General features: G+C 30.4%; 4 protein-coding genes across 6 annotated transcripts; 1 reads left to right on the top strand and 3 right to left on the bottom strand.

The window, feature by feature from the left end:
- Positions 1-2,267: 2,267 nt before the first annotated feature.
- On the bottom strand, positions 2,268-28,955 carry LOC112692185. The gene is made up of 3 exons (XM_025566759.1): positions 28,772-28,955; positions 28,556-28,677; positions 2,268-15,619 (listed from the first exon to the last, which is right to left on the bottom strand). Exon 3 carries the CDS (start codon positions 15,562-15,564, stop codon positions 2,605-2,607), a length of 12,960 nt encoding a protein of 4,319 aa, XP_025422544.1. The 5' UTR covers positions 15,565-15,619; positions 28,556-28,677; positions 28,772-28,955; the 3' UTR covers positions 2,268-2,604.
- A 16,104-nt stretch (positions 28,956-45,059) lies between these two features.
- Positions 45,060-62,396, bottom strand: LOC112692226 (sorting nexin lst-4). Its single transcript, XM_025566836.1, has 12 exons — positions 61,892-62,396; positions 61,021-61,191; positions 60,438-60,599; positions 60,214-60,363; positions 51,088-51,229; positions 50,418-50,710; positions 49,888-50,005; positions 49,517-49,793; positions 49,273-49,439; positions 47,070-47,296; positions 46,574-46,885; positions 45,060-45,409 (listed from the first exon to the last, which is right to left on the bottom strand). Exons 2-12 carry the CDS (start codon positions 61,024-61,026, stop codon positions 45,272-45,274), a joined length of 1,992 nt encoding a protein of 663 aa, XP_025422621.1. The 5' UTR covers positions 61,027-61,191; positions 61,892-62,396; the 3' UTR covers positions 45,060-45,271.
- Positions 62,397-65,097: 2,701 nt separating this feature from the next.
- LOC112692262 lies at positions 65,098-84,442 on the top strand. 3 transcript variants are annotated; one of them, XM_025566869.1, is made up of 19 exons: positions 65,098-65,429; positions 68,513-68,782; positions 68,860-70,097; positions 70,177-70,344; positions 73,001-73,515; positions 73,636-74,089; positions 74,172-74,546; positions 74,691-74,912; positions 74,990-75,673; positions 75,773-76,345; positions 76,435-76,629; positions 76,692-76,895; positions 76,960-77,314; positions 77,797-78,510; positions 78,593-80,054; positions 80,348-80,606; positions 82,176-82,653; positions 82,789-83,131; positions 83,840-84,442. In XM_025566869.1, exons 3-19 carry the CDS (start codon positions 68,955-68,957, stop codon positions 84,105-84,107), a joined length of 8,412 nt encoding a protein of 2,803 aa, XP_025422654.1. In that variant the 5' UTR covers positions 65,098-65,429; positions 68,513-68,782; positions 68,860-68,954; the 3' UTR covers positions 84,108-84,442. The 3 variants fall into 3 exon arrangements, with proteins under 3 accessions (XP_025422654.1, XP_025422655.1, XP_025422656.1); XM_025566870.1 differs by having other exon boundaries at positions 68,513-68,750; XM_025566871.1 differs by having other exon boundaries at positions 78,596-80,054; positions 83,840-84,441.
- Positions 84,443-84,598: 156 nt separating this feature from the next.
- LOC112692263 lies at positions 84,599-101,369 on the bottom strand. The gene is made up of 12 exons (XM_025566872.1): positions 101,068-101,369; positions 98,769-98,884; positions 98,075-98,432; positions 94,669-94,827; positions 94,085-94,314; positions 92,843-93,197; positions 90,202-90,450; positions 89,441-89,843; positions 88,349-88,825; positions 87,152-87,594; positions 86,699-86,953; positions 84,599-84,959 (listed from the first exon to the last, which is right to left on the bottom strand). The coding sequence occupies exons 1-12, from the start codon at positions 101,113-101,115 to the stop codon at positions 84,735-84,737; spliced, it is 3,318 nt and encodes a 1,105-aa protein (XP_025422657.1). The 5' UTR covers positions 101,116-101,369; the 3' UTR covers positions 84,599-84,734.
- Positions 101,370-112,275: the final 10,906 nt, after the last annotated feature.

The raw sequence follows: 112,275 nt of genomic DNA on the forward strand, positions 1-112,275 counted from the left end.
AAAAATACTTATTTACTTAAAAAATATTTATTGAGATTTCAGCATTGTTTTATGCTGTAATAAAATAAAGTATAAGTATTAAATAGAAAATATTTTGTTTGATTAAAAATAATGTAATAAAATACGGTAATAAAGTAACGAATTACATACATAGTAACATTTTCAATAAGAATCCATCCAAAGTTGATTAGATTTAACTAACCTAACCTTCCTCGGTCAACTTCATAATCACTTATATGCATTTATAGCATGATTCCTTGTACGTATTGGACGTATGTACAATATTATATTTATTTATCTAATTTAAAATGACCCATTAACCGGTGTGTGAGTCTAATAAGCGAATGAGTCAATTAACCGTGAGTCCAATAAGTGGCGATCACCGTACAAAAATAAAATATAATTGCATGCCCGGTTTAAACTGAACAATGGTTTTTTTGAATTTCCCATCGAAAATTGACATATTAATTTTTGTATGATTAAAAAGCTATCAACAAATATCTATGATAACTTTAGTTTGCATAAATGTTAAACTACAATTGCTATGACTTCCAACTATTAAAACGAGGAATTATGAATTTTATATCTATTTCATTTTGTGTGTTACAGAGTATTATTACGTTGAAATGGATCAGCGCATGGGCGTAGCTAAGATTTGAATCAGGGGAGGGCAAAAACATAAAGTGATTAGTGTTAAACTCGTAATTCAAATAATCTACAGATAGAAAATTGGATAACACATAAAACGTCAAAGTGATTACACGTGTAGATAACACTCGGTCCCACTAAACTATTTTTAGACTTGTCTTATTTAATTTTTGATTTTAATGTAAAACTTACACGTTTGGTATAAACAAATATAATTCAGTTTGAGGCGCAAGGGTGGGCAAGTGCCCCCCTCTGCCCCACCCTCGCTACATCCCATGGATCAGCGTATATAGCAGTAAATATAATATACAAATGAATGAGATTCAAACCCTACGAAACATCTTGAAGATTTCTATTACAATTAATAAAAAAAATATTTTTAGTTATACTAGTAAGAAATATCAATAAAGATGTTACATTTTTAAAACAAACATTACAGTGTATTGTAGAAATATTATTTCAAACAAAACTATAATCGCCATATTATGTACCAATTTTTTAAAGTATGACAAATAATATTTACTAATTCTCGGTTAAACAAATTATAACTTTTTAGTAATATAAATTAAAATTGCAGCTTTGGCATTTAATAAACAATAATAAAATAAAATCAATTTTCTTAAATCTATCTAAATAAATACATGTATACATGTTATCTAAATAAAGGTCTTACCTTTACATGTATGCTTGAGCATAATGGTAACTAAAAAGGGAAATTTGAATTACAATTAAGTCAGTCACATGAAGTCATATAAAAAATAAATGTCGTTGAAAATTAAAAAAAAAAAATTGAATATGGCTTAAATAAAATTGAATTTATCAGTACTCTGTGGTTATTGATTAAAAAAAAAAGAAAAAAGATCATATAATTTATAATAAAAAAAATTGTATTTTTTATTTAGTTAAAATACCCACAGTTAATTTGGGGTTACAAATATCATCAGTACAAAATTATAATAATAGTCATACAATAAACAATATAGTAACACAGGGAACTGCGTGTTATAGTAATATTCGTACAAAAAACTGTTTATCAATAGCATTTAATTTATAAACTAATTACATAGGTTTAAAACACAAATGACAGTGATAAATTGTGATATTAGAACATGGTTTTATTAATTTTTAACAATAGAATAATTGTATATATACATTTTTTTGGCTTTACACATTTATAATTGCTAGAAAATTATATAAGTCACTGAAAACATACATTATGATAAAAAAAAATAATAATTATTATTAATATGATAACATTAACAACATAATAATTGAGCAGATATTATCATATAATAAATAAAAATCATGACATTTTCAATTTTTGTAAAAATATTTATAAGTTATACAATCTCATAAATGAATCATATACAATAAGTAAAGTATTTAAAAATGTTATTTTAAATTAAAAAAATCAATATGAATCAATACACATAATTTATAAAATTAATTTATTACACATACATAATACTAATATATTAAAACAGATATGTATACATTTTTTTTATATAATTTTGATTTTTTAGTAAAAAATGATATAATGATACAATATCTATAAAATATACAAAGCATATTAATTAATAGAAATATAAACGGACATTGAAGATAAATTTACACAAATTATACATCATAATAAATATTCAGCAACCTACAATAATTACAATCAAGTCGTATTTTGTAATAACATACTCTGTTTATTCATACATATAATAATGAACTATGATTTATAAAATATTTAAATTTGAAAACTAGGATAATATCAAACGGCAATATTCTATTTACAAAATATGAAAGAGTAATGAAAAAAAATTAGTTTTTCAATTAATATCTCAATGGAATAACAATGGTAATTATTGCATGAAGGTAATTAGAACACACATAGTAGTAAAAACTAAATATATAAATTATTATAAGAGTCAGAGAAAATATTTTTAGTTAATGATACCATATCTATTTTGTTTACCAACTTACCAGTCCCTGCTGACTGGTAATATTTTGAGGTTGGGAAATTTGTGGCAATTTTGGTGATGCTTTTTTCGATTCAAATTGCAACTTTAGAAATTTTTGATGAAACACTTCTGGTGATTCCGGCAGGTGGCTCTGATATTCATGGACCTGTTGATTTAATTCTTTAGCTAGCTGCTTATGTCGCTGTTGTTGACGGAAAACCTCGAGTATCACCTGTTGTTGACATTTAGATAATTTTTTCTCCTTTACATTATCGTATTCAGCAGAGTTGTCATTTAAAAAACTGCTGAGTCGGCTGACAGACGGTAAACCATTACCATCACATTCTTCAACAAAATTCCAAACGTCATTACCGATTTCATCATTTGTTTGACACCTAGCATCCAATTCCATGTCACAATTATTGAAGTAAGCATGAGTGGCGTTGTTTTTAACTGAAGCTTCTGCTGCAACCAAGATACTAGAGGCTCCTATCGTTCCAAATGGACGGCATTTCTGAAACGGAGGACGCAAAAGAGGTCGCCCACGTTCAATGAAAAATCCACGTGAAGTTTTAATATTTTTGACTACGTTGATTGAAGAATTAGACTCAGGTATTATAACATCCAACGTCTTAGTGCCAATATAAGAAGGTGTTTTTGACGTCTCAGTAATGATAAAAGATGATTTTTCTGTTTGAGATTGTTTTTTAGTCAACGGAGTTGTAACAAATTCCATTGGTTCTTTACTGTTTGATGTTAAGGTAATTGTTTTAGATTGTTGGTTGTTAACCACACTAGGATTCTTGATAGTTGCCATACGAGATTTTGGTAACAATCTTCTTGCAGTTTTCTGAACTACAATACCACTTGTTCTGGCAGAAGTTTCCGAAACTGTATGATCTGATGATGATGGTTGTACTTTTATTGCAGAAACGGTTTTTAAAGTTGGATATTGTTTGTTATTTGCAGTGGTAGTAGTGTTTATGAATTTAGTTTCAACTACCGTCTCGATTGTTAATATTTTAGGTTTATTTGTTTTGTCATCCATGATGATACATTGCTTACTGTTAAAACGTTTTTGATCTGGAATTATCCATTTTTCATCTTCATGTTCATTTACTGTAGTTACATTTTTTTGCTGTTTTTGTTGATTTACCAATAGTTTTTTGCTATCCTTACATAAATCAAATTTTGATGATGGATACAGCATAGTCTCCGTTGTCCGACAATATTCTGGAGTTGGCCGAATGTCTTCATCAGCCGCAATAGCCGCGTGGAATCCATCTCGCCGGCGCAATTCTAGTGTACCAATACCACGGCCAGTTTTTGACATTCGTTCCATCACCATAGCCCGGACGAAATCTTCACATGCGGATACCACCAGCTTGCACGCATCAGCCGTCACATCCATTGATGTAGATACAGTGGGACATGTAGTCCGTTTCACCTTCACCAATCGTATTTCTTCTTTTATGGTATTCATATTCATATTAGAATGGTCATTAACATTTTTAGTTTCATTTATTATAGCTGCAGTTTTAGGCGCTTCATTGTTGATTGTTTTTGTAACTGTCGCTGATGTAGATGTCATTAATGTCAAAATGTCATTAACTGTGGCGGTATTTTCTGTAGGTGTGATGGTAGTTATAACAGTAGACTTGGAACGTTTGATCGCCCCAGACCGACTTATACTTTTCACTGACGACTCTGGAGATGTTAACATGGGGGAAGTAGTTGTCACTAAAGATGAGAACGACATTTTTGTTGGAATGTCAGTGAATGGTGTATTTTTCGACGAAAGTGGCGATATTGACGAAAATGCCACGGATGCGGACCTTTTGATTGGTTGTATTGCTGATTGTTGTCCTTTTTTTTTATCGATAGTGGTTGTTGTCACGGTCGATTTTGATATTTTGTGTTGTCCAACAGCTGAAGGCAGTGATGACGTTGCTACTGTGTATGATGGTAATGTTATAAACGCTACCGAAGCGGATCTTTTGGGAGTCGGAAACTGTTCACTATCAGTTATCGAATTGGTGGTTACTATAGCCGACATAGATCTTTTAATTGGTGGTCGAGCAACAGTTGTCATCGATTTTTCATCTAAAGGCGTGACTTTAGTAACTGTTGGTCTTGATGGTCTTGTTGTGAATGCATTTGTCTGCCCCTCGGGTATCCTGGCTTTTCTGGCTGCGGACTTCAAAGCAGAATCCGAAATCCGAGCACAACCATTCTGAGGATTAATGTTTTTGGATGATTCAAATTTCTCTATCCGATCCATAACGATTGAAAATGGTATTGTTGTATTGGCAGATACAGAAGTTTTTTTACTGTTTATATTGTACTCTTCTATGTTATTACTATTTATAGGTTTAGGCACACTATAATTGGGGCTTGTTATGTTTTTGAATGACGGTAGTAATTTTTGGGATGGTATATACGATTCAATTGAAGATGCAGCTTCCATGGACAAGATTGTGGTCATGAACCGAGAGTGTACCACTTCTTCAACTGTGCCATTTATGAATCCATGATCACGAAATATAGGCATTGGCAGTCCAACAATATCGGTAATTATAGTACGAGCTATACATCGACCTTGGTTAAAATTACTATTAATTTTATAGGTGCCAACATTCTCCGGAGAACCATCCACTGTATAGTTATTTACTAATTTATTTCTTGAATCGTCCAATGTCGATATTTCCGAAGACTGAATCGAATTTATCTTTGAAGATTTCATACTCAATTCACTTGAAATACTTGACTCAAATACTTGTTCATCGATATCAGTTTTAGATGTGGATTTTGATGTCAAATTTTTAAGAATTATGTTTCTTTTTTCATCGCTTAAATATTCATTTTCGGGGATCTCATCATCAGAATCTATAATTTCAATGATATCGTTTTTATTATCGTTAATATTAGGTAATTTATTAATTTGAGTATGGTGCATAGATTGTACATTTTGAAATTGTTCACAATTAACTGAATTATGTGACATTATAGGTTTTTTCGTCGATATGGATTTAAGTCGTTTGCTATCATTTTTCTTATTTTCATCACGGAGTAGTCTTTTTTTTGGTAATTTTTTTATGTTGTTAAATTGGCCCATCGATTGTTTGTTAACACTTGAGATAGGATTACATGTAGTTACTGACAAATAATTCGAAGGATTTGGTGTTACTATTTGTCTTTCTTTCAATAACATCAACAATTTTTGTTTTAACGGTGATAGTTGTGAATTTAATGTCATTGAAGGAGTAGAACGTTTTTGTTTTGATGTAAATTGTTGGCAAGGTATCAACACCACTGAAACTGGTTCTTTGGATGTAAATGGTTTTGTTAGTGTCAATAAGGCTGAATAAGTTAATGACTCTTGTGTTGACATCAAAGAGTTTTGCAGTTTCAATGTAATATTATGGGAAGATAACTTTGGTACTGACGATATTTTCTGTGGTGTTGTACATGTAGACACTGATAATTTTTCTTTGGATGACCACGGATTCGCTAAAGTTAATCGCAATGTCTCAGATTTATTTTCAGACATCGATGGTTGCACTTTTAATAACATTGAATACGTTGAATGTTGCTCAGTCAACATATTTTCTCTGTATAATGCCATTAAATATTCATTAATCAATGTTTGTTTCCGTTGCCACCGCCATAAAAAATATTCACGAACCCGAAGAAATTGCTTCCATAAACCATAAGCCGCAGCACTTGGTGAAACAGATGTCAACCGTTTATTCCTTCGATTTTTATTTAAAGGTTGATAAACAAAAATTCGACTTGGATCATCTATCGCCTGTATCGCCTGTTTCAAACCATCGAATTGTTGATGCAACCAACGTTCAGGAAATCTAATTGAAAGTTGCCATAATTTCATCAATGGTTTCAGTTTATTATACGATATACCCAATTGTTGTTTCAGATTCTGCTCCATTTCCAAGATATCTGACTCACGTTTATTAGTTTCCAATGCCGCAACTATAGGATTTATTAAATTTTCAGATAACTGCGGTTGGTGTGGTTTTAATATCACTGATTTAATTGAAGGCAATTGTGATGTTAAATTTACTGAATTTATCGAAGGCTCATGGAACGAAGTTATAGATTGTTGTGATGCTAATGATTCATTTTCTTTTTTTTGATTGTGCACGTTTAAAGCATTTAGTTTATTTTGATAAATAGTTATTTGTTGATGTAACAGATACGTTAAATTTCGAAGGAAAAATTCAATATTTTGAAACTGTAATACTTTAGGTTGAGGGTCCATTGAATCAATTTTGATGACTCCTAATTGTTGTTGATGGCATATATGTTTACGTTTTAGCAACTCAATTTGAGACATTAGTTCCCGTAAGTAAGATAAATTAGTTAAATTCGCTTCTATTTTCGGTTTGAATGTTACTTGCTTTCGTATTCTTTGATGATTTTGTTTTGGTTGATTTTTTTGTTTCAATTGTGATTCTTGTTTATTTTTTGATTGAGTTTCTTTTTCCGTTTCTTCACGTATTTTAGGAGATAAAGGTCGCGTACTAGATTGTCGCGAGATACCTCTATGTTCGGTCGACTTCTGTAGCAATTTTTGTTGTTTGATCAGCTTACCTTTGATTTTTTTATTTCTTTGCTGCACTTTACACTGTTCTTGTGATGAGTATTTTTGTTTTGTAATATTTTTCGGTAATACTGGTTTCTCTATTATTTTTTGCGAAACTTTCTTTGGTTGCACAGTTTTTGAACAAAGCTGTTCCAACTTCAAATATAATTTTTGTTTATCAGCTATATTTAGTGGTTTTGATGGCATAAAAACCATAGCCATACTTACATACTGATTTTCAACACAACTACGTAAATATCTTTCTTCAAACAGATTATAAAGATGCCGATTAATTAAATTTTTCGTAAACTTCAAATCATGTAGTTTCAATAAATTCATTTTCCAATATCTTTGGTGCATTTGTCGATTAATATCTATTTGATGCCAGTTTGGATGCATGTCAATCTTCTCTTCCGTTCCGATCACCATTGATTTTAAAATGTGTCTATTTGAACCTTCGTTAGAGACGGATTTCTTACATGGTTCAAGCTCTAAATTAACAGGATGCGATGTATGAGATAGCTGTTTATCTTGCAATTTTTGATCCAATTCACCCATATATTTTCCTACCAATCCGGTTCGTTCTTTTTGTAATCTTACCATAGCATCCCAATGTAAATTTGTTTCTTCAGTGACTTTTTTTATACTGTTACATAGCAACATCAAACATCGCTGTTCATTTGCAGTCCAAAAACTTTGTGCAATGGGTTCTATTAATTTTTGCACTTCATCTTTTTCATTAACAGTTAATTTATTTCGTATAATTTTCTTGGTGATAACTTCTGCTGGATTTGTTTCTTTTTGTGGTATAGTTATTTGCCGTGTGTTGGAGATGGGCTTAGTTGAAGCATATGCAGAAGATTTCACTGGGGTTTCTTTGACTAACGTTGATATTTTCCTATAAATACCAACCTCAGTCCACCATAAAGTTGAGCCTCTATGCGTTTTCCAGGATCCATGATAAACTTCCTTCACAATATTTTCCGGAATTACAGATTTAGTTGTTACCTGAGAATCATCGTTTGTAGACGTAGGCTGTTGTTTTGCCTCTTTAAGCTGTTGTTCTGTCTCCTCAGGCTGTTGTTTTACTTCCTCAAGTTTACGTAGATACAGTTGAATTCTATCTAAAACCGCTTTGTTAAATAATTGTTCACGGAGAGGACGTAGAGGATTAAACCATTGTGATTGTGATACGAATTTACCTAGTTTCCATTCAGCAGGATCGTTTAATTTAATATTTCCGCAAACATTTTTTTGTTTACAATTTTGTTGTCGATCCAATAAAGGCAATTCTTGTTCTTGAAGTTCATGTCTTTTTTGCGTTTGCTGATACAGATTTTTCTTTTGTTTAAGTATTAATTTTTCTTGGTGTTCTAACTCTTTGAGTTGTTGAAGACAGTTGATTTTATGATTACACTGGTGTAACTGTTGTTTTACAGGAGATTGTTGTTTTGGTCTTTCTAACACGGGTGATTTCAACTGCATATTGATTTGCTTCGGTAATCTACGACTTTCAATGAGTTCATTTTTAAGACTGTCTTGTTTATGCAATCCATACTGTTGATTTTGTTGTTGTAATAATGGTAATGATTTTTGTTCAAATTCATTTTTACTAGAATGATATTGATCAATTAACTGCTGAATATGGCGCAATTGATATTCTTCGTCCAAGAAAACGATGTTTTCTTCATTTTGTTTATCTTCATACGCGGGCCATAAATCTTGCCATAGACACAGATTATCATCAGCAACTACTTTATTAATAAATTGATCTACAGTCACGTTAATTTGCTCATTATGAATTGCGGCCGCTGTAGATTGACGAATGTCTTCCTGAGACGGCCCATATTCGGATAATAAATGGCGCAAATTATCCAATATAATTTTTCCTTGTTCGTCAACAAATAATGGTTTCTGTAATTTTGTCGAAGAATTTTGTTTATTAAACTGAACAACCAATTTCTGCTGTAACTCAAGTAACTTATTAATGATTGATTTATATTTGGCATACAACGCTGATGATCGCAATACCTGTATAAATGGTAATATTTTATCATGCAACTGATCTTGTGGTAAATTCCCAATATATTGTAGGTACTCACTAATAAGTACATGAACATTATGATTAAATCTTGGAAAATTCAGTCTGTCAAGGGGACCTAGTTCTTCAATGTTTTTAATCTTATTTGATTTTGAAGACTCTATTTTCCTGTTTCTTGATGATTTTTTTATAGGATATTTCATACTTATGTTCTCATCAAATGCAACAGGTCTTTTATTCGACTGTGTCAATGGCGCTTTCCACTTGGCTGATTGAAATTCTTCAACTACTTCAAGTTCTGGCAATGGTAGTTGTTCATTGGTAGAAATGGTTTTATGTTTGTGTCTTTTTCGACCATCTCGTTTTGATCTAGTACGTGACTTATTTTTATAAGAGTCTTGATTTGGTTGTTCCTCCATTTCAGTTTGTTCAGGCTCCTTATTTAATCTTAGAGAAGTTATTTTTTCTGTATTTAAACATACTCCAATAGTTTTTCTCGGGTCCTTTTGGTTTTTAGTATCTGTTGCCCATGAACCTTTAATTTTTCTACTTTCTAGTAATTCTAGTGTACGTTCATCTTCTGACGGTGAATTTATTGCTTGTATCGATTCACTTTTTAACAATGAGCCTTTGGTTTTTCTCGGTTCATTTTTTGACAATGAACTTTTTATTTTTGTCGGATCATTTTGTATTTTTTGACTAGCAGACCATGAACCTATAGTTTTTCTACTTTCTAGCAATTTGAATGTCCGTTCATCTTCTGATGATAAATCTATTGTTCGTATTGGTTCACTTTTTAACGATGAGTCTTTAGTTTTTTTTGGTTCATTTTTTGACGATGAAACTTTTGTTTTTTTCAACTCTTTTTGTGTTTTTTGAGCGGGTGCCCGAGAACTTATAGTTTTTTCATTTGTTTGTAATTTTTGTGTCCGTTCATCTTCTGATGTCAAATCTATTGTTATTATCGGCTTCTGTTGTGACGGTGGTAAGTTTACTGGAGCGCTTTGTGTATCAGATCGTTTCTGATTATGATGAGGCTCACTTTTATCACTATATTGTTGCTGCTGCTTTTTTTCTTCATTTTGATGCAGCTGTTCATGTAATTCGATATCATCTCTTAACGGGATCGTTTTGTTTGATTTTTTTATTTTTTTGGTAGGTAATTTATTGATTACTGGACAGTTTGCTGAATCAGAAATCTTACATAAACTTTGACCGGGAAGCGAAGTAAGAAATGAATGTCCTCCCGCATTTAGAATGGCATCTTCAAATAACTTTCTTTGATTTCGTTCGCGTTCAATTTCCAATTTATGTACTGATGATTTAACACTGTGATGCATTAGAAACGGAGACGGTTCAAAAGAATGTAGTTCATCATTAGCTTGAGACCATCTTTTGTTTACTGGTATCGGTAATAACTGGTCTTGTCGAAGGTCATGTAATAGAGGTGATAACGGTCTGAAAGATGACGATTCTGAAATATCATCTGATGAATAACTACTACCACCGACATAAAGATAATGTGATGGTTGTTTTTCTTCAACATCTCTTCCTTGGCCCATATCATCTTGATACTTGACATTAGATACCTGATTCATATCATGCTTGTGGCATAGCTCTTTTAAGCATCCCTGTAACTTCATGTAACCATTCATCGATTGATGTTTTTTTACTTGAGCAGATGGTTTGAATTTATTAGTTTTTTTATCAGTATCTCGATCACGTTGGTTTCGCGATTTCCGGAACGCAGCAAGTGCTGCTTCAGCAGCACGAGTAGCAGCATCCGCAACATTTACATGATTATTTTGACCATTTCGTGATAGAAAACTTTGGTGCGCACCACTATTGACTAATACATCAGACCGAGTTGATGATACGGTTTTTTTTAGAGATGGCATATAATTAACTTTTGCACCATGTTTTGTAATATCCTTTACATGTGATTCATCTTTAGTTTGCGACTCTAAGATCTCTGGACCACGTATTATAGAATTATGAGTATTAACTGATGACAAACATGTTGTATTAGTTGTAATAGTATTCGCTGTATTGTTATTTGTGACTGCTGTTTTACCATAATCAGGAATAATTACTGAGTTTTCATTTTTCTCTGATAATAATGTTCCTTTTTTATTAATTTTTAATTTATCATTTTTTTCTACAGTATTTTTAATTTCACCGAGTTTTTGTTTTCCACTTCTCAATTTATTCTTTTTAAATGGAGTTTTTCGGTTTTTGGTCACCACATTTTCTTCTACATTCCGATCAACCGAAGGATATAATTCTTTCTCGTCGCAGACTTTTAATTGTTTTCGCATCAAATACATTTGTTTTTGATAAATGCACGAGTGCCTATCTGACACACCACATGGACAATTTATATACCTTAATTCTCGAAGACGATCCGCGTATTTTTGGACAATCCGATATTGTTTTCTTACAGACAGCAGTATTCGATAGCTTGACCAGTATTTTTGTTTGTCATACAATAATTGGACCGAACTCTTAGTAGAATAAGGCATTAGCTGATTTTCATACTTTTGAATATTATTCCGTAATTGTTCACATTTTTTCTGTAACACTTCCAACGAGCCTAAATTTCGCTTTAACAAATGATGTTGACGATCTTCAACATAAACTTTTTCATCCTTATCCATCTCATCGTCAATGTTTGTTACAGTAGCAGTTTTAGTATGTAGTTGCTGTTGGTATTTTTTTTCTGGCAATTCATGCCATGACCGATCAAAACGTTTACGTATCCGGATTTGTGTCTCTAGAAGTTGTAACTTAAACTGTGCTAACGTTTTACATCGCTGTCGTAACATACGATCCTGAAATTGACGCAATCGTTTTATCAGTCGACGTTCATAACTTTTTAATTTTCGGCCTTTTGCCTTAAGCTCATGCAATAATTTTGCATATTTGTCCCGTATAAGAATTATGGAATCTAATTTTTTTTGTTCTTTTAGTCGTAACCACTGAGCCCACTTTGTTTCGTATGTATTAAATTTAATCGGATAACTTTTCTCACACTGACTTGGTTGTTTAGCTTGTGTTACATGGTTGTATTCTATTGTTTTTTGAATAGCATGTTGTTGTAATATCGATGGAATATCAGTATATGGTGGTGGTCCAAGTAAAATGGCTGCAACTGTAGCACCTGCTACTTCAATTCGCTCTTGTTCTTGAAAAGTTAGAGACGATGATTGTTGTAATTTGTTATCCATCACAAATGGACTACATGGAATTCGATTGGGCCAAAACCAACGAACCAGACTGCCGGATACATTAGGATACCAGTGGTCAATATATCCATGCGCTTGGGGCAAATCTAAGTAAGTGTATAATCGTAAAGGATGTCCAGTTTCAGTAATACCTTGAGCTCGAGCTGACCGTCGTTCCAGTCGCAGTAAGTAATGTGGTAACCAAGCTGCCAAACTAGATATAAACTCATTATGCAATGGCAATCGTTTTCCTAAAACAGCAATCGCTTCTTTAATTTTTATATCTGTATCAGTTTCTTTGATTAAATTATTTATCCATGGAATAGACTTAACATTTGTTATTGGTTGTGTTGTGGAAAATATCTGGGCATTTTTTTCATTTGATGTAGGTATTGATGATGCTGTTCTAATTTTTGAATTTGGAATTAAAGATTCTACCCCAGTTGTGGTTTTAGAGGTTAAAGTTACTAATGAATCAAATGTGTTACCAGAAGTTATTGTTGTTGAATCTGTAACTGTTAAATGTGTATTAGTACCATTGGTAAAAACACTGATATTTTTATCATTATCTTTAACCATCGATCTTAACGCCCACGATACATAAAACACCTTACGCATTTCACGATCATATTCATCTAGAGATAATTCGCCAAGTAACCAGTTTCTTAAAATAGCATCATAATATACTTGGTAATCATGTCCTAGAGCAATGGACAGCTCTTTATATCGTTCTCTAACTAGATGTTCAGCTTCGCGATATAAATGTCGTTGTTTCTTTAAAATATCATTATCTTCATCGTCATCTGACGAAGAAGACAATACCAGATTATCTTCATCAGTTGTAACATTATTGTAACTTGAACAATCTTTAGTCAAAATCCGTAATTGATTCACTGGCTTTTCACAATTTGTCGTTGATTTTTCAGTGTTTTGTTGATCCTCATTATGCTGAACAATTACTAACGACTTACGATTTTCTGACGAATCTTGTGTGGTAAGTAACTCCTGTTGTAACTGATGCTGCTGTGTTTTCTTAAGGTGTTGCTGCAATAATACTTGTTCCCGAAGTTTGTATTCTTCATGTTTCTGCTTAAGTTTATTTTCTTCGATACGTTTTTGTTGCTGATGTCTTTTTTGTTTCAGTTGTTGTTGTAACTTTAAATGGCTATCAAGTTTTTGTCGATCTTCTTGCTGTTTTTTGAACTGCTGTTGTAATTGTTCTGGCTCAAGACGCGCGGATCGTGGAAGTTTTTCAACTATTACAGCATTATGTAATGTTTGTTCTACTTGCTCTTGTTGCTGTTCGGTTTTTTGATTACGTTGCTGTTGTATTGGTTGTTTAGGGAGAAGCAATTGCTGTTGATTATTTTGTTGTACATGTTTTTGGGGAGTTTGGATATGGAATTGTTGTAGCTGTTGATGAGATTGTTTTACGTATAATTGCTGTACCAAGTTTTGATCCGACAATTTTACGTTAGATTTCTGATGTTGTTGTTGGGTAATGACAACATTTTGAGATGATTGTTGAGTCACTTTATGCTGTTGCACATTTTGCAGTTTCTGTTGTTTGGGGTTTGATAATTGTGCCAACTGTTGTTGGAGCAATGTTGATTGAGTTGATTGTTGCTGGGGTAATTTCAATAACTGTTGTTGATTTGCAATAACGACGCGTTGCTGCTGTTGTTTTACTGTTATTGGTCGTTGGACCAATGGTTGCTGTAGCTGGTTTAAAACCATACCACGTTGTGATGGTGATTGAATTTGTTGTGTTTGCTGTGAAGCTTTCAACTGTCCAATTACAAAACGTTGTCCAACCTGTTGAACTTGTGGTTGTTGAATAAATTGTTGATTTTGCTGACCTGATGAATTGGAGTTAACAACAACTAGTTGTGGCTGTTGTTGTTGTTGGCAAGCACCTGAGACAATAACACGCTGTTTCTGCTGTGGCTGTTGTTGAATAGAGCATGGGTTAAGAACGTTTTGAATTTGTTGCGGTAATTGTTGACTGGAACCTGGTATAACTACTTGCTGTAGTTGCTGTATTTGTTGACTAGGACCAGTGAAGATCATACGAGGACCCTGTTGAGGTTGTTGTTGACCAGCTCCTGTAACAACAACACATTGCATTTGTTGTTGACCTGTTGCGTTTGCTGTTTGTACACGTTGTGGTTGCTGTGTAAATTGTTGTTGCTGTGGTTGATTGTTTAAAACAACAATACGTGGTTTCTTGTTCTTAGACATTAACTGCTGTAGCTGTTGTTTTAACATTTGCTGAGTATTTGGAGTTTGTTTTGTTGTTTGTTGTTGAGATGATATATTAGTATACTGATTCTGTTGTTGTACAATTTGTGATTGTTGTATGATCTGAGGTTGTTTTATATGCTGAGATTGTTGTACAAGCTGGGATTTTTGTACTATCTGAGGTTGCTGTATATGGTAAGATTGTTGTATAATTTGCGGCTGTATCAAATGGGATTTTTGTAAAATCTGTGGTTGTTTTATAACCTGAGATTGTTGTATCATTTGAGGTGAAGGTTGAACAATTTGAGGTTCTGGTTGTTGTTGAATAATTTGATGTTGTTGAATAAATTGGTGTTGCTGAAAATTTGATTGTAATTGTTTTTGTTGTAGCGATTGTAACTGCATATGTTGATCTTGTTGTTGTCGCTGTTGCTGTTGCATATATACTTGTTGTTGTTGCTGGATGTTTTGTGGCCGTGGATGTTGTACAAATTGATGATTTTCTCCATCAGTATTGGTATCTTGCGATTGAAAAAGTTCTGGAAGTGCTTGCTCTTGTTTTTTCTGATGGTCTTGAAACATTTGCTGCTTATTCAAGTGTTCTTGCTGCATAACCTGCTTACGACGTAATATCTGTTGTTGGGTTATTAACTGCTGCTGGAATTGCGGTTGTGTTTGTAACTGAGGTTGAAATTGTGATGTTTGTAATAACTGCTGCGGCGGTTGCTGAGATTGTGTCTGTGAGTGTAATAGCTGTTGCTGTTGCTTCAAAAATTGGTGTTGTTGTAATTGTTTTTGTAAAAGAAGTTGCTGTTGCTGCAACAGTTGTTTTTTATCTGGTTGCTGCCTACCAGTATCCATGATGGTGAAGAGATAATCAGTCAAAATAAAAATGACTACCTATATAATAGTCCACCTGAATAAAAACAATAATAAACGCATATTAATTATTATAATTTTATCAAAAATATGTGTTATCTATCTCTTTTTACATTTTATTGTATGATTGTATTTTTATTGTATGATATTTATGATATGTTATTATGTGATGAAAATTTGAATAAAAAGTTAATAGATTTCATAAGAATAAATTTTTTTTTTTAACTTCAAATAGTATTAATAAAAATTACTCTATATGTTTAACCCTTTCAGACCTGAGTTTTTTTTCAATTGAATAAATAGGTTAAAAAAAAAATGTTCACCAATTTTTAGGGGGTTTTAATTATTTTTACCAAGAAAACAAGTAGGGTCACATAAGTGATCCATCGGCTTGTGCGGAATAAAATTTCGTATACAAATGTTGTAGGTACATTATTTTTTTTTTTTAAATATTTATTGAAAAATCGATTATTCTTTTTCGATAACTGCAACTTAAAATGCTTAATTCTAATAAAATAAATAAAAACTTTTTAAATTATTAATAGTAAAAACCAATTTTTAAAACCTTAATATAAAAATAATAAAATTTTGAATTTTGAACCGTATATAACGTGGTATTAAATGTTATATTATTAAAAAAATCGTCTTGAAAATACTGATTAAAATAATCTATTGTTGAAGTCATAGATTTAGGGTGAACTTCATTTTCTAATTCATCTAATTTTAATGTTAAACTTTGGAAAGGTTCATTTAACCATTTTATATTTTGCTTATTAGTAATTGGAAAGTTATTTTCCAGCGTATATTCATTAAAAGTAGTATTATTATTATCAGAGACGTTTGGCAAGTCACAGAAAACATCCTCATTTTCAAATTAATTTAATAAATTCTGAAATTCATCACCGGGAAAAAATTCATCCTCATCATCTATACTCCCAATATCAGAATTATAACCGTCCGATAATAATTCTTAAAAATTACATTCTAGTAATTTATGAGACATTTTTTTTTTTAATATTAATTTTTCATAAAATACAATATAAAAAATTACACTAATTAGTTTGCATAAGGTACCGCTGAGTATAGAAATGCGTTAGTATAACAGCACAATCCGTTTGATAAATGAAATAAATATCAGTGAAAATAAACGTAACATGTCACACAGACCGGTGGGTCACAAATGTGACCCAAAATTCAAACAATCATATCATTCGATATAATGGAAATGTAAGAGTAAAAATGATATTATTAGATTACGTAGCTAATATTCTTCTAGGAAATTATTGTACAACTCGATGTTATTATTATTTTCGTATTTATAAATCAAAAATGAAAATAAAACATGAACAATTATTTCCACATTATTTTTTCTTATAAATATACGGAAATACACTAAAATAAAGTCAATAAGATGATAATTAGATAAGTGAATTCTACGGAATTTTATACATCGTTATGTATACAGAGCGTTTGCTGTACACTAACAATTTATTTTTAATTGAAGAATGAAACATTGGGTCACAAAAGTGACCCGGGGGTCTGAAAGGGTTAAGACTAACTGTATTGAAAATTAAACCATCCTTGTGCTATGAAAACTACAATACAAGAATTTTTAGGGAACTTGTATATGAACATTAATTTTAATTAATACATTAAAAATCAATGCAGTAAGAGGGAGAGGGGAGGTTAAGAGATGTAAATATGTATGAATAATACATTAAAAAGGATAACCAGGATTTAACACTTAAATTTCATTAAAAATGATTTACACCAAAATTAAAAAAATATTACTAAGTAATGATAAACTTAACAGAATAATACTGATGTTTATATTTCTAGTCAGATTTCCAACTTCTTAATATCACGGAACATTATAAAAATGTCATACATTTTTAAAAACTTATTTCCAAGTTTATTTCCTTTACTAACTATAAAACCTCTAACTATAAAAACTAACTATAAAAAAATAATTATAAAAACAGTAAGTCAAGAAAAAAAAACTAGTAAGGTCAAAAATTAATTTAGTAAAAGATTCCAATAGGTAATTAATAATAACTTATTACTCATTTTTATCAGTTAATAAAAATTATTACATTGAAAAATTTCAAATAATTTCAGAACTCACTATTAGTCAGTCAAATTTGGATTTAATCAATACTGAAAAATACTATTTATTTAATTTTCTCAACATATTGTCATGTGACATCAATAAAAAGTTGTAAAAAGAATAAATATTATCGTACTTTTTTCACTACATTTTTTTTAAATAATTTTTCAGTGGGCCACTTATATATGATTTTTCAACAAAATGTATTGAACCTTTACTTTCAATATTATTTCTTCAAAAATTGGTATATGTTAAGAACAAAATTATAGGGGGTACCAATATTAGACTAACTAAAAAATAATTAATGACAATTACAGAAAGTAAAACAGTCATTTTTTATTTAGTGTTTTATGTTTGAGTTAAACATTTTAACAATGATGTATCTATGTTAATTTCATGAAAAAATTTCATTTTTGATGTGTGCAAATAGTTTAGATTTAAATACTATAACATTTTAATTTAAATTTTTTCATTACAAAACACACTACAATTTGTACTATTTTATATATATATATAGATATATAAATATAATAGACTATATAATGTTTATTATATATGTTAATCAATAACCATAAATCATAAAAATTGCTGGTATAGCTATTATATATAAATAATATAATATAGAGATATGTAATATCACTAATATTTCATCCTATTATTTCCATTTAAATATTGTAGTATGTATTTTCCTTTAGAAAACAATAATTTAAGACCCACTGTCTTATAGATTTGTTTAAACCATAATATTTTATATTACTTGAAAGTTCTGAGAATGTATATCAATAGGGCTAGTGACTTTATGCCCTTAAAAAACTTAAAATATCCATACATTAATGCCCTAAAGAATCAATAAATATGCTATTAAAATATGCATTAAAAAAAAAAATTCCATTTGTAATAGGGTCAGTGTACCAGTTCTGGCCACTGTACCAATTCTGGCCAATTGCAATAATGTGTTGATTTATTAAGCGTATATTGAATATCTTTAAACCAGAGTGAGCTACATTGTATGTTTTTGTATAATTTTATTTTATTTTTCCATGAATTAATGATAACACCTTCTTAACTATTTAACAATATTTTTTTTCAGTATCAGATTTTATAAAATCTTATATTTTTGATAAGAAAATCACAAAATATAAATATAGATTTTCGTTTTTTATTTTTAACTAATTTTAAGAAAAGTGTTTCCACATAGTAAACATAGACTGAAGATTTATGTTACACCTTACATTAAGTAAATTAGCAACATTAACACAGTTTTCAGTACAATTGCCAATCAGGTACATCATCAATTTATTAATATTCCCAGTTGTGGGCCACTCGGTGGCAACAAATGGTGATTATCAAATGTACCAGTTTTGAACATTTTTATTTTATTTCTAGTATAAATTGTATTTTTAATAAAAAAAAAAAACTATGGGCAAAAACAAAAATTCTTTACAAAGTCAAGGTGTAAGAAGAAAGTTGTTTCCAATATTCTCCTACAAAAATTCAACTGGCATTAAATGCTGTTAAAGATGGTTCTTTAAATGTACTTCAGGCCAGCAAAATGTACAAAGATCCTAGATCTACTCTGCGCAATAAATTGAGTGGAAAATCTCCAGATAGTGTCCATCAAGTAGGCCTTAAAGCAGTATTAGTTAAAGAAACTGAGGCAAAACTGGTAAATTGGATTCTTACCGTCGCTAAAATGGGGTTTCCAATCAATAAATTAATGTTGTTGGATACCGTTGAAAAAATTGTGACTTCAACAAAAGACAGCATAAGTACCCCTTTTATAGATGGTAGACCAGGCAGAAAATGGTTTGAAGGTTTCATGCGCCAACACAGTGAAATTAGTCAAAAGCAATCTGAGTATATTAATAAAGCGCGAGGCCAAATCACTGAAGCTAAAATTAGAGGTTGGTTTAAAGAGACTGAAGATTTATTAGGTCCAAACTCAGAAATATTAAAAGATCCAACAAGAGTTTTCAATTTAGATGAAACATAATTTTATCTGTACCCAAAAGGATATTTGGTGTTGGCAGAAAAAAGTACCCATGTGTATGACACATCAGCCAAATCAGATAAGGAGAACATTACAACATTATTCACTATTAGTGCTGCTGGTGTTACTGCCCCACCATTAACAATATACAAATATAAGAGGATGAATCAAGAAATAGCCAATTCTGCTCCAAACTATTGGGGTCTTGGAAAAACAGACAGTGGATGGATGACGGGAGAACCATTCTATCTATGAATATTTCAGTAACGTATTTCACCCTTATTTAATAAAATATAATGTAAAATTTCCGGTTATTATGTCTTTAGATTTACATGCATCACATTTAACCATACATTTGGGTGAATTTTGCAAAAATAATATAATTATACTAATATGTTTATTTCCTAATACAATTCATATTTTGCAGCCCTTGGATGTAGCAGTTTTTGCTCCATTAAAATCCAAATGGAAAAGCACTATACGTCAATGGCGATTAGATCATGATATGGTAGGGAAATAAGCAAACATAATATTCCTTCACTGCTGCATAATATTCTTACTAGTGGTAATTTTCAACAGTCAATTAAGTCAGGTTTTCGGGTTTGTGGTCTTTACCCTTGGAACCCTGATGCAGTACACTATAGAAAATGTACCCTAAAAGATATTCCAACTGTTATAACACCTCCATCTGCTTTATTAACACATTTAGAGTACTTGGAAAAAATAATACCTCCTAACAGACTTACTGAATTTAAAGACATACTAAAGAGGAACACTGATTGGGAAGGGGATATTTCTGCATCAGAACTATATGATATTTGGGTAAAATATTATTAAGATCAATCAGAAGTTGGTCAAAACATATCTCTTTCTGCAAATAATTCTGCGATAAGTCCACTTCAACATGTACCTGTAGCACCAAACATATCTAATCAAGAACCAAATAATACAATAATTACACCACCATCTACAGGCCCTAAAAAAAGTTTAAATGAAGTTTTGGCTGATGTTATGAAATGGCCAGAAGCTATATCAACAACAACTAGATCTTAAAATAGAGTAAAAGTGCCTACTGTTGTAACTTCAGAAAAATGGCTTGAAATAAAAAAATCACAAGATGATGAAAAGCAGCAAACATTAATTAATAAACATAATAAAAAAAAATAAGGTCTCAGAAAAAAAATTATGTGTGAAGTAAAATAAGAAAAGAAATCTAGTTGTAGTATCCAGTGAATCGGATTGTGAAGAATAAGTGCCTTTTGTTTCGGATAGTGACAGAAATGGTAATCATGACATTGAAGATGAATACAATATTGGTGACTTTGTTATTGTTAAATATGAAGAGGAATATTTTCCTGGCGTTATTAATGATACAAATCCAACATCGGCGTTAGTAAGTGTAATGATAATGAGTGGATCAGGATGGAAATGGTCAGATGTGGATGATGAAATTTGATATACTTATGAGAATGTGATACAATTAATCAAGCCTTCTGAAGTATCAAATTCAAGAGGGATTTGTAGTATTCTAGAAATCAATAAATATAGAAAGTTCTAAGTTTGGCTCTTATTAATATATAGTTTAAAAATTGCCCATTAAATTTTACTAAATTAATATTGACTGAAAAAGTATTTAGGTATTGATATATTTTGTTTTTAATATTATAATTATTCTTATTTGTTTATAGGTACATAAATTGTTTGATTTTACGTTTTATTCAGGTTATATTTTGTTTTATTTTATTTGTAAAAATGTTAACTAATTTTTAAAAACAGTGTTATCTATCTAATATTTGATTTTAGGTTTTAAGTAAAAAGACTGTTTATATAGTAAAAAAAGGTTCTCTACACTTATGTACTTCATTACATGTACGTGCACTGGTGCATGTCATAATAAAACCGTTTTGGTTATTATGTTTGAACCGAAAAAGATCAGAACAATTTTGATAATAATTTGATATTATTTAATATTAACGATGAGAACATTTTTTCCCTAATAGATGGCGTTACACATTATATAATTACATATTAAAGTTTTGGTATTATGATGACAGCAAAACTGATTATGGGAGTATGTTTGAACAGCTGTACGAACGCTATATAGGTGTACTATACTAATAGAAAAAATATCGGTACACGGAGAAACATATTTATTTTTAGAATTTTGATAAATTAGGGAATAATATTTGATTGATTATTTTGTACACATGTTTTATCTTGCAATGCATGAGTGCCCTTTCATGCATTATTGGCAAGTAATTATCTAATATATAATTTATAATTTATAAGCGACTATCACGCGTACTCTACTAACTGTTGCGTGCCGTAACGAACGAGTGAAAGTTATCGATTCGTTTTAAGTATATCATTGATTATTATATTTAAAATAAAAATTATTCGTTTAATTGTAATGGCTCGCAATATGAAACCTCATGAAGTTGAGCAAATTCTTGAAATTCCAATAGACAGTGACGAAGAGTTCGCTGATCTGAGTGATGACGAAGCTTTCATTTTACCGGTTAGTTATTGCTTAGATGTTTTATACATCTTATACATGTTATTTGTTTAGTTTTAACAAAGATGTATTTATTAATAGGAAATATTTCAAAACGACGACTATATTATATATTATAGATGAAATAGATAATATTAACAGTTTTATAAGAGAAATCGACAACAACCGATTATCAATTACTCAATTATCCTATAATTGTTGACACTGATGTCCCTAGTTTTATCGTGTCGTTTAGTCATTCTCCCGTCGTCATAAAAGTTCCCCGATTCTGAAACTTTGCCATTTACATCTTGTTCTCCAACTAAACTAGTTACACCTAATACTAGAAATAGAAAACGCCTTGGTAATTCGAATAAAATTGCACCAAATATAAACCAATCTAATATTGTAAAAACAAAAAAATTAAATCCTACATGGCGAAAAGGAAATTTAATACAAAACCCTGAATTTATTAAGTTTTCTGGTGAAGTACCTTTGCCGTCTTGTATCACAGAAATGACCTCATCTAAAGAATTTTTCTCCTATTTCTTTGATGATGAACTACTAAATTATATCGCAGAACAATTTACACTGTACAGCATCCAAACAAACTCCGATAAACCGTTTAAAATGTCAAAAAGTGATGTACAACATTTCTTATGTATTATATCTATGATGTCAATTGTTCATGTACCAAATACTAGATCCTATTGGTCCGAAAAAACTTCAAATATTGTTATTAAGAATTGCATGAGTGTAAACGTATTTGAAAATATAAGGCGATACTTGCATTTTAATGAAAATACTCAAGATTTACATAGAAATAATACAGACCGTGATAGGCTTTTTAAATTTCGACCTCTCGTTGACAAATTAAACGATAAATTTAGCTCTGTGCCAATGGAAGAAAATATTTCTTTAGATGAACAACTATGTCCCACTAAAGCAGTTTCCTACCTAAAACAGTATCTTCCATTAAAACCCCACAAGTGGGGATACAAATTGTTTGTTTTGTGTGGTGTATCTGGTTATGGGTATAACTTCGAAATTTATACTGGCAACGAAAATAAAGAAAGTCAGCGTTTAGCAAATGAACTAGATTTTGAAACTATCGGGAATGTTGTAATAAGGATGTCCAGAAAAAGACCAAATAATGCTCATCACAAATTATTTTTCAATAATTATTATACCTCGATTACCTGTTATGGTATACCTAGAAAAAAAAGGAATCCATACCGTGGGAACTTTCAGACAAAATCGATTTCCAAATATTTTATTGACGGATGATAAACAAATGATGAAAAAGGAGGTTTTTCCAAAGAATGCTTTACAGTATTAGAAAATGTTCCTGTTACTGCTGTAGCCTGGAAAGATAATAAAGTAGTTCATGTCACTTCTACTTTTGTCGGGGAACTCGAAAAATCTACGGTTTTAAGATATGATAAAAAAAAAAAAATGCGTTATTATTGTGAATAGACCTAAAATAATCGAGGTAATAATAAACATATGGGTGGAGTTTATCTTATGGATTCAATGATAGGAAAGTATAGGATTATAATGAGGTCGAAAAAGTGGTATATGAAAATCTTTTATCATTTGATCGACATGTCTATAGTAAATGCCTGGATTTTATTTAAAAGGGTAACAGGGGAATCAATGGAGTTGGAACAGTTTCGTGAACAATTGGCAATCGAACTTTGTCAAGATTCCTTGGAAATAAAAAAAAAAGGTAGAAAATCAGATGCAAGATGAACTTAATAAAAGAATAAAGAGAACACCAACAGCATCGATTCCTTCAGAACAAATCCCAATGGATGGTTACCAACATTAGCCACAGTTCGAAAAAAAAGAGAAGAGTTTGCAGATATTCAGGATGTAAATACCAGTATTTTGCCATGTGCTCCAAATGTACTTTATATTTGTGTTGCAACACAGAAAGAAATTGTTTTGTGGAATTTCACAGTAATTAACATTGTCATTTATATTACTATGCATTTATTTACCTACTACCTAAAATTTAATTTTCTATTACTCAGGTATTTTTTTTATTTTGTTTATTATTTAGAGTTGCATTAATAATTGCATAACATTGTTTTATGTTTCATTGATTTTCTAATATATATATACTTATACGATATAGAATTTTTAATAACAAGTTGCATGGAAGTGCACTGGTGCATTTCATAAAAAACTGACATAATCATTACTTAGAAGACAAAAATCGAATTTTTTACCATTATTTATATGGGTATTTTACATATAAAAACATTTTTTTTGAATAAAAAAAAAAAATCATGCAGTGAAGGGTTAAAGTAACAAAAGACTGTTATTATTAAGTATATACTTATATTATATAAAAATTAAAGTGTTCATTATTACCTAAATAGTGTTGTATATAATGATTAAATAAATCAAAATTTTATTTATGAGCATCATTAATGATTATGATTATGGTTTTAAGTAAAGTAAAAAATGTAATCTGATGAGGCCAGAAATGGTACAAAACAATGACCACAAATATTACAATGGTGGCTAAAACTGGTGCATTTTACTTTTTTATTTTTCATTGAAGATTAAAAAATTTCCTCATGACTTTTTAAAATATAAATTATATAGATAGAAAGAAAATAACATGGAGCTCGGTAATTAAATATCAAAGTTTAAAAATTTTAATTTTTACTAAAGAAAAAAAATTATAACAAATTTATTTTTTCTTAAATTGGCTAGAACTGGTACACTTACCCTAATCAATTAAATAAAAAAGTTAAATTAGTTTGTTGTCTAAAACAAAAAATTTAAAATTATTTTAAAAATAAATTAAATTAGTATATTTTTTCTATTTTAATATTTTAAAACTTCTCCTCCATATAAATAATTGTCAAAAATTTTTATTTTCTGTTTATTAAAATTCTAATAGTGAATTAATATCAAAGAACAATAAATACCAACAATGATTAATAAGATAAGGCCCCTGCAATAAATGTGTATTGCTGCGACAGTTAGATTTTTATAATTATTCTTGTTTTTTACTGTCAAAAATCTAGTTTTTCTCTATTGTTCATTATTAGTAATATTTATTTATTATTATACATATATTACTTAAATTAATTATTTTAAATAATTTTACGATAGTACTATTACCTAGAGACCATAGTTATAAATGAAAACATTTTGGCTTTTAAATAGATAGTAAAATTATATAAAGGATTTAAATAAAAAAACAAATTTATTATTTTACATGTAAGTCTGTCATTGCATACAGCTGTAATATTACTACTTTCAAATCACATATGCAACTGTGTAAATCAAAAAAATTTATCTCATTGAGTTCAATTAAACCATATTTTCAAGTATGTCTAGCTGAAAGAGGTGAAAATCTGTTGAATGAAGCTGGTCAAGTTATTAGCAAAAGAAGAAATTGGTTATCATCAGACTGAGTTAATCGACTACTTTTTTTAAATTCATATTTAAAAGAAAAATATGGACTACATAAGGATAACATAATAGTATTAAAAAATTAAATATAGTATATTTTAATTAAATACTTATAATTTTATGTATATTTTCAGGAGGCAATTATATAAAACATGGAGGTATCTAAATTAGATAAAAAGTAAATAATGTAACAGTAATTTTAATTCAGTATTATTTTTATTTTTTTATTTTTTATAATAATATAATTCACATTAAAAAAAATGTAATATAACAATTCCAAAAAACAAAATTATATGTTGTATTAAGTATTGTTGTTTTTAGTCTTATAAAATATATCGATATACGTATAGTTTTTTAATATTGATATCGTTTTTTTATATCGCAATACAATATCAATAATTTAAAATACATCATTGTGCAATACTATTACTAATATTATAATAAAATTAATAATTTTATGTTGTCATATCAACATTATCTACAAATAATAATCTTCAATTTTCAAAATATTAATATAAGAAAAAATAAATAAATAATATTTATAATAGTTATGTTACTATGCGTTAATAGTTAAAGCATAATTCACATTAATATTACTTACATTATTTAATATTATTTACATTATAAAATTAATAAATATAATTCTGTAAATACATTTATTTATTATTAGTAAAATGTAAATAAATTTTGATTATTTTAAAATAGATTTATAGCTGACTATAATAGACAATTAATTTAACCAATAGCATTAATAAGTATATTTATAAGAATTGTTTTATATAAAATGTTTATTAATTCAATTGTAGGTTCTTATTTAAAAAATAAAGACATAAATCACAAGGAAAATTTTAATAATACTAAAGTAATATTTAAAATCTTCTTTTATCTTCTCCTTCACTTTAATCCCAACTATTTGGGGTCGGTCACCCTTGTCCTAAACCTCCACTTGGCTTGATTTTCTATACCCCCGACCTACACACCAATAACCTTAAAATAATTCTTAATTGTATTGGTATTTCTCTCTTTTTTCCCTTTAAAGTTAATTTTCATAACATCTCATACTGCTTTTTTTTCTTTAAGTAATATTTAAAATAATTTATAAAATGATACTAATAATATTTATGCTTATTTTTAATTATTATGTGTAAGCAGAATTAGCAGAAACTTGTGCTAAGCTTATATTAAATTATATGGTTTAGTTAATTTTTACAAAATTATTATAAATCATTGATGAAAAAAAAATCTTCAAAATACATATTACACTAGTATACTCAACAAAAATGTTTTTAGAAAAAGTCAGTTTGTTTTGTGATAACTGATGATAAATGATTATATATATATACATGATTATAGAATCATATAGTCTTTATTGAGATATATGTATTTTAATTTTTGAATAATGAAAACAAATGGATAAATTGGACTTACAGTATTAATTGAAAAATTGTTATTTCAGAATAAGAGAAAACATAATAGAATTCTTTTAATTGCTACTAACTGAATATTGAAGATTCAAATTCAAATTCAGATTCTCATTTATATATTAATAAAATATAAGGTTGACGAGTTCAAAGACTCTTATATTTTGACAAATTTTGCAAAAGATAAATAGATAAAGAACACTTATTAATATAAAAATTAACTAGCCATGAATATTCTATCAGTTAAGTGGAAAGTATTAACAAACCTTATAAATTACATTTTTTTATATAAGAGTCAACCACAATGAAAATTTCATTACTCCATAGACATAGGTCTATACTTAAATAATCAATACACTTTGGATGTTGGTAAAACAGAGGTATTGAATAAGAACATATAAACAACAAGCCTACTTTAACAGCAGCTAAAAAAGAAATTGTTTTGGGCAATCAATTCAACTCATGTCCTTAACATTTTTTAACAAGATGTTGTACTAGCATTGTGAACTGACATTTGAAAAATTATAAACGAAACAATATTTGCTAAAAATATTAATAATTTAGAAAAGTAAATAAATTACTGTTATAATTATTACCATCTATATCAGCGATTCTCAAATTGTGGTACGTGGAAGGCCGCATGGAAGTACAACAGAAATTAAAAACTTGATATTTAGTTCATATATTAATTTAAAAACACTGATAAATTTGTATTCATAAATAAATAATAATTTTATTTTAGTATTTCACTGCCTCTTTATTTAAAATAAATGTATTTAACTATGTAAAGTTTGTACAGTTCTATTTTTAATTATTAGTAGTAAGTGACTGATTGATAATATACTCAAGTGGTACTTTTTTAAAAAAGTTTAAGAACCGCTGAACTATAATATACATACAGTTCAAGAAACACTCACTAATTAACTCATCAGCATCCATATCATAAGATCAGTCTGATTATTATTTTTTTTTTATCAATATAGTAACTTATATTTACTCTGATATAAAGCAGCATAATATTTCTCAAGTGAACCAGGTAATTCAGGTAATAATATATACACATTGATAAATATTCAAGATCAACTTCATTTTTAAATTTTTTATTTATCAAAATAGTAATTACTCTTATATAAAGTAGTATAATATCTCTCAAGTAAACCAGGTAATTTAAATATAATATATACATTTGATAATTATTCAAGTTCATAACAATAGAATCTTAAGAAAAATTATTTACAATGTAGATAGTACTTATACTCAATGAATTTAATTTAGAATGAAGTAGCAATTTTTGTATAGCAAACTTAATGATTACCAGTAACTATGACCCAAAATTAAACAATCTAGAATGACGGGATTTGTTATTTATAAAGTGGATATTAAGATATGGTACAACACTATACAATAAATTGTGAAGTTGCCATTGACCAAATTACATAGTAATACATTAAACATTGATACTACACACGCTCCATTCAAAACTACTTTAAAAAATCTCCAACAAGAGTCAGATATGATGTACTTACATGATGACTACTTTGATATACACGACACTTGTGATTTTTCTCAAACAAACGGTACACACAGACTAATAACCAGCAATGACATCACCAAACACAAAACGCCATCATAATAGTTTTTGCAATAACTACAACAGCCATGAGTTCAACAATTTTAGTGATGATTAGATGAGAGCGCTCACTTAAGGCTAATAATTAACATTCAAATATACAGTTACTCACCACCAACACCAGAATTATATATCAGAACCATCAGTTCGAATGAAAGCACATATGAACCAAATAAAGTAATTAAATTAATGGTCAAATATACATATTACTCAACTTACGCGCGTCGCGAATACGAAAATAAACAGCGTAGCTTCAACATTGGTGCTATTGTCGTTCACAATTCGTACGATGACGGGTGACGGCACACGTTATCACAAATGCTTTGGAGGCGTTATCAACAACTACTAAGGAAATTTTATCAAAAACAGCTATGGAGGCGTCGTCAATAACAACTACGAAGACATTATCGATAGCGTAGCTGCCGTAATGACAATGCCGTTCAATAAAGATCCGTTCGTACGTGAACGACACATCGCTAATCGTCATTTAGTGTTAGAGTAATATTAATTATTCCAATTTCACACAAAACATAAATAAATATTAAACAAGATGTAACTTGAAAATAACTTAAGATGTAACTTGAGACATTCATGAGGGGAAAAAAGGAGCCATTGCCCCTTCTGATATTATCTAAATGTATGTTATTTAATGTAACGAAAATCACTATTTATAAAATGATATAGAATTATACAAAATTAGGATAATATTTTAATTTTTTTAAGACTTTTGTTAAAATATTGAAAAAATATGTAACTTTTATTATCTAATAAAACCGAACATCGTTTATAAATTAAATTATGATCAACAATTCTAGTGATAACCAGCACTCGTAAATAAACGCTAAACTGTTTATGTAAACCAAAAATCTTTTTTAAATTTTTAATTTTGTCATTGTCGTTAACTCATTATCCTTAGTTAAGAGGATATCTAAGTATTTAAATTGTGGTACCCTGTGGAAGATATATCCATCTACATTCACACTCTCCATTTTGAGTTGCATATATTCTGTCTTTTCATCATTTATTATAAGACTGATTTTACTTGCAGCATCCATAAGTTTCTTACAATGTACTTTTATTATCTCAATACCGTCTCATATGATGACAATATTATCAGCATATGCTAGCAGGCCTATCTTCTCAGAATTTTCTATGATTACTTTATTAAGGTTTGTTAATTATTTTGGTTTAATAAACTTCTTCAATATATTAAATAACAACCTATTGATACACTACAATAATATGAAAATAGTAGTATTATTAGTTCATTAGTTATTACCCGAGTTATTATCTATAATGTACATTTTTAAATTAAATTTTTTTACAATGAATATTTAGATATATAGTGTTCCTGTTCATTTTGAGCACTGATAATACAGTATTACTAATTGATAAGTGCTTTGAACCAAATAAGATGGTTAATAAGACTTCTGAACAAAGGATAAATTGGACTAGAAAAAAGATGACTACTTCCTCTAAATAATTGTATACAGAATTGTTATATATACTGAAGTAAATAAATAATCAAACCAAAAATAAATTGATTAAGACAGAAATTTAAATTACTTATAATAATTAAAAATATATATGTATTATAAATTTTATTATCAAAATTTATAAATTAATAACTAAAAAAAAAAAATAAATAAATGTTAGGATACTCAACCACAAAAAAAAATATGTATATATAAAGTTATCTATAATATGATTTGTGTTGTTAATGAATTAATGAACCTTATAATATTATAGCCGGAGGTAAAGTATTAAAAATACTCATGGAAGCAGTTCAATAGCAAAACAATAGTCAATGTATAATAAAACTAAAATATATTTAATATGTATCTATAGAAAATTAATTTGGATACATGGATACGCTCAATCATTTTTAGCCTTTTTTTAAAACTTCTTTCTTTTTGAGTAATTTTATTATAACAAGGTTATAGTGGATTCCTAAAATATTATACTTATTATGTTATAAAAAAGAAAATTTATTAAATTATATTTATTATTGAAAAAAATTCTTATTAATTCCATTTAATAATATTATTATTAAATATGTTTTCAAGTATAGGTATTATAGATATAAATTTATTTATATATAACATAACACAAAAAAAAAAAATGTTAAAATATTACATAATAAATTATAAAATATGAATACTTTATAATTGTATAGTGCATGCATGTAAATAAGGTAGGTACTATTTTTTTTATTATTATTATTTTTTTTTTTTTTTAATTGAATCACTGATTTTAAATTATATTAATTCAGTTTATTAATAATATAAAAGTGATAATTTTGAAAATTATATTAAAATACAACACTAATTGTATAAATTAACTGAGTATAAAAAGTTATGTATTTGTAAGGGTTATAGGTAATTTTTTTTATGTTCATATCCACAGTCCTCCTACTTGAGAAATTATAAAATCTAACTATGCCAGAAGTTTATGCTCTGTATGTGCCATTTATGCCCGGTGGTCCCATTTTTATGCTCCCTCTCCAATTTGAGATATACTAAAGAGACCTAACGAAATGATAACCCCTCACTAGAAAAATTATAATGAAAACAAATAACTATGCACATAAATCGATGATTGGTTTTGTACTAAAAATAGAATATGAATTATGATACAGTGAAAACTCTTTATAACGAAAAACTGTATATAACTTAAACACTACATAATAATGGTTGGTTTGCTTTATAACCCACTAGTCAATTTATTCTCTAAAACGTATTTGTCACTCTCAATAAGGAAACAATATTTTATGTTTCATAATACTATTTGTGTTTTCATATTATAAATTATAAAAGTAATCGTCAAAAATGCAGAAATTTCCAAGAAAGATTACACTCTTTCATTATCTACTATTAATATTGTAATAATACCGTTATTATCGATATCTGAGGATACCTGAGGATCTACAAAAGCATATAGAAATAGACGAGAACCTGGTTACAAAATTATTGTTAACTGATGAAGAAATCCTAAATGGAGTGACAAAAGGCGAGAAGGAGCAAAAAAAAAATGAGGAGGAAGAACAACGTGACAAAGTTGTAATACCAAGTATTCAACAAACACTTAATGAGGCTAAATTATTAAAAATATACTTATTGTTTTATGAATATAATCCAAAGTTATCCCAAAACATGAGACAAATACATAGAAAAATTCAAAAAAATATTGGCAAAGTAAACTAGTCCAAACAAAGATGACAGACTATTTTAAATAATAGTATAAAATACATATATATAATATAATGTAAAAATAATTATGTGTAACTTTATATATAAATAATTAAAATTTGTTTTTTTTAACCCTCTAATACGAAAATTTTATAATAAAAAAAAAAAATCTCTTGGTCCCTTCAGATTTGTTATAAAGGGTTTTCACTGTATTTTGTAATTATAATAATATAATAAGTAGAACGTGTAGTTCTTCATTTCAATATAGTGATAATGTTAATTTTAAATTGAATATTGATCAAATCTATGGTATGGGAAGTAAATCTATTTGTTACGATTTGTCCGTCAATTTTGTCATACCTATATGACAAACCCTGATGTACAAAAGATTTTATACAAAACTCTAACTTTATCTCGTTTTCATTTGACACTAATTTTTTACCCTGATTCGTATAAGCAGGTGGCTTTGATTAGAAATTAAAAAAAAAGCTTTGCCGAGCCAACATGGGTAATATCACAATCATATATAAATTATATAAAAATTGAAATTATTGTAAAAATTATTGCAATTTTTATATACTCCACGTGATAAAATATACAAATTATTATTTCTAAAATAATTTTAAAATAAAAGTATAACTACGACGTAAATTTTTACCCGTAATTATACGTAGTTAAGCATTTTTAAAATAATAGGTACTTATCTGAAGTAAATAGTTAATTGTTTAAACATAATTAGTGAAATTGAAAATATTTTTATCAATATTCCCGGTCCTCCCAATGGGAAAATAGTTAAAGATAAATTAAAATATGCCTTAGAAAAAAAATGAAGGATGCAAAACTATTAAAACTAACTCTGAGGCAGTGTTGGACTATCTAGATAAAATTATCCAAAAGATAATCTAGATAACGTCCAAATTATCTTTCATCTTTTATCTAGATAATTCCAGAGTATCTTTATCTTATACTTATATTTTTGCGTTTTTTCTATTGATAGATAATAGATGTTAAATCAAGCAGTTGTTTTTTTTTTTTTTATTAAAATAAGATTTTTTTTTATTTTATTTAGCTGTTTTTCATAATTTGTCATACAATAATAATTGAAATATGTGAACTGTGACATTTATATGTATTTTAAAATTTAAATTATTAGGGGAGAGTGTTGTACTTTGGACCGCTTATACCTTGGACTAATATAAATATTTAATAAAATATTGAGGGAAAAAAAATCTCATGGAAAAAATTTGCGTCATTAGTCCTACTACAATAAATAATTTAGAATTTTATAGCAAAAATGTGCGTATTTTTTTGATAAGCAGCAAGCCATTTGTAGTATCACGTGATATATGTAATGTTGAATATTGTATTAATTAGGAATATTATATGTAGATTATGTAATAGTTGAAATCACCTTTGTAATAGATTAATCGCATTACGAAATTAATTAAATAATATAAATTGTGCTTACTAGTGTATAAATATTAATATAAAAGGAGAACCGACATGTTAATCGTGGCCTCACTTTTATTTTTGTACTTGTTAAAGACTAAGGTAATCCGTATGTGGACAACTGAAGTCTAACTTTACTTGTGTATCAATAATTAAAATATTATATTCTAGTTCAAATCGTCGTTGTTATTTATTTAAATAATCTAGTTAGCCTATTCAACGGGCTTACTACACATTTTTTTATCACAAAAAAAATAATATTTGAATTTTAGAACACGAGTTGTTTTATTTTAATTTATTCACTCAAATTAATAAGGTAAGTGTTAATCTATGTTAATTATTGTATTTAATTGAATGGTGTGGTCCTTTGTTACAATATAAATGTACAAAATGGCCAAAACAACAATTAATAAAAATATAACTCGAATGTACCTTGGACCATCCATTAATTTTTCAAAAATTGATATTACATTATGAATTATTATTTAATAACTTGTAGATTAGTACAGTTATAATGGCTAGAAGCAAACAAGGTATTAAAAGAGTATTACCCAATCAAACAGATTTTGAGTGTACTGTAAATGAAATTATAGCAAATAGTCTAACAGTATCAGAAGCTGTAAGTATTTATAAAGTATCAAAAACCACATTGTTACAGCACATTAAAGTGTTTAAAAATTTGAAGGAAGATACTTATTAATACACATCTAATATTAGACACCATCTAGGTATTCACAGTAGATGAAGAAAAAGAATTAGTTTAATACTTACAGATGTCTGCGAAGTTACAGTATGGTCTTACCAAAACTGACACTAAGAAATGAGCATATCAGTTTGCTGTTAACAATGGTAAAAATGTGAAAGAATGGGACAAGTGTAAAGAAGCATGAAAGGAATGGTTGAGAGGTTTTTATAGCCGCAATAATTCACTAACCCTCAGGAAGCCTGAGCCCACTAGTATGTCACGAGCCACCAGCTTTAATAAGTATAATGTTTCTGCTTTTTTTAAAAAATCTTATTAATTTTTTATCCCGAAGTCATTTTACTCCTGATTGGATTTATAATTTGGATAAAACAGGTAATTCCACAATCCATGTACCTCCAAAAATCATTGCCACTAAGGAGACCAAACAAATTGACTGTATGACCTCAGGTGAATGGGGCCTAAATGTTACCATGATTTGTGCGATAAACGCTGCTGGCAATCACGTTTCCCCCATGATTATATTTCCAAGAAAAAATATATAGAGCCTATGTTGTTACAAGTACCACCTGGTACAATTGGAGGTGCAAATCCATCTAGATGGTCCAATGATTTAATATTTGTACAATACTTGCATTATTTTATTAACTATGCAAAGCTATCTGCTGAAAATAAAATCTTATTAATAATGGACAACCACGAATCTCATATAAGAATAGAAGCTATAAAGTTGGCCAAAGAGAACCATATCATTTTGTTAACATTTCCACCTCATACATCCCATATCATCAATATTTTTATAAAACAAAGAGTAAAAAATGTACTGATGGTAAAGAGGATCATGATGAGGTAACAGATAATGAAATAGTGAGGAAACTACCATTGCCCACGCTAAATTATTTTGCATCTGAACATCAAATGTCACAAATTTCATTTTCAATTGACTTCTCTTCTTATATTCTTGGCTGACGCACGTTATCTAATAATATTATGTAGTTTTTTTTTAAAAATTATTTTAGTACCTATGTATAGGTAGTTGTGATAAAATATGATAAGGCATAATTAAGGTTTAAAAAGTGTTCAATTAATTTTTTTTTAATTTTAAAAAAGACTGTTTCTATAAGTTTATTTAAGAATAAAAAAGTTATATTATTACTTATTAATTAAGTTTATTTTTTTTTACTGTTTTATTTACTACATTAACTATTAACTATTAAAGTAATTATCAAATACTTATTATAACGAGAAAACTGTTTTTTAAGACTAAAAATTGTTATGAAATTTTTATTGTTATTAATATTGTTATTGTCTAGGAAGGTACTTAATTTTATTTTATTTCCATTTTGTTTATTATAAAAAAAAAAAAAAAAAATAAAGACTTAAGAAGAGTTAACATGAGACTGAAGTTTATTTATTCTATCTACCTTTCTAATTATTGTGTATTGTTGTAGGTTATAAGTTAAATAATGAGTTATCTATAAATAATAATAATTATATTTAGTAACTATAATAATTTAAATAAATGATAACTAGGTATTCATAACTAATCAAGTATATAATATAAAATTATTTTTGAAATTAAGTATGCATATGTCAATGCAAACCAAGGTGCAATACCCCAAATACCAAGGTACATATATATTTTGTACCTTGGACCATTGTTTGGTTTTTTAAAAAACAAATTTTAATTAAAATAATAATTGATATTATATTTTATACTCTCCCCTATAATAAAAAATATTTTAGTACAAATTCTAGTGCAACCAAATTTTATATACTTATATACTAGTATATCTTCATACAACTTAATGTCAACTTTTATAAACAAATTAAATTTTGTTATAAAATAATGAATAATGTAAGGCCACTTAGTAATCACTACTTGTACAGATATTAAAATATAGTTAGGTATAATAAATAATAATTTAAATTAATCTACATCTGTTAATCATTTATTAACCTATTTACTTTTAAGAATAATAAGAATATTCCATCAAACTTTAAGGCATTAAATAAAAGTTTTTATAAAAATATAGCCAAGAGTCAGACCTTAAATGTTATTTTAAATAATTCTCTTTTATCTTTTATCTTTTTATTTCATCTAGATAACTGAAAGATTATCTTTTATCTTTATCTTAAATAAACCTTTAGTCATTATCTTTAGATTTTATAATTTCTAGATAAAAATATTGGTTATCTTTCCCAACACTGCTCTGAGGTTATGACAGGAAATCAAAATGTTAATTCAAATATAACACCTAATTTTTTAAATAGGCACTGACAACAAGTATAGTTGTTGAACGTACTTTTTCATTATATAAACATATTTTTAGTAACCGACAATAAAATTTTCAAAAAATGTTTTATTTTGTAAATATTATATTAATGTCCATAATATTAATAAAATAAATAATTAATGATTATATATTTGATATGATTTTACTATATAATTTTAATGCAATTATATCCAGTCTTTATTAATAAATTATTAACACTTTATGTGTGTATAATATGTGTGATGTATATTGTACATAATTATTTTAAATACTGTTATTATAACTGAAATAGTACATTTGTAAATATTTTTAAGTATACTACATCTGTAAACACTTCATGAAGTACCCAGGCCTCTCAAATCTCTAACTCTATTTATATTTATTTACTTATGATGCACTCTATTAGTTTTTACTAACTACTATATTAATTTTTATCTGATATGTATAGAGTAGTTGTGGGAGGTTCTGGTCGTTCTCGTTTTTACAATAATAATTTTTTTGAATATTACATTATTATTTTATATTATTTTTAATTGTAGTATATGTAGTATACAATAACCACGTAATTATTAACAAAACTTAAACATTTTTACACTAAAATATAACCAAAATAGTTTACCAATTATTCATATATTATGTAGTATTGTAAATAAACAAACAATATTAAAAAACTAACCGAATAAAGCAAACCACAAATATTTCTGTGAATTATTTATTCAGATTTTTTTTTTTTTTTGTTGAGGTTTGCATAAATAAAAAAATTTAATTATAATTTTTTTTCATCTCAAACACAATAACACATCTATTAAAATACTATAAAAAAATGTAATATTGTAACAAAAAACATGTAACTAACAACATATTATTCAATATTAATTAAATAACAACAGCAATTGTACTTTATAATAATATAAATAACCCCATAACCAATGTAACTCCAATTCAGTCCGAATACAGACTTAGGCTCCGGCTAACCATTGCCCAATTGTGTTATTATAAAGTGCGAGTGTTGTTAGTTAAATAATATCAAGTGACTACTAGCTATTTTCATTTGAATACATTCATCTCCTTTCATTTAATTTGCTTATTCTTTGCGCTCTGTGGACTTTCATCGCATAGACTAAGTAAAGAAGTCAGAAGATTTACACTTTCCAATATAAAGGTAAGGAATATATATTTATTATAATATTTTAATAAATAAACTAATAAAAAAACTTATTAAGAATAATAAATATTCCATGTGAATAGGTTAGGTAATAACCAAACTAACAACCCCATAGTTCTTCATCATCCAATAAAATATTGATTATAATAATTGTATCTGGCATATCATAGCACTGCAGAAGTTTGATCCTGCCTTTTACCAATGTTATTAATCTAAACTTTAAGATCCTGGTTTATATTTTATTGTAAAGTAATGTGAACAATTTTATTATAAAAAAATTATATCTAACCCATATAAAAAAATTTAACTGTAATCATTACACACTTTTCAAAGAAGACGTGCCTCACAATTGGGAAATCACTGAGTTACCTTACCCTATAACAGAATAATATTAAATGACAAAGTAAATAGTTCATGGATAACCCAACAATTATTTATATTTCTTTGTATTTAAGTCAATCCTATTTTTCAAGTATTTGGTATAATTTTCATGGGGGTCTAGAGATATAGGGACTATATCTCCTCCCTCCAGTTATGCTGATGATAACCGCTTATAAGTAATATGGCCCAAGAATGTAGACGGAACAACCAACCCAGAACGGTGCGGCAATTCAAATTTATAATAGGAGTACATCCACCCTCTGTTTAAAAATGGACAAAGAGCATAATTCTGCTATGTCCTAAGGGACTCCAAAATCTTTTTTAAACAAAGATCAACCAATCATGTATTGTTTGCATTATTATATCAACCTTAGAACACTCACAAATGATCAAATCGAAAAATTCAGTCCAACGCAGTAATTATCTTCTTGGATTTATTTTGTTACTCTTAATCACATGTGACCACCATATGTAGCTCAAACTAATTTTGATAACATTTATAGAATAGGGAAGACAGTCGAAAGCACACCAATTAAAACAATAACGAATTCACTCGTAGCAACAAACAACCGATTTAGCATTTTTAATAAGTATAATATGGTAAAATTTTAAAAAACTACCTGTATTCTAAGAAATATAATATTATTAAATTAGAAGAGTTATTTAATTAATATAGGCCAAATAATCGTGAACATTTATTTATTTAAGATTTAGAAACACTAACCTATAAACGGCAGCTGTGGATTTCAATTATAGTTCACTAAACACATGCGCACGCACTCACACATGCAAATACACATATACACAACGCGCGAGAACGCTACACGAACACGAGACCAATGAGACATATAACATATAATTTGATCGTGTTTAACGTCACCGATCCTGAATTCAATAATGTGATAGAACTCGACCTGCGACTAATTAGCAATTGAACAAAATCCTTAGCGGCGGTCAATTGATAACGGTATTTCTATTCGGATAAACATCGAGAAGTTTTAAGTGTGTTAGTGCACAGATGATCTAATAATGTGAAAAACAATAAGTCAGTCCCGATAGTAGTGTTTCAAATTGTGTGATAATAATGACAGGAAATTTAGAATTTTAAGAATTATATGCACAGAAAAACATCAAAATGTCATCTAAATATACTTAAATATTATTAAGCTACAAAATATAAATTTATTTTTAAATGTGCACTGATGTTAACAGATTGCAAAAAATGAATTAAGTTTAATCTTGGTTACAACATACAAAATACGTGAAATAAAATTGGAGTCATTTATATAAAAATAATTTAAATCATGCATATTTTTTATCAGATTTAAAACACCTTGCTATAGTAAGCGTATGAATACGCATACGAATCCGTTTCTGGTTTATTACGATTAGTGTATAAAAAATAATAGAATTGGAGGAAAAAATTTAATCCAATGGATATAGACGATTCAGTTAAACGGAACAATTGTAGGTAGTTTATGGTTTGATGATCAGTTCACCCACGCGTTTAGCTCCTCAACTAGTTACTTGACCAATAGCACTACCAAACATAGTGCGAAATATGTGTTCGGATTGGAACCGTCGCGACTAGAATGTTAAATAATAATTAATTATTATACTCACCGGTTGGCCACAGACGGACGCGTGTCCGCGAAACTGTTAACGCACGGTGTGCGATAAAGTTGGTCACGCGCGAACCGACGGGTGGGATGACTGTTCCGTTTTTCCTTGGCCTTTTTCACGATGACGTAATCACGAAAGCGAAGAGGGGGGTAGGGAGAAAAAAAAATCAAAAACACCGTACGCGAAAACGCAATGGAACTCGACTAGTGGAGAACAATGCGGAATAGCGTCACGACGAAAACTGCTTGCACGTTGCTACCGTACAGTGCGCGCAACGATTGTTGAGCGAGCACGGGGCTGTGCAGCGGCGGCGAACGGTAGTGAGAGGGAGATGGTTTCAAACACGTGTACGACAATGGCTCACAGATATTGCGCGGCGTAAAGACGACTCGCCGGGAAGGCGGTAAAGTTTGTCACGCGCGAACCGACGCGGGTGAGGAAACGTGTGACGATTGTTCCGTTTTTCCTCGACCTTTTTCACGACGACGTAATCACAAAAACGAAGAGGGGGGTAGGGAGAAAAAAAAACCAAGAACACCGTACGCGAAAACGCAATGGAACTCGACGAATGGAGAACGATGCGCAATAGCGTCACGACGAAAACTGCTTGCACGTTGCGAGCGTACGGCGCGCGCAGATCGCCGGGCGGACACAGGGTTGTGCAGCGGTGGCGAACGGTAGTGGGAGGGAGGTGGTTTCAAACACGTGTACGACAATGGCTCACAGATATTGGCGTGGTGTAAAAACTCGTCTTCCGTTTACGGCGTCAGTAAAAACCATAGACATAATATTATATATATTATGTCTATGGTAAAAACCGGGGGAGCACCGAACGTTACCGTGCGCCGTGAGGTCGAGTTCGCTACGAAGGGCCTCCGGCGACGATACATTCGATTTGCCCACCAACGAATTGTTTACGCGCCCAACAGTTGTGCTACAACGCGTTCGTGCGCTCCGAAAAGGGTCGATTTTTCCAACAAGGGACCGACGGCGTTCTACGCGGCTTGCTTTAAACCCCGCGTTAGTTATGTTTGGATCGATAATATAATTGTTGTGTCCTCAACCCGGTTCCTTCGCCCCGGTAACGACCAACTCTAACTGGTCAGAGTTCAGGGGGGGGGAGACTCCAAGGAGTTTCTTATTGTGTACTACTATTGGAAATTAATAGATTTCGGTTGTGCAGTGATAAATCGATAGATCTGCTTCGTTTTTACCGCGCGAAATCGTTGAACATTTATTGTTCGCGGGCGCGACGAGTGCCATCCGAATTAAATATCTGCTATTATCAAAGCCAGTACTTTTAAACCACTAATTAAAACCGTTTTAACAACGGTTTTCGGTTCGGTTCGATTACATAGTCGTAATATACAATCAGATTCCAGTTATAGATATGTCCTACCATAGAGGTGTACTATATAATAATCTTTCGAAATAGTCTATGGTTTTTAAAGGTTTTAGTAACAAAATGACAATTCAACGTTTTACCCAAAAATGCAATTCTGCTGGTTCTAAGCAAACTTCAAACTTAATAATTTGTGTAAATGTAGTTTCAGTTAAAATTATTGACCTATGAAAACTAACTAATCAATGATCATTATTATATGAATGGTAACTGGTACTTTGAAATGTATAAAAGCACTGCATTATTGCACAGTATAATTACAGCATTCTCTTATAATAAAATATTCGTATTATTCATCAATAGAACATTTTTCATAGAATTAGAAGTATACTTTTTGTTAAATTTGCTGAATAAAATAAATATATACTGATAACAATATAAGAAAACTAATATTTATAAGTCTTTTGCATACCATAAAAAAATTACTATGTAGAAATTGGATATCTATTGGACATTAGAAATTGGTAAAAATAATGCAATAATTGTTAAAAGCGGTAATTTCATACATATAACAAAGTTATTAGTTATTATTCACAATTTTCAAAACCTTGTTATATTTATTTATTAGATATAAATATAATATAAATTTATAAAATCTAAGTATAATTTTAACTTAAGTCGTACATAAATTTAAATATTTATTATTATCACATAGGAAGTACTCATTGTGTATGAAAATACATTTAGGCTTAAAAATTCAAATACCTAAATTACTTGATACTTATTTGTAAATAAAAAGGTAATTTAAAAGTGTTATGAATCATTATGAATAAAAATCTTGGATAAAATACAATATAAAACTGTTAAGAAAAATTTAAATAAATAACAATATTCCGGAACAGCTTTATAATGTCACTGAATACAAGTAGTTTTGTTATAACATAAAATAATACATAGCGTTTATTTAAATTGCTTTTAATTCCACAGTGTGAATAAATAGTAGAAATTTAAAAACAATGCAGTAACTAAATGTACTTATGAGTATATATATCTAAATAAACTAAAAATAATGACTTTTTTTTATTCTTTCATGTATTTTATGAAATGTCTACTTTAATATAAGAATATTTAAATCATATTTAAGTTATATTTTAACTTTAACATGAAGAAACTGATAAGAATTATGAGTATATTTTTTCATTACACATTTTACTGATACCATATGATAAGTAAATTTATACAGAGACCAAATAAATATATTAAACAGCAAAAACTTTAATATTTTAATAATTAATAAATTCAAGTTATAAATTATATACAACAATTTGAATGTATAATGAAATGTGATAAATAAAAATAGACAGCTTAGCTTAACTTTAATATAGTTTTATTGTACTTATAAATTAATATCATGATTAAATAAATGTAATATAAAAGTATAACTATTAGTTAAATGTTGATTTAACATTAAACATTCTATAATACTAATTATCTTCTATATGAAATAATTATTTTCATAAAAATATATTGTTACACTGTACACCATTAATATATGCCCCAAACAATATGTTGATAATTATTATGCATGGCTGTTAAATTAATTAAATAAATAATTGGAAATAACTAATAATTTCAGTAAAAAATGTAAAGCTAAATAATAAACATGCTAGCAGGTTGTAGAAATACTTTCTAAAAATATTCTTAATAACTATATAAATATTAAAAAAATATAATGTTGTACATCAATTAATTTAAATTTCATACACCTAGTCTACTGTATTTAATTTTTTATTTATAATTAGAATAATTATTTTACAAACAAGAATTATGAAGCAATCGCTAAGTACATAAAATATATTTAGAAATAAAAAAATTCAAATTGACAATACATAATAAGACAAAAAAATTAAAAAAAGAATTTTCTACTTCAGAGTAAAATTTAGTTATGATTTTAAATTATATGTTTCATGAAAAATAACTTGAAAATTTCAAAATACTACGAGATTCATTATGGAGATAATAATTTAAAAAAAAATATTAAATGACTGCACATTTTCAATTATTTTAATAAGATGGTATAATAATAATTTAATATTATAAATATAATCAATTTTAAAACATTCTGTTTAAAATAATTATTTTAATATAGAAATAAAAATCTTTTAAAATGGCACATGTTTAATTTATGAAATTGAATGTAAAAATAAGTTTTAGAACTGTATATTATGATTATAAAATACATTAAATTGGATAGAAAACTATGACAATTCAAATAATAGCATAATTAAATACATAAAAAAACCACAAAATATAAATTATTTTAATTATTATAATTTATAATTATATGTATATCAAAATTAATGGTACTTTAAAATTTTTTAAAAAAATTATAAATGTTATAGAATAAAATAAAATTTTCAGGTTATTAGAGATGTCGTTTTTATAGTAGACCAGATTTAAAAAAAACAGTCCTCAATCAAAAATACTAGAACTTATAAAAAACCATTAATATTAATGAGCATTAAATATATATATATTAATTTACGTTAACACTGAATAAATGAAGAATAGATATATTAGTCTAGTAAATTAGCTATTTTCCAAGTATGAATAGTTTTTATGATAATTTAAAAGCAATAAATATTAATATATTAAATAAAAATGTAATTCTATATATAAACCATTTGTTTATATATATATATTAATTTACAAGTATTAAACATCTACCATTTTTCAATTTTAATTAAATTTTAATATTCCTATTTATAAATTATTATCGTTCAGTATCTTTTTTTTTTTAAATTTTTTGTTTAATTTATTTTTTTATAGTATTTGTATAATGTATTATAAACAAATATAAAAATAATTAAAAATATTTAAATAATTCATTTTGATTGAATTTTAATAAATATTTAACACCATATTATGGTAATAGTTTTGGCTAAATATATAAATTATATTTTTATGATTTATAATAAACCTCACCATGTGTTACAAATTTAAGTGGTTAATTATATTAAATACATATAGTACTTCAACATCATAACAAAAATAATGATAAATCAAGTAATTATCGATTATACTTAAGGTTATTCAATTAGCTGGTCATTGTAATATGTTTCCATTTAAGTTTTTTACAAAGTATAAAGCATTTCACTAAGCATTGCTCATAATCAGGGCTCAGAAGTTATAGCACTAAAAATGTTATTTTTTAACTCTTAAATATGCACTCAAAAACTAAAATATGCGCTATAAATAGCACGAAAAATCAAAACAATTGCATTTAAATTGAAAAAATTATAAATTTATTAGAAAAAAAAATTAAATGTCATTTTACAGTTTTTTGAGTTCATAGACGGTCTGGACTGGTTGAATTATAAATTTAACAAAAATGTTAAATTACTTAAATATATTTGTAAAAGTGTACTTATAATTATATTATTTTATTTAGTTTCTAACTATTAATGCATCAAATTGTCAATGAAAACTTAAAATAATAATGAATGAGGAGTATTTATTTTCAATAATTCAAATAATTTTAAAACTATAACTAGTTAGATTATTATAATCAACAAAATATGATTATTTTCTGTATTATGTGAAAATATACCCAAAAATAGCACTAATAAACCCGAAATTTGCAAAATAGCAATAAAACCCGTAAATATGCAAAAAATATTAAAATTTTATTTTGTATATGATATCCGAGTAATGTGAAACATAGTTGTATCTAACTTTGGATGTACTAGGATGAACCAAGAAAAATATGCATTTGCTAAAACTTCCAAGCCCTGTTCATAAAACTTAAGGTTCTTTAGAACTTATATAAAATTGAAAGTAACTTTTGGTCTCAAATGTTTGTAAACCTTTGTCCTCACATACAGTATTTATAATTATTAGTCCTGATATTAATTAAACTTTTCACTGAAGTAGTGACACAGGACACCACCTTCACACATGTCATGTACATATATTATCAAAATTGCTTAATGTAAAAACATATTCAAGATTGTACAATTATCTTTTTTAATAAAAAAAAAAAAAAAAAAATTAGAATAAAACAATAAAACAGAGCATATTAATAGTTATACACAAAAATAAATACAATAATACATTGATGAAAATATTCCCCAGGAAAATAACAATAAACTTATGTTATAATAAACAATCAACAAAATAATATAAGTTAAATTCGAATGTTTCTTTTAATAATAGTATTTAATAATAATAGTAGTTAAAGTAGGTATTTTAGACTACCATTCTCAAAAATTATAATTAATATACATGATAGGATTAATAACAGTCGTTTTAGCTAATATTTGGTCCGATATTAATTTATCAAAAATGTATAAGATTTAACATTATATAGATTCTGATAACATATTTACTAATATATTTAATAAATGTAAAATAATAGAGGTGTAATACAATTTGCCATGTTTAGTCTATTTAATACTTTTATTACTATTATTATTACTACTATTACTACTGATTTGTATAATATTGATGATAAGAGGAGTTATCTCCTTGGTTATAATGTTGTTCATAATGATGGTCAACACCAGCTCCAAAAGTCTCATCATCTGGATACATTAGTAAGACATTTTCTAAATTGTCAGCAATCTGCAAAAAAAAAAAAAAACTATTGTTATTGAAAAAATTTAAATAAAATTAATAAATAATAAAATAATAAAAAAATTAATTAAAATTAAAAATTAGTAAAAGGTTAATTAATTAATTTTATTTCTTATTTCTATACATAACCTATTTATTTATTTAGAAATTTAATTATTTAATATCAGTATTGCTTTTATTTAAGAGTTAAGTAGTAGTTAGCTAGTAAATTATCAATAATATTCTGATTTAATAGATATCACAACTTTTTATTGATACCAGGTAAATCAAATCTGATCAAATATGTATACGAATCAAATTAATTACCATCCTCCTATTTAATTTAATAATGCAATTTTTTGCAACTTTCAACAATTTTGCAATTTTTATATACTTCATGTGACAAAATATAAAAATTATTATTTTCAAAGTAATTTAAAATAAAAATAAAACTATGACGTACATTTTTACATGTAGTTAAATTTAGTAAAGCAATTTTTAAATTATATTTATCCGAGTTATACACAAAACTTACAAGCTAAGAAGAATCAAATAGCCAATTATTTAATAGTTTAAACATATATAGTAAAAATGAAAATATTTTGTTAAATATTCCTGGTCCTAATGGGAAAATAGTTAAGATAAATTAAAATATGTCTTAGAAAAAAATAAAGGATATAAAACTATTAAAATTTACCCTGAGGTTATGACAAGAAATCAAAATGTTAATTTAGATATAACACCAAATTTTTTAAATTATTTTAAATATGCGCCAATAACAAGTGTTATTGATATTGACCATACTTTTCACTATAATATAATTTTTATATTACAAACATATTTTTAGTAACAGACGATACAATTTTCAAGAATATAAATAATTATATATTTTTTAAATATTATATTAATGTCCATAATATTAATAAAGTAAGTAATTAATGATTATATATTTGATATAATTTTACTATGTAATTTTTATATATTTTTCATTGCAATTTTAACATATTTATATTATAATTTTGATAAATGTTCATTGTAATTTGGGTATCTTTTTAGTTCAATTTTAAGATATTTAATCAATAATATCCGATCTTTAATTATTAGATATAGGGTTGATGAAAAATAAAGAATATAACTATAATAACTATTCTATTACTCAGATTCTGCACTCACCTTGCGATAAAATTCTATTTGATATTTTAATAATTGACGTACATGACCAGCCATTTGACCTAATACGTGGTCCCGATGAAATTGATTTATTTCAGCTAACAGAGAATATGATACTAGGTCAGTACGACGTTGCACTTCTCTTAATAATCGTCGCTGTTGCTCTGGATCAGAAGTTGCCATGGTCGCACTACTACTAGATCCAACTGATGATGCACCGCTACTGGATCCTCCAGTTCCCTCACTACTACCACCACCAATAGGAATGCCTTCCGAATACTGTCGCTCACAATCTTTCCTTTTTTGCAATGCGTTCTATAACAAGCATATATAATTTAAAATATTTTAGTTAATAAATGTATAAGATAATAATTATATAAATAAGTAATACTCAACAGTGGTAAAATAATAATAAACAATTAAAATAAACATAAAATAATGTAAAATTTAAATTTAAAAATACCACCATCAAATAAAAATGTTAGGTAGTACTAATCACTTTGTGCATAGTCAGTATGTCTGGGAATGCAGATGCAACACCTCGGTATACATGCAACATATCAGCAAATGAATCCCAACCAGCAACGGGTAGCTCATCCATCAGCCGACCGCCCATCTCATTAAAAGCATCACCAGTTTTTTTTAATGCAGTCATTAATTGTCTGGTAGTCAAGCTTATAGCATTGCCACTGCCACTAGTGTCTCCTGTAGATGTGGATGATGCACCTACAATATCATGAAATATAAATGATCGGCTATAATATAAAGTTGGGAAGACAGGTATAGTAACACCCCCCCTCCCTCCTTAGCCGTGGTATACTTATGTCTTATAAAAATGCATCAATTATTGAATACATTTACTTCATAATTAAAATTTACAATGTATCTCTAGAATAATTATGTTATGCTTTCTGTACGCCTTGCTGATTTGCACATATTATATGCCTAATACCTAATGAGACATTAAAATTATCAAATTAATGAATAATTTCTGTAAAGTGCATATACTATATTATTGTATACATATATAGTATATTATTATTTTTCATGGTTATATTTACATATTATTATACCTATGGCCTAGGTATAATTTAAAGAATATTTTAATTACCTCTAATTATGTAGACATCTGTGGTACAACTATTCTTAACACTTAATATTTGTTTTATTTTTTAAAGTTAACTATTTTCATCGGTATAATATTTTAAAGAATACTTTTAATCCTAATTCATCATTTAAGTTTCCTGGTAGTGGTAAAAGGAATCTTAAATTTCAAATTAATTGGCTACGTAAATGGAAATGATTGGCTTATTCAGAAGCTTGTGATGGTGCTTTTTGCATGTATTGTATGTTGTTTTGTTCAAAAGAAGTCGACACTCAAAAACTCGGTCAACTTGTTTTTGAAAAATTGAATAATTAGCATTGTTATACAGAAAATTTTAATGCCCATCAAAAAAGTAAATTACCATATAAATGCCACTTAAAAGTTTATGAATTTTTGTCTGTATTTGAAAATAAACAAGAAATATTGCTATTAAACTTGATTCTAAACTAAAATTAGAAGTTGAAAATAATAGAAAAATGTTAAGACCAATAATAGAAACAATTTTACTTTGCAATCGACAAAGTATTGCTTTAAGGAGACGTACAGGTAGTTCTACTGATACAAGTTTTTTATTTCTTTCTAAAAAGGAGAGAAATTTTAGAGTTATATTAAAATATGGTCCTATGAATAGTTAAGATGAATCAATTTTTTTTTTTTTTAAATCTTTCGAAAAATACAAGATATATCAGTCTTAATATTCAAAATGAAATTTTAATTGCAATAGGTTAGTAGTTAAGAATCTTATTACTAAAATAAATCAGCCAAAATGTTTTACAATTTGGCGGATGAAACAGCCGATGTAGCTGGAATAAAACAATTTTCTATGTGTGTTAGATATTTTGATAAAGATACTAACAGAATAAGAGAGAATTTTCTTCAATTTGTATCAGTAACAGATATGAGTTGAAAAGGTTTAGCTCAAGTTTTGTTTGAATGTCTTGGACATTTAGGAATTAACTTAAATTATTTCAGAGGCCAAGGGTATGATGGAGCTTCTACCATGTGAGAGCTATTCAAAACGGAGTGCAAGCAATAATAAAACAATCTTATCCATTAGCATTATATTTACACTGTTGTAGCCATTCATTAAACTTAGCTATATCTGATTCATGTGATATAAAATTAATTTGTAATGCTGTTGGAATTATTCAGTTTGTAGTTTTTTTAATACACCTAAAAGACAGGTTGTTTGAGGGCAACTTAGTCTAGTTTTAGCAAGCCATTATTTGAGTTATTTTTTGAAGTTAAACTAAAATTTTTATTTGATACTATTAACATATATGATGGAGTTTTATTACGATAACCTCTAATTAAATTTGAATTAAAAAAGCAGACTACCAAGAACGTAAATGGTTATTTAAAAATTCCTTTAAGAAACACTCGTGATAATGGATAGGATACTAAGCTAATAAATTCATCATTAAAATCATTAATCATAAAATAAATTTAAATCTAAAATATTCTTTAGGCTCTTTTTAACTAATTTAGTGTAAAGAGAGAAATTGTTATTATAATAAAAAATGTAAATGATTCACTAAATGGCAGGTGTATCCCAACAACTCAATAATTTATTACACCACAGAAATTAATTTCTTACCACTATAAGCGTGACCCAGCGTATAAAATGATTGACCTATCCTTTGTGCGTCCCGTTTGTAACATGTTTGTATGCGTTTTGTTTGTTCTGACACTGTCTGAGCCATATTTTTAAGAGCTCCATCAAGCCCAGATATGAATTTTTGAAATCCATCCACTTCACGATCTCTTCAAAATTGATAAATGAAAAATTATTGACAACTAAATGATTTATAGTAATAAAAGCTAAATAAACAAAAACATACAATAAAGCCTGATTGATAGGAGGAGGCGCTTGATCACTTCCATCAGCAGATATGGCCTGGATTACAAAAAATATGTTAGCTCCAGTGAGTGTTTCAGCACTTGTGTTACGTGATTCAGCTCTTCGCTTGCCTGTTTTCCAACGTTTCTCATCTGTACACGTTATAAAGTGATGGCGCCATACCCAGCTTCGTGATAAAACTGGATGTCGGCAAACAGCATCTACAAATGCCTGAAGCTGCTGTTTACGACGTTCAATAAAATGTTCTTCATACCGACCTATTGGTAATAATTTAGCACATTAATATTTCCTATTGAATTAAACTACTTGCAACTTATTGATAGAGTAGGATTACTCCTGGATTGTACTCACCTGATATTTGTTTGTCAGGTAAAGGTGGAATAGGCACTAAACAACAATATTTATCTAAAAGTCGTTCATGCAGCCAATCAAAGTGTTTGTATCTTCGAGAAACTTGAATATTGTTGAACTAAAATATGTACAAATATATAAAAACAAACAAAAATTAAATTGAAAATCAAATTGATAAAATAACTTTAAAATACATTACAGAGAAAATATTTAGTTATCATTTTCATGTACATACAAAAATTAACTTCTATTGGCTATAACTAAATTTTAAACGTTTTTAATTATTTCTAATATATTTATCAATATTTAAATATGCCAAGTAGAGAAGTTAAATTATAAAAAATTAAATAGAAAATATTTAAACATTAAAATATTTAACAAAACTCATTTGTAGTAATAAATTCCTTAATATAAATAAAAAATAGTAATTAATATCAAAGAAATTCTAATTCTAATAATAAAACATACTGGTGTGACTTATGGAATAATTAAATTAATATTTAGATAAACTATTCAAGTTATTCACTAACCGTTGGAGTGATTTGATAGGCAATAAATGACTTAAGGCCTTTGAGTTTGGATTCCTTCTTAGGAGACGCTACAATACACTGGTATCCATGCGGTTCATTATCAAGATCACGGCGCCATTCCACATCTACTGCCATGGGTCCACTACTAGTACCACTACGTACAACAATTGTAATCTGTTCTGTATCAGGAATTGGGATAGATGGTTGAATGGCACCCATAATATATGATGCATCTCCACCACCAACTGACTTAGAAAACCGTGAACTGTTACTTGTAGTAGTAGCTGGCTTGCCTACATAAACATACTTAAATTAATTTAATATAATATAAATTTACAAAAAACTCATGTAAATTATTAATCCATAGATACAATTATAGATGTATTTATTTGTATTACAATTTATATTATTATTATTAATGTGTGTGCGTAGGGAATGTAGAAAATTTTGATGAGTGAAAGTTTAAGACAAAGGTGGCCAACCTCAAATAGTTGGGAGAAAAGCAAGGAAAAAGAAGAAGAATATTATGATTATTATTGTTAATTGTATAATTGAAAAAAAAAAGTGATTGGTTTCCCATCAATGTCAACAGATTGTAAAAAGCCACTTATAATACAGTCTAAGCTAAATAACTCATTTTAAATTTAATAATATGCATGCTTGTAAATACCAGCAGTTTTCATCATAGAGGCCTTAGACCCAATCGCTGGATACTGAGTAGATGAAGGAACTATTGCAGATGATGTAACAGTACTGCTACCACCATATTCTGAATCGTCATCCCACTCATCATCGTAAAAATCATCAGGTGACTGCAAATATAATACAAAATTATAAATCAACCAAGCAAACACAATGAAGAAATTAAATTATTACAAAATACCTATCTAATGAATTAAAAATAAAAGTTAAAATGTTTTATTTACATTTGATATTTAAATAAATAAGAGTAGTTTATGATTAAAAATAGTGAAAAGAATTACATATATAACTTTTCAGATAAGTTATCCAAACAGAAAGTATGTTATAGATATTTCCTTGTAATTATAAATAAAAATATCACAAGAGATGGCAATGATTGTTATGGATATTTTATTTTTATTAGAATAATTGTTATTTTTATGTATATTATACTATGGAATCAGTGATCTAGTGACCTATAAATACTATAGAACCTTACACTCCCATGCTAATGAACAAATACTATAAAAGAACACTAGTTATAAATTATAATTTATCTAAATGAATTATTGTGTAAACTAGTTGGATCTGCTTGAGGTGGTAAACCTCATACACAAAGAGTTACAACATTAGCCATTATGGCTTTAGCATTCTGTTTCTACATTTAAATTTTTCCAATTTTAAAATTATATGAGACCAAATTTCAAATATGTAGATATCTGATAAAAAAAACGTTCATAGGGTTGAGCATTTAGGAAATCAAGTATTTGATACAGTAACTATTGAATTAGTATTTTATTTTTCTGTTCAAAAATAATATCTTTCAAGAATATATTTTGAAAATCTTACTGATACAAGACTAAATACTTCAAGTGATATTGATTATTTTTAATAAAATTAGTAAATGGTTCATATTCTTAAATAAATAGATAAATGCTGTAGTATTATACATTTCCAATAACATTAATTTAGGTCACGGGATATACGATCTAGGACAAATGGACATGAGGTCATTTAGACGCAGCCGTTTGGATGCGAAAAAACATAAATAATAATATTTATTTTATTCAGGTGTAGGTACGTAATTAAATTCAAATATGGCATCAAATATGATAACATGTATAAAAATAAACATAAATTATATATGTTACCGGCAATAAGGATAATCCGGTATTTTACAAAATGCCAAAAATCACTAGGCAATATATATAAAATGAGCTTTGCTAGGTATTGTGTATAATTCCAATCGTGGAGTAGGCAATATGAAGAAAACAAACAAAATTGGGTATCGCCAATTACCAACGACTTTACTTATCGTTTATCATAAATGTGCGTTCACGAATTAACACAATAAAGATTAATATTATTTTACTACTATAATAATAATTCTGAGACACAATATTGAACGTACTAATAATTTTATTACAATATCGTCATTTTTCTCGTCATTTTCGTGTCTCGTTTTGGTGTTATGTGTCTCCCAACATTTTTTTAATTATTACTTTAGAGCAGAGATTAAAACCAGGGCTTGAAATCGATTTCAGATATCGATAAAAATTGTTAAAAATATTTTAGTAAATCAAAATCGTTAATGGTTGGTAATGATTTTCAAAATTTATATTGAAATTGAAAAAGTTAAAATCGATATTTCATATCAAAATCAAAATAATTTTAATTAAAACGATTTTAAATCAAATTAATTTATAATTCAACAGCCAACAGGTCTATTTATATTATCGATTCGTAGACATTGCCATATTTGGTAATAATATTGCAATTATGCAATAGTAATTTAAAGTAACATTTTTTTTCCACATATTTATTAGTTAGTCATTTTTTGGTGTATTTATGCATACTGTATATTTTTGTATTTATTAGAGCTAAATAGAGTCTTTAATAATTTTACCCAACTATTTTTTTTTTACAACATAATATCTGGTACTTTTTGTTGTTCATAGGTATTTATTAACACAAATGCATGCATATTTGTGTATTTTATAGAGATAGAAGCTCATAAGCCAAATAATTATCATAATAACTGATAATATTTGTTTCCATATTCTTTAACTAACAAATATTGGCCAATAATATATTTTTGTAACTTGAAAACATGGTTAAGATCAAGAATAGGCCAGCATAGACTAACAGGTTTGACTTTGCTGCATGTACATAATATTATTGTATCCATTGATGAAACAATCAACAAATTTGCAAAAATGGAAAAAAAAACATAGTATGAAAGTGAAGCTAAAATGAAGTAAACTAGGGATACGTCTATGTGAAATGATTAAAATGTAAAATAAAGTTTTTTATTCATAGACTCAGATATAATTAAACTAAATATGAGAACAATGTTTTAAATTATAAGTGAACAAATATGACGACGCCTAGTAAAACTTCGCCTAGTAAAAAATTAAAACTATTTTAGGTTATTTGATTGTATATTGTTGGTTAAAAGTATAACTCAAGTGTGATAGTCAATGGAGTATAATAAATTAATATGTTATCCATAAAGCCGCGTCCATACCCAACAAATATTTTACAAACGTTTGGTCAAACATTCGTCAAACATCCAAAATATCCAACCAATATGTTTCTTGAACGTAAGTCCTATTACAAAGTATTAGAAGCACAGGGTGTTTGTGAATACAAAGCTAAATATCAAATTATACATATACACATATACATAAATTAATACACACACACACACACACACACATATATTCATATTTATATAACAATTTAGATTATAAATGTAAAACGTATGATACTAAGGATCACTAAATATAATCAAATTTAAATCTATTGCCTGCTATCATTAATAGGTTAGATTTAATTGATACCTATTAATTGAATTAATTGATAATATAATTTTTAGTAGAATAAACTGGGTAAAAAAGTTTATGGTCTCTTGTGTTTTGGGAATTTATATTGAAATTAATAAGTGAGAAAAATTGACTAAAGCTAAAATATGATATCATGCTCACAAAATAAGATTCAATTGGGGAAGTAAAATCGGTTGGTAGTTTGTTACACGACCAAACTAAAGAAGGGAGATTAAAATCGCCTAGTAATATAATATTAGAGGTGGGATTTGCGTTACAAACTTCTGTTATTGCAGAAAATTTTTTTCATATGTATTGATAGGGAAACGAGGTGGTATATAACCACAACCAATGATAAAATAAGAATTGTCTAAATGTAATGACACAAAAATATGTTCTACGCTATTTATAGAGATTTTTAATAATTTACTTTTTAAATTAACATTAACTGCAATTAATACACCGCCTCCTCTACTATAATTGTTATTTAGAGGAGATCTATCACATCTATAAATTATATAATTATTAAATCCTAGTTCAGAGTTTGAAATTATATCAGAAAGCCAAGTTTCAGTAAATACAATAATATCAGAATGAGAGGTATTGAGAGAGAGAATTAGCTGGTTAATTTCGGTGACTAAACTTCGGACATTTTGGTAATACATGGTAAGCTCGGATTTCTTAATTAGTTTTTTTTATCGGGAATAGAAACAATTGACGATTAACCTTTGATATATTTGATTATTAAATTATTTTCTCTACTTGAAATACGTTCGTTTAAACATGTTCGAAGTTCTTGTAGATATTGGCGTTGTTTCGGGGATTTATTGCTAGTAATCTTTATTTAATTGAAAACTATATCAGATTTTATAAGGCGTGATGCTCCCAACCATTTGAAAACGCCCGAAGCTATATTAAACATAAATTTCAAGGGACAAGACTTATTGCTAGGTTTTCCTAGTTGAAAACATTGACAGGTGTAACATCAATATTAAATTTTCCAATTATACGTATTACTGTTTGAATGTCTAAATTGTAATCAGCATTATCAGGCTATTCTCGGATATTAAACATAATGATATTTTTAGATCTAGCTTTTTGATCAATAAAATCTGAGAAAGAACACTGATTATTAGTCTGTTTTTTTTTGCTAGATTCAATTGTTTCTACGCGTTTGTTTAAATTGAGAAAATCATTTCGCAAAGCAATATTTTCATTTTTAATTAAAGTTCAGAGAAGATTTTAGAAAATGTTGATTCAAGCGTGTCCAGTTTCTCACCTTGTTTTTTGACAATGTCAATTAGTGTAGATTATTTTGTACGCAGAGTATCAAGTTAATTGATAATTATTTGAAGTTCAGATAAGGGAGTAGATATGCGATTGGTTACAGATGAGGCAGGTTGATTGTCTTTTGGTATGTTCTTAAACTGTTTTATGCAATTTTTGCATGTTCAGGTTTTTTTATTACTAATTAAATAGTTAAAATCATCAGGGTTTAACGAAACACAATTGTGGTGAAAAATATTTTTACAGTTTACACACGATATGCAATCGCCTTGATTTTGCTTAATTGAGGTTAAACAATTTGAACAAGAAGCCATTGAAACGAAGTAATTAGCTATAAGACAGAGTGATGAAACGAACATGCGAGCACTATGACCGACTGATACCGACATATTTGTTTGGTATAGACGTGTTCCTAAACAATTTTGTTTGTCAATGTACCAAACAAAATTTTTCGCTAATTATTCGAATATTATGGCATACATTTTGTGAGAAACAAAATCATTTCATACAAATAACTGTTTATTTACTATTTATTATTTGTAATATACACTTGGCAGTGGGGTTGATATTTAAAATCGTAATGATACGATTCACCAGACGACAAAAACACTAGACGCACTGATACTCAAATACTGTTGCGAAAATTTGTATTTTCTTTTGCAACTTCGGGTAAAATTACACTTATTAAAAATTCAATATCGGTACTTGACATTCTTGTAAAATTATTAAATAAATCACTTGTGTGTAAATCCAAAATGAAACGCTCACCACTATAAGTTTTTCGGCGTTGTAGTAGTTGTCTTACCCACCATCGTCTTTTACTACCCTTCATTTTATTTTTATAGTGTTTATGAATAATTATGAATGCAGCTCCTACACATGCAACTTACTCTAGAGACGCCATAATCAAAAGTGTAGATTAATGAATTGAGCCAACACATAACGAACAAATAAAAATGTTTGTTATTTTGACAAACTTTTCAACAAAAATGTATCCCCAGATATTCGCTAGGTGTGGATGCGGTTTAATAGTACACTACAAAATGTCTATATATAGGATACTTACGGATTAAAGCCTGATTCACACCTGTCCGGCACGGCACAGCACAGCACGTAACGGCATGATAAAACATTGTATTATTAGTTTATATAAAATAATTCACATTGGTGAGTACATTACCGCACCAGCACCGACCGGACCGACCATCATTAGAAAGAATGTTTTGACGGTCCTGTTCGTGCCGGTGTGTTTAGTATCGATGCAGTGTAAACATAAAAACCCACAAACATCGATGAAAAACTATTCAAATTTACATAGTTAAATATTAATAAATATTTAGATTTTTTATATTCCTTTTCAAGTACAATTTGTAATCCTCACGTTAATTTATCAAAAATACAACATTTCAATCCACTCATTGAATTTATTCAAGGAATAAGGATTTTTATATTAGGGGTCTTTAATTCACGTGTATTTAATTACACGGGTACACGTGTTTTTAAGAAATCGGTATTGAAGTTCGTATAAATATAGTACACAGATAAACAAACATTAAAATCCGTATACCCGTGTACTCATGTATTTGCTACGTTTACCCGTGTAGCGTGTACCCGTGTATTTTATTAAAAAAAAAAAAAAAAATGTGCCTATCGATCAAATTTTCTCATTATGAAACGTATAGACTACAGATTGTAGTAGATCATATATTTGTGTATAATGAAAAATATATTTATTGTTATACACGTTTATGAATAATACGTACTTATAGTATTTTCAGTCTATAACATTTTTATTTTCTTAGATTTGAATAAATACAATTAGTAACAATACATTTTAAACAAAATAATTACGAATAAATAAAGTAAAAAAATAAACATAAAAATATAGGTACTCGATGTATTTAACATAATTTATAAATAAAAATAAATATTAATAATTTAATAATAATAACTTAAAATAATAAATAAATAATAAGTCTAAAGAGAAAGAAAATTAGATTAAGAATAATTCAACACTAATTGTCATTAAATGTCTTCCTACTGATCCTCTAGTACCATCATTACAACAGAACTCATTATTTTCACTATCAGAACATAAACTGCAGTATACTTTATTTCCTTGACGATTAGTATATTGCCAAACCAAGCTCTTTTGGTTGTTCATTTTAAAATTTTTAATTATTCAATTATGTATTAAATAAACGCACGACTTTTTAACGTAAACGTCAAATGAAAGAATGAGAATATTACCTATTTTTAAAAACGATGCTTTAAATTTTATCTTGGTTTCCATTAGGTAGGTGCATGATTTCGAGACAACACAAAGTATGAAAGTCACTAAGATATCACTAACAAACTATTTAAATGCATTTAATATTATCAAAACATATAATTATATAGTATTATATTTATACACTAATAGGTTTTGAGATTAATATTTAATAATATATTATGATTAAATTATATATAAAACCAATGTTGTAATATAATTGCAGCTTATAAGATATATATATATATGTATATAACTTGTATATATTTAATATTATATTTATATTAATTATTTAAAATAAACTTTAAAAAAATACACGCGTATTTCAAATACACGGGTACACGGATTTTATTTACACGTGTAATTCAATACACGGATATTAATACATTTTAGAAACGTGTTCACGGATTCCGTGTACACGTATTACTTAATATACGTTCAAAATCGCGAGTCCTACTTTATATCAATTTATTACAATGATCGTATTATTTTTTGTGCCGTTCTTATTACCAAGAATACAAGTATACCTACTAAAAAAATTCAAAACAAATTATAAAATTCTAACACATGAATGATAATATGCCGTTACGTTTCAGTCCGGTACTGTGCCGTGCCGGACAAGTGTAAATCAGGCTTAAATCATGTGTATAAAAACAACAATCGCTCATCGAACACTGATTTCTTATTGTAAATATTCTAAGAAAACAAAATAGGTACTAGCATTGATTATAAAAAGTATTTATAATCAATGGTCAGGGCGGCCCAAGCAAAAATAGTGCACTAGGAAAAATCAAATTTTGCCGTCTCTAAAAAAAAAAATTTAACTCTTATTTTAACTTAGCCCATCCCCCTATTTTTATGTGAAATATATACTAAAAAAAAAATTTAATTTTTTTATTTTATGGATAAAATTATAAGTAAAAATAATTAAAAATGATTTCTATTACTTTTACTCAAAACCCATCACTACCGCGACTATCGAATATGTGGTTATTTATATTTTTTGAATAATTGAAAACGCCTAGTGTAGGCAGTAATATAAATTAATATAATAACTTTAGACAATATTATTTTACTATATAGGTAAGTGGTTTTCACGAATGAATTCATTTAAATATTTTTCTTACTAAAGTGCCGTTCTAGGCAGGTGCCTAGCTGGCCTATACCTTAAGCCGGCCCTGTCAATGGTACAAGTTATTTATTATTATGTATAATCAATATTATTACCAAATATGGCAATGTCTACGAATTGACAATATAAATAAACCTGTTGGCTGTTGAATTTTAAATTTATTTGATTTAAAATCGTTTTAATTATTAAAATGATTTTGATTTTAATATAAAATATCAATTTTAACTATTTTCAATTTCAATATAAATTTTGAAAATCATAACCAACCATTAAGGATTTTTACAATTTTTTTTTTCGAATATTGATTTTGATTTACTAAATGATTTTTAACGATTTTTATCGATATTTGAAATCGATTTCAAGCCCTGTAATAATATATAGTAATTATAAGAATCTTAATGTAATATAAATAATATATATTAGCATTTTGCATAATTCATGGATATTTTATAAAATACGTAGGTTTAGTGTACATTCAATCTTGCTCTGGGGGAAGGAGTTAACAAAAATAATCGTAATCTTTTTTTTTTTTTGGTTGCACAAATAAATAACTGCTATAAATAGATATTATTTTATACAACTTTTTTACCAATTTACAGTTTACTTTTACATTACAGTAAATTAATAGCTATTAAAATATAAAGTAGCATAGTTAATAAAACTCTTCAAACACTTATCAATATAATTATTTAATTATTATAATATTTGTATACTTGTATATTTTGAGTTCAAAGCGTAATAATGAAACTACAAATATATTGTTCGTAGTTTCATTATTACGTCATAAATAATAAAACAAACTTTTTTTTTTGGCCCTGGGGAGGGTTTTAACAAATGTTAAATTCAAAATGTAAAAACGAATATTCTTCAATAGGTTAAAAATAATACAGATCTAATTACATTATATAATAAAATTGAAAACGAAAATTAATAAATTTCTATTGCATAATAAATTAGAAAAATAATACTGTAAATCTACACCCGGGGGAAAAAATTTGCCCAACAAAAATATTTTTTCTAATTCATTATTTCACTAATTCAAATTGATTCACTACAAACAAATCACCAATAATTTAAAAAAATGATTTTTGGCACTTTCCAAAAACTTAGTAGGGGCTGCTGGCTAAGATAATTTTGTTTCAGTAACAAGTGATGTATGTATATTATTTTACTACACAGTATATTATAATATATTTCATTCTTATAATTATATTTCATAATTTCTTAAGACCTAAAAAGGAATTGAATGTTTGAGATACAAGTTTACACTATATAAATAAAATTATTATTTATATTTATATATTTAATAAATAATATTAAAATATTAAATTATAAACCACTAAGAATTGGTCTAGGTCAATGACCACAAAACCAGAATTATCCTTGAATAATTTTAATAAATTCAAAAATGAATTTGTTACTAGGGATACATGATATTTTAACATGAATCATTAATAAAATTAATTTTTTAATTCTTAGCATTTAGGATATTTTACACATTCATAAAAAGTTAAATAAATTACTTTAAATATCAAGGCTGTAAACCTTATAATTTTTACGGTAGTCGCGATAACCGACAAGTACCAAATTATATATACTAACCTGCTGATATTGACTGCTAGGAACATGTGAATAGTAATCATTTTGTTGTTCGTCAACAGTCCAAGGATCAGTTGTAGGTGGTAATGGTGGAGGTGGCAAAGCTGGTGGTGGTTTACTTTCATCCATGATGTTGTCCCTAACTTTTATTTCCTTTTAACAGTCAACATGTATGTTGCAAATTATATTAAATAGTCATTAATAAAGAATATTCAAAAAAAACATACCTCAACATAAGCAGCTGGAAATAGACCTGTCTGGCCAGCAGAATTTGTGCCTTCCCACCAGCCTTCACCTACATCTTGTCTATTAACAAAAAGAGTTTCCCCTGCAGTCACCGACAGTTCTGATGAGCCAGGTTCACCCACAAAATCATACAGTACCAAAACCTACCAATAATATATGTACTTAAATAAGATTTTACATTAACATTATATTTAATTATACTTAAATATTTAATGTTTAATTTATTTATATTTGTTGCTCCAAAAAATGTTTGAAAATATAAGTAAATTAATTAATTTGAAAATATAAAATATAACATAAATTGATCAAACATCAGACAAATAATTAATAAAATAAAATTGCATTATGCTATAAATCTGTTTATTAAGTACTTATATGTTTTAAAATTATTTTTTGATATTACTACTTCATTGATAATACATTGAAAAACATTTAAGCAATATAAAAAAACTTTTAATAATTTAAAGTATAGACAATTGAAACCAAATAGCTCTTTTATATTTTTTACAGAAGCACTGGGGTTTAAATGTATATTAAATGTTTACAAATAATAAAAAACAATACCTTCATTTTAGCAGTTCTGGTAATGTTGTAATGCACAAATGAAATTATATGAAAACTGCTACTTAACAGTTTTATATGAACAGCTCGTCACAACAGCTGCGGCTTAAAATAACAATGATTTTCTCATGATATTTGCTGCTCTCACTGATAAAGCACAGTTACTTGCTTTCGCTAGTAAAAAAACATACACAGAAAATTATATTAAATCTTATAAAGTTGATTAAATGTAGACATTATTTTAAAATTCAAGCATACATGACCATTGGACCATAAGCGTGCACACGGGGTAATCAGGGTAGGCACTTGACTACTCTGTGAACCTTCTCTCCCTCTCCAAAATATTCAATATTATCATAACAAGAAATAACCATAATATGTTCAACCACTTCGAAACGTCCGTAAATGGTAAATAAATGTATAAGAATATCGGAAAAATATAATTATTTAGTTAAATTAAGTTAACTCATCCAAATTTGTTGTTAGTATTAAATGTTTATGTGTTATATACAACTACCTTGCCAGTAATGTCTACGCACGCTTATGCATTGGACATCTATACTGACAAGATATGATGATTATTATGTATGACAATGATATGGATGACAATGAATGTGTTGACTCAACTGTCACAAAACAAGGAAGTATCTACTGTTTCCCATTAGCCATTATAAAATGTTATCAAGATCAACGCCCACGCAACACAAAGAAATATTGAACAAAAATTTTAACCAAAATACGCTTAAAGGGTCTGAAAATCGGTTTCCGATTGTCCATACGTTTCGAGTGGCTACGCAAGGAGAATATTCACATGAACGTATGAGAAAGAGAGATCAGATGCACCTACCCGAATAATTTATTGTTCAGTACTTACTCGTAGCACGTCCTAAGAAAACGCCACCAACGATCGCGATGTAGGGCAACAAACACTGAGCAGATTACCGTATAGGCGTGGGTTAGTTACATCACCGGTGGGTTACCACCAGCAGAGCGACGGCACAAGGGTTGCGAACGCGCGCGTAAATCCGCGAGACGCACACACGCAGAGATCGAACGGAAGCGGCGGCGACCACTGCAGATTATTGCATGTTATCATCGCCGACGGAACGCAAGTGTTCTATAATACATTATTGTTGTCGTGCGCTTACCCGACACCAAACCTGGATGAGGAGAGTACGGTGCAGGTGAATTAAACACGAATGTCGATCCAATTGGTCGGACGCCACGTACGTGTGCGTGCGTGCGTAATCTTCTGGGAATAATTAATTATTTATTTATTTATTAATGATTTTTTTTTTTTTTAACACCGAACGGTGATAATGACATTATCGAATGCGTGTGTGTTTGTGCGTGTTCTGTGATAACTGTTAACCACGGACAGGCGACGGCAGTATTACGCGGATTCCATTGTTTGTGTAATCCTCTGACGTGATAACGATACGCCGCCAACGTTATCACCACCGCGGCAACCGCACGTTCGCCCAACAACTATAACCCACATCAGCGGTTCCATCGACGTTTCGACGTCTCCCGAGTGATCCTCAACAAAAAGTGTGAACCGCCCGCGCCTCGAATTAAACACCAACAAAATTATCGCCCTCTTGCGCTATTCTTTATCACTGTAACCCGGGGTGCACTGATCTCACCGGTTTGTCACAGTCATCGGTTACGTTTTCTTATTGACCCGTCCAATCCTTCTGTGACGGCTATTTATTCATCCTGTCTGACATACTAAGCACACTAAGATACTAGATACTAAATGACTCCAAGGCTACATACGGAGTTTTCCGTCGTATTCTTCGTTTCCCCCTGCCTTCGCAGTATCGATAATTTGATACACGTTGACGGTCGAAAAAAACGCGACGGGTAATGTAGTCCATACATTTCATATCGCTCCCGTTGAGTTCAAAGAATAAAGTTTTAATAAGCAATAGCCCCCCCTGAAATATTTAAGAGGGCGGCAATATTTTTACCGTGATTCTAAATAAAACCAAATCGATTTGTTTGCATTCTCAATGGAAAATTATTTTTGAATAAATAAAATTAAATAAATAAATAAATGTTACACTATAAAATCATATATATTATTTAGTAGCGTACAACATTTATATCTGTTTAAGAGTATTTTATTTCATATGGTATTTTGTTGAAATGTAGGTATTGGTTTAATCTTGATTTATATGGGGATGAGACATTCAGACCGAAAGGTATTAAATCATTTAAGGGTACCACCATCCAGGCCCTATTATTTGTACAATTTCGGACTGCACACTTGATTTTACTGCTTTAAATGAAAATTTAGTCTCGCTACTGTCTTAGAAAAAGGAATATATTACATACATAATATATATGCATTAAATTTTAAAAAATTCAATAATACTCATATTTCCTAGTAATTGGCTTATTATTTAATTTTTGTTTTGTAGACCGTAGTGCACACTTGTACAGTGCCGCATTTCCCAGTAGACACTATAAGCTAGTGCTTAGGGTGGCAAATAATTTTTAACATTACATTTTTATTATGTATGTCACTAGAACTAAAATAAATGCAACTAATTATAAAATGTTTTATTTTATTAAATCCGATGGGTACTAGGTACTAAGTATTTAGCTTTGAATATAATTTAAAAATGAACTATTTTTTATTACCATGTTTTTTTATCATTATATTTTTTATCATATTTTTATAATTAAATTTTTCATGTGAATATTGATTAAATATACATATTAATGTATATTTAATCAATGATGTGAATGTATGTGTGCACTTTTATAACAACTTTATATTCTTATTTAACATCATTAACATTTTAAGCAATAAAGGAAACAACTATAATTATATGCTTTAATAACATTTTTTAGACTAGAAAAATATTTATATTAAAAGGCGGCAATTTATTTAGTGCTTAAAGCGGCACAATGGTTAAATCCGGCACTGCACTTGTACATTGGTAGTGCACATTGTGTGTCGGAGTGCACATAAATATAGAACCTGCCACCAACAGTCTTATAAAAGAAAATTTTCTATTACTTTATCTGTGTAATTATAACTGTTATTAAGTATTTTGGATTTGATAATTATTACAAATATTGTGTAATACTATACTGAAATGGGGAAAATGAATTGCGAGTGGCTTTTTAATGAATACTTGGAAACATTTATTTTCGGTTTTACACTTCAGGGAAGAGGGGCGGCAAAATGTTGTTGTCCCTGGGCAACAAAACTTAAATACTGCTCTGTGTAGGACCGTCGCAATCATATAGAATAATGGTCGTAAACGTTTTCCCGTCTCATGGGCTTATTTTAGAGAGGGCGAAGGGGCAATCGCCCCCCTAGAATCTGTATTCAAGGAATTGATTATATGTGAGATACACATTTCAAATTATTTTAATGTGGATCATTTTATAACAAAATTACGCATGGCTGTGAATACTAAATTGGACTTTTTGTCGGGTCCATACTTAGTGAAGGATCAAATAAAATACAAACGTAACTTTCAAGACACTGACAAGTGTTAAAAAAGATAAACACAATAGTCGATTCTAAGTGCATCCGGCATAAGATTAAAAAAAAAAAAAAAAACCACAAATATTAAGGATTCGTCTGATTTAAATAATACCAATAATTTTACTAGTACATTTTGAGCCTGAATTAAAGAAAAAATTTGAGTCAACTCCCCCCCTTCCCTACGGTTTCCGGAGTGACGCCGCCGCCGGAAAACTCGGCGAGAACGCACCTGTTATCGGTGGAAACGTGATAATAACGGGGTGACCAAGTCGTCGTCAACCGACAGTTGGTCGAATCTCGGCGACGGTGCCAGTTGCCTCAATAGTTATTTCTTCTATATAGTCGTGCAGGACGCCGTCACGCAACGTCGTCACGTCCGACTGGTCGGTGCCGGTGTACCGCTCGATCTCGCGGCGTTGGTCTCTCTCGCGCTCCGTTGACCCCGGCTGCAACCGTGTACCGCCATGACCACGGCGCGGGAGGTGGTGGCGGGCCGGGAAGTAAACAAAGGGGAGCCCGTGGGACGGCGCGGAGGCGGGCGGCCTGGACGCCGGTTATCATCCTTCGCGGGCAGGCGGGGCGAGGGGATTCGTCGTCCGTGCACGCACACCGGAGTATTGGGTGTAGTGCACATTGCACCGGGGTACTGCATTCGGATATTTGCCCGCGGCGACGTTGTGTTCCGCGACGTTCCATTGCCCGAGACAGGTGCACAGCAATACGGCCGCCGCGCGTTAATTGAAACGAGTTCGGCGACGTGATGTCCGCTCACTGCCGGACACGAACGTAGACACCTCTGGGTGCCGGTATTCCGTGTACAGAGTTTCCCGTAGTGCGCCACATTTCATGAATCGACCGTCGATGGAACGGATGTTTCCAGTTTCCAATCGGAGCTACGAACGAGGTACTTACTGAAATTTGTTTGGTTTTGGTATTTTAATTTTTCTCATCCGCCCAATATGTTCGTCGTATCTCGATCGTCTACCTCATCGTCTCGTTTGAAAAGTTACTGGTTTCGTTTTTATCCAACAATTAAATAACAGTTGCCCATTAACGGCTTTTAATTTATTAGTGTAAACTGAACTTGTCGTATAAAATTTACTGTCATTAGTTAAAATAAAGATTGTCGTCGTAGACTTATGAAGTGATGTTTTTTTCTGTTACTAATCTGATACCAACATTAATAATATTTTTTATGTACTTATCAATATGAATACTTCAAATAGTCGAGTTCAGAATTAATGATTACTTACCTTTTTTATTGATTAAATTGATTTGATTTATCTTTTATATCTTTATATCTATTATATTTGAATTAAATTGATTAAACCTAAATCTAGTTTAATTTATCAATATCACTTTTCATAGTTTTTTGTTGTTATTGTGATGTTAGGTACTTGGTTGTACAAAACAAGGTTTAGTGTACTACTTAAATACAAATCGTCATCGTTTAATTTGCCATTAATGTATATTAGCTGATGAGTTTGTTTTTACCAAAACTTTTTTTTTAAAGAATATTCAAAATCTAATTTTATCATTCTCTGTTTCCAGAAGGGTAATTTTTTACGCTATCATACTTAAAATTTCTACTCCATTGAATGTAATTTTTGTCATTTTTCTGAGTTTTCTTAAAATTTTAAAAAGTATGCGAAAACATTTTTATTTTTTGTAATAATACTGTATTATGACTATATTAACAAAAAAATTATCATATTTTGTGTAATAGAACTTGCTATTATTGTTAGCAAATGATTCAATCATTGGTTCATTTTGTTATGTTTCAGAATATAAATTTCATTTTTTTGTAATAACCCCTTGTAACTTGTAACATTTGTATATTTGTTTATATTCATTCCAAATAATGATGGAGTTAAATATAAATTTTTTATTGTATATTTCAAAGTTTGAATGCTATTTTATAATTTTGAATATTTTTAACACTATTATTTTACTCATATAATGTCATTTCAAATTAGAAAAATATAATCTACATGTTTAAAATTCAAACACTATTACTCGTTCACTAATCGCTATATTTCCAAAATAATAAAACATATGAACTTGTAATTTGACATAATGATTCCTCTAATAATTAAGATGTGCAATAAAAAGGGATTTTGTAATAATTAGATTTTTGGTGAAAATAGTTTTAAGTTAGATACATTAATATTTTCTTTTTTTAATATATTTATTTTAAACATTAATTAATTATAATTAAATAAATATATAATAAATAAATAAAAATATACATCATTGGAATACACTGAATATATGCTTTTTAAAATGAATTGTTAATATATGAACTCCTTTAATAGTATATAACTTGTAGAATACATAAATGCATTTATCACTAAAATTTTGAATAATGTATACAAGGCTTTATGGTATTTCCAAAATATGAATGTATTACTGAGAGTTAGTGTTTATAGTTATTTATATATAATGTTCTACAACGTTTATTAATTGTGTGATATTATACAAATATTTGATAAATTATCATAACTAATTTTTTACCTGTTTACACAGAACTGTAAAAAATACCTTTTTTTTATAAAATATTAAGTCAAATGTTATGTTATATTTTTAAACAAAAAATTCAAAAATTACATTTTTTAAGTACTACACTAAATAATTATACATTATAAGGACAAAAACCTTTTACCATTTTAATTTATTTTGGGAAGATTTGTTTATATTTAATACAATGTGATTTTATAGTTTGCAGATAAATTTATGCAATAATATAAACATTAGTAATCATCAAAAAAAAAAAAAATTGTTTTCAATCATATTATATTATATAGCTATTTTATTAACACTGTTCAAGGAATGCTTTATTAATTATTTTTTATCCCACTCATAAATACTTTAAAATAATTAAATATATTTACTAAATTTGTCATATACAAGGTATAACCAAATTAAAAACTGGAGGTCATGGGTAGGGCCATCTTGTAATAATAATGATATTCATACAATTTCCTTAAGATAATTTTTTGCTGTTTAAATATCTTTGTTACATGGATTGGTTAACACCCAAAACCCAAACTCTTGACTTAAATGTTGTTATATATTATAACACAAAATAATAAAAAAAATTTATTATATTTTAGGATACAATAAATAATAATTTTACTAGATTGTTAATAAATCAATGTTTTCATTTTTACTTCATCATTTTGGATCACATATGTAAAAATATGCCATATAGTTAAGGTTTGTATGGTTTTAAGTTGAACAGTTGTAAAATATAATTTTGATATAAATGGGATGGTTAAATATAAAATATTTATTTACTTTTTAGGACCCTTATTAACAATTAAAATTATTTGTAATCATTTAAAATGTATGTATAAAGATAAATATTTTTAAATTATAATTATGATAAGTTTTTTCAATGAAAACTTATTCTACGTGTATTCATTGTTCAATTCCCGAAATTAATAGAAAAATAGAAAAATAGATTATTTAATAAAAATCTAAAACTTCTATTATAACTTTTGAATAAATTGTTAAAATAATGTAATACATAATTATATTTTAAGTTGTGTATTTTTAAGCAATATAAAATGTATGATGTAAGATTTTTCAACTTTGCTTATTTTTTGTCGAAGTATTCATGTTTAAATAATAATTATATATTTTTCCTACACATTTTATTATGATTTTCTATATTTTTTTGGAAAATGTAAATACATTTTGTGTGTTTTTTTACCCTAAAATAATTTAAGCAATTATATGATAAAATACAGATACTAATTTTAATAAATGTTTTTATAAATAAAATATAGTTTCAAGTTTTATCAAATTATTAATTTTGATAATTACATTTTTATCAGTGTTTTGGGTAATTTATGATTAATGGCAACAGTTATTATTTAGTTATTTTTTTATTTTATCATTTCCCAAAAATAATTTTAACTAGAGTTGAAAATATTTGGCTGTATTATCAATCTTATAATTTTTTTAATTTTTTTATGTCATTAGGTTAGCTTTCACAATCCAATACCAATGTAGATGGATAGTGATTAACTAATTCATCATCAACTTATCATGATATCAATTTTCCTCTATCGCTGGTAGTTGAACAAGTCTGGCCGTTCACCTTACGTAGTATTATGCATGGCACTACTTGAAAACAATTTTTAATGCAGAAAATATAACGGTTCTTAAGAAGTAATATAAATAGAAACATTTTTCAAATCATCTATTTATCACTATAACAGTAATTACATCTGTTATCACTACTAGTTATAAGTAAATTTTATTTAACTTTTTTTTACCACTCTTATTACTAAGGAATCACATTTCTAATTGTAACATTTGAAATTCAGGTATTCTAATATTGTTAACAACGCTCTTACTGTTGTCTTCATTGAACGTTGCTGCTCTGTAAAAATCCAGCAGCAGCAACAGTACTAGTGCGACTATGAACCACCTTGGAACTGAGACAATTGGTCGTCGAAGCTTGTTGAATGGATTAATGACAGCAGCAACGAGATCTTGGCGACATGGTCTTCAACCTAATGGTCACACTTCAAATGCTATGGTATTTCCTACTATTACTACAGCTGTTAATTCTAGTCCAACTTGTCGAACTCCCACCACGGATAGTGCCAATATGATTGAAGAGCAGCGCAGGCGGCTTCAACAACAACGGCATCAAGATCACAGACTTAATGTTCTTTGGTATGGTGGAGATGATAGACAACAGCAACAGACACCAGCTCTTCTTTTTGAATCTCACAATCAATATCAGTCAACAGATGACTGGGAAAAACAACCTCTACGACAACGGGGACGAAAATCTCAACGTTCACGATGTCGGCGAAATCATAAGAAGAAACATTCTATGTTACCCACATTACCGATTTCATGGGCTGCCATGTTAGTAGCAATGTATGCAGCTGCTATGGCTGTAGTATACTTTATATTTGGCGCTTCTACCGGCAGCGGATGGATATGGTTAAGAGGTATTGCTGTTAACAATAATAGTTTATTGTGGTTATACCATCTACCACCGACATGGTATTATATAGTACAAGCTTTTTGTGCAGCCATTATCAGTTGTTGTTGCCATCATTTGTGCTTCCAGCGACAACAATGGTGTTGTTATATATTACTTGCACTATTCAGCACCACACTATTGCCGTCTATTCCACTTGCCGAAGTCTTCAGTGGAAATATTAAAACAACTTCATTGGGAAATTCAATCACAAAACAACAACCGAATTCCTATAATCCAGAAGATTTTAATGATAATCGGTTAGCATTATATGAAGGCTTGTGGCAAATAGTTTTTTTCATATTCATTGCATATTGTTTTGTATTGCCGACAAGCAACAGTGGATTATCAGATAATACAAATGACGAAAACATTAATGAACCCAAAAAAGATGTTTTAATAAATATCAAAGAAGACCACCATGTTACAACAGCAGTTTTGATATTTTCAATTGTGGCCTCAATGGGACACACAACATTAAACATATACACCGCACACTGTTGGTACTCCCCACAACATATTCATCGAGATTACAATTCAACTAAATCTATGGCCGCTATACAACAGGTTTGATCACAATATTTTATAATATGTTATTGTTTATGATGCGAGTGTCTAATTTTGTGTTTTTTGATGTCCTCAACAGCTTATAGCTAACACCATAGTGCTGGCTTGTATCAATGTGACTGGGTGGCTAATACGTCAGTCTGTGATTAAAGACCGTGCAGAAATTATAGGTTATGAGGGTAACAACCAGTTTCTAGGAAAATACCAACAGTTACGCTTTGCACTAAGACGACAAGCTGATAAACTGGTAATTATAATATTTTGTTAACTGTTAATACTAGTTGTAATAATATGTTGTTTAAATTACTAATTTTAAGATTGTATTCATAGTAATTTGATTATTATCTTTATTTTAATCAATTTCATATGACTTTTCATATTATATTCTCATTATATTTTCACATTGGGATTTATTATTTTTCATTGTATATTATAATTTTAGTTAGTACTCATTTTGTAACTCAAAACACAATAACAAACACAAATAAATGTGGAATCATTGTTCATATATTTTACATTATATATATATTTTTTTTTTATTTAGAAATCAAAAATAAATAGTTACAAATTAACAAATTTAACTGTGTAGAGAAGAATAGGAAATAACACTATATCAGTTAAAAGAAATATTACAGGTGCCATTCTTGATTTTTTATTTTAAATAAATTTCACTGTTAATATCAATAACTGAAGGCTTATAATCACAGATTATATAATTTATTTTATATAATATTTTATTTAATATTTTAGTTTTTATTTAAGTTGTATTTTGAACCTGCTTAAATGTTAATAATAACATAATTATTTTAATGTATACCAACTCTCTAGACTGATAGGTTGCTATTTAGTCATGGATAGAGGACTTTCAAAAGAAGTTTTCGTAAAAAAAAGTGTACTTTTAATTTTGATTGAAATTTAAGAACAAGATTTTGGAGCTGATCGTTTTTGTTTTGGACCACTTAGGTACTTTGGAAGATTAAAAATATTGATGGTATAGATCTGGGTCTTAAAATTTAAAATTGTCTATTTCCAGTCTTCTGAATGACTCCTGAAATTTGAATCTCATAATTTGTCATTATTCTTCAAGCAAAAACTAACAAATTCCTTGAAAGGAAATTTTAGGTTAGTTAATTTAAACTAATGTATTTATTATTAATACATTTTTCGATTTATCTATTTATTTTTGTGCTCTATATGTAGGTATTAAAATATGTAGATTTGTAGCATACTTATAAACTATTTAAATAGATAATAATCAATTCTCCAAACCCAGATTATTTAATAATAATGTACCTTTGGTGTTCAATAAATATAAATTTCTTCATTTATCTCAGGATTACAGCTGTCATAGTCATATTTAAAATGTGGCACATAATATTTGTTTTACATTCTGAAATTAAAATGTTTATAATAATAAATTTAATTAAATTTGTTTGAAATAATTAAATAATAACTTATGTTTTTATTTTTAAAAAGGTAATATAACTTAAAACAACAAAATTTTTACAGTAACTCATGAATTTATTAATTATAAGATGTTCATTGAATAATCTCATGTTATTAATGCATAGCTATGAATTAACAGCCTAATATAATATGATTTATTTTCCTTCACATTTTGTAAGTGGGGTAAGATAATGTAAATTATTTAAATCATTTTATTTTTATGAATTATGTAGGTTATAGACCATAGGGTCATGTATTTTTGTATTCTTAAAAATCAAAATAATTTATTTTGTTTTTTATCTGTTATTCTAGTAAATTCATAAATAAACATAACCTCAATTTATTTTCATATTTTAATATTTATAAATATTGGTACAGTATATACACAACATTTGTATAGTAATAAACATTTTATGTGTTGTACAAAAATCATAAATTGATGACTGAACATAATATAATATATGAGGAAATGGCTATCCACATTCTATTGATTGAACTCATGTTAAAAATACATTCCAGTAATACTGCAGTTTATTTGAATTCCTAATGTATGCTTTTATTCTATATATATTTTTAATAGAATTAATGCTAGTTGGAATCTTATTCATTAATAAGATATCTAACATAATTAACTTTAATACAAACAAATAATTATCATTATTTTTATAATCAATGACATTACCTATTTATATATTATATAATTGATAATAAGTAATATGAAATATGTAAAACTAAATTAAATCGAATATAGTATTATATTTACATTTTAATATTTTACAATCTATTGAAACCATAGAAAATTGGTAGCAGTGGTATAGCTAGAAAAATATTTTGGAAGGGTTTAAAATTTTTAATCCTCTTATATAAGTATTATATTTTCATTTTAGCAAATTGATTATACATAAGTTAAAATATTAAATTATTTAATTTATTGAAACTGTGAAAATTGTTTTATGATGATATGATACCTATTTCTTAAAATTATTGTTTACTTTACAAATTAAGAGATACATTTCATTTTTTAACCCGTGAATTCCCCTGGCTATATCACTAATTAGTGCTACACAATACACCTATTTCCTATACAACCTATACCACAAATGTATAAGTATATTACAGATATTCAAATAATAATAATGCCTTTGGTTGATGGCGCTGTCAGTGGAATTTATTTTAATTATAATAGGGCCATAAAAAAAGCGCCTATACCCAAATGTTATCGCCTAATCTTCTCTACACCGTGGTACGAACTTAATATTAACTTTATATTCCCCGATAATTCAAAACATATTCTTTTCGAATTTAGCAATGTTTTTATAGTTACTCATAAATGTATGGGAAATGTCTTGATCTATCTTCTTAGTAATAAATGTTACTATGATTTATAATATTTTTACTACTTACAATTTATTTTAAAAAGTTTATGCTGTTACTAATATTATTTTGATATAAAACAGAATCTTCTACTGACGTCTTTGCTGCCGATACGCGTATTTTCGGAAATGAAATATGATATAGTCACTGATGCTGCACGTTCCTATAACATTATAAGCGGTTCTAATGACGATAATCCTCAGAGCAAACCATCTCAACAAGAATTAAATCTACAAACACCTCAACTGCCTAAATTGTATCTGAAAGAATATGAAAATATTAGTGTGGTGTTTGCCAATCTAACGGGTTTCTGGAACAATGGATCTGCTATCACAGGCTATGGAGAATCTGGGTCTCAATCGTCTCGTCAGCTCATCACTCTTATTGACCGACTTATGGTAGATTTATTTTGTGCACTGGCCCGTAGCAACCACTGCCTTCCTATACGCTTACTCGGTCACCGTTTATACTTCGTAGCAGGACTTCCGGCTGAAGAGGGTTATTTGCATGACGATAAAAACCCTAGGTGGACATTGGACGCTGATAAACATGCCAGTAATGCTGTCCGTTTGGGACTAGATCTAATCGACGCCGTTAAGTAAGTACTAAATTAAATAAAAAAAATTAATAATTAATTAACTCATAATTAGCACATTGTAAATTTGTTAATTTTTTAAATATTATATTGTAATTGTAACACCAACATTTTGTTAAACAGTACAGTGATTCGTGATGTAAGCCGACATGGTTATGGTCGTAATATAAATCTTAATGTTCGAGTGGGCGTTCATTCTGGCCGAATTGCATGTGGTGTACAGAGTTTCACAGGAGGCATAGGGACCTGTTCCAATTTCGGAAGTCGTTGGCAGTATGATGTTTGGGGCCGTGACGTTAATGTGGCTTCTCATATTGAATCCAGTGGTCGCCCAGGGTTAGTGCACGTTAGCCGGGCCACTGTTGATAAAATTACTGAAAAAGAAGTAGCGCCAAATGCAGCCTCTGGGTCAAACCATTTTCCAGCTGAAGTCAAGTTCCGCAAAAAAACCGTTAACCCTGGACCAGATTTTAGTGATAAAGACAATTATACCTTCGAACGGAGTCATGAAGAACAAAGAAACCAGTTTCTTCGCCACAATCGAATCGATACATATTTTGTTGTGCCTAGCACATTGGTAAGCTATAGTCCGATACAAATGTTGTATAATGAATTAAATGGATATTTTTTAACGAATATGTTTTGTAATTTTTTTCTAGTCTCCTAATTCAGAATTCAATAAAAATCCTATAGAAAATTGTGGTGATGCATACATCACCAATGACGAAAATCATTACAGTAAACATATTGAACCGTTGATTCTCCAATCGATAGAACACCAGTTACAGAAAGAGGAGATACGGCGGCAATATGTTTCCATTGATTCTACGCAGGAAAATGTAAATACTTCGGAACAACTGGATCAAACCACTAAAAAAACAGGAACTGTAGACATACCTGTAACAACCACCGCTCCAGTAACCAGCGTTAAGATGGTTATGAACCGCCATAGGCGTAGTAAATATTTTGAACAAGAGTCCCTGCAAGCTTTGGTGACAAAAATGAATACAAGTTCTGCTATTAAAATACCAATGGTGCGTATTATGCAGTATTTAATGTGGAGTAGTTATGTTTCTCTTCTAATTTTTATTTTTACCTGAAGAAGCGCAGAAATCGTGACCGCAACACAAATAAATTAAATGAGTTTATTATTTTAATTTCATGGTCATATTTTTTAGACGCGTCGCAGTCGATGGGAGGATGATATTTTTGGAGGTCATGACAGTAATGAACATGAAAAAGTTAGAGGTAAATCTGATGATGATGATCTCTTTCGGCTAGCCAAATCACAGCTAATGCTTCTTTGTGTGATTATTGCTTTGTTTGTGGTGAATGTAACCACCATGCCATGGACTTTGTTACTTGGCATAACGTTTATTACACCGTTTGTTATAACTGCTGTGAGTATTTTTCATCAAATCAAATAAAGATATTAGTTATAAATTATATAATTACAATTTTATTTATTTTGACGTAGGGAGAACTTATATATGTGATGGCCTTGTTGATTGATTGGATTCCACGCCCCACGTTACACAGCTCTACTTACTCCACTGCAATTTTTGCTGACGATGATGAATATTATCATCACTATGATAGCGATAACAATGATAGTGATAGTAGTTACAACAGTGATGGTGGTGGCAGATGTTTAACTCGTTTTCTTATTTGTCATCATCCTGGTAGCTGTTCGTTTTTGGCTAGAATATTTAAGCCTTTTAGGTCAGAGTCTAATACTACTATTTCGACTCGCAGTCCTCTAGAAAATAATAACAGTTGGAAATGGCTTCCTGTAAAATGGTGCCGTTGCTGTCAATGTTACGGTCGCCATAGCTGGTTCACATCATGTTTTGATAATGAAGGCGTGTCGTCTGGTGTATCGTCTGACGATAGTGATATCGAGAGCCGACTTGGTTTTCGGAACGAGAATGCCATAATGGCATCTACAGCGGGTGTGTCGCCACCACCACCACAACAACAACAAAATCAGCTACAACATGCACAGCCCCTTAATATAAACACCAATAGACAACGTCAGCGACATAGGCGATTAATGCGAAAATATCAAGACGAAGAAAGACGCACTTGGTTCTTTTGGCTAGGTGCTTGTAGTGAACTAATCGTTGTGTTACTAGTATGTCTTTTAGCCCTATTAAACGCTGTAAGTATGTTAACTATGATTTTTTCGATATTTATTTATAACTACATTTATACATTTAACAAAAAGCATAGAAATTATGGCATATTTTATTGTTTGTAGTTTACTTGTGAACCAGTAGCGACAGCTACATCAAATGCTAATTTTGATGATCAATTCCATGTCCAAAACAAAATCATCAATGGTACTGGTGAATTCAATACTCCTATAGTTAATATCAATACAACACAAGACAAAAACCATAGCCCATTGACTTGTTTTTGGCCTCAATACGCTGTGCTTACATGCTGCCTTGTATATGTGTCAATTGTTATTACATTTCCAATATATTATGGATCTCTGCCAACATTGCGTATAAAAATCGGAGTACTATTTGTCATGACTTGTGTGTTCGCTGTAGCATTTATTCACTTTACTCATCGACATGTATTTGTTGCCGCTTCAATATCATCACAGAGACCTTACAATATTGAAAACGTCAATATTCTTGGTCAACAGATTATTAACACCACCAACAAACAATGGCTTAGGGAACATGACCAAGAACTACAGCATGCTGCTGGATTGAATACTGTGATTGCTACAGTGTATGCAATTGCATTTGCCATGGCTACTCTTATTTGCTTCATATATAAGCATCACTTACTAGATCGGCGAGCCCACAATAAGGTTAAGGTTAGTATTTACAATTAGGTATAACTCATTTGGAACAGTATTTTTGTTACTGTACTATATTAATTCAAGTTGTCAATTTGTATTTACAGATGGATCGTGAATACAGACGATTGGGTGTGTTACGTGTGGCCCATCGACGTACTTTGCATGCCATCGTACCTGACCATGTAGCTAATTCATTACAAAAAATCTACTCTGATACAAAAAATGTTGATTATGGAAGAACTCGGCGGGAACTTAATTTAATATCTGCTGATAACCAACCAATACCGATGAACCACTCGGTACATTCAGTATTACTCAATAATTTGTATAGCTCTTATGTATTATTTTTCTTATTTATTAGCTAAACCGCCAAATTCGAGAACGGATTCCAGCTTACATATCTCCACTTTATTACTATGGCTACCGATCTGTAGTCGTCATATTTGCTACTGTTGTACAATCAGATCAAATGTTACCAACCATTATCCCAAGCAGTGAAAACAACTGTCATTACAATTATCGTCAGCTTTCATTATTTCACAACATATTCAGTGAATTTGATCGGGTAATTTTTATAAAGTATGAATCTAAATTAATTTTTATTTTAAAATGTTTTTTTATGTAAAAAGCTACTCGATGGCCAAAAATTTCGAGGTCTGGTTGAAAAAATTAAGATGGTTGGAACCAACACATACATGGCAGCTGTTGGGCTGCAACATCAGCATGAATCAGAGCATCAATTACTCATGTTGCTGAAAGAGATAAAACAAAGAAACAATGAAACTAGTCAGTATAATAACAAAGACGAAAAAGATGACATAGACAATAACCTAGCAAATGGCTACGAATTATATGATGTTTTATCAGCACATCATGTTATATTTGCTTTGGATTTCATTTGTAACATGCGTCGTATTCTATACCGCCAACAGTCATCAGTAATGACTCCAAATTCGTGTAACTCACAAATCGCTCTTCGAGTTGGTTAGTACAAGATAAAAATAGTAACTCCCAGAATTCCCAATGTATTTATATTTTTATAATCAAGTATAACAATAAATCTTACAGTTAATAAATTCTAATAGAATAAATTGTACCATATGAATTTCTTTTTTAATAGAATAAAAGTTAATGCATTTTAATTTGATTTGTTTTTTAACCATCAATAATTTAATTTAGACATACTTTTATAATTTTAATCATAATAAACTTCGTATTTTTTATTTATTAGGCATAATTTTTTCATAAAAAGAACAACATCAAAACTTAGATTCCATATTCACCTATTATATTCCTAATCATTAATAAATTATTAATAACTAGCTAGTCATATTATTTCAATTTACAATTAATTAGTTAAAAAATTAAAACTGTAAGAATACTTTTGTATACTGTTAATTTGTTTTTATCTTTTTTCTATTTTATATTTAAAACTATTAAAACATATTATTTATATATATTTACAGGAGTTAACCTTGGACCGGTTGTGGCTGGATTAATTGGTTGTAATGACAGTATATGGAAACGGCCTCAGTATGATATATGGGGAAATACAGTAAATGTAGCCCACCAAATGGATACCACTGGTGTACCAGGAAGTACACAAGTCACAAACTATGTGGTTGAAATAATGAAATCGATAAGAAATCCTAAATATGAGTTTGATGTCCGAACCAAATTGATCAACAAAGACAACAAAAGAATTGCTTACTTCGTTCGTGAAAATTTTGAGTCTGATGAAAGTCATAATTCGATCAAGGCTTCAGGCTCTTCTAACTATAGTCAAACTCAACACCATCAAGTTTCTATGAGTAATAAAAGTCATCTTCAGCATCTCGAGCCGGAAGACCGCCTACAACTGTATAAACATCCATCTACTATACAACCATCCCAGAATGCCTACCGTGCGATCACACAACAATTACCTCGGGATCAGTTGCATAATATACCCGTTGTTACTGTACACTCGCAACATTCATATTATAACGCTATTCCACAGCAACAAGAAATAAGGCATATTAATACGGAACCTCAAAAATCACCACCGCCACCACCACCACCACGTAGTCCACCACCTGTAAACATGCGGTGCACACAGCATACTACTAACTATCCCAAAGTTCAATATCAATGTAGTGGAGAACGTGAACGAAACTTGGATAAACGACAACGATCACGAGGTGACTGTTACAACAATTAAATATTAAATGTAAAATGCCTCTACATATATTTTTACTAATTATTTTTCCCCTTATTCACAAGCAGGTTGCCAATTGTCCCATAACATTCAACAACAGAACCGGTGCACTCCTGAAACGACTGCGAAAACCACAGCCATATACGCTCGTCCACTACAACATCAACAACAGAACAATAATAAACAGTCTAGTGTAACTGTGGTGCCTCGGGGGCTTGTTAAAATTTTTGGCGATGAACCAAAACAGATATCGCCACAACACACACCAACTATTTCCAAATCCAAACCAACATGTACCTCAAACCATAGTACTAATGAAACTGTATTTTCTACCAAAAATACTCCACAACAACTACAGCAACCACGCCGACCGAATGTTTTACTGCTTTCAAACACAGCAACAGAAACGGCTCCAAATGTATCTAAAAACTTTGACGCTGACCGACCATTGCCAGCGCCACCGCGTTCTTCCGATACTGTAGCTGGTCGACAACGACATCACCACGATCCTCGGCGGCGGCGGCGGCATCATAATCAATCGCAAATGATGGACAAACATCAACAGGAAACACAACAACTGCTTGCCCGATCAGATATTAATAACGACCCAGTGGTGGTATCGTCGGCAGCTTGGCCATCGTCGTCTTCGTTTCGTTCACCAATTAGTGCAGGAAGTTTTATTGGTATGTCATCTCCGCCATCGTCATTGTCATCATCCGAGTCCACAGATGCCGGTGGTACTACCACGTCTAATAACAATTATAATACTACTACTACTGCTTCGTCGTCGGACGAAAGTTTCGGTCGTACAGCTACAGAAGATGGCGGTGGCATTGATCGAGCGGATATTGAAGATTTCGATACTGCTGCCTCTTCCGCAGCTTTGTCTCCTATTCACCACCGGTATCGACAACAGCAACATATGCTGCTTCGTCAATGGTCTCCATCAACCACAGCCAATTCGTCTCCCGTTAAACGATCGTCTTCTTTCCGATCGCCACTTTCATGTGGCGACAACATTGCCGTATCTTCATCGTCATTAAAATCTCCACTTATGGCGGGGAATGCCATCACCACAGGCTTTAGTGGTACACAATCATTAAACCGCCGTCGTATTCACCCCACCAATACTACTTCTGGTGTTAGCAATTCTAGTCGTCGTCGGCGTCGTCGGCAACAACAACAGCAGCAAAACAACACACCAAACACTGAACAATCGATATCTCCTGGCGTTCCAGATGTTACAAGTGCTGTTACTGCCACCGCAATGACGTCATCTGAAAAATCTGAATCACCATTACCGTCACCTTGGAAAAAACAGCAACAGCAACAGCAACAACAACAACATCGACGACAAGTAACGAGTAAAGAACAAGGATCAGGTTGTGCCGTTGTAGGTGCTGACTTTACTGACGAAATAAGACGCATACTGTTATTGGATCATCACCGTGGCAATGTCCGTCAACAACAGCGAGGCCTATGCGAAGGAAAAGAAGTACAAGTTAACAAACATCGTCATGTTAAAGAGTGAGTACAATATTTATTTTCTATTTTAAGAGTGTGGAAAAATTGAATCATTAATAATTTAAGTTATACATTATTATTAATACTTAATGAATTCTTAATTAAGTTTAAATAAGTTTAATATATATGCTGCTCTATTGATAAACTTTTATGAGCTCATTAGTAAAAGAAAGTAAATATATAAGTGTGAGCCTCAGAATTCTATATTTGTGTGAACTATCAACGTTACAATTTTGCGGCCTCTTATAAAATGAAAACTTCCAAACCTTTTTACACATTGTTTGTTTTTATGTTAGGAAAATATACGAAACAGTTGCTAAATTATCTTCATCTTCAAAGCCACAACGAACTGCTGTTGTTTCGACGACGGATCAAAATCTCGATAGAAATATAGAAAATCAACGTAACGAAAACGATAGCAAAGATAGTAATATAAACTCAGCTGCAATTGTAGTTTCTCAAACTATTGGTATAACTACTGATAGAGAAAATATGTCATCAACTTCATCGTTTGAGGCACGTGAAAGGGAAATAACGGAACAAGTCAGACGACAGGTGAAAAAAATTATTGTTTTATTACATGTTAGTCTTAATTGGTATTAAAATCTTGGTAAGGTTAACTTTGTGTATTGCAAACGAAATTTATAAATCAAACCTGCATGTATTATATTAATTATACAGGTATGTATAATATATTAATAAGTAGGGCTCCTCTTAAAACTACTGTAATATGCATGCATTTATGCACTAAAAAATTGCGAAATATGCAATCAAAATATGTACTAAAAATTATAAAATATGCATTTTTAGCTAATAAAAACCATATTATACACAAAAAAAAACATTTTTAAATTTGCATAGCATTTTATTTAATTTGATTTACATTATTATTTATTATTTATTATATGATTAGCGTTACACTGTATTGCTATGGGTTTTTTAATTTTATAAAATGTATAACTACATCTGTTATCACTAAGTACATTTTTGTACCGTGAAAAACTTCGTTCTACATCAACTGATGTTATTGGAACATATTTGAAGATTGCAAGATCCTCAACCTTTAATTTATTTTTTATTCAAATTATTAGAGAGTAAAATTCTGTCTCCAACCACGTTCCCCAATGCGTGATAGATTGTAGTTACAACACTTATAAAACTTATGTTTAAAAATTGCAGAATTAATTGTATAGTTCATTCAATTAAATTGTTTTTTAAAAAAATGTACTGAAATACCTATGCAATTTTATTTTTAAAATCCCAAAATATGCAACTAAAAAATAAGACCATTAAATATGTAAAAATATGCAAAATAAAAATAGTATTATTTGATTCAGTAGAACATGAATTAAATTTATATCCAGGTTAGCATTAAATTGGATAAATAAAAAAAAATATGCAATTTCATAAAAATCCGAACCCTATTAATAAGTTTAATATATTTATTGTACAGGGTCCGGCAGTGAAATGGGATGATTTCATCACTTAATTACTATTTAATGAATGAATAAATTTTAATTTTAATTTTAATAAATATAAAGTATAAGAGTTACAATTTTATGTTTAATACAAAAAAATACTATTTTCTATGTACTACGTTTGCCAAATGACCTCCATTGTTATTTATGCATTCTTGTAGGCGGAACTTAAAGTTATGCATGACCTCTCGCAGCATATTAATGGAAATTGATTCAATTTCGTCTCAAATGCGATGTTTGAGTGTTTGAATAGTTCTGCTGGACCTTGTATAAACTTATTCAGTAGCGTGGCGACTGGATTATTTTATTATTGCAAAGGACAACATACATTTTTGGTACCCACACTACCTTTAAAAATGTATGTCTATTTAATAGAACGTCTTCAAGTCATAACTGGACAACTGATACCTGATCTAATTTACTATACTTAATAATAATTAATAACACAAAAAAAGAACAGGAATTTTATGTAAAAAATATCGGTGCTAGGGGCATCCACCATCCTTTCAATATTTATCAGGGAAAATAGCCTATTTTGGACCCATATTCACCACGTTTCTGAACTTATTAATTGTTCAGTTATGATCAATTACATGACTGTACTTATTTTATTGTTTTATTTTTCTTGTGTTTTTTGATATTTCAGCAAGCTGAAGTTAGACGGATACTTCAAGAACATAAAAACAACGTGGTAGCGGTTGTCAGAGGAGTAACGGTAGGTACTAATGAATCGGGTCTACACAACCGACGACGAGTTCCAACAACCGCGATAGAATCTTTATGGAGTGATGACGAGTCAATGGAACCGTCATTGTCATTATTGAACGATGGTCACCAACAACGCATCGGACTTTCAGTAGGTGAATATGATGCCAATGCTACCTTGGTTGCTGCCGATAACGAATATACTACTGGCGGCGAAGGTGACGGGTACACAACTGACTGTGATGGCGATGGATACACAACCACTGGATACACTACAGATGATGCACCTCCCTCCACAGCTGGTATGGCTACTGAGATGTCATATGCCACGGCTGCTGATTTACCAAATATATCTCCAGCACGTCAACTAGCTGACAACTTATCCACCCTGAACGACACTGGGCTTACAGACGCTGAAGGTTATTATCTGATTATCTTGATTATCCAACATTATCTGATCTTTAAATTTAATTTTATATTATATTAAAGTAATAGAAACTGTATAATTATCATAATCAATATTGTAATCTTAACTCAACGTTTATCTTATATAGCTGCATTGAGTGACGTCAATTCAATGATAGACTACAATGACTGTAATGAAAATAACCGGTACAGAGGTCGTCGCCAGAGCAGCATTAGCAGTAACAGTGTATGTCCATATGCAAGCGATAGTTTTTGCGACGACGATGATGACTACAATGACGACGACGAATACTTTTTTTGGGACGGATACCACGTGGAAAATGAAAAAGCAGGCTCTGGCGATGATGAAGATAACATTGAAAGCCGTTATAACCATAGCCAGTTCTTACAGCAACAACAACTACTATTATCTTCACCGTCATCATCATCACCACTAATTAATGATGCCAACGTTGACAATAATCAGAAAAGGTACGTTTCGGTGTTATATAACACATGACAACATATAACTGTCATTTACAATATAGTCACTTTTATTTTAACATTAATAAGATAATACTTTAAATGAATTTGTAATATCGTAATAAATTGTTTTAATGTTTTAAGAAATTATATTTAAAATCATATCTGAACTATTTTTTTATTTAATATTTAAAACAATAATTTTAAATAAAATTAATTGCGACTCGTACTAAAATCCATTATATTTATATATTTTATTGATTTGACAATGTCTTGTAAAGATGTACTATAAATATATACAAGTTAATTAAGTGTTAAATAATAACTAAGTGAAACACTAATACAGTTGTACATAAATTATATAGATAGAAACTCATTAATTTAAGTTACATTACATTGAATAAAATTTCATAGAATTATAATATGTCATCAAATTAATGAAAAAATTAATTTCACTTTATGGCTACTAATATAAATACAAATAAAGATTTTTTTATAATAGTATTATATTATGTTAACACAATTGCAAGTTTTTAATAGAAAACTATTAAGTTAACTATTTTTTAAATATTTTGCTATGTAGAGAATATTGATATAATTTCAGATTTTTTTATAATTTTTTTCTTATTTTATGCATTTATAATATTATATTATATTATCATACTATATCATTTAATTTTGTCATATTGTTATTTTACTTATTTAAAATTTTTACAGATTACAATATCAGTCACAACAGCAAACTCCATCACAGGTCAATGTCGTCAATAATGTAAATAACTCTCAAAGGCCTAACACATCTGCTATCACTTGCAAAGCTTCAAAAACAACAACCGCTACAAATACTACTCCTGTAGCAGAAAATTCTACTTGCAATTCATCTGTTGTTGATACTTGTGCTGCTATTACTAATGCTAATACTACAAATACTAAATTAGACGAGCCACCACCATCTTCCAATACTAAGGACCAGTCAAATATATAATAAAGATATGAATAAGTTTAAAATAATTGAAGTGTACTAATTCATATATTAAATAAGTATATCAATATTATCATCACCAGTATATTTAAATATACTTAAGTCTAAAGTGATTGTACCTCAATATACTCAAAATTATTTTTGTAATCAAAAAATAACACATTCATAAATGCTAACTAAAAAAGATCAAATATATAAGAGTTCTATTGTTGTTTGTATATTTTAATAAACTAGTAAAAAGTCTTAGCGAAATAGAAATATATCAATTACTTAAAATACTTATGGCGATTTAGCTACTTAAATTTATTCATAACTCAAATTTTATGTTTGGAATAACTATCACCAATTATTGTTAAAATATAAGGTAACGATCGAATTTTATTATTTTAAGTTACTCCCCTCAATTTGTTAAGGATTTAATATTATATTAAGTTTAAATGATAATTTAACTTTAAGGGTAACAGTTATATTACTAAAAAAAAAATACAAAAAAAAAAATAGTAAACATTTACATTTATTTCGCATTTATTATTAACAAGTAATAGTTGAATTTTATCCTATAACCTGTTTTACTCAACAACCAGATAGATACAATGCTAATTATTGAATGGAGGGCAGGGCAAGTATTTACTAACACTTGTTTCCGATCACGCTTCTCCGCCGCCGCCGGAAAGGATTCCATAACCATGTATTTATTTTGTTAGTACTATCAGTAGTGTCATTGCCACTATTAGTTGTCTGTCTTCGTTGACGTCGTTGTTTGGAGGTTGACTGCGACAACATCTGTGCTGGTGGCAGGCTGGAATGTTGAGATGAAGTCATCACCGACGTGGTTGTTTTCCTTCGGGGATACATCTATTGTGAATAATACAAAGTTAAATAGATATTGAAACAACTGTGTTTTTTCTCTTACATATATATTATACTAAATTAATAACAATCTTTCCAAAATGATAATAAGTAAATTAGAAACCCAATTATTTCATATGCGCCGCTAAACTGAATGTATCCCATTATTAATAACTTCAACATAGATTAAATATTTAAACACTAACAAGGTTGTGTAAACTTATAATACTACGATTTTAATTCTAAAAATATTTTAAACAATTTTCTTATTAATGTGTAGATTACACGTTTACTGAAATTTGGATAAACATTAAGGATTGAACTTTAAAACACTGAAGTAGTTTATTTTGGCCAAAAAAATAAAATTTGAAGAATATTAAATTGATTACACTTATTAAACATTTATATTAAAGAGCAAAAGTAAATTGCTTTGTATATTTTCAGAATTACAATAACAACATCTAGAGTAAAATAATTGAAAAGTTATTGGGTTCCATCAATGTCGAAAAACGAATTATGTACACTAAAATAATTCATCAAATATTTATTAATGACTTGTTTAACTGTCTTTATAATAGTTTTATTATAATATAAATAGATAAGTATAATGTTTAATATTATTTTATACCTACCTATATACCAATTTTTTTTTTTTATTATTAATGTTTGATATATTATTCATTGTTAATTGTAAAATTATTTTTATTCTTGTAGTTTATAGATTACTAATTGTTAATATTATTGTTCTTGTTTATTTCTTCGAAAAATAATAGGCCTCACTAAATAGGTTGATTTACTTTATGCATCGGATGATTATGTTTGTAAAATGACTGTAATATGTATGCATTTATACACTAAAAAAATGCATCTTAGATAAAAAGAACATGTAGAGTAAAATTTAATACATTTTTCAATGATTTTTGTTAAGGTTAATGATAAAAATATTGGTCGCTAATTTTCTGATTTTAACTTATCACCTCATTTAAATATTAGAATAACTATATTTTTTTTATTTATCAAAGGATATTAACCAGTTATTAATGATTTATTAAAATTTATTGTAGTTTTTGATTTTACTAAGGTGTTCAATAATTTCATCACTACTAATTAGTTTAAGAAATATAGATACTGTATTTTATTATTTCATTATCACCAGGCATGAATCTATTTGAATTTATAATCTTTATTTTTAAATTATTTCTTACATTTATAAAGTGGTTATTTAACTCGTTACAAATTTTAATTTCATCGTCAGTAATAATACTATATTGTTTATTATATTTTTTAATTTGTATGGTTTTCCTATTACCTAATTAATGATATTCCAAACTTGTTTGCAATCAGACTGAGCACGTTGTATTTTTTCTTGGTAATGTAATTGTATAGATGTTCTTACTAATAAGTTTAATATATTTCTATGTTTATTATAAAATTGTTTTAAACGTATATCAAAGGGTCTAGTTTTATCCTAGTTTTGAGAATAGATTTTCACAGAGGCTAAAATATATATTTTTTTCGTACTGCACGCTTAGGGGTTTTGTCATACTCCCATTTCAAACGTTAACAGTAATGAGTAACACAATTAAAATAGTTCATATTTTAGATTTTGCTGATGATACATCTTGATATTTTAAAAATATATAAAATTAAAAATAAATACCATAATATAAAGAATAGAACCACAACACACTTTTTAATTTCGTACTACACATTTAACGTTTTGCATAACACATATCTAACCGTACCTTGTTCGGGTCCATTGACGTTGACTTGGTCGCGTGTCCATCAGACGCCACCGCTGCAGTGATTGGCGTTACAACTTTCAATTGCACGGACACACCACCACTGTCGCCGGAACCGTAGTGCCGACGTCTTTGATTGTTTACGATGAGCTCGGCTACACGTCGGCACGTGTCCCACCTGACGTCCAGAACACGGTCAACACCGTTCCCGGTGCATTTCAACTCCACCACAATATCCCCTCGTTTCAGACCAGCGTACTGCAACGTAAAAACGTGATATTAATGCGTGTGCGTGGACGGCATAATCATACCGTTGGGTAAGATCTTACAAAATAACATTTGGATGAAAGTTGCGCATTGCTTTTAAAAAAACTATGACAAGTACTTTGTACATAGGAATATAATGGAATTGCAATGGGCGCGCGCGGTTCGATAAAGTGAACGTCGTTAAATCACCTGTGCCTGGGAATTGGATCGGACGTGTCCCACGGAGGCCGGCGGCACCGCAGCCGTCGCGCCGCCGCCGTGACTGCGCAACTCGAACCCGAACCACCTGTCCACGAGTTGAATCGGATCGACGGTGGCAGGCGATTCGTCGTGATCGTCACCGGCGTCGACTGCGGTGGACCGGTGACGGCTGCCTCGGACCATCTTCACCCACCGGGGCCGAGTGTACCGGTGACGGGCCGAGAACACGGCCACCGGGCCCAGCCCGGCAAACAGGTCGGCTCGGCGTTCTTCTCGATCAGCTGCCTCGTGCAAGTGTTGCCTTTGCCGTGGTCGATCGTCACCACCGCCACGCTGTTTAGTCGCGGTCGTCACGCCGTCAACATCGTCGTCACCGTCTCCGGTGTCCGTGAAGTCCGGTGCGATCGACATCAGCCGAAATCGAGTACGGGCTAATAAAGATAAATTACGTGTCATTAAGTTTGAACGCGACGAATACCGACAATATTCGCTCAGACATCGCGTACGTCGGGCTCGGTGTTTGCGTTTCAATTATTCGTACCAGTGCTCGACTTGGCAAAACTGAAGAAGGAGGACACTTTGTATAATTCAAAAAAATTAGCGTGCTCCAAAACTTGTTAATCGTTATAACTATAACGTAATAACACTAGGGGAACGCTAAAATTTCCGAAAATTAGTCGGGGTATTCCGTGCCCCTGTGTTCCCCCTCAAGTCGAACATTGATTCGTACGAATATTATATAGTATATATACTACCTGCACCGTGATGTTTGTTTGTTTTATCGTAACGAAAAAATAGACAACCGCTTATTTTTTCCAAACATATTTAGCAAAACCGTACTCGAAAATAAATATTATCGACTAACACGAACGTATTGAATCCGAGTAGTTTCACTTGGCGATCAAGCAGTGATTTAATTGTTTTTTTTTTTCAATAAAATTACAAACGCTCGTTGTCCGAGATTCGATATATACGAGTATAAAAAACTGTTCACAGTTTATCGTTGATATTAAAATAACTTGGTACACTAAAAAAATGCATTAATCGCTTTTTAAATTAACGTGCTCAGTTTTCGATTTAATGACACGCTGTTATGTACTGATAGTGCAAATAAATAATCCAAACACATTAACTCTAATTAATATGTATACGAATTGCTGTCAAGTAAATATATAGATAACTCACGTCTGATGAGCACACCGCGATCCACGTCCAAGCCGGGTATACCGGCTATTCCAGCCGCAGTGAATTCCTCTTGGTCAGCGTTGCCGGAACAGTAATCCGCGACTGCGGCAGCGTCCGTACCTTCGTCATCTGAGCAACAGTCGTGATAATCCTCATAACGACGTTCCTTGGTCGCCTTCGTCGCGTCGCCGTTACTGTTGTCCTCGTCATCGCTGAAGCAACGGTAACGGCAGCAACAGTGATTTTCATCGTCCTCGTCTTCGTCGTTGCTCTTTGTGGTACCGTATTCATCGTCGTTGCGACGATGCATTAACAACAATCGTACTGTTCGCTGCCTTTCCCGATCCAATACTCCGGCTAGTAATCCGCCGCCACCAGAAGTGTTCCATTCAGCTTTAGCCCGGAGTTGTCGACATAATCGTTGTGCACGGGCTGCTCGATCATGCGCTGCTGCTGCCGCTTCGAGCAACAGTTTACCTGCAATGAAATAGCGTATCGCGTGAAAATTGTATCCAAGTTTCGACAGTTAAATATTTATTATATTTGTTTAATCATAAACAAGTACAAAACAGGATGGTTTATTATTTGTAATTCGCATGATACTAAACGCATTGAGCTAAAAACGTGAGAACTTTGAAAGTGGTTTCGAATAAGGTGGGAAAAAATCAATTTTTACGAGGACATGAATACGGAGTGCTGCTCATCAGAAGGTATATGCCACATAAAGTCGAATACAGCCACTAGAATTTTAAAACTATTTATTTTTAACATTATAATTTCATGTATGATTGGTACTCGAAACGAACGATAAAACTTCCGGAACGCGTTGTGTTCAAACGATAGATACCTTCGCGCTGTTATACGAGCAGTTGTTTACTTGGTTTGATCATCAGATTTTCCAGAGTAGGTACCTATTTAAGATCAACCTGAATACGAGTAACATTCACGAAACGTTCAACGTTCAACTTCGAACAAATACTGAGTAAGCGGCTAGTCCTATGCAATTTTTGTAGTGACACATAACAACATATTCGCGTGCATGAGGAAAAGTATAGAAAAAAAAAAAAAAATTAAATATGATCCGTGTATTACCGAGGTGCTTGCATCGCTGCTGTTGCCGCATGGTTTCTGACGTCACTTCGTCGTCTTCCGCCATCTCCAAGCCCGCGGCAGCCGCGGCCGTCATTAGCTCTTGGAACAGTTCACCTGCGTTCGAGTCATTAGCGTTTCGCCATCGGCGTCGGCCGTGGTGCGGCCTGTCATCAGACGAGTCGACGGTGCACCGGTAGTACGGGAGCAGCGCGCACGCCGCGTAACGGTAAGCCAACGCGGCGTAGTGTCGGTCTTTGATTCTGCACACGGACACCCAAACGTCCGGCAGCATGGACGAGTGCGCGCCTCCCTGCTCGCCGCTGTTTTCCTTTGAACCTTGCGCGGCCCCGTCGCTGGGACGACAGCTGCTGTTGTACACCACGTCCCCGTACATTCGCGACAACTTCACAAACAAAAAAAGTAAATAAATCGACGACAGTTCAACCGGCGAGGGCGTGCCGCCAAAAGCAATTCAAAAGCGTAGTATAGTCGCACAACATTTTGCACGCGTGGATCGAAACCGTAACGGCTCAAAGAACAACTTTTTTTTTTTTTTGCAACTGAAATTGCAACGGTTTTTTCCTCCAATTTTCGAGACTGATCGAAATAGATTTTTTTTTTTTTTTGGTTCGTACAACTTCGTTTGTAGAACCGAATCGAAATTATCGACAAAAAACGTCCACTATTCGAGTTGTTACAATTTTGATCCAAGCGTGCGATCGGTCGTCGTGCGACAATGGAAACCGTGTGGAGGTACTCACGTGAGCCGCTTCGCGCGCCAAATCCGTCCAGGACGGCGAGTAGTTCACAGTCACGTCGTTCGAACCGCCACCCGCCGCCGTTACCGTCGACGATCGTTTCGCGGACGCGTTCGGTGCACCGCGGCCGGCCTCGGTCTGGAGTGGCAGCTTGCGGACGTGTTCCTCGCGGCGAAAACGGCGACAACGATGCCGGACGGACGCCAAGAACCGCCACTGCAATCTCTCAAAAGCGCACTCGTGCGCCTGGGCCTAAGTGCAACAACACGCGATTACCGACTACCCCTATCGACCGTGCGCAGCAGCACTAAACCGTCCAGTACGTATGCGAGCGCATCGAACGGCAATTCGTTTTGGATCTATTTCGGGTCTGCGGATATCTATTTGAAAGGCGTACCGCACGGATGCGGAGCCGTTGCCGGAGCTCGGAAGTTATTGCGTTTGTAACTATTTTTCAGATCCATCGATGTATTGCACGCTTTAAATTCGTTTTATGCGTGTACGAATAATGAATCTAAATAATTTCAGTGCGGATTTTTGCGCTTATCGTCATATTTTCGATTTCAGCACGATTCCGTCGATTTTCCTCGTTTGTTATACACATTTTTAGATATTTTAAATACTCATTTACAAGATTTCATTTATTTTTCTACGTAAAAATTATTATTATTATTATTATTATTATTATTGTATGCTTTATTGTAACAATAATATTCGTAATTTACAATTTCAAAAAATAAAATATAATAATACAGCTACCCTACTAAGCACACCTTGTGTGGGGGTAGCGATTCTTATCTACTTAAGTTTTTATATTCAGAATAATTTATAGTTTATGAAAATACATTTTATAACAAAATGAAGATAATATAAAATATAAGGGGATAAAAAAATAAAATAAAATGAAAATATTAACTATTTAATATTTTGATTGTATATAACTATAAATAATAAATAATTAATAAGTTAATAATTAATTACTTGATAAATTTAGAACTCTTCTATAGTTTTTAAAACATTTTAAATTATTATATCATATGAAAAATATTTATATTTATATTTAACTTACTTTAACATAAACTTAGACCATTTTATAATATACTTTTTTGGCCAAAAACTTTAATACGATTTGGAAGATATATTTACATTTTTTCTGTATTTGGTATTATACTCATTATCGGAGAAAGATACTAAATTTTTTTGCTTATAAGTTCGTGTAGGACTGATAAATTATCAGTCCTAACCTAACATTCATTTTATTATAGACTGGTTCTAGTTTGGATAAATATATAATAAGTATTTAATTATGCAATTTAAAGCAGTATTGATTCTGGATAAGTGAATATTCATGATCCCTAAATCGGTTTACCATAAAAAACAATTAATTATACTAGTAATAAATAAATAATTATTTTATATAAGTCGTTAAATATATAGATGTTTTATTTCTTTTAATAGATAAAAGAATTGTCGTAGGATATTGTTTAAATAATTTATATAACCATTCCATTTAACCCTATTTTCAATTATTAAAATTTTGTAAAAGTACTATTGTTTAATAAATCGTAGTTTAATTTAATAATTTTTGACCCAGTCGATAACTGTGCAATTGAAAATGAATTATTAAATGAAACTATTAAAAAAACTATTAAAACTATTTAAAAACTATTAATTTTATTTTCCGTATTAAATCACTGGTATTGCATAAATATTAAACAACAAGATCCCGAAACAGGTACCAAAACAAATAAAAATGTTAGTTCGAAGGATTATTATGCATATCGATTGATGATTTAACGCGATCAGGACAACGTTTTCTACGATGTCGTGAGCTTTGTCAACAATTCATGGTCGACATGTATGTAAAGATAAAGAGCAAACGATTACGATACTTGTGATTCAATCAGAAAAAGCTACGTGCGGAAGATTCTCAAAACAATTAATAGATATCGGTGATGGAAAAGTTACTACAGATGAAAGGGGATGCAAGGGGATATTCTGCACAATTATTGATTCACAAGATGCTTTCATTGACCAGATATTTTCCAATGTACACAGACAATACACAAATCATGACTGGCTTGACGTTTTTTCATTTTTATATTCTGTCAACGTTTATAGCATTCCATACCTCTTCTACTTATATACCAGATCCTTATACAGTTATATTAAATTAGTTATTTTTTTCTAGCAAAATATTCTCTAGAAATAATTTATATGACAAAACGATTTCACAAAACTTCCGAGCCCGTCATTACAGACAAAAACACACAACCGCTCAACTACTAATCAGGGCAACGGTATAATGGTAAAACTGTCGATTTGTTTTTATTTTACGTGATTCCTATAATATTTTTGTTTAGTATTATTATAAAAGTACATACGACAGTATATTATATTTAATATAAGTATACATAAAAAAAAAAAAAATCGTATTTGTATATAATATAATAAATAAATTATATACGAATACGATTGCTTTTTATTTAGCATATTTCTTGTATGATCATAATTAAGGAAATTAGTGGGTTCACTCTTTGTTCTGCTGGGCCGGTTGAAAATGTATGCTGCACCGGACACACGGTCGTGCGCACTTACGACACACTTATGTACGTCTTATGATCTAAATAACACGCATACTGACCATCATAAGGGCGTAAAGGACGACGGTGGCGCGAAGATCGGCAGCCCGGGCCGGAGCGTTGGCGAACGTATCGCCGATGTGCCGGTACGCGCCGGCCGCCCTCAGGAAACATTGCGCCGCGGCCACGGCACCGTCCACGGTTTCCGGTCCGGTCGATGTCGACGAAGAGCTGGCGGTCGGTTTCCCAGTGCCGCTGGTGTCGTCGTCGTCTCTGCCACCGACGTTGGTGCAACGGCGGTCATACTTGGCGCCCATTTGCGTGTGCACCGCCGCCACGTTGAACAGCACGCACGCCTGTTCGAATCGGACCGTGCGTTGTCCACAGGACGGGACGGGACCGCCGAACGAATCATACCTACGACCGAGCGTACATAAGCGTAACTGATTTGATCGATGCAAGAATGAGCAATGACGGTTTGTGTACACAAACAATCGACCCGAAACCCGATGTATAGGTATTGGTGATGAGTTGTCTGTGGTTACGGGAAATCGTTACAAGTAGTCGGGACAGTAAAGAAAAATAACGTTGAAATTAGAGCACGCATTAATCTGTTGTTTATGTACAATTGTACTAGCTATATGGCTAAAAAATATTAATCGTAATAATCATCGCATTACAATCGATGGGGACTGTCCATCGGTTGATGTCTCACGCACAAAAATTATATTATGTGCTTATTACGATTTACACCGTCGTTAATAAACGACGGTTAGGAAAGAAATGAAAAACACGTTCGATTTGTTCATATTAAAACCATTCAACAGTACGTATAGCAATCGGAAAGAAATTATTTTCTCTTAGATCTGATTTCCCGTCCAAATATGTATTATTGAAAATTCCTTATTGTTAAGGGTCGTCTCATTGATTATTGGAAACAAATAATTTTCGACAAACATTGTTAAAGTTACTCTCCGATGCCCGATGTTAATTTAACCGATTTCGATGTAATTTTAATGCAAGCAACTTGACGATCAATGACTGCGTATTTTTGTCGATTCGATCATCTGAAGAATGTTTAAGCATATAATTAAACGCATGAGTTCCGAGAAACTGTAAATTTTTTCCTACGAAAAAAAAAAAGAACGTACCTACTCACAATTAAGGATACAGCTCTCGGTAGGGTTGAAGATAACTAAAAAATATATACTGTGTCGTTAAAACACCGATAGTAAGAGGAACACCCCACGAGAAAAGTTTCACTAGTGCTGATCAGTAAACCGCGTACGATGAAGGAAAATTACCACTCGAAATAAATGGCTGGTAGTGACGACGACGCGTCAGGTGCCTGCTGCTGCTTGTTCTGACGGTAATGGTTGTCCTGTTGCTGATGGTTGTGAAGTGGATGATTTCGCGGTGCGGTCGCTGTCGCCGAAGAAGGCGGGAAAAACCGGCGGTCCACGTAGTACAGCTGGCGGTAATACCGCAGTAAAAGTCGCACGCCGTCCGCGTCACGGCTAGGCGTCTGCGTGTCCTGACCAATAGAAAATCCAACTATAAGTAGGTGCGGTATTTACGCGACACTGTACCGGCGTGCATAATCGGTGCCGTAACGAACATTGCGCCCGGGGCGAACTTCAGAACGCGCCTCTGCGCATTTTTTTTAATTTCAAAATGTTATAAACATTAGATGTTATTTTCAGCGATTGCTCCGATCGATATAAAGGGCGTGACGTTGAAGTTTTCGTAAACAAAATATACAACGTTGACCGTTTTGTCGTGAAATGCAATTTTTTTGTTTTCGCGCCCCCCCCCCCCCCCGGAATTTTGCCCCGGGCGCAGACACCTCTCGCCAACCCCTTGCTACGGCCCCGTAAAAAATACATACCAGCCGGAGCTGCGTCAACTCGTCGACGGCTTCGCGTAACGATAGCGAACGCCGACGTGCACCGCTGCCGTAGTTCTCGTCGTCGTCGTCGTCATCGTCGCTGTCCGTATGATTCGTTTCCGTTGATATGTCCACGCCGTAATGTTGACTGATGAACCGCTATATGGAAATTATTAAACGTTTAAAGTTATAACTAGGGCTCGGAAGTTGATGCATTTTGCATTTTTTTTTTAATTGATGTAGTCATTAATCTATCAAGCTAAAAATCCGATTTGGATGGTCTTCTAAAATAATCTGTAATTTTTATTTTGCATTTTTTTACATTTTTTGCCATTATTTCTCATTGATATCATTTTATCACAGTCCTACATTTTAAATCATTTTTTTTCGACAAATACGTCATTTTTCTATAATATAGCGAAATTTTCTTTTACGTACATTTTAATGCTAAATTTTTTTTTCATAAAATGTGAAAATATCATAAAAATAAAATATAATATCTTATTTTAACTTTTAAATATAGCTTATTGTTGTCAGTGTTACGAAAATAACTAGGTACACTAAAATTACTGGCCGTGGTCGAGCTATTTATCTCGCAATGTTTGAAATAAGGTATATTTATAGTTTATCGTATATTTATATTTATACTGTATTATTGTAAACAATAAAATTATTATTTTTCAATAACAGCTGAAACATATTGTAGCCACTATATTTTGTATAATATAATTTAGTATTCGACCGTCTCGACGTCTCGTGTAACGTGTTGTTTTCTGTTGTCCTCTTTTAAAAATTTTTGTATTGAAAAATGCCTAAAAATAAAACTTCGACTAGTGCTCGTTTACGTGCGTTAATGTCAGAATTCGGAAGTGATATTTTTTCGACTGATGGATATATACTTTTTTGCAAGATATGTGACGTTAAGGTTGCCGCAGATAAAAAGTTCACTGTGGAACAACACGTGTCACGTCAAAAGCATATACACGGTATTGAGCGCAAAAATTTACAAACTGAAAAATCAAAAAATCAAAGTTTACTGACACAACCATCTAGAAAATGTACATTTAATTATGATTTGTGTCAAGCCCTTTTATCGGCTAATATTCCGTTGAATAAATTATCCAACGATGGTTTTCGTAATTTTTTGGAAAAATATACAAAAAAGAGTATTCCCGTCGAATCGACATTGAGAAAATCGTATGTTGCCCAATGTTACGAAGAAACAATGAACAATATAAAAAAGTATTGTGAAAATCAAAAACTGTGGATTTCTATCGACGAAACCACAGATATGGAAGGCCGGTATATCGCGAATGTAATTATCGGTACGTTAGAAACTGGATGCCCAGGAAAAATATTTTTACTTCACACAGAAGCACTGGAAAAAGCTAATTATACCAGCATTGCTAAATTATTGGATAAAGCACTTCATCTTTTGTGGCCTCAAGGGATTAAATATGACAATATTTTGCTGTTTTTGAGCGATGCAGCGCCATATATGATAAAGGCTGGTAAAGGCATAAAAATAATGTACTCTAAAATGGAACATGTCACCTGTTTAGCTCACGGATTACACAGGGTTGCAGAAGAAATTCGTAAATATTTTCCTAAAGTTGATCAATTAATATCTAACGTAAAAAAAATTTTTTTTTAAGTGTCCTGCCCGTATTCAATTTTTTCGAGAAAAGGCACCGAATATTTCTTTACCGCCACAGCCTGTATTAACTAGATGGGGGGACGTGGCTAATTGCCGCAAATTATTATTGTGAACACTTCGAAACTTTAAAAGAAATAATACTTGGTTTAAATAGAGAAGACGCTACATCGATTGAGAAAGCTCAAGATCTCATGGACGATTGTAATTTGAAAAGTGACTTGATATACATTTACTCTAATTTTGGAACATTGAGTGATTCTATAACTCAGTTAGAAACATTTGGGCTTAGTCTTCACCACTCGATAAAAATTGTACAAGATGTAGAAAATAAAATTTAACAAGCAGGAAATAGAGTAGGACAAGATATTAAAAATAAATTAAAATCTGTTTTGGATAAAAATACTGGCTTTAAAACAATGACGATAATTTCAAAAATTTTGAATGGTGAAAAAGTGTCGAACCAAAACTTTCCAGACGACCTCAATAATTCCGATATTGCTCATTTTCAATTTGCACCAATTACATCAGTAGATGTAGAAAAAAGTTTCTCAAAGTATAAGAATTTACTTTCGGACAATCGCAGATCATTTACTATAGAAAATATCAAACATACACTTATTGTTCAATGTAATAAATTTGATTAGGTTATTTAATTAGGATCATTTTATATTTTGTTTTAAATATTTTTACAGGATATTTATGGTTTATATTTAAATAACAATTTTTAACAAGATATTAAATAAAAGGTTTTTTTCTTAAAAATATAAAATAAGTAATTTTTTTTTGCATTTTAATTATGCTATATTTAAATAACAATTTTTAACAAGATGTAAAATAAAAGGTTTTTTTCTTAAAAATATAAAATAAGTCATTTTTTTACATTTTTTAGTTAATAAAGTTATTTTATTTTATAATTTGACAATTGTTGGGTCATTTTTTGTAGTAATTTTCCATCATTTTTAGATCATTTATTCATGTTTTTTTAGGTCATTTTTTAAGGTTCTTTAGGTTAGGTCATCAACTTCCGAGCCCTAGTTATAACCAATAGTATATGTTTACGAAACAGTAGCACGTAGACAGTTGTCGATCTCCGACAAACACACGCACTACACGAATAAAGAAGTAATTTACCTAAAGCAACGCGCAGATAGAAGTATGTATACATATATAGTAGGCAGGCACATATCTAGAAATGAAAAAAGTGGGGGCTAAACGAAAAAAATGTACTGAAAGTACATAAAAGTGCATATACGCGTCCCGTCCCGAAAAACAATAAGACTAAATTGAAAAAAAAAAATTATAAAAGTGAATAGCCTTATTCATTGCGCATATCGATTTGTATTTTGTACGAAGTATTTCTTATTTTTTGAAATATCTTAAGTACCGAAGTCCTAGTCCAAGGGGGGATTCGGCCACCATAGCCCCTCCCCCTTGTATCCGCGCCTGATAGTAGGTATGTAATGTATAAATAATGTTCACATACCGTAAACGAAAGAAAAAGAAAAAAAAATCGTTTTCAAACCAATCTCAATTAGACGCCAGAACGATACGCATTGATGAGCTCGAACACGCGGGTTGGAAAAAAAACAATAATGCGCGTATCAGACTTGTATCAGTTATCTGTTCGTGACGAGTGGGCGCAATAATAATTATTATAATTATAACGCACGGCCGGTGCTGCTCGACCTTATCTGGCCGCTAATGTCTCTGTATCGTAACGACTTGACGGGTGGTATTATAAACACTAACCTCGAGCGGCGGTCGGAAATCGATGGGCCTAGTATCTTTCAGGGGCACGGCTATCATGGGGATTTGACGTTGCCGACGACGCGGTCGGTTAGTCGTCGGTCCGTCTGCGCCGCCGGGATAGCCGCTGCAGTGTCTGTCGAAATCGCCGCGGTCCTCATCGTCGTCGTCTTCGTCGCGGTACTGGTACACGTCCACCGACCCGTTGAGCTCGGCCAGCTCGTCGGCCAGCAGCCGCACGTTGGATTCGAGGAAACTCAACTCCAACGCGACCGTCTGTCTGATGAGTTTTCTGCTCTTGCTCTTGGTCCTGACGCCGCCCACGCCACTGCTATCACCACCGCCGTCCTTGGAGGTGGCCCTGTATAATATACGTACGCATACTGTTGATCAATTACGTCTACTGCAGTATTGCAGTATGACACGGCAATCGTGACGCGGTGCGCGCGACACGGGAAAACTGCGGATCGTTGCCGTTTAACATCGAAAAACACCAACGGTGGTAGGCGGATTCGAAAGTAGTAGCGCGGGTAAACGATGATGATTTCGATTACTCATCCTTGATTCAGTAAGCGTTGTCAATCGAAAACCTATGATAGTAAGGATTTGCACGTGTGGTTTGGAAAATGACACTGTCATCTCAATGTTTCGATGAAACGCGCGCGACATTACTTATTACGTGATTAATGTAACTTACCGCAGTAGATTCTCCGCGCCCTCTCGTAACCGTAGCTCTCTGTCCATTTGCCGATTCAGAGCAGACCGGGCTCTTTGTAACTTTGCTCGGCATGTGGCCGCCTTTGGATCGGTGCCCTACGACAATACATAATTAAATGTAAAAAATAACACGTTATAACACGAGAAACTTGTGTAGCACGAGAAAGGTGGTAGGTCCCCCTATTGTGATTTACTTGCGTTGATCGGACACGATATTATCTAATCATATATATCCGTTATGATACGTAAATATTTATTATTTCAGAATCTGATGATCTCAAGATATTTCAATGGTATTCTTAACGAAAAATCATTATTCATGTTTATTGTTCAATCCACAGTCGATTCTAATCGAAACGGTAACTATTAATTATTGTTCGTGATAAATTAATATTTATATTTTTGTTAGTAGGAAATTCGCTTTAACTTTTATTACGTAATTCTAATGACTTTCAAAACTATAAGAAAATCATGATATCAGATTATTCGTTATTGTAGTTCGTGTAAAGATTTGTTTTAAACTATGTCGATGAAATTTAAAAATTAAAACTTTATAGTAATAACGGCTATTTTCTGGCTAGCGAGTTTTTATACAGAATGCACTTTTTTTGTATTTTAGATTTAACCGTTGAAAAAAATTCACTTTCATCGTTTTCATTATACATATATATCAAGAAATTAAATAGGTGATGTATTATTTATTTTGCACTTAGATTTTATGAAATGTAATGTATTATTATAACTACCTATAATCTAAAAATAATAATTAATGACAAAACAAAAAAATTATTTTAAATGTAATACATTTTTATTAATTTTTACTTATTAACAGTTAAAACAACTGTATATAAAAAACATGTTACGTATATTTTATAAAGATTTTATTTTATATTATAAAAGTACCAACAACTTTTGTGTATTTTATGTTTAGCCGTTGAAAAAGATTCACTGCTATCATTGCACACACCAACGTTATTTGATAAAAATAAAACTGTAAGGGCGATTGAATATTGAAAGACTCGTGTGCGAGGTATAAATGTGTTTATTGTAAAAGCCAGGAATTGACTTGTGTGCCAATTAATGCCAATTAATTGTTGACTTAAAAACTTAAGCATTGGGTACTTCGTACATCCGACTCACAAGTCCAATCCTAGCTTTTTCAGTCCGCCAAATGTGTGATATTACACAATGTCATGTACACATCGCGCACGAGTCTGGTAACCATATAGTGTCAACGCCCATTAACGCCATCGTTTTTGCTAATTCCGATAACCGTTTCGCTGTTGATGGTCATAATATCATAATTCATTAATGTATAACGGTTAACCGAATAAACCGAACCGTACACGCGTTTCATCGCATAATGTATCGGTGGATGGACCACACCGCGCTGGTGTACAATCATACAAATTTAATTCCAATAATTATCGGACAAACGCGTACTAGTAAAAAAAACATTTCCACGGGTACCTATTACGCACGCTTGCGCTCTAATATCCGCACCGAGTTTGGAATGCGAAGATTTTCCAGTGTAAATCTAGAGGTATACCGTGCAGTGGAAGCAGCGGCGGCAATAATTTCAGGTGGACCGTTATACGAGCAGTTACACGGATTCCGGTGTGGACGAGAAGGCCAGCGCGGGGATCAACATCTCGTTATTCCAATATATATATATACATATGTAAATTGTTTGATGCGTATTCTTATAATTATTGTTTATCCACGCCTAAGCGGATAATTCCACAGATACGTAAATAAAAAATAAAAACAGTACAATGATAAAATTGATACGGTATTTAAGTGGATATATCATAATAGTAATATGTAGATGCAGGTATGTAGAAAACGTAGATCATTAGATCGACGGACGGACGGACGGACGAATGACCGGAAGATAACTACGGAGGCTTTGACGAAACCGCCGCCGCCGCCGCTGCCATGAACACATAGACATCGTTCACTGAACAATCTGTGTGTAACTGCACATCATTCAGGGTTAAATTTTCGTACGATCGTTGTAATATTATTGCTTCGTCACGTTGATCTATACGCACGCGGATGGGTAAAAATTGGTGAGAGAAAAAAAAAAAGAAACAGGGCGAAACTCGAGGCGAATGCTGTTGGGAGGAACAATATCATCCGCGTTCCCGTGTTGCCTTGCCGTGCGGTTTCGCTGGTTACGTCGCGTCCGTTGTCGTCGGCGCACGGTGTTGTAATTTTTTACGGCCCCAACGGCTATACGAGTCGCTACCGCCGAGATTTGTAAGAAATACGCTTACCTTTGCGATGGCCCGATTGTGCGCCCTGGTCACGGCCGAAGCGGCCATTGCGGTCGGTCCCGCCACCGGGATTGTCCGCGGTTTCGATCGGTCCACTATCCTGCGGTGCCGCTGTCACGGCGGGAGAAGAACATCACTTGTGCGCGCGATGAGACGCGTAACGAGTACAGGACCTGGACGCTGCGACTACGTAGCCCGACTGTTGGCGGACGGACGGACGACCGGTCGGCGGTGCGCGCGCGCGGCGTACACGACCGAACAACCGTCGTCGTCCGTTCTCTCCCCCACCGCGTAGCCGCCGAGGACGTCCGCGGCGGCGGTCAGGAGGACGCGCACGGGAAAACCGGCTGGCGGCGGCGAGAGCAGCGCGACGACGATACGCGCACGGCAAGACGGAGAGACGGGTGGTGGTGGTGAACAGGTATCCGCCGCCGCCCGCTACACTGGTATCCAACTCGTGCGTGCGCGCGCGCGCCAGTGTACGCCGGACGCGGAGAACGGCATACCACTACCGAAATACATGAGAAGGACTGGGGAAAAAAAAAAAAAAAATTATCGAAATATTAAAAAACACACATACGGACGGGACGGGGGTACACACCTGCTGCTGCTCGTTAACGATTTCTGTTTCCAACGCCGTTTCCCGTACGGTGGCCACAACGAGCCGGCTACGGTATTACAATAATATCGTGTTGTTTTCGACGGCCGCACACCGGTTCACACACAGACACACATTCTCTCGGGTCGGCAAGCCGCCGCGACACGGATAGAGACGGGAGGAAGTTGTTGCCGCCGCGTTATATGTGGGTCTCTCGTGTGTTTACAAGTGTCTTCTCTATCTCTCTCGCGCTCGCGGCCGTTCTGGGAAAAATGTAAATATTATTTTATAGCAAGTGCCCGCCCGGACCCGGTGAGCTGGGCCCGCCGATAAGAAATCGTAGTGCGTACGACGATTACCGCGCGGTGCATACCATCATCATCGGTATTATCCGTTAATAAAACGTATTGTGTCCGGCTAAAGCTGAAAAGACGGATGGATTTTTCCGCCGTCGGACCGGACGACCACGCGTTGTACTGCTGCGCGGAATGTCCGTCTTTTCGACGCGTACTGACGTCGATGCTTTTCGACGTAACGGCCCGTGTACGACCGACACGTACGTGAAACTTTTCGACGAATATTTTAGTGCCAGCGCTTCCAGCTGCGTCGTCGTAACAAAGCACACCGCCGCGGAACAAGACAATCGTGTTTTCGTGTTCTCCCGTAGCTCCGCATTATATTCCGATGTTGATCGCTAAAAACCGTACCGATACGTTCTTGTGTTACGTAGAAATGCGTTGCAAACACAATACGAGTTTATCGAATGTTGATATCGTTCCATAATATTACACGGATGCGTTATTAATGGCTCGGTAGATTACACGGGTAACTGTACACCTGCGCGTACGTTTCACCGATTTTTTTTTACCCGTGTAAATTCTCAAAAACAATATTATTTAGGTTATGTTTGGTTACCATAATTTATTTGGCGAAAACCGGGACAGTTTTTTTTTTAATTTTTTCTTATTGACACAACTTTTTATTGATTTTTTTACCTACGCAATTATTACAAAAGTATATTTGTTTATTAATTATTTACTCCTGTGACACCTCCCTCCGGGATAGAAAGTCTGAAATAAACACCGACTAGAGTACGGCTACTCTACGCTACAGCACTACGCTACAAATGACAACATATTAAATTATGGTTGATTCCGTTAACGATATCTACAACTACCGCGAAGCGGCGGAAATACAAAGACGTATTTGACAAAAATAATAGTCGCTTAGCCGGGAGAATGATTAAAAATAGATTTCGTCAGTCAATGGTTCAACTTTTATCATGACAACGATATTATGGTTTTTCAAATTAAAGTTTAATAAAATACAAACATACATAATTGAAAAATCTTTCCGGAACAAATGGCTGCTCGAAATATATGGTAACCCTATCATAATTATATACTAATTATTAGTCGATGCAAAGTGCATTTAAACATTGCGTACACGGTTTAGAAAAATGTAAAACATTTATGCAGTCTTGTTAAGTATTCGAATAAAAGTATTTCATTACACTTTTTGTGTTTGAATATTATTCCGGATACATTAAAAAAATATATTCGATTACGTATTCTCAGCATATTTTTTTAATTATTTTTATTTAAAGTATAAATACTTGTTTCGGAGAAAAAATTATTTGTGGTTATAAATAAATTATAATCCTAGTTAGTGTCCATACTGCACATGCTACCCGGTGAATATTTAATTTACATATTAAACCTAGCCCATTTATTACTCTATATAGATATAATATATATATCCGTACCAGATAGCTTATGGATTAGATTTAACACTGACATTTTATTATCTTATATTACCTATTAATCATCAGCAATATCATAAGCAATATCAGCGCGTATTAAAATTTAGCGACGTTCAAACCCCCCAAGCAGTGTCTAAACATTCTGTGGTTGGTCGCCGTTTTTACTCTGTACTATAAGTTCAAATCAAGCACGTTGCTGCTTCGGACATTACATTTGCTATTTACCGACGAAAAGTTAGATAAAATCGTCTCGATCCGCAAAAAACATGCACGAGTTTATTTTTTTCTTGTGTCGCGTTATTATAGTGCATACAGTGCCGGGTTAAGGTCCCACCCTGCAAAGGCGGCAGTTGTCCTCGGGGGAGATTTCTTAACAGTGAAAACGAAAGTTTTCTAATGTATTATAATTTTCAAACAGAATTATTAATCATTGAAAAATGTGTATAACAAATAATAATAATAATATTATACTATATCACCTACCGTAGAATTATCAGGAGACCGAGCATTCAGCTTGTTATTAGTATGACCATATTATTATTAATTAAAAATGTTAAGGTACTGTTTCCCAGCAGTATTCAGACGTTGTGGCCCTAGATTATATATTTTGTGTATGATTGGTTTCTCTTAGCCCGTTTGACACGGAGGGTTTATTTGTTAGAAGCGGGGCGTCAGTACCGATCGGACAAGTATTGCGTCAAAACGTCCGGCGTCAACATGACAAGTACATTTTCGTTTTCTTCGACAAAGGGCGAATCAAGCTTTGATTGCAATCGTGGAAAATAACTAAGTTATTTTTGATAGTGCACATAAAAATCACAAGGATAATATTTAGAAAAAATATTTCCTTGTTATTTCTTTGTTATTTCTTCTTGAACCACGGATAAAATAAAATTTAATTGTTCACGATTTAGACGAAGAAATTCCCGAAACTTTTCATCGTCGTAAATTAAATGTCCACTAATCAAATTTTTGAAGAATCCTTCAAAGTCTCACGTGGAATACACACAGCTGAAATGTTTTCTTTCTTTTTTTTTTTTTTTTTTTGTTATTAAGCTTATAAGTAATTCATACTCAATTTCTTCATCATGGAGCAATTCACAATTAAAAATCAGATTTTAAATGCGGAAATTACATGCAGTAGAGACAATGGTCGCAGCGGTTATGATTTAATTGTGTACAATTAAACTTAACTAAAACAGTAAGATAAAATAATAAAATAAACTGTGTCTGGACAGTAATAGGGAACCGTACCTGTACGTCAGTTGTATCCCGACGAAAAAAAAGTGTTACACGAGTTGTGCCTCGGTGAAAATATAATTAATAGCTGCGAAGCATTTCACTCCAAATTTAATTCAAAATTTTATTTTCAAACCAACCCAATATTTTCAAATTTATCGAAGTTTTAAATAATTTTCAATGTGATATTTACATTAGAAGTACTGGAATAGTATCGAGACGACGTGTAAAAAAAAATTATTTATTAGTCAAAAATTAAATATATATATATAAATAGATAAATTTCTAGATTTAAATTAAAATTTTTGTTGAGCAGATAATTATTTTTATATTTTATTTTAAATATGATATAATATAATATAATATAAAGTTTTATTTAATTTTTTTTTTCAAAATGTATTCTAGTGTATATTGTATAAAATGTATACGTATATAATAAATTATACTGTAAACCATAAAAAATATTATGATCGAATTTTAATTTATATTTACGATATTAATGCATTTCCAAAAGAGCCACAGATTGCATGCTAAAGAGTCACAGGTTACCGACCCTTGCCCTAGGGCAACAAAATTTGACATATAGTCGGTGACGTTAGTCATCAGTCAAACTCATACACCCGTATAATGTTATTACTTAAATTATTTTCCACTATGGTTAAAATAATTAGGTATAAGTTTCACGAGACTTGAATATTTATCTAATTGATGTTAAATCGTTCTCTTTTTATTTTTTTTATTTTTATTTTGTATGAATAAATATTCATTAATATTAATATTAAAATATTAATTGTATTGGGGTATAATTTATATACATTGGCACGAGGCGGCTAAATGTCAAGCACCATTATTGTATACTGTCATATTTATACTGATAAAAAAATGGCAATAGAAAACTAGCTATTAATCAATTTAAAAACAGTTAAAGAATTTTCGAAGTTTTCTGCCAATGTGTACACCTAAATTAAATTTTAATAAAAATCAATCTGATGATATATCAAACAATTTTTTTTCTAATTGAATAAACAAATCAAATAAGTATAGTTATTTCTGTAGAAAATTAAATTTTGAATAATTTTTTTAAGGTCCCAACAAAAAATTAAACTTTCTTGGGTAATACTGCTCCTATAAAAATTTTTTTTTTTTAAAATACAATACGCCTTTACTCATTAGTGTTCCAATAAAACGTATATTTAGTATAGGAAGTGCAGTTGTGAATAAGAAACGAGAGAAAATTACTGATGTAAATTTTGAAAAAGTAATAGTGATTAAATGTCACAAGACATAATTGTTTTTCGTGAATAAAGTGTATATGCAAAATAAACATAATAATAAAGCAATATACCTGTGACTTTCAAATATGAAAACTAGTTTATAAAAATAATTTTATTTTGAGCAAAAAAATAAAAAATAAAAAATAATTTAAATATAATATTATTAATATATTGGAATAATTTTTGAGTATTCCAAAATGTATTGTAAATAACTTTTAACTATTTATTTTTATTTTAAAAAGTATTCCCAGTACGAATAATAAAAGTGTTCTTTACAAAAATGCATTTAAGTACCACAGATCATATTTTATTCTTAATAATAAGAATTTAATAAGCTCTAACGTAATTTATTTTTCATTTTTTATCATACATGTGAATATTTATTATATTATACCTATATATAAATATACTTGATAAAATTATTTTTACGAAAATGGAATATAATACCACAGAATATATTCATTATATTACTATCAGTTACGACAGATTACAGATTATATTATTTAGTATAAGTTTAAATACATTTCATGGAGGTAACTGAATGTTGATGACTTAAATTATAAAATGTAATTACATTTTTATTGATTTATACAATATTTAAGTTCCAATAAATCAAATGCTGTAAAATACATTATTTTTATTTTTGTGTGTACTAATTCATCGGATTTAACTCAAGTATACCGGCAAGTTCCACATGCATAGTAAAAATTAAATATTATTAGAATTTATATTATAAATATAAATTGTAAGTAGCACCTATAGCAGGTTTAGGTTCAGATTTTGTTAGCCTATATCTAATAAATAAATAATTAACAGTATAATTTCAGTAAACTACATAATAAAAATGAGTACATCATACGTATAACATAATTTGGTTTTTTACGGTTACATTTAAGTCTATACATATATAACTTTCTAAATGCGCTTTATTATATTATATTTTTACTTGTCACCAAAATACACATAGTAATTGCTTTTTCTTCTAGTTAGGTACCTATGTGTTCTAACTAAATTATTACAATTAAATTTACTTATTACAATTAAAATTTCTTAAAATATCCGCTTTATTATGCATTTGGTTTTAATATATTTTTAATGTGATGTTCGAGACATATGTAGATACGGTATATTCCTGTACCTATATGTTACCGTTATGGGTGTTTATTCATGCATACAATTATTAAATATTTAGGTATTGTCAGTGAATAACGAGAAGTTCTAGACTATTAGCTATTATACACAATTAAAAATTATATTAATAATATTAATATATAATAAAAATATTCAATAAATATATAATTTAGTCATTATTTAAACGAACAAGTATACTAAATACTAATGTCTTGAAAAGGAAACATACACATACATAATTATATATTTTTCACACAAAAATAAATTTAATTCACTTCGAAGTTTAAATTAGTCTGTTCGAAATTTAAAGAGTATTGCAAATCGCGATATGATCTTTCGTCAAATTGCATTAGGTATTAGGTAACCGTGGACAAATAACTGAGCGTGTGAATCGTACCCTCATGCCTATATTGGCAATTCTAGCGAATGACTGTACGGCATCGGTGTCAGAAACGAGGTCATTCGAACGAAATCGAAACATGTAGAGGAAGGTAACGAAATATACCTACTCCATTTGAGTTGTTAATAGATGGTAGCCAAATTTAGAGGTGTCGTGTCAATATTCCTGAAACCACCTTCGGACGAGTGACACAACCCAAAAGAGTTGGATGCAGGGCAATATAAAAGAGCAATTAAATTACATACCTAAAAAATTATTTACATAAACTAACGTCAATAATCTAAACATTACTTACCTAATAGGTACATCGTATAATCTATCAACGAGCCTATTTAGTTATATATTATTTAACACAAGTTATTTTATTGAGTAACGTGTTATATAAACACATGTTTTTAATTAAAAATTTATTTAGTTATTATATGATTTAAATAATCACGTACTATCAATTATAAATTTAAACCGTAAATAAAAATTCTAAAAAAAGATAAACAGTTTTAAATAATGCATATACACGAAAAAAGGTTCATCTTTGTATAACTAAAACTCGCATTTATTTTCAATTTATAATACTAGGTATATTAAAACATATTTCTCATAGAAATTAATAATATTATTAATATAATTTCTAATTGTGACATTAAATTCTAATTCTAATGTTAAATGGAATAGGCCTATAGATAATCTACGCGATACATAATACATGTCCCCATATAAAATGAAGTTCCAGTAGTTGAAGCCTTTATTCCTGAATAAAAAAATGAAAAAATGAAAAAAAATAAAAATAATAGTTATTTTGATTATTTATTTATTTCTTAATGATACATATTGATGTAGTAGTATGATGAAATTTAAAATTATGTTTTCCGTATATTATTTTCTTACCTAACGTATTTTTATAAAACCTCTTTTACCAAGTACTTTGAAAATCCTTGACCAATTAAAGTTGCTTCTATTGGTAAATATATCCAGTTATTAAAAACATATTTAAGTTTCTTTAAATAATTAAAAATATAGTATATATATATATATATTGAATTACTAGTATTATAACCCCGTTTACTAATTTTAATTTTAATTTAATTTTTCATTTTGTTAAGCAAGTATTTTTTTTCATCGGTTTCCTATTTTCCATGAAACTATTTAAAATGTTGTTCTTTTAAAGAGCATTTGTAATATTTAAACTTTGCATTGAGAACTATTGATAGCATAAAAATTAATAAACTTAATATTTATTAATCGTATGAAAATGATGGAGCACTGTGTGGAAGGAATTATTTATGTGCAGTTGTGCTTGGATAAAAAAAAATTATCTAGATATAGATAAGATATCTGGATTTAAAATTATCTAGATATAGATAGATAAAATCACTTTTATCTAGATATAGATAAATAAAATAATTTTTATCTAGATATTAATAAGGTATCAACGTCTTCATCCGTTTGTAGGCGAACTCTTTTGGTCTTGGGTAATAATTGTATTATGTAACGATCCATTTAAAAATATAAAATATTTCACCAATAAAATAAAATTGAAAATCATAGACAAAATTATGAAAAATATGAAGACTGTCTGACGATAAATACTGAACACGTTGTGGATGAGAGTGCGCTGCGTACAGTACAAGTTTTTAATAAATAGCGGAAGTTACACGCTTAATATTTATTTTGTTGTACAATAATATTATGTAGACACATCAAAGTACGAATTCATAGAATTGGGGTCCGTTAATGACAATTATTTAGAGCACATGATTATATGAACGATGAACATAATTTATATATAAATATTGAATTTAGGGCGATCGAATGATGATGGAGAACGATTAATTTCTGTGTAGGTACAGCGTAATCAAGGACGGCGCGAGGGGGTGGGAAATAGGGGTAGTGGCCTAGGGCCCCGCGCCTTAAATTATAATTAAGGCCTCACGGTTCTGATTTAACTGAACTTAAAATACTTTATTAATATAAATTATAAGACCCAATATTTATTTTGTCCAGGGTCTTGCAAAATCTAACACCGTCACTGAGCGTAATGTATATTGTAATATTGCTATTTTCTTATCGAAAATTATTTCTGTATTTTAGTATTTATAAACCATTTACCGCGCAGCTGCAATGATAACCAGTTTAGACTTATGGTGCGTTATCTCTGGTTCTTGTAAATGCTTTTTCGGCGTTCGTAATACCACAGAACAATAGTAATACGGGCATGAGACTTTCCAGTATGGGCCATACTATGAAATTATAAATAATTCTCACCTCCCATGCATATTATGTAGGTAATATATGTCTATACACATAATAAATTGTCATTGTTCGTAATTAATAATAAATGCTATGTAAAACTATTTTAGAACCAATTTTTGCAAGTAAATATACAAATGAAATTTCTTATTTAGTTATTTATTTTACATTGAATGATAAAATTGTAGATTAGTTATTACTAATGATTAGCTAAAGATTTTGTGAATTATCTAGATGGCCATGATTTTTATCTGGATGAAAATTAGATGTCAATTTTATTTTTTATCTAGATATGATAACGATATGAGGTTTTTATCTAGATAACATATCTAGATAAATTTATCTATAGCACAACACTGGTTGAGATAAGAAGGATTTTAGCGTGAGAAATAAAGGAGTTGGAAGAAAGTGTAATTTATAGAGGAGTCCCTCAGTCCACACACGATCAAACGCCTATGCGACATAAAAAAAAATGCCTCCACAATGGCTTTTAGTTTTTAAAGATAATGAAATGATATCTGCTAATCTTTAAATTTGATGTAGTGTAGAGTGTATTATTTTGGAATCCAAACTGAATATTGGGAATAATTTTATTTACGTTTATTATAGGATAGTTTGTCTTAAGTATGATTTTTTCCAGAATTTTTGAAAAATAAGGTTGAAGACTAATTAGTCTATATGAAGGGGGAGAATCAGTTGGTTTTCCAGGCTTTTGAATTAATATTATAATGGAGTATTTCAAAGTGTGTGGTATATATGATAAGCTTAGTATAGAATTAAAAATATGAGCGAGAAAGATAATAGCTTTTTTTGGAAGATATTTGAAAATTTTGTTAGTAACTAAATCGTGACCGGGAGATTTATTATTATGTAGTTTTTTTATTATAAAAATAATTTTTGATGGAGACTTGTGTTTAGTGGGAAAGGCCATAGGACAAATAATGTCTAATGAGTGAGTTATATGATTATTAGGGTCTGTATTATTTATGCCTGAATGGGGACAGAAGTTATTGACAAGGTGAGTAGCAAGTATATTGTCTTTTTCGGCATTACTCGTAGATATAGCTTATAAGTTATTTCAATCATCGCAAAAGGGGTATATGCTTTTTTTTAAGTAGGTTTTTAGTTGCTTTCCATAAAGACTTATTATTATTTGTGAGTGATTTTATATAATGTTAATATGACTCTGAGTTATTTTTGTCCAAGAGTTTTTTTAAATTACAGGAGAGACGGTTGTAGGTGGATTTATCGCTTGGGAGGTAAGTGCGTTGCCATCTAGCTCGATCATGGCGCTTTTCTATTATTAATTGACGTACATGTTGAGGAAGATTACCTTGCTTGGTATGAATAGTATGAGTATTAGAGGCACTTAATGTAGAGTTTTTAATAATATTAAATTTAAAAGAGCTCCCAATTTGTTTTTCCAGAGGTGAGGGTTGGATAAGCTGTTTTAATTATGCTGTGAACATTTAAAGAAAGTAAAACTGGAGTGCGGAGAGATATTTTGATTGATGTGATTGGGTAGGTTAGTTATGAAGAAGTCTAAGATGTCGGGTTGTCTATCTTGATGAGTTGGCCAATAAGTAGGATTGGGAAGTGAGAGAAATTTAAGGTTTTTGTTTAGTATAAGATTATGTAGAGTTCGACCTCGGGTGTTGGTGATTCTGGAGCTCTATGAGATGTGCTCACAGTTAAAGTCAGTTAAAGCCTGCATGAGCGGTTCCGCTGGGATGATCACAGTTGTATGTTAGGTATTCAGGAAGTTTAAACGAGGATTTTAGTGTTAAATGAGCTTCACTGATAAGGATAATATCAATATGGGTGATTTGTAGGAATGCTTTAAATTCATTTTTTTGTTGATAAAGTCCATTGGCGTTCCATAAAAGGATGGATAATGAATGTTGTACATTTGAGTTAGTTGACATTTGATTGGGATTGGAGTTTAGTGATGACAGTGGTTAGTAAGGAGATTAAAGGATTAATTAAAGATTTAAAATCGTGTAGGAAAGAAAGTAATTTAAAAGATAATTGATCAGAGTTATCATTGCTAGAAGTATGTGAAGGTATAAAGAATCTTTAGTTGCTTGAGCGGATGATTTGGGCTGAGAAAACGAATTTGAAGTGGTGTTTACATTAATAAACTCTACATTATTTATAGTGTTTTGATGAGAATGTGAAGTAATTTGAGTTTTCTTGAGATTGCGAGAAGATTGAATTTCTTTATGTTTGTGACATCCTCGATAGTTTGCAGGGTGATTGTCCTGTCAAAGAGAATATTTGGCTGGTCAGTGAGTTTTTGACATAAGTTTGATTGATGATGATCGCCGCACCGTACACATTTTGGTATATGATTGCAATAGGCTTTTGTATGTCCAATTCTTTAGATTATATTACAATTGTATGATGTAAATTTTTGATCATGACTCTATATGCTCTATCTTGTTTTAACTGATATGTATGATAGTCAGCTTTGGTGGATTTTAAAAATTATATTATTTTTCTGAATTCACAAAAATTACATAATATATTTAAATTTGAGGCCCTTCAAATCTCGGAG

Source organism: Sipha flava, unplaced genomic scaffold, assembly GCF_003268045.1.
Source record: "Sipha flava isolate LNK unplaced genomic scaffold, YSA_version1 71_pilon_pilon, whole genome shotgun sequence".
In the NCBI taxonomy this organism is placed as follows: Eukaryota; Metazoa; Arthropoda; class Insecta; order Hemiptera; family Aphididae; genus Sipha; species Sipha flava.

Coding starts and splice junctions, on each gene's coding strand:
- LOC112692185 (XM_025566759.1), bottom strand. CDS start 15,564: ATGGATACTGGTAGGCAGCAACCAGATAAAAAACAACTGTTGCAGCAA.
- LOC112692226 (XM_025566836.1), bottom strand. Junction 50,711..51,087: donor CTCTATGATGAAAACTGCTG/GTATTTACAAGC, acceptor ATGTTTATGTAG/GCAAGCCAGCTACTACTACA. Junction 49,794..49,887: donor ACCTGACAAACAAATATCAG/GTGAGTACAATC, acceptor TATTACCAATAG/GTCGGTATGAAGAACATTTT.
- LOC112692262 (XM_025566869.1), top strand. CDS start 68,955: ATGAACCACCTTGGAACTGAGACAATTGGTCGTCGAAGCTTGTTGAAT. Junction 74,090..74,171: donor TTGTTGTGCCTAGCACATTG/GTAAGCTATAGT, acceptor ATTTTTTTCTAG/TCTCCTAATTCAGAATTCAA. Junction 76,630..76,691: donor CAATACCGATGAACCACTCG/GTACATTCAGTA, acceptor CTTATTTATTAG/CTAAACCGCCAAATTCGAGA.
- LOC112692263 (XM_025566872.1), bottom strand. CDS start 101,115: ATGGCCGCTTCGGCCGTGACCAGGGCGCACAATCGGGCCATCGCAAAG. Junction 98,885..101,067: donor ACAATCGGGCCATCGCAAAG/GTAAGCGTATTT, acceptor GTATTGTCGTAG/GGCACCGATCCAAAGGCGGC. Junction 88,826..89,440: donor GCAGCGATGCAAGCACCTCG/GTAATACACGGA, acceptor ATTTCATTGCAG/GTAAACTGTTGCTCGAAGCG.